At 38.1% G+C, this 144,179-nt stretch overlaps 1 long non-coding RNA gene across 4 annotated transcripts; it reads right to left on the bottom strand.

Annotated features, from left to right (window-relative positions):
- Positions 1 to 9,718: 9,718 nt before the first annotated feature.
- Positions 9,719 to 112,471, bottom strand: LOC114013771 (uncharacterized). 4 transcript variants are annotated; one of them, XR_008745600.1, is made up of 16 exons: positions 112,036 to 112,471; positions 110,227 to 110,543; positions 107,679 to 107,746; positions 107,217 to 107,345; positions 102,850 to 106,606; positions 91,156 to 91,211; positions 88,998 to 89,085; positions 87,963 to 88,058; positions 87,329 to 87,358; positions 83,808 to 83,944; positions 83,621 to 83,707; positions 68,916 to 69,037; positions 65,531 to 65,617; positions 64,412 to 64,523; positions 18,712 to 18,746; positions 9,719 to 9,852 (listed from the first exon to the last, which is right to left on the bottom strand). It is a non-coding gene; the product is annotated as an uncharacterized LOC114013771 (long non-coding RNA). The 4 variants fall into 4 exon arrangements; XR_008745601.1 differs by lacking the exon at positions 18,712 to 18,746 and having other exon boundaries at positions 64,420 to 64,523; positions 107,274 to 107,345; XR_008745599.1 differs by lacking the exon at positions 18,712 to 18,746 and having other exon boundaries at positions 64,420 to 64,523.
- Positions 112,472 to 144,179: the final 31,708 nt, after the last annotated feature.

A 144,179-nucleotide genomic window follows, 5' to 3' on the forward strand; every position in this document is an offset into this window, starting at 1 on the left:
CTCTCTTCTGATCCCCTCCCCCATCCCACTGTAGGGGCAGTGAGCAAGCAGCTGTGTGGGGCTTAGTTGCCAGCCGGGGTTAAACCACAACAACTTGTAAGATCAATTAGGGTGAAAAAAAAGAAGAAGGATTATTGCCAATTTAGAACAAGGCAGAAGAGGCTGACTCATGAAAAGGCTCTCTGGGATATCTTCAATTCTACTGTAGAAACTCCTGCATCAGATGTTCCTTTATTGCCATTCACCTACCCCAAAGAGATTTTATAAAGATGGCCAACCTTTACTAATATTGCCTAAAGATAATCGTAATGAAAACAGCCTCCTAGGAAGACAGACTGTCCTTCTGAAAGGCAATAACTTCAATTTTTATAATAGAAATGCATGCACTAGACGTGTTGAGATTAATTTGACAACTGTTAATAATGCAGTAATGAAAGTCTGGATTTGTGTAGACTGCTAAATTGAGAAAAGAGTTAAATCTCTCTAATGGAGTCTTTTCCAAAGGCATTACATGTCTGGCTTGTTTCATTCTGAGTATCAGTTACATCATTTTCACTGTTCAAAATCTGCATATGGTTCTTTGCTTGCCTTAGCAACTGAGGAAATAGAATGGATACGATGATAAGTTTTCTTAGGACAATATCTTTACATAGAATTAACAAGTAATTTTGACTGGAAGGAAAAACACACCTGGTGATTTAAAAAAAAAATCTCTTTTTTCCCAAAGAAATAAGAACTGACAAAAAAAAATCTAATCTACAAATATTGGTGAAATATTACAGTTTTCTCATGCAAATGAAGAGGTGTTATTTCCATTTAAATTTGCACATTGAAGGCACAAAAAATTAATTCTTCTGAAAATTATCAAGAAATGATCACATTTCCCAGTCAACTCTCAAAAAATCTATAAACTTGTTTTCCTCTTTCTAAATATATCTGGCTTGCTATATTTTGTCTCCAAATGGTAGAATGCAAATACACTTTAACTACCAGTTATGGAGTTTCTGGTTCTTCACATTTGCTACATTTGGGTACAAGCGATGGACACAAAGCAAAGAGAGAGGATAACCAAGCTTCATTAGCAGCACTCTGGCTCTTCATCTGAAAATAGTCACATAATATGAGTACACGGAAAAAATAGCAATGAGGTTACAAATTAGGATGTTGTTAAAACCAGACAAACATTACTAGAACAGCTTGTCCACTTGATTCCCTATCTAGTTGTAAAAGGAAAGAAAATGTTGCCACATGTACCATCAGTGCACAGCAGAAATTGCATCTTGAGCTACTAGAATTGTACCTTAGGAGCTGTGGGACCTACAATAGTTGAGGAGGTAAGGCTGCGTGCAGCCTTTAAAATGTCTGTGAGTTTGTGCCTGTGTAAATAGATGGGGATGTATAATTTAGCTTTTGACTAAGATGGTCTAAGATACGTAGGGCAAAAGGTACTCTGAAGGTGTAATGACTGACGGAGAAGGTGTAGGTTCTGTTCACACAGTATACTCAGATGAGAACTGAGGGGTATAGGAGATGTTTCCTGTCTGCATCAACTCATGAATGGGTCTAATCAAGCAGCAAAGGACAGATCTCCGTAGCCCCTTAAACTGTTGTTTCTCTGCATAGATTGCTGGTTTCTAGACTCCCACCTGCTTCAGAAAGGAAGATCTGACTGAGCTGAGGAGGTGAAAGGGGAAGCCAAAAAGTCCTATAAATATCTGAGAAAACATTGTCAACATGTGCACATTAAATCCTCTTGAACACTTGCCTATGGGCATGGAATTCTAAAAAGCAGAATAAATGAATGATCAGGCAGGTCTGGGAAAGTGTATGTATTGAAAGGTGTTCAAGAATGCTACTTCAATAGATGTTTTTGCTGCACTACTAAAAAAATGTTTGCTGCATATCAGTCCTTACAAGTATCAGTGTTCTTAAGAACCTGTACTTGTTCTTTCTTAAAAAAAAAATCTTTATTGACATTATAACTAATGAACATATAGGGAAAACGTAAGATACTTCAAAACTAAAATAAAGGAACATTCACACTGCAAGCTTCAGAAATTTTAATATTCCTGTCACAAGTGTAAAGCAACTAGGACATAGACTATTTCAACTGCTTCCCAGTACTGTCTTCAAGTAGAAGATTAACATTCTATTTGGTGTAACTATTTCCTCATTAAAAGTCCTAAATTTCTGTAGCTCATTCATTGCAGTTATTATTTGTCTTGAGACTCTTTTTTCCCCTATAACCATTAATGTCATAGAATCAGGAAAAACCATGAGGAGAAAGCATATTGGAGGGAAAGAACAAATACAAATTACTTATGAGAGAAAACACTAAAGCTCTTAGATGGTCCCAGAAGTCCAGTTTTCTATGCCTGTACAAAGAAACACAGGACGTTCCTTTACTATCTATCTGAACTAGACAGAGGGCTTTTTTTGTTAATTAAATTTAAGAAAAACAAGAACAAGAAAAAGCCTGAATATGGCGTACTTAAGGAAAAGTGACAGCCTGGTGACCCTGCAATTTAGTATCAGATAAAACGTCAGAACCATACTTACAAACATGAAGAATTGGTAAACATTTGATTGATGGTTCTAAAGAAGTGAAATAAAGAGCAATTAGAAAAGGGATATAACAAATTTGAAGAACCAACAAATACTCTTGTGACAATAGTCATGAGGTTTTTTTCATATAAATCGGGTGGCAGTGGTTTACAATTATAGATAAAATCTGTCATAAAGACCTTGGAAAGTTCTGTTAGTTTAAACACTTCAACAGAAAAAGTGTAACTTATTAAAATACAAACTTATATACCTTATTAGTTAATTCAACCACTTTGCAACTATTATACTCCGAGGAAACTCTCCATAACTACAACAGGCTTTAGAACAGGCGCTGTGATTCACAGATACTGTGAGATCATCAATGAGCTACAGAAAACTGTGAGGTTCCTTTACAAAAAGGAAAGATCCTCCTGCTTCTCACAGAAAGTCCTTGATTTCTAAAATACCTACTGTAACTGAGACCTCCCACCACAAAAGTGTGAAGAAAATAGATATTTCTAAATGTCCTTTACATATAGTATATTTTTCAGATTATTGTAACCTAAAATGAGAACTAAATAAAAAAAAATATTACTATGATTTAAGTACTTGCTTTGAGATAGAATTCTTGTATGACTTTGGGCACTTTTTTCCCCAGATTTGCAAATATACATGCAAATAACATTAGACACTTCCCAGCAGCATTATGTGTTCTGTGCTAAAGATATTTAAGTGAAATAGAAAAGGAAATGTTTTCATAGCTTTGAAAGCCCTGATACCTCGTATCTATTTTTTAATAATTTGGTACAAGAAATTTAGAACCAAACCACTGACCACTATCAGTATTGTATTGTCTTTCTAATTCCATTTCTCATCATGAGACTTACATTGGTATCTAGCTAAACATTCAGTATCTTTATTTAAGCCAATGCTTAAGAGCTTATTAATTTCTTGCAGCCTACTTCTCTCTCTTTAGACAGGCCAGGAAGGATTGTATAGGGTGGCAGACAAAGAGCTGCTCCGCTTTCTCATTCTGCTGAGACACTTCCAGAGGAGAAATTTAGGTCATGTAGGAGAAGAGACAATCGCTGTGCTGTGTGTCAAGAGCCTTTCCTTGTACGCATTACAGTGGTTAGCGCACAATGTCAGCCATTTGCCTCTGGGTAATTACAGCCCTCAAGGACGAAGAGTCAACCCAGCAATGGACTGTTATTCTGCAATACTCAGGGGTTATGTAGACGCTGGAGAGTGCATATGATGATTGTGTGTGACCATGATGACTACATGATCTGGGGATGCAGTCACCACAAATGTACCAGTTGTGTCTGTTTCCAGTTCATTTTACTCGGTTTTGTTTTACTCACATTCTTATTTAGTTTGATCTCAAAGTACTATGCAGTTTGTTTCCTTGTTTGACCCTGTGTTTTCTGTGCAAAGTACATTAAAAGCTAAAGATCTGAATTACAGTCATCAAGATTCAACCTTTGATGGCTCAGTTTTTGGAAAGCAGGATGCATTTTTACATCAAGCAATGTAGACATCCAGCAACAGAGTGGTGATCACATGTTATTTTTAAATGGATATGTATTCTGTGAAACAAGCTGTCACAGACACACAGCTTTACTGTCCACCATGTTACCTGGCCGTGAGAGCTTCAACCCTGAACTGTTTGCTTCTGAATTATGATGTTTCTTAAACTGAAGTAATGGGTTTGGGTGATCTGGTAATACAGTAGTTGTTGCAAAGCAGATTTTAATGCCTCTAAAGAGTGGTGGCTAGCTTATTTCACCTGGACAACAGAGAGGGACAACCTTCATTTCCCAGCATAGCTTATTATAGATTTCAGTTTGGAAAGAAAAATAGTTAACATGCTTTACGGGTCTAAAGTGAAAGAAGAGATTAAATATACTGTACCTATGCAACTAAAAACCCTGTAAGCAAAAGCAAAAATATTCATTCGTGTTACCATATGTGCTATGGGACAACAGATGCTCTTCTAAGTATAGCAGTCATTAAACTGAATTCTTATTTACTGGGCTGACCTTTCTTTGAATTTACTTTGAAGATAATTTTCTTGTTTTGGCATAAATTTTGTTTTACTCTAGAGAGAGCAGTAGATGATGACTTTTCTGCTTGTAGTAAAGCCTAAAGTTTTCATTGAGGTCTATGTTTGTTTTTTTTTTTTATTAATTGCTAAGTTATTCAGGTATATAGTAAAATAAACCTTATGTTTGTTCTTGAGTTGTTATGTTTTTCTACAACTGTATGTACATAAAGGTTGATAGTATCCTTAGAGTAAGGATTAAAAATGTTCCCATTTTACTGAATAATGAAGAAATTAGCTGTTTGGAAATAGCTGCTAATAGTTTTTCAGGCATATTTTAAAATCATTGTCACATCCTCATGAATTATAGTTACAACTAAAGATGACAACTATTTTTATAATGGCACACCGTTATGAACAATAACAATATTTTTAATCTGAGACAAAACTTCATATTTGTAGGAAAAGCATACCTTTTACTACAGTCCTTCGGATGTTAGACATGCTTCTTCATGTACATTAATATAGATCTTTCCTTTACATTTGGTGAAATAATTGGTGCTCATTCTGTCTTTTCTGTCTACTGTGAAGTGCCATCTATTCCAGTGTAGACCTTGCTAATAGTATGTGTCACAAGCAAAATATGGGGCAGGAGGGGAGTCCTTTTGTTGCCTCTTTGTTGTAAGACCTTTTATAAATTTTCAGAACAATACCAGTAAAGAATCGTGTAGCCCAACACTTCATTTCAGGATAGCAGGCATTGATCTGCTGGGTATATGTGTGCAGTTTTTTCATTGCTGCAGTGAGTTGTTCTGTGCATTCTTTTTTATAAATCTCTCAAAGGCTAGTAACTTTTTACTTAGAAATGCTTACCGTCTTCAATCATTTCATAGAAATGAAAGTGTCTGAAATAATGTGCTTTACTGCAGCTGAAATTACAAGAATGAAACATAGGTTGTTCAGCAGGGGACAAAAAAGCCGACCAACCATCAACAGAAAAATGTGATTTTAAATACTTACTGTCAATAACATAGCAGGGAATAAGAAATAAAGAAGCAAAAGAAAACCAAAATGTAAAAGCAGCAAAAACTTTACCATACACCAAAATTTTAAGTGGCTGAGATATGTTCAGGAATAATATTTATCTGATTGATCTAGGCAAAATCATGTAACTTTAAATGTTGTTGCAGGTGAATATCCAGTTCTTGAAAACTGCCCCTTCTTGCTGCTCTTCGAGAAGATATCAGAAACTAAGTTGTGTTTGATGAAAAGGTGTACTTCAATCTCAGTGAGACTGAGCCAGAGAAACAGCTGTGTGAACCATGAGACTAGCTGTTAAAGCAGAATCATTATTGAAAAGAAATGTCTGCAGAAGGAACAGTGGCTGTAATCATATGTGCTTTCCTTCCATGAAGGTCTTCTGACAAACTGCCTTTGACAGTGTAATCTCTAAAAAGATGCGATACCTGAGTTTCTGGTCCCTGGGCCAAAATAGTAAGGCTGCTCTCAGGCATAAAGCTTAGCACTATTTCTCTCACAGTTCTAAATTTTCAGATATTATATCACACATAACAAGAAGAATGTCCTAAACATTTCCTTTGCAGTTTACTTCTCCGGTACTTGAGTAAGTCCTTTCAAACAGGGCATGAGAGCTGCTCCTAACTCGAGGGGGAGTTGAAAGATGACAGAGTGACACTAATGATCTGGATCATTACCACACCCCCCATTGGTTTTCTAGCAGATTTAGATTTTCTTGATACAGCAGGATGTAACCACAAACTGATGCCTTGAGAGGGAAATCTCATATGATTTATCATCTTTTGCCTCCAACTCAGGTAATAATTTGGTAGTTGGCCATAAACCAGACTCCTTATCTTCTCTTATATGAAAATCTGTAGAAAAATTATGAGTTTATTTTAAGATTTCTGCTGCTCAGCCAGCCTGCACTTATTAGCAATAACTGAAATACAAAAAGATGGTATGGGCAATTATTTTTGTGACTATACCTTCTGATATTTTAGGTAGTCTATAATCCAAATGAGCCTTATGTTGCTTTTCTTTTTGGAAGAGGGAAGGAATGTGGTATGGACAGATGGTGTTTTGGAAGGGTTTTTTTCCTTTTCCTGAGTTCCAGTCTTTGCCTGAACACTGATGTACACCGTTCATCAATAGCCCCACAAGAATGATGGTCCCCACAAGTTTTCTCCCTACCTGATGGAACAAAGATCAGCCTTGCAGTGAAACACATGAATTACAGGAGTGATCTCATTCTTGGATCCAGGGGGAGCGTAGCTTGCTGTGCCCTAGATCAACCTTTGTGAATACCTCAGAACGGATGCTTTAAGCATTGACCTAAGGGGGTATTAGGAGTATATCTATAGTAACTCATTTCTCCTTTCATAATACTTCCTATGGATGATGTTTACTTTTCTGTTCAGTGTAATGAGGTAATGTATCCAAAGCACGTTGAGTAATAAACATATAAACCACCAGTTACTGTTGTGAGTTGTATTGAGCAAACCTCAGATGTCATAAAAACAGGACATTTGAGATTAATTCCTCTATTTTAGTTCATATGCACTCTAATTTAATAAAGTTGAAAGGGAAAAATAGAGCATATTAAAGATGTATTTTTCTCTCCCAAGCCTGAATTGCAAGCTCAAATTAAGATTGATTTCCTAAAAGAATAATAATATAATCCCAATGCAAAATAGATGTTCCAGTTCTTGATCTAAAAAATAAAATTTCTCATAAAACTGTTTTAAAGAAATATGGACATCCCAGTAAATCAGTAGGAAATTTTTCAGGTACTTCTGAAATATTTTAAAAGGTTCTCCTTTATTTTGTCCACCAAAAATAAGCATTAGTCAATTCACAAAGTAGTATCAAAATTTACAGAAATGTAACAAGAAAATAAGCTTTGGTGTCCTACTTTACTAAATAAGTTACTAGTGATCAGCAGAATGAAGTTTAATACCAGTTCAGAGAATTTGGAGCAAGGCTGGATGGACTTCTTCCAGTTAGATTACAAATATGCATTAAATGCTTATTCTGAGGTTAAATTGCACTAATGTGATATTTGAAATTTGGGACATACTAACAGCTCTGCCTCAACATCCTCTGAATACATCTAATATAACATTTTTTCAACAAGAAAGTTGAGTTGAAGCTCAAGTAGAAGACCTGGGGTCTGCCTGCTTTCTCTGTGTAGATGAGCCCCATGTTGCCTTTGAAAAGTCGTTCAGCCTTGTGGTTTTTTTCTCCTGTAAAGATCTTCCTACCTATGCATATGCATGATGCATGCAGAAACCAATTCTAGTTTTTTTCCCAGAAGATATTTGTTGTTGCTCTTTCAAAAAAATCTTTATTTTTTTCAGGAGAAGTATTTGATTTCCCTTCTTCAGTCTTCATATGACACAGGATTTTTTTTAACTTAAATTTAAGGTTTTGTGGTACACATTATTCAAGAAAATGTTCTTGGGAATATTATGACCCGATGCTCCATATGGGCCAGCACTTACTTCTATGGTGCACTATATCCAGAAGAACAGACTACAAGAAATAGCAGCAATAAATAGTCCAATAGCCAAAGACTGTTGCAGAGTGAGGAAAATGAAAGCAGATAGCAACAGCATATTTCAGAAACAGCACTGATTTTATATATTGGGTGTTAACTAGTTTTTTAATAGATTTCATCACTGAACAATATTAGACTTTTCAGTTTGCTTTGTTTTCTTTTATTGTGAAAAATAGAAAATTTTCCTCAGAAGGGTTCAAATTAATTTTGAACCTCTTTAAAACAAAAGAAATAAACTAGATTAGATTTATTGTAAAGGTTTGGTCTAAAATTATATGTGTGACTCTTTCTGAACCCTTGCTTTTCCAGACTGATTTTGTGGCACAATATAGTCTCCATCTTCCTTTCTCTTCCCCTCCACTGCCTCTTAATTCTCTTTGTTCCACAGAGGGACTTAAATTAGCAGTTTCCCTTTCCTCTGGAAATTATTAAGTTTATCACTTCCTGTGAACAGTCCCTCACTTTCACAGCTTGCAGCTACATTTGCTATCATTTACTGTGAAAAATAGTTAAATTCTGAACAGCTATCCTCAACATTCAACTTTTAAATTTGCTACTTCTGTTTTGAAGAAGGCCCTGTACTACAGAAACTGTGCTGATTTTTCCCATCTCTGTTACTTTTTGCATCTTCTGCACAGGAAAAAAACCCCACATGTCAATATCATCCTTCATTTAAGACATGGTTACTCACCCAGTTAAAGTTTAAGCATCCAATGATGTTTCACTAACTCAGGAATTGACTCTGTTGTATTTATTCAATAAAAAATGCAGTCCTTCTTGGACATTTAACTAAACAAAACTCCGGTTTGATTTTGCAGAGTACTTTTTCTTCTAGTTGAACCAAAATAGCAGCAAGAATTTTACAAGAGGATTCTCAGTGTATTATCTTGACAATTCTAATGTAATCTTGATCAAAAACAGTCTATACCTTAAATTCACTATGTAAACCTGAAAGTTCTCAAGTAGTTTTGAAGAAAAGCTGTTGTGAAACGTGAAATATGAACCTCATTGTTCCACACTGTAATCTATATGAATAAAAGTAATTCTTTAATAAAAAGAATTAATTTCTTGCTCATATTGATGTCTTAATGTTGCTGGTTCAGTTGGGGTTTTTCAGTGCAAAACTTCTTAGTAGGAAATCATACTCTAAATGAAAGATTTCTTCTTTGCTAGCATTAAACAAGGCAAAAATAAAAAAAAGACAATAACATCAAACCCAGAATAATGTTCACAAACCCAACAATACACAGTAGAGCCACAGAAAAAAAGGTTTTCTATTAAGAGCTATTTTTCTGGGCTAATATATATAGACACAAAACCACAAACATTTTTAGGATTGTTGTAATATTTCTGTGCACTTCAATACAAAGAAATCTAAAGTGTAAATTTATAATGATACTGATACCTTATTTTTATTACATTGATTAAAAAAGACCCAGCTGATGGACTGAAAGTCAAAAGTAGTATCCACATATTATCTTGGAAGAAGCATATCTCCCTTAGACTAACTCAAACCTCAAGGAAGTGAACAAATTTTTATTCCCTCTGGGATATTCTTAGTTTGTAGGATGTTTTTATTCTTGCTGCACAAAGCATTGCATTTAGGGTGTGTCACATGAATTCGACTAGTTTTCTTGGGTGAAAAAAGATGAACTCAAACTTCTCCCATGGACAGAGTCGGCTTGTTCTGCAGGAAAACACGTACATTTCATAAACAATGACCAGATCTCCATTCACAACTCTTCAACTGAGACTATCTAGTAACTTAACAGAGGATCAAAAGAAAAACTTTTATTATAATGTAACAAAACAAATTTAATGAGAGGTGTTCTACTGACTAAATGAAAATGGTAATATTAACATGTAACAGTAACCACATTGTAAAATGTAGTCATTTATTTCTTATTTTGGGAAACACTGCTAAACTGAGATGCCTACAAAAAAATGTCATTGAATTTATGATCTATAATTACATAGGAAAATGTACTGGAGCCTGCTAACATAAAGGATCACTTAAATACTACATATAACATGAGGATATTTGCAACGTAAGATGTTACAAGAGAATGTAAAATCTCCCAAATGTTATGTCAAAAACCTTAGCTTTGTAAGCCATGTCACAAAGTTAATTGTACTAAACTTTAGAAATACAAGTATTATGCAGTTATTTAACCACATGATTTGTGTGAGTCTTGAAGTTAATGGAGTATATTCACAAACACATTTCTCAACTGGGAAAAGTGTCCTCAAAAAAAGCAAGGCAAAAAGTAGAGGAAGAAGTTTTAGCAACAGCGTTGCATCTGCCTACATTACATACTTTAGTTCTCCTTTGGGGGTGAAGATATTACAACCCTGCTTTTTAATTTGTTTAAATATGAACTATACACAGATGGGGTTAATTAACACATTTGCTACACTGATTACATTTTATGACTTACATCAATACCTGCAAAGTACCAATCAGCCTAAATCCTGAACTAAATCCCTGATGACAGAATGTCTAAGGGAAGAGAAGGTGATAATACAGACAGGTTTAGCTGTGGTTTTACAAGGAAGCTTGTGCAGACATAGAGTATCTTGAAAAGTAAGGAGATGTGGTCAAGTGCCAGCTTGTAAAAACTGCACTTTCCCTAAACAGCTCCTGTGGGCTGAGTTTCCAGAGTGGTGTAGTTAGAGAAGTGTGCAGGTTAACCTAGTGCAATGTTGACTGCGATTGTTAACTGAAAGGTATAAATTATATCTATGCCAACTTGACATATTTTTGTTACTGCCTCAAGTGAAACTACTGGATTTGCCTCAAGTTTCCATGATGATTTCATCTCAAGCTGTATTTCTCCTGTCTTAAAATACCTTCCTCAAAAAATATCCATTTTTACTGTTCCCTCCAAGTCAGTTCATATGCACACTATCTACATGATTAAGCACAAGAAAGTTAATAAAATTCTGAATTTTGACACTCTTTGTAGTGGAATGAAGCTGGGTTAATTAGCATTGATAATATACAACTGTGGGCTGGCTGTTGGCTGATGTAAATGAGGTGCAGGTGCGACTGATGAAGTTAAGTGGTTGAGAGCCAATAAAGCACAGCTGAGGAAGAAGCAAGAGGAGAGAGAACACATGCCTTGGATGAGGTGAGACGAGGAGAAGGCAGCAGAGGGACTGGCATGAAGAGTATGCTGGTATGAGGTGGTGAAAGACCTTGTTGCAGCTTGATAGTTTTGAGAGTGCTGTGACAACTTTTCATCTTATTTCTTGTACAGTTCTTAGCATATTGTCTAGGATTAGGCTTAGACTGCCAACTGTGTAGAACAGCAACATGAAAAGATATTTGAATTTAGCTAAATGTTTGTTTCTCCACTTATCTATTGCATAGTCATTCCAGTTCATACACTTAAATAAAACAAAACCTGCATTAATAAAATTCTAGCTTAAAAAAGTTACTTTCTATTTGTAAATACCCTGCCTGATATATCTTAAAGTCCACTTCTAACACTCAGCATGACCACCATGCCTCTACTGTTCTTCAAGTTTAGCCTCTTTGCTGTATCAGCTTCTATACTTTTATCACTTTTTCCTCTAGTCTCAGTATCAGCTGTTGCTAGGTGGCAACACTTTTTGCCATACTTCATACATCCAGAAGACTAATGGCATGCTCTGTTCCACTCTTTTTAAGTTCAGGATCTTGATCACTATTCTTGGTGTCCAGTAATCTCATTGTTTATATTCCTACAAATTTTCATTTAGACTTTAAGTATGCTTGACTTCAGCCTTTTATGTCTACTATATTAGTACCATAACAAGACTGTAACATATGCATTCCATATTAATTTACATTACTATAAGAAATAATGAATTCCCATAAATTCCTCAAGTAACAACTGGAAGCATTCTTCATTTTGTTAGAAACAAACAGCTATTTCTTTCATTTTGAAATTTTTATTAAATTTTGTTGGAAAAAATTTTTAGATGTTATGAATTGGTTCCAGTAGAAGGAAGAAGAACTTTCCATATTGCAGACACTTTTTCAAAAGTTAACTCCTTGCCATCATGTAGGAAGAAGAAAATTGGTATCTCACAAATTGTCATTGGATGGAAAGCTGCCTTCAGCCATTATCAAACATTTTCCCCATGCTTTTAAGACCAAATGCTTTAACTTTCTTTCTGTAATTGTTTTCCTTTACTGTAAGTAAAATATAATGTAAACAATAATTTATCTTAAAACAATGTGATTGATGAACTGATTTGCTCAAGTACAGTTTTCTAGTGCTACTTTGTTTGCCTTGTTCTTTCTTATTCACTAATAATGAATCATATCAGTTCAGTTCTAACGCATCCTTTCCTTGCTTATCTATTTTTTGGTATCATTCCTCGACTCCATCTTCATTAATGAAATCTAGTATCTCAACATCCAGTTGACACTGTTCCTTCATTTATCCTCCTATTATAATTCTTTAATTCTTCTCCCCCCCGCCATAGATTTTTGTGATCCATTAGTTTTCTTCTGTTCTGGGCCTCCAGTGTACTATACTCCAGAATGCAGATGGCTAATTTCATCTGCTGTCACTATTTTTAAGTGACATAGGATGCCATGAGAGACATAGGCTGCAATAACCCTTCTTGCAGGATGCGGTTTGTGCCAAGCCAAAGAAGAACCATTCAGACATGTAGATTTCAGGTACTGTTTATAACCTAATTAAATTACTGTGATGCTTCAAACCTATTTTCCAGAAGATTTTCTATGTCCAGGGCAATGTAATCTAACTATCCGTAATATTGTATCTATAATCAACCTTTCACATGATATCTAGTTGTAATACACTATTCCTTAAACTTAAAAAAAAAAATATCAAAAAACAACCCCAAACAACACATTATGATTTACTTATGGATTTCATTAAATCTGGAAGTAGAATTTTAAAAATCACAGTAGCGTCCCTAGATCCCATTTTAACTGTCTAAACTTAATATTTGGATTCATGCTCAAATATTAATATTTAGTACTGCAATTCATAGAATGGGAATTCATGCACAAATATATTCTCACTTTGAAATTATTACCTCTCAAAGAATGCTCAATAATGATTTCAATATAATTTTGATAATTCTACAGCAAGTAGCCCATTGCTACTCTGACAGCTGGTAGATTCTCAGTTAAAAACTGCCCAAATCAGTGCTGCTTTATGTTAAAAAATATTTTTGTAAATAATTTTTGTTAAACATTTATGGAATTTAACCCTTTGCAGTCACCTACATTTCAGTGCTGAACTGAAAGCCAACATAATTTTAATTGATGGTGTAGTCCATTGTCTTTCAAATTCAATGTAATTTTTGTAGTACATTTCCCTTTTTCATTTGATGACAAGGGACATTAAGTAAAATCTCTTCTAGATTTGCTGAGAAGCAGTCTTGCATTTATTTAGAGTCTTATTTTTCTCACTCTTAGAATGGGAATTTTAAAAAATGAAGTTATATTAATCTATTCCTCAATGGTAATGAGTAACAGTGTATTTCAAGTTGTAAACACTGAAAAAATATTGCAGTTTTTAAAATCTGCTTAAATACCCAAATTCAAATAGAAAAGAACCCATTCTTCAATTTTATAGTCATATGTTTTTTTCGATAATCCTTTTCAAATTACTTCTGTCTTCTGCATTGATAGAAGAAAAATTATATAATGAATAGTTTACTTGTAAGGAAAGAAAGTAACAGGTTGTGATCTAAAAATAAAGTGCTGGGAGCTGAGATGAAGCAATTTCAAGTTTTAAACATAAGGTAACCAACAATTCACAGAAAAAGATCCCAGACTGCCTATTTCTTGGAGAAGGAAGTAACACCACCTATTTAATGAGAATAATCTGCCAAGGAACGTGTAAGTTCTGGCAATTTAAAGTAGGAAAGAGAAGATCACTTTCAGAATCTGACAGTTATTATTGGATTGTTAGCAATGTAATTTGCCTGTAGGTTAAGCTGCTGGCAGACATTCCTCAGCAACTAGGGTACAAAAGAGTAGGAAACTGATGCTTGATTAAAAAAAATGTAAATAGGAGTTTTCAATCACTGACTTTGGGGAGACATTTGTTATTTAGATATTATAAGTTACACTGCCTTGACACACTGCAGTACCTCTAACTCTCAGAGAGATTAATATAATGCTTCTACCGAGTTTGCTGTTGGCATATCATATAATCATAGAGTCATTTAGGTTGGAAAAGACCTTTAAGATCATCAGGTTCAACTGTTCACCCACAACTGATGAGCATTTCTATTAGATGCTATAGACATACCTGGAAATGCTAGAGATAATGAAAACTAGTTAGAATAAGGAACAAATTTTATGCAATGTTTTACAAGCGGCCCTACCAAAGCTCAACTTTTATACACATAAAAATCTTCAAATATTCCTGGGTTTGTAGAACCCTACTTTTTTTGGGGGGGGTGAAATATAAGACTTTTTGTGTATAAATATTAGAATTTACATCAATAAAACTTGTTCATTTTAAAGTTTCAAACAGTTCTCATATTTGCAACTCTGAATTTAAGCAGACGTTCGCGTCTACATATGTCATGATGTGTAATGTATCTTTTCATTACACACCGTTGTTAGGCATGTACCATGTTTTAATGCATAGATTTTGTGATGCTACTGTATATTCTGTCTTCATCTAACAAGTTCTTTTGGAAAACAATTATGCAGCCGGGTTTCTGCATTCCCACAGAAATTTTGTTTATGTGGAGTATCAAAGTAGCCAAAAAGTATTCTTGTCCACTGACCATAACATTGACAATTTACAATGAAGTGGGGTGACAGAGGTGAAACATCAGCAAAAACATAAAAGGATTTTGTCAGTGGATTTGTATACATGTAGGCATGTGTGTCAGGTCCTTAACTGTTTTGCATCAGCTCGTAACATAAATATGTGGCATTGATCCTGCCAGAAGCACCATTCTGATTTGCAGATGCAGGCACAGCTTGCTAAATTCTGCTAAGGTTTTCCCAGGGGACAGATGGAAGAATGCCGAGGCCATCTGAGCAATCCTCAAGAAGGTAAAATTAAATCTTAGATTGAACTCTATCTTATCATTAACCTATTTGAGTAAAGATGAGCTGCAAACAGGCTTCCCATACCTAGCATGTGGACCACATTGTGAAACTCAGCATAGTTTCTGTCTGCCAGCAGTTTGTGTTCTAAGTTGTTTTAGTTGGGTAAAACAAGTGCTGGCGATCAGTGTACAGTATACCCACTGGGAGATACTGGCTCTATCTTACTGTTACCGTGTTTCAGGTGAAACATGCTAGAATAATTTGAACTATGTGTGGACTGCAGTTACTATAAGAAACACATTCATATGTATAAACTATTACTGTTGGCAACAGCTTCACCACAGCAAAAGCATTTTTGCTTCAGAATAAATACACCGGATGATACATACGAGCACAAGACTTGAGTACTGCACGAACCTGAATTACTGTTTTCCTTGTGAATGAAGAAAGCACCACATCATGAAGCAGTGGGTTTGACATTGTGGCCTTAGGAGCTTTTCTGATTCTTATTCCAAAATCTTTGTCTAATCCCTTTGTTTTTCAGCACAAAGTTTTAGAAATATATAATTTCTATGTTGTATATACAGGATGCATTATATAAAACTTCCCTTTTAAAATGCTGTCAGGAACAGCAAGCACAGCCTCCCTGTGGCAGAGGAAAATGCTTATATATTTATTTGTGTGCTTTGAAGGGCTGTTCAATAAAGCTGCTGGATCAAAAGGCAGTTCAAGACAAGAACTGGTTGAAGTAAATCTGGAACTGATAATTTAGAATGTCAAACTTGAGACATTTTCTCTATGAAAGGTGGTGTAAAATGAGTTAACAAGAAGATTTCATTACAACTAATGAAGGAGAATGGTACTGTTGGCAAAATTCTGGGCCTCTCTATTACAAACATTGAAGCAGAAGTCAGAGTGTTCTTTTAGGAATTGGCTATTAAACCCATTATCTGTAGATTACAGCACATTGTCAAATGAGTAATAGCAAATTGGCTGAAAAACTGGAGGAAATCCAAAGCTTTCTGTCAGGCTGTCAAGGTACTTAAAGAGGAATTTTGCAAAGGTCTGCCAGGGGTCTGGTTCTGTTTAATATTTTCATCAATGGCTTGGATGGAATAAAAGAAATGCATTCAGAAGAAACAAATCTGGGAGGAACTATTAATTTTTTGGAGAACAGAATCTGAATAGGATATGATCAATTAAATGAACTTTGTCCACAAAATAAGTTTTGCAGAAATTAGTATAAAGTTCTACATGTTGTATGGAAAATCAAACGCACAGATATTAAATTAAAACTTGGATAGACAGCAGCATTGCAGATAAAAAAGTTTGGGAGTTTGAGTGAATCAAAGTCCTTGAATATGAGTCAGCCATGTGGTGCTGCTCTAGAAAAGGTTGACTTCAGTTTCATTAAAACAAATCCCTTGTATAACAAAAAACAGGGAGCTGAGTGTTTCCATTCAGCTTTTGTCTGCTGAAGCATGGACACTGCATTCACTTTCCAGTGAATAAAGAGGCAGAGAAATCTGAGATAATCCATGGGAAGGCAATAAGACATGAGAGAATTAAAAACATGACAAGATTGCAAGGCCAAGAAAAAAAAAAAAACCAACAAACTGAAAGGACATCTGATAGTTGTTCTGATGCAGAAAAGTCTTAAGAAAAGGAAAATTTCTCTCAATGTATTGCTTTTTAGATATTGGTTAAAGAAAAAGAAGCTGTTCTATAGCATGTAACCAAAAGACACTTGTGTGTGGCACCTCAGTACAGAAAAAAACATAGACCTGTTGGAGCAGGTCCAGAGGAGGGCCACAAAAATGAGCAGAGGGCTGGAGCACCTCTCCTATGAGGGCAGGCTGAGAGAGTTGGGGTTGTTCAGCCTGGAGAAGAGAAGGCTCCAAGGAGACCTTATTGTGGCCTTCAATACTTACAGGGGGCTTATAATAAAGCTGGGGGCAAACCTTTTAGCAGGGCCTGTGGCGATAGAATGAGGGGTAATGGTTTTGAACTAAAAGACAGTGGAACCCTAAGGATAAGGAAGAAATATTTTATAAGGGTGGTGAAACACTGGAACAGTGGCAGATGCCCCATCCCTGGAAATATTCAAGGTCAGGCTGGATGAGGCTCTGGGCAGCCTGATCTAGTTGAAGATGTCCATGTTCATTGCAAGGGGTTTGGACTCAATAACCTTTAAATGTCCCGTCCAACCCTAAGCAGTCCAAAGTACCTCCATTCTCTAAGTATTCCCTCCAGTTTTCAGCCATTTCACTGTCACTAATGCAAACGCAACTCCAATACAACATAAATAAACAAACACTTAAGTGGTGTCCAAGGATAAAATAAGCTAGAAAACTGATTTGAAAATTAGATAGCCACTGCCTGGGTTAGGTAAACAAAAGTTCCCCAGGTCTCACTTTCTCTTCTGTACTAAACACAATGAGTCCTTTCTGTCCCTGTTACTTGGGCTCTCTGCCTCAGAACAGACTAGCTAATATTTGTGTTCTGGAGACCCTTACACAATCACATCACTTTACAAGTGTTTGATTCTTCCATGGCTGTTTACAGGATTCTGCTGCAACCAGTGTGATTCAGTATGGACAAAGCTAAAAAAAATTAGTGAGATGGATACAGTAGATTTTCATACGCTGACTGTCACCTTGCTGCTCTTGCTCTGTACAAAACACTTTCCTCTTTTAAAGGAAGAACAGGGAAAAGAAGAGCAATAGCTTTTCAAGGTATCTTTTTTCCAGCTGAAAATTCACCAGGAATTCAGGTTTCAGACTACTTCTGTCAATGATTTTATGTCAGAAGGCAATGTATTCATAGTGCATAAGTAGTAGGTAACTGTCACACTTAAACAGAAACATTTTTGTAATATTTTTGACAGTGCTAAATGTGTGGATCAATGTGAGTATTATATTTGTTGCATCTAGATTTGTGACGTGGCAAGAACAAAAGGAAAGAAAAAATCTCTGAGGTGATTGAGACTGAGTGGACAAGGTGTTTCATGCTGTACATAATCATCTGAATACAAAGTTGTGCTGATTTTTCCATTAGATTTGAGCAGCTATTCTAGGCACAGTAACTGTCATTGCATGCTGCGCCCAAACTCTGCCAGCCCATCCCGGAGTTTAGGCCTTTCCTGCGTTCCAGTTCTGGTTTTTAACAGGAGGAATTTCAAGTACCTTTTCCTAGTGTTGTCCTGGACTGGTCATCAGTCACTGCATGGAAATATTTGAAACCTTTCTTATGGGTGTAATCCAGGCTCATGCTGGGTCTACTTGGGAAAGAGTGAAAACCAACATGTTCCCATGCAGAACATGTGGGAACTGTGTTGCTTCTGGAGTAGGAAGTAGGTAGGGAGGAAAGAATCCTATAATACTTGGAAAAATAATGGAAGAGACAGAAATAGGAAGGAACAGAGTAAAGTTTGTAAGGAAGTACTTGGTTGCTGTGATACATTTTTATTCTTTCTACTTTGAGGTGTTTGTTATTCTTACTCACCTTGACTCCCTCTTTTCCTTCTTTCCCCTCCTTTCCTGCCTCCGTCCTTACCCTCACTAAAGCAAAAAAGAAATTGGGCTTTATCAGGAAACAAACTTTAACAGAGTCATTTCTCATGACTCAATACAATTTTGCATGCAGGTGCTGATACAAAAAACTGGCAAGAAGAAAACACTCTAAGACTTTGTTTCATAAGTTTAGAAGGCAGGCATTCTTTATTGCAGCACTGGGTGCACGGAGGATAGCATCTCACATCATGCCTACCTATCTGACCAGTGTTCCTCGATTTATTACCACAAAGCACATATATATCATATTACCCTGAAAACTAATACATAGTATAACTACCTCCCCAAAATGATTCACATACGCATAAGGCCCTTGCGTATGCGCACTTTGCTGCTGGGGGTCTTTCTTGGGGTCTTTCAAGACCCCTGGTGGTTGAAAGTTGGTGAATTTCAGCTGAACTTGCCTGGGGAAGATGCGCATTCCTTGTTCTTATATAACTCCATTTGTTCTCTGCACTATACGGTTTTGCCCACAGTGCTCCATTACCCCACTTCTCTGGTCTACTGTTCTATCCCAGGTGTCTCAGAAAGAAGCTGCATCTTAATGAGCTCATTCAATAGGTCGATTGCTTTAGTATCAGCCTCTGTCACTGATTCTTTATATCTTAATTATATCATTGGTGGCAACTGAGTCACAGAATGTGTGCCAAACTTCACATCCAAAAGATATCAAAAACCAGAATCAATTTTCTTAAGATAGAATTGTTGGTTGGTTATGTTTGGTGGATGTTAGGAGAACAACAAGGGTAGGTCTAACTACTGGCAAGTCCAGGGGTCCTCAAACTACGGCCCGCGGGCCAGATATGGCCCCCCAGGGTCCTCAATCTGGCCCCGGTATTTACAGACCTCCCCGCCCCCCCCCCACCCCCCCGGCCGGGGGCTGCGGGGGGGAAACCAAGCAGCTGCAGATGACTGCCTGCCACTTCATCTGCGCGCCCACCCCCTGGTTAAAAAGTTTGAGGACCCCTGGGCAAGTCCATGAAAAGAGAAAACTCATTAACAAAGTAGAAAAATAAAGTAAAAAGAAACAAGGTCAGAGGCAGTGGTTTCCCTGCAGTGACTGTTCAAGTTGTTACTTCAGCAACCTCTTTTCCTATTGAGAAAATTGCTACATATCCCAGAAAAATGTACACATTATCTATTACTGCAGTATGTATTATTGACTTGATAACTTCTGCACACTTTTCCTCACAGCCTTCCCCTTCCCTTCACACCAGGTTTTGTTGGTTCTGTTAACAGCGTGAAAAAGAAACAATTACTACAGCGCTAAGCATCTTCTTTTTCCCTGAAGCTCTATCGCAACTGAAGGTACAAAGCCCCTTGTAGAATAAAATCCTGAGTGATTCTAGTCAATCAGCAGTTTCCTAGTTGCTTTAGTTTTGTTTTTGCGGACCGTAAAGATATCAGCATGGAAGATAAAAACAATTTAGCAAAGAATTATTTTGTGGGCAATTGCACATTATTAATTACCGGTTTAACTAAAGAATTTTCTTTAATCAGGTCTCCTTTTGCACTTCATTTGTTCAAAGTTTATTTTTTTATTCAAGTTTGAATGTGAAGATCTCCCAGTCCTAAAATGTACATCATTCTGCACCCAAAGTAATTTTAATACTGAAATACTGTGTTGGACTTACTTTAAAAGCTCTTGCCTGAGAGCACACAAAATTGTGTTCACTGAACTAAAAAAAAAAAAGGTACTTCTGACATTTTAAGAAAAGAAGAAAACAACAAGAAGAAAGAAGTCAATGGTAATTTCAATTGTTAATGTTTTACAATTGCCACCATTTTTCTTCTAAACAGTACTGAGATTCATGCTTAACAAAAACTAAATATTGGATTAAGCTTTAAAATACTGCATTTTGTGTCTGAATATAAAAAGCCACATTTCAGCATATCAAAAGAACAGAATAATTTCGTATTGTGTGTAAAATTGACATCCAGAAATTATTAATGCATAGTCAAATATATACTAAAAAGATTTGTATGTTTCTTAAAACTAATCCTTAGGCTACTCAAGGTCAGCATATTGTTTTCCTAATCAATCAGGTTTTATTTTGATATCAATATAATTGTCTGCTCAGACAACATTGAAATACCTGATGATCAGGCATTGATGTGGTTTGCCTGGGAATGTATGTCTTGAGCCTGAGTGACAGAATATATGAATGTTTTATTCTTACTTTTTTACCTGTAAGGCATCATAGAAGAGATAATCTTTTACAATCAAAATGGTAACAGAAGATTAATTTCTATAGTCCTATTTTTAATTCTCTGCATTTCAGCAATTCACTGTGCTGCTTCAATAATACATAGTCTGTCACCAAACAAAGATATATTTTTTTTCTTCACATCTGAGGAAATATTAGATCAAATCTGAAAACACAAAAAAGGAGTATTTTTTATCTCTCAAATGAATCTTTCAAAGGTTCATCATCTATGTTCTACAGGAAGTAAACACCTCAACAAGCATGCAAATCAAGTTATTTTTAATTTTTTATGTATCTTGTACGATACAGTATTTAATTGTGGAGCAATTATTTGTTATGCTCTGTAACAGCTAAAGGTTTGCGTTCAAGTTGTTTTGTGTACCATTGCCTTGATAATAGTTACCTTTTATCCCATCATATATGGATTAAATCTCAATTATCTTATCCATGAAACTGACAGAAAATATTTCTTTCAAGAAATATTGTACTGCATAAGCAGAAATAATTGATTTCACTATCCTTTCACTGTTAAAAGCTGTAATTTGAATACTGATAAAGTAGTGGACCACTGCTTTAACCACTATAACAGAAAACAGCTTCTTAATACATGCAATATTAGTTTGGTTATCCATATAAACACTGAAGCAAATCTGTATTTCCTTTCAGACTGTTAATTTACTAGAAGTATTTTTGTGGCTATTGAATGTTCAGCTTCAGTTTTTAAACATCACTATTTGCTGAAGGGAATTACTTTAAGAATGATGCTGAGCCTGACAAGAGCAGAGGTTCGAACAGAAATGCTCGAACAACCTCAGCTAAAATTTACTTTCAGTAATGAATACAAATAATTATCTAGTACAGCTGCTTATAAATAATAAAAGGACCAAGAGTTAGTAGCAGAAAAAATTCCCACATAACTTGTGAAGTAATGGGAAAAAATATAAGGTACTGTCAAGTCACAGACTGTAAAAGATAAAACTCTCAAATTTACCCAGATGAATTTTCAGATAGCTTTTTTTTTACTTTCCCTGTTTTTTCTCTTGTATCTTTATAAAATGTCTTTAAGAAAGACACAGATGAAGGTGGTTTGCAGATTAGCCACCAATAACTGGAAAGGGTAATAAAAATATAGGAATATACATTTCATCACTGTTTCAGTGACCCTCATTAAACTTGAATTAGCCTTTTCAATTCTAGGATTTAACAGAAATAATTCTTAAATTTTTGGTTCAAATCTAAGGAAATTTTTAGCAACTATTTTAAAATTATTTTTTGTTTATTTTAATTGCACAACACTTTCTACTAGTCCTACATTTACTGCTTTGTCTTGACACTGTAAGCCAAATTTGGGGTATTTCTGCAATCCAATTGGCCATGATCTAGACATCAGAATTGTTTAAAAGTTTAGAATTATCCACAACTAGACTGATTCTATAATCTTTTTTTTAAGTACCCTACTGAAATCTTGCCAACAAGACAATCAAGTTTTCCGTTACCTGTACAAAGAATGTCCAGCGGTCAGAACTGTCACTGTTGGACCCACTGGGAAAAGAGACATTCAATATTAGCAAATCTCATTGAGTTTGTCTAAACGCTTTTGTCCCCTTTTATGTATGTTTCAAAAGGCCTAATTCTGCATCTGTTTCTTAAATCCATGTCAGGGCCCTGAGTCCATCCCCATCCTGTAGGTTTGGTGCATGGCTTCAAGCATTATCATTACCCTTTACTTTCTATAACTAAAACTGGATGCAGCAAATGCAAACACATTGCTGCCAGACTTTAAATATAGCAAGTCAGAATAATTAAAATATCTGTAATCAAACTCCTTTCAACTGTTTATATAACAAAAATCTGAAAATGACAATTAGTTCCGTTGTAACAACAGATTATTTTTATTTAAGTATTTCCCTGCAGTATTCTGCAGAAATCAATGTTCCAGTTTGCTTATAAGGAGTGTAAACCGGAAACTTTCTCACTGTGAATGGAAGTCTTGGCTTTAACTTAGTCACTTATTTTCAAAATATCTGGTAGAGCAAGAGTCATATCTCTTCCTCTGTGTGTCACAAAAACAATTAACCTTGCAGAAAACTATGCCCTTCTTCATCTGTTGGAAACATCAACCAAACTGCCTCCTTTGAAATAGCTGAGTTATAAAAGTATTTTAGGATTTTTGAAGGATGCCACCTCCCGTGCGCTGTATGGCATTCCTTGCTTTTTCCCTGAGATCCATGAAATCTCTCTGAATTCCACTTGTTTTCCAAGAAGCAGAAAATAGCTCAGGTATAACTTCCAAACCAACCCTCTGCCTCTTCAGCAGTGCCCACCCTACATTTACCATGCACTTTGTGGCTGTTTTGGAGCACGACTTCTTCTATTCTGCTCTGGGGACCTCTCCTTTCTTACACCAACCCATAATCACATTTATCAAGTTTCTGATAAGGTCATGAAATTTTCACCTCCCTTCCTTGCGCTACATTGCCAAGTGATCTTAGACCTTTGTAGAATAAGCTGGTAGCCTGTCTCCTGTGCTTTAATAGGTCTGGCAGCTTGCATACAAAAATTAAGTCAGAGAAGCTTCTGTGCAGCATGACAGCTACAGGGGAGTAACTGCCTTTTAGCGAGGTCTTCCCCTTGAACCAAGAGAGCAGGGAACTATACCAGCAGAAACCTTGTACCACAGGCTCGGTTTTTCTTGAGATGTAACGCACCTACGAGTGCAGCTGCTATGGGAAGTCTTGTGTTACTGAGGGAAATGAAGGGAAGATAGTAAGCATAGTGTGCTGGGTCATCAGTATGGCAGAACAATCTGCAGGACAGGGAAAGGTGCTCTGGGCTGGGGACAGCCGACACTGGTGTATTTTCGTTACATTACCATTTTTGAGAAATAACATCTTCTTTTCATTTACCCCTCTTTGTTTCCTCTTTAGTGCCATTTTCCTTTAAAAAAGTTTGCAGGACAACTGCCTTAAAAAAAAAAAAGATAAAAATTGAATGGCTAAACTCTTTTATTGCTTGTTCAAACCAATTCCGCATAAACACACTATTTGAAAGTGGCATTGACTCCCCCTCAGGAGGAATGACTTGCCTCTTCCAGATCAGATAAAACGCTTTGAGAGAGGAAGCATGTAGCAATTTAGCCTGAACAGCTCTTTGACCCATCTGCCTTGCCCAGTGATGCTTCTGTTCCCCTACACACACAGATCTGACTGACATCCTTTTTTTAATGATGTATCTCCTGGACTGCAAGGCTTCCAGCCTCTGCAATCACATGCACATTAGAGATCCTGTTCCCTGCTTGCATTTTTTCTTACTGTCTCCTTTATGTAGGATTTGGACCAGCAAATTCTCTTTTATAAACAAAAGTATAGTTTTGAAAGGATGTCAGAACGGGAAATGCTTGTACCTGTTTCACAGCTGCTTTTTCACTTGTCAGTTTGTGCAATCCCAGCACAAGGACTTATAGCCAATTCTGCAGAAAATCTTCAGGGTAATACTTAAATAACTGTCTTCAAACTTTTTTTTTTTTTTTTTTTTTTTTTTAAAGGGAGAGGAGTGGCTATAGTTTGCATACGTACACAGAATTCTTACTGTGACAAATCTTTCTGTAGCTGGGAAACATAAGATAAAAAGGAAGTGCTGGAGCCATTGTTCCAGAAGGAAGTACAAATTCATCAGAATATGGGGATAAGTGTAGAAAAGTATGGAAGAAATAAATGTAAATCTCAACAGTCTTGAATATTTTGATTTCATGTTTCACTTCAGATGGTTAAAATACCAGATATAAGGACTCTTCTGTGTTCAGAGCTCAAGTGTTCCTCAGGTGGCGATTGGGGTATCAGCCCTTATTGCGTATACAGAAAATACCCGTCTTCCAAAGCAAACTTAGGATTGCTAATAGAGTTCCTCTACGAGGAATATTGAGTTTCTGCAGGGACCAGTGGCCTTTGGCTCAGCCTAGAGTTAGGGTTAAAGCTGAGAGAAAAATAAAAGTCCAGACCTATAGTATGAACGGGCCTGAAGAGAACTAGGCAAAAGAAACCGAGGGCAGCAAAAAATCCTTTCTGGAGTTTTTTTTTACTCAGTGGAACTACTGCCTTGTGCAAGGGACTGCCTAAAGTTAGGGCTGGGACAAAACAGAAAATCCAGAGCTTCAGCTAGAACAGGACTGGATAAAGACTACCAGTCTTGCATTCAAATAATTGTTATGAGCAAAAAGAAACACAGCACACATGGAACTAAGAATCCATTGTTAGCCTAATTAATCTTTTAACAATCCAATAGTCCAAATTTTCTAGTGGAGTACAAAGAAACCCCATTAATAATGAAGCTAATTTTTGCACATAATTTTCTAATATCTGCCTATCTACCTACACTATCTACCCAGTGTCCCTCTGGCTCCAAAGGCTGACACTTTCAATTTTCCTCAGGAAAACTTGGGGGCAGGGAGGTAGTAACAGTTTTTCACTTATTCTTTGGCATTGCAGCAATCACAAATTTTATTCAAAATTAAGGCTGCTGCCTTTCATTTTCCTTAGGGGAAAAAAAAGCCCACAGGCAAATTTTAATATGATTGCTCAGACTGTTTCCCACTACACTAACCTAACTTGCACAAATGTTGAGACATATTTAAACATTTTGTTGGAATCCTCTTATCTTCCCCACTAAGATTATTTGTGCAATATCTACTGCAGTGGTAACTCAGTACACATATGTACGATAAATACAAGACTAGCTTTAGAAATTATTGTAGAGGAGAGAGATTCAACTTCACATTTGAAAATAAGGTTATTCCCAAGAGTAGCTTTATGCAAAATTGTCCCTCAGAAGAGCAGTAATTGGAAGCTCAGCTCTATGACCTTTCCCTATATTCACATATTTCCTCATTTTCCCATGCTCACTGTAAGAACTGGTATGTAACAGATCACGTAGAGAGAGAGCTTTGAGAAACATCATACTGCTGTGGTAAGTTGAGCCCTTTGCCTTTTGCAAAGTAGTCTTTAGTGAAGAACATACAGAATGAAAAATACTTGACTGACTGCAAGCCTCAGCATCTGAACTCACCTTGGGTGCTCTTACTCTGGGGGACTTCATGAACAATTTATAACATAGAGAGTGTTTTGAAGTGCATTCTGAAAAAAACATAACAACTTGTATTGTGTTTGCGTGACGAGGTTTTGGTAGTGGGGGTGCTGCCAGGGATGCTTTCCATGAGAAGATGCCAGAAGCTGCCCCTATGTAGGACCCAGTCAGTTCTAGCTGGCTCCAAGATGAGCCAAGGCTGAGACAACCAGCAGCGATGATAGTGCCTCTGTGGAAACTTATTTAACAAGGGGTAAAAAATGCTGCGCGGCAGCAGCTGAGAGAGGAGTGAGAATATGTGGAAAGACAATTCTGCAGATACCAAGGTCAGCGAAGAAGGGGGAGGAGATGCTCCAGGTGCTGGAGCAGAGATTCCCCTGCAGCCCATGGATGTCCACAGTGGAGCAGATGTCTACCCTGCTGCTCATGGAGGACCCCATTCTGGAGTGGAACAGGTGGATGTGCCCTGAAGAAAGCTGTGACCCCATGGAGAGCCCATGCTAGAGCAGGCAGGAACTACAGCTCCACGGAGAGGAGCCCACACTGGAGCAGGTGAAGCTTCTGGCAGGACCTGTGGCCCCACATGGGACCCACGCTGGTGCAGTGTGTTCCGGAAGGACTGTAACCCATGGAAAGGACCCATGCTGGAGCAGTTCATGAAGAGCCGCAGTCTGTCGAAAGGTCCCACACTGGAGGAAGGACTGTCTTTTGTGGGTAGGGCCCCATGCAGAATAAGAGCATGAGGAGGAAGGAGTGGCAGACACGCAGCATTATGAACTGACCTCAACCCTGTTCCCCATCCCTCTGTGCTACTCGGAGGGAGGAAGTAGAGAAATCGGGAATGAAGCTGAGCCTGGGAAGAAAGAGGAATGGGGGGAAAGTGTTTTAGATTCATTCTTATTTCTCATTATCTTACTCTAATTTTGATGGGCTATAAGTTAAATTGTCTTGCACCACCTCAGCCTTCAGAATAACATTGATTCTCATAATGAAATTCTGTCAAGTCAAGGAGAGTCCACATGGCGCTACATCCCTTCAAATGACATCACACACTCTGATACCAAAACATACACCCCAATACCAAACAACAAACCTTTGACTCTCAGTAAGAGACCAAAACCAATAACTAGAGGATAACTAAAGAAAACAGGAGACTTCAAAAGCAATATTACTGGTTTGTTTGCCTGCAACTACAAGGACTTTGAAGACATAGCAGTGAAACTGCACATTTCTTATTTTATAAACACAAGTGGAGAACACTATTTCTGTAATGCTATGGAAATGCTTATTTACTCAGCAACACTTTTGAATGTGAAAAGCTGACTTCAGCTACATCAGGATCTATCTACCAACTTCTTTTTTTATTATTTTTCCAGAAGGATAAACATAAAAAAGCTAGGTACAATAAAATTTCATAGGATTAAAATTTAGCCACTTTTTGTTCCACTACAGAGATGGAAAACATAACGTACACAATCATCTTTATATGTAGTTTGTTGAAGTGAACACAGGCAGGGACTAGTTAAGAAATAACAAGAGCTTCCCAGGGCTAGCAAATAATGTGCCTTAAAAAACGAACTCTCAAAACCCTGAGAACAAATAAAACCACAAAACAAGTATAAGATTTAAATACTGAATTTAAAAAGAAAATAAAAGGAGTTCCCATGGTCCAATGTGTTTTTCTTGGCAGAACTAATCTATTGCAATACCACACAAAAGAGCATAAAATGGAACAAAATATCCTGTCTTTTCTCCTTTTTCTCTTTCCCCCTATCCTTTGTTACCCTGTATGCCTAAAACGAACTGATATTTTTATTTCAGTGTAATTTTGTGGGTTTGCTTTGTCTTCATTTTTTGACCTAAAGGTCAGTTCTCATATTATTTTTTTTCTTCACAGTTTTAATCAGTGAAATCTCATACAGTTGCACTGTTGTTATGACACTTAACCCACAGGCTGCTTGGAAATACTTGCCTAGGAGCTAAGACCACAGCCAAAAGGAGAAGCAGATGATAAGTATCATTTGATACAAAAGCTAAACCAACATGACTCTTTAGAAGGCTCTCCAGATCAAAAGGACTAATCAGTTGGATGGCATACTTATGGGTTTGTGGTGATTCTATTGTCATAAACATTTCAGTTATGAAATTGTTTGGAGTTATTACACTTGTTTGGATGCAGATGGTTGTGTAAGTACTACATATCTTATACTGCGGAGCTTGCTTTCTGTTCTTGAGATGGCTACTGTGTCTCAGGACAGGCAGAAGTTTATGGAAGAAAAAAAAAAACATTCACAGCTGAAGGGAACGTTTCTAAAGTATAGCAGGGCAAGCAAGAGGAAGAAACTCATCAGACAGGGAGTCAGTTAGCCCTATTTGTAATTTGGGACACTCATGAGGAAAGAGGATTTGCTTTTGCTTGACAGGCCCCAAAGATGACAGAAAATAGAAATTCCCCACCCTAAGAAAACAGAGCTCCGCTGAACGCACTTGGATTACAAAGCAGGCCTGTGAAGGAACATGCTCCCTAGTGACACTGGGGATTGGCAGTTTGGATTTGCTGTCAGACCTGTTAATTTGATCTGTCTCACCTGCATATTCTGAGATTTTTTTTTTATCTAAAAGATTTATTTTATTCAGTTTAGTATTTTGTGTTGTTTTGGAAGACTGCTTTCAGGACAGACACATTTTGCTGTCTTTGAGGCCTTCCTCACCGAATGGAAACGGGTGGAGTTTTGGCTCCATGCTCCAGTTAGCTCAGGGCCCCCTTCCAAAGGGCTTGAGCAGCTCAGATACTTCCAGGGATGTACGCTGGGCATGAAATACTCTTACTTTTTTCTTAAATTAACATGTAATTCCTTTATCTAACATATTGTTTAGGTAGTTTTCTTGCCGTTTGGGCCACAACCCTCTCAGTAGATCTGGGTATATGTTAAATCCATTACGTGGGAGCAGAAAGGAATCAGCTCTCTGCAACGCATACTTGCCATGGACTTACAAATACTCCTTTTGACTGAAAATATGATTCCTTGCTCAGAAGATATATTTGTTACCAATAGAAATCAGAGAATTGCTGCATTCTCCCACACGCTTTCTGCAAATAATCATCATGGCAGTCCCATTCAGAATGACAATCCCTGGCTTTCAAGGCCTCAGAGAGCTGCATAAATGCATTCTCTGTCTTGAAATGTAGAAATAAATTGGGTTTTTTGACGCAGATAAAAACGTTCCATACAAACTCTCAGCGACCCACTTGCACAGCTATTGCAGGGAGAAGCAGCAGTACTCACTCCGTGGCATGGGTAGGTGCCTGTGGATGTACAGCAAATCAAGACAAATCATCTGAGACTTCTACTCTGGGCCATGGGCTGGCTGGTGAGAAAGCTGGCAACCAAACCTACAGCTGATCTCATGTCAGGAATGCAAACACAGGAACTGTGCTACTTGTCCAATGCCCTGATATCAAAGGTCTGCCACAGAGAAGATGTGTTGCCAGATCCAATCCTTGTCTCTAGTAGGCTGGGACAATCAGGCGTATCAGCCTCCTTTGCCCCTCACCTCATCACTAACACGCTTGTACAGATATTCATCTACTTCTCTTCATGAACAGAGGCAACAAAACCTTTACACAAATACCTGTTTAGTCAACTTGAGGCTAAAAATTTAAGAAAAGTTACAGCTTCATTTTCACGTTCTTTAGAGGCCTGAGAAGTAGAGTGTCTGTTTCAGGTGATTTTCTGGATTTGTATAGGATAACAGTTAGAAGCTCTATATTAGTGAGCTATTAGTAGAGAGGAAAAGATGGAAGAGCTGCTGCTAAGCTGTGTCTAGGAACTGGCTGATTTTCTCAACTCAGGTCTCAAGGAAGTTCATTAAAAAGTATGAAGGATATTAGAAGTACAAACTTTGGCTGAAAACCAGTAAATGCTAATTAACAAGTGCCATGAGATCTGATGCAGCGTTTAGCATGCCAGCAGCTATAGACCATCTCACCTTGAAGAGAATGGGCAATTATTGAACCACCTTTTGTTTTAATATAAATAAAAATATGTAGCCTTCAAGCAATTAGTTGTGATCCCCTACCCTTCCTTTACACAATGTCATACAGATGCACTACTCCTATCAGAGGTATAGAGTAGAATTACAGGCTGCATTTATTATGGAGGCTGACTGTGATAATCCGTGCTCTTTGTTTCACATAGTAATTTGTGTAACTTTCCACAACCAACTTGAATACTAAATTGTTTGCAAGGAACACTATTCTGAAAGGTCACTTGCCTAAAGCTAATTATACCAAACAATGAGAAGGCAAACACTTACCCCTCCCTTACCAAAACTTGAATTCTGCAAGATACAAACTTACCTTCTGAGACAAATATTTTTTCCTTTTAAATTGTAATTAATTTGCAAGTGTATTTTTTTTTTTTAAAAAAAAAAGAATCCATTACTGATGGGGAAAAAACTGAGAGCAATTTAGCTTATTATTTTTGACAGGTAGCCTTTATAAATTTGCTTGCCATAAAAACTTTAAATCTTTCTGTAGAAGACAGAATCACATCCAAATATTGTTGGTAGCATACAGTTAAAGAAAAAAAGTCATTCATCATATACTTATTTTCATTCATAAAAAATAATGTTATTTATGTAAAACATAAATAATAAATAAATAATGTAAAACAGCATTTATGTGGGGGTGGTGATCAAAGTGTTCATCACATTATGAATTTAAAATTAAGACTACAGATAAAGTGACTCAACCTGTGAGGCAAAGGGAGGCTGAGATGACAGCACCACAAGAAAAAAATCAAGAAAGAAAATACATCTGATCAAGTCCTTCTGGAGCCTGTATTAGGGACTTTCATTCTCTACCGTAGCTATTTGTATAACTCTGAAGCAGCCATTGAGAAACTGAGCTGCAGTGGTTTAAATGAGATTAGAATGAGCCCCCAGAAAACTCAGTATGGACAACCAAATTACAATGTGACTTGCCTGTGGTGATACGGGCTGGCTTACACTCTCTCCTTGCTTACTTACTCAGCTTTAATTATTAGCTTGCATTTCAAGCTAAAAAGAGGATGTCCTTGTTTCAGCTGGGATAGAGTTAATTTTCTTTTTAGTAGCTGGTGCGGTGCCGTGTTTTGGATTTGGTGTGAGAACAATGTTGACAGCACACTGATGGTTTTGGTTGTTGCTGGGTGATGTTCATACTAAATCAAGGACTTTTCAGTTTCTCAGGCCCTGCCAGTGAGAGGGCTGGAGGGGCACAAGAAATTGTTCCCCTCAGGACAGCTGACCTGAACTAGCCAAAGGGGTATTCCAGACCATATGATGTCATGCTGAGTATATATAAGCTGGGGGAAGAAGAAGGAACGGGGGGACATTCAGCATTATGGCATTTGGATGGAGCCCGGCTTTCCTGGAGATGGCTGAACACCTGCCTGCCCATGGGAAGTGGTGAATGAATTCCTTGTTTTGCTTTGCTTGCGTGCACAGCTTTTGCTTTCCCTATTAAGTTGTTCTTATCTCAACCCCTGAGTTTTGCATTCCTTTCCGATTCTCCTCCCCATCCCTCTGGGTGAGGGGGAGTGAGCGAGTGGCTGCATGGGGCTTGGTTGCCAGCCAGGGTTAAACCATGGCAGAGGGCTTTTGTTCCAGCCCTTCTTTAGCCCAATACCTAAACATTGTTTTTAGAAACACCTGTGAGATATTTGAGAGCAAAACTTTACAAAGTCTAAATAGGATTAAAAATAGTATGGTATGCTAATATTCAGACTAGAGTTTGGCAACATTGCTTAGTCTTCCAAACATCCTATTTCTTCTTCCAAACATCCTATTTCTGTTTAGTAAGATGAGACATGTAAGAGTAGTAAAAGTTCTGCTTTTCCAGAAAAGTTCTGCTTTTCCATTCTCTTAACATGTTTACACACATCAACTATCATCTGAAGAGTTTAATGTCTGTGTCACCATGTAGGAATTAGCTCTCTAGAAAAATGTGGTAACATGAGAATGCTTTGATATCTTTGAGTCCTTAAAATGTCAGAAAGACTAAATCTGCAGCTTAACTACAGGTGAGATTGTACGGTGCATGGATAAAAGATTAACTTTTGTAAGAAAGTTACCCTTTCACGTGGGTTACCACCCTGCAGATTCCACAAAAACACTGCTGTTTGTGAACATAGTTTTGGAATCCATGTGCAGTAAAGATGTAGAAAGTAAGGGGTCTTGTCACGTTGCCCTGAAATGCCATCAAATAAAATGCATGGAGAGACAGAGTCTTTGGAACAGAGTTGGGATCCCAGATCCTTTCTCTCCCACATCAGCTTCCCACACATTAGACTAGACAGGTTTTCATGTCCATTCTCTTCCTAATTCACTGCTGTAGTGAAAGAATTTTTCGCAGCCACTATGCACAAAAAGGCAGGCTGCCTTTGACAGAAAATCAAATGCAAGGCTCCCATAGCGCAGGTGAGTGGCCAGCTTCACAGCAGTTGGATAAAATGCCATAAGGAGGGTTGCCCACAGTAGGTTCATCCTACACAAAGATACAACTGTAGACTCATATGCAGAGCACGTATCTCAGACTATTCCTCTCTGATGTACAAGAGGCAGGGAAGCACATTATGTCTGGATCATGACAGGGCTTAGCCATAATCTGGACACCAGTCTGCTTGGCCATCTCTGCGGTTTTACAAGAAATGGCTGTTAACACAGTCTCCTGCTTTGCTGCAGAGATTGGTGGGGACTATTTCAAATAGGGGTTAAGCCCCTCTTAGGTCCAGGCAAGAACATCTGGCTGCTACAGATCTAGGACACATTCTAGCTGATCTTTTTAGTATTTTCAATTAGTGGAATTAAATTAAATTATGTACTTTGAGGTGCTAGGGGGCCTACATAATAGGCGTCATCATCTCTGACTGGTGGAAACTACTACTAAGCTTAAAACCATCGCACTTGGTTGGTACAACTTTAAGACTCTTCATGGCATGGAATTATTACCATCCTATTCTAACACCATTTGGCGGCACTAGGTTTTGTTCCTGCAGCCATTATATAGAGTGAAGGACTCCACGTGAGAGCAGGGAGACTGAGCAGAGAGCTCCTACAGCTGGGAGTGCTAGTCTGTCCATGTAACTCCAAATCCACCTCTTATAAACTATAAAATTTTCACAACACACGCTTTAGCCTGTTTTTCTATATGGCACTACTTCTTCAGAGGGAGTCACTGCAGACTCAGATTTTTTTTTTAAAAAGAAAGATTGTTTATGGTTTTACACTGTCTCATTTTTCATGAGTTATGAGATAAACAGTATGTCTGCTGATAGATAACACTAGTACCACTTGCTTGCTAACACATTTGGGTCAAATGGAGCTTGACCCAAAGGATACCAAGGCAGTCTTCTGTTGCCTCTGAATCAAAGCCCTGCACAAAATAACACCCAGGAATTACTTACTTTCCAATTTGTCTTCTGTTCTAATGGAGAATATCTGCATACAACATTTTGGCTATAGATAATTCAATTTATCTGGTGTGTGCTTTGCATACTCCTTATAATGACTCTCTAATCAGCCCTGTCTAATCTGGTATTTCACACTTTGATGTACCTTGGCACTATTGCATATTCTGAATATTTTTCCAGGATAAAAGGGGCCAGCAATGTAACAGAAAAAAAAAAAATGCTTAAATCAACACTGAGAAGGACAGCTGAAGCTGGTATCAAATGGCTGATACTGCTGCCATCCAGTTTATGCTGACACAGAACTGCTCTACACTTATCTCAAGACAGTAAATAAGTTGAAGAAAAAAAAAAAAAAGATTGCAACCCAAGTTGAGCAAGATAAAGAGACTTCTTCCAAGGTGGAAAGAAAGAGCACTATTCTGTGGAGTCTGACATCCTGATTAGGATCCACAAGTTACCACATTTCACCAAAACACCTATCTCTGGAGCTCACTGCTCAAATGATAGAAGTGAGAAACAGAAAGCTGTTGCCAAGTTTAAATACTGGGCAGCAGGGTAGGATACCAGGCTAACCAGGCACCATCAGCTGCAGCCTGGGAAATAAACACAAGAACTCAGACAGACCTAACTTTGAAGGTTAGGCTAGGCTGCCACTTCAACTCATAAACAGAAAACAACAAACAAAAAACTAGGAAGTAGTATGACTGGTCAGATGCACCAGGCTATATAGAAATGATTGAGTTCTGCACATTTCAAGTGACCCCAGGAAATATATAAAAAAACCCCCACAACATCTCTATTACAAGAAAAAAAATATTCTAAACACTCCTTTCCAGAGAAAACTTTCATTTTCTCAGTATTTATTCATTGAAATCAAAAGAAGGTGCCAGATGGGTAAAATACTCCCTTTTTCTCCCTTACCTTAACCTCTCCAACCCCACCGTTCAAAAAGAAAAGAGGAAAACCTGTTTAAACACTACATCAGATCATCTGTTTTCAGAAGCCCACAGGCTTACATTGATGCTGTGTTCAGGTTGAACTCCACAACTGGGAGCACATTATCCCCAGAAGTGAACAAAGATTTATCTGCACCTAAATTTATTTATGGTCTGCGTTTGGGCTTTGCTGATGCCGTTCTTTCTTTGTGCAGAGTCAGATTTTCTTTTAACACAATAATGAGCACAGACTTATTACAATCACTTGCTCAGTAAAATTGCTCTCAATAAACTAAGGCTCATGTAATAATCACTACATTAGCAGTTGGAGAGAGAGGAGAATATGAAAGCTGTGGACTTGCTTTGTCTTCTGAAAGGTGATTTCTTCCAACTAGAATGAATAGAGAAAGAAAGGGGAAGGTTATTCTGCCACTGTCAAGCTAGGGAACGAACTAATCTGGTGTTCTGTCTCAATCTGACACATTTCTCAGGCACTTAAATTGCTCTCAGAAATTTAGAATATATTAGGGAAAAAAAAACCCCAACCAACCAACAAACCAAACCACGCTTTTCTCAGAACTCCACTGATTTGTCACCAGTTTATTACATGCTGAAACAGTCACTGACTCAACATGTTACAAATATTTGTCTGAGTCTTTAAAACCAATGCAATGCAAGCCAAACAAGTAATCCTGAATAGTCTCTACAGTCATATAGACTCAACTGTCTTCATGTGTCAGAGCTTCTGAATGCATTTAGTATTCACGCAGAGGCAATCAACCCAATCCAAATTCTCATGCCTTTTAGATACAACATGCAACTTTGAAGCTAGACAACAACTGCTTGCTAAAAGTAATTCTGAATAGCATCTTACAGAGCATCTATAAGTTTTAAATAGTCAAAAAGACGAAGTTATTTTCCTACAACTCTGATGGTTTCTACTTGCTCCCCCATCTGCACTCCCAGTTAACTAATGTGGCACCAAAAGCCACACTACTCTTCCAATGTCTCTAAAGCATGCACAAACTGCTGCTGAAAGAGAAAAAAACAACTAACCAAAACCCAAAAAAGGGGTGCAATTCCTGGATGAGAGAAGAGTCTTAAAAAACATCTCTCTGAGCCTTTAGGCTTTTTTCTGGACACTTTGACATAGACCACACTGAGTGGAAAGGAGACACTGGGTTTTTTGAATGCTGTTGCTCTTTTCTCTAAGAGCCATGGAGAACTTGGCACCAAGTTCCTGCTGTGTAGCTGTAATCTGCTTTTGGTTCTCACTTCCAGCCAGTTAATTGCTTTGGCAACAACATATCATCTGAGCATGGTTTTTGCTACCAGGTAATTACCACCTTATAATTAAATAACTCTTCAAAACAGTTTAGTCTCTTTGGTTTTGTAATTGAATCCACAGCACTGAGCAAAGTCATTCACCATAGGCCTTAGAGTCAACGTGACAAAGAGCTTGAACATCTGAAGGTGGAAATAAAGTTAAGAATACATCTCCACGGGCTTATCTTTCTGCTGGCTCCCAGCCAGTGCTGTTAGTGATGGCTTTGCCTGGTGTCTTAGCTTTGCTAGGTAACAACTGCATTAGTAAAATGCTTGCAAGTAGCTAAACCTGCTGAGGATTAAGCTAGGTCAAAGACATTGGTGGACTGTCAAGATCAATCTTCCTCTTCATCAATAAACCTTAAACAAGCACATTATTCTGTCACCCACCAACAGTACAATCTGATGGTGTCTGCTCAGCCTGGGCTCTGTCTCGAAGAACAGTCAGCCAACTGGCACAGAAGAAGCCAATATTTAAATGAAGAAGAAACCAATATTTAGATTGTTTCAATCATGGCTAAACAAAAGCTTCTTCAATTGCAGGAGCTGCCACTGGCTATCTGCATCTCCTGTGCCTAACAAAGGGAAAAAAGCAATCGGGACATATAAATCGCCAAAGCCACTTACATCTTAAGGCACTTAATTCCTGCCTAATAGGTTAAAAAAAAAAAAAACACCAACAAAATAACCCACGTTTTTTGTACATTAAGTGTGACAGAGACTGATTTTCTTATGCACACTGAATGCTCCAATTTCAGAAGAGAATTAGAGTTGTAAATGTGGAGTCAGCTCGGGAGACCCACAACACAGATTAAGAAGCCCAAACCACATACGAGAAGAGTCTTAACAAGCATCTCTCCACTCAGCTTTTACCACTGAAAGCTTCACCTTTTCTTTAGGCCACACAACTCATTTTTGCAGGTCCTCATCTCAGAATCTGGGTTCTGCCCTGTCATTCTCCTCATGATTATGGACTCCACTAGGCAGCACAATCTGCAAGCGAGATTATGCAGCACCAAATACTGTAGCGCTCGGGTTGCGTCTAAGATGTTCAGGACCTGGTAGGAAGAGTCATGGCTTTCACCTGCTCCACAAAGGTGTTTTTCCATGCCAGGGGGACTCAAGTAAAAGAAGGGCTGACCCTTGCTCGGTTTTCAACCAATACAGAACTACAACAAATCAGACCAAGAATGCAAAGCTGCTCCAAATTCACTCTGTTTTCAGGTACAGCATTGTGGAGCTAGCCTCAGGCTCTCTGGAAAATCTGGCCTTGTCCAACCATCAGTAAATCTCTGAAGCCCAGGAGTGGTGCTGAGAGTGGCCCCTGGAAAGGCTTTGCCTCAGGGCTGGGGTGGGAGAGAGAAGGGAAAGGAGGAAGGAGGCAGATTCAGCTACACATGGACTCTCTGAAACTAATGATATCTGAAGGGGCTATACTAAATGTAGCTTTTCTCTGAAAATATCTGTCAAAATAACACCCCTGACAAGAACAAAAAGATTCATTGCTAGCCTTACTGCCTGAAAAGCATCTGGGGAATGGGATCTTGAATGTCACTTGGGTTTTTTTTGTTTCTGCAAACAGGAAGCACAGGTCTAGGACTCTACTTCTGAAACTGTGTTTGAAGTACCACAACCCCTGTGTGCTAGGGAGATCACTTCATGCTAGATGTCTAACTTACCAACAGGGAAAGCAGGGAAAAGAAAAGCTTAGTATGAATATCATCTCCATCTACTCTCCATATTTGAGGTCAAGGATAGAAACATTTTTATAATTCATTAATTACCCGTTTCTTGTAATCAGATCTCACTAGTTTATGTGCTATGGTAAGACTCCTCATGGAGATGGACAGCAAAACACAGTGATTTCTTTATCTGCTTGCCCTACTGTATTTTAAACAAGGCAGAAAACATTTTTCACAATGCCTAAACAAAGTCTAATACAGATTATATTTAGTAGTCATGATAAAAAAAGATCTTGATTCATAGAAGCTTCAATATTTTCAATTATACTGGAGCCTGAAATAGATTTTCAGGCAAAGGACAGTGTTTCCCATAGTTGGATGCTACGAAAATTTGTCTCTGAACATTCTTTCCAGCTTCTAGTAGTATAGATTGCGTATCTCAAGTTATATAAGCGGACCTTCATCTGTATTATCCTTTGTTTAGCCCTTCTAAATGGAAAAAAGGTTGTTTATCAGTTTGCATGATTTTTCCTGTGTAAAAACCATTAGGCAATAGCCTCAGCAGTTATTAATCACTCAATCTGGTGTTTCACTTCCGATTTAAATTAGCTGAGGATATGCTTCATCCTGTTCCTTACTCTATGCATAAATCTCAGTGTGTGTTATCTACTTCATTGAGCCTATCAAAGTGTCAGACTTCCAATGATGCAGAAAAAAAATCTTCAGAGAAGGTAACAGTCTGCTGAACTTCTGTAGAATATTTTCAGACAGTAGAAGAGGGCATTTGGAGAGAGAAGAAAAAGCTGGATGTTAAGAATACCAAATTTAACTTTGATCTGTTTCATATCAAAGAGCACACAGATTTTAATTAGATCTCAGGCTCAGAAATGCTATTGCACTACCAGACAAAATTAGAAACATTTAGTGTTATCAGAGAGAAACCTGGGGATTTCCACACTGGCAGAGGAGCATTGATTACAGTAAGTAGTGCACCATGGCTAACATATTTTTGAAAAACTTGTAATGTGCTTAGTGTTCATGCCTTTCGCCAGATTGAGAGCATTGCATAATGAATTCTTGTTTACTGACAAAAAAAAAAACAAAAAACCATGGCAGGAACATTAGCTATGTAGGTTTTCTTATACTGCAAAATAGTCCCAACTTCAGAGTAAACATATATTTTTGTAACTAGGTTTTGCAATGCTTGAATTTAGGTAGGAGGGGCAAAGTTTGTACAGAGAGTCTTTTATCAGATTAGCTGAGACAGCTGGGGAAAAAAAAAAAGACACAGTCTGGGGCACAAGTCCCTTCGTCAATCACTGTACTAAATCACTGAGTACCGCATACTACTATTAGTTATAAACTTCATTCTACAGAATAAGACTAGGCACATTGAAATGGCCTTAGAAAGGTAAATAAATTTATGCAGTCAGCATACTGGGCACAGGATAATAAGAGGCCACCTGGGGAAGCATTTAGCCACACTGCTAAATGTTTCAAAATAATCTTGATGTTTGTCAAGAATATCCTGTTGGAAAGCTACTTCAGAACTTCATTTATATGGTTTTCGGTTGTTATATTAATCGTGGCCAATCCATACCAATTTGCTCCTGTGCCGTCATGTATTAGTTTTTCAGATTAAATACTTCTCCCTCCTCCTTCATATGTATGCAGTCAGTACTTAGAGAACCTCTTCCACCTTCATTCTGATAAACTGTCATGATGTAACTTCAGCTGGCAACTAAGTACCATGCAGCTGCTCCCTCCCTCCCCACTCTCCCTTGGTGGGATGGGGGGGAGAACTGGGAAAAAGGTAAAACCTGTGGGTTGAGCTAAGAACAATTTAATAATTGACATAAACCAAAATATTATAACAACAATTGTCATAAAAAGGGGAAAGAGGAATAAAATCCAAAAGAAAAAACCGAACAACAACAAGTGATGTGCAATACAGTTGCTCACCCCCTGCTGACTGATACCCAACCAGTTCCTAAGCAGCAATCCAAGGCCCTGGCCAACTCCTCCAGTTTATGTACTCGGCATGATGTCCCATAGTATCGAACATCCCTTTGGCTAGTTCAGGCCAGCTGTCCAGGCTGTGTCCCCTCCTAGTTTCTTGTGCCCCTCCAGACCTCTTGCTGGCAGGGCCCAAGAAACTGAAAAGTCCTTGACTTAGTATGAACATTACCCAGCCACAACGAAAACCATCAGTGTGCTGTCAACATTGTTCTCACACCAAATCCAAAACACGGCACTGCACCAGCTACTGAGAAGAAAATTAACTCTATGCTAGCCAAATCCAGGACAGGAATTTAAACTTTTGTAGTTCCAGTTTGTATGAAACTCTGTCACTCTGATAACCTTTCAAGATCTTCAGGTGATGAGCACTGTCCTGAACTTGTCTTTCTTGAACTCAGCTGAACAGTGTTATCCAGAGAATTTAAAAATATTTTCATCATGGTCCCTACAATAGCATTAATTGCCTGTTTCTGTAAGCAGATCAGATCCCAGTCCCTGAAATTCATTCAGTAATTCTGCCCAGAACAATAACATTTCTATATGACCCGCTGTTCCTCAACTCTGCCCACTTCATTACCTTTCTACCTTTAATACTTCTTGAATGAGCCTATCCCGTATTTACCAATAATTTCTCTGGATAACATCAAAATGTTTTTTCCTTTTTAGGAAAATAAATTATTTCTGTTAGGTACAAGTCACCCTCAGTAATCTTTTTTTTTTGTGATTTTTTTTTTTATTATTATTCTGGGGGAAAGGGTCCCCCCATTGAATCCTACCCTATTTTGTTAGTTTCTATGCAACTCCAATTTTTGTTTTCAACAGAATATAGTCTAAATCCTTACACAAGTCTGAAACAAAAGCAATGGAACTTTAGTTGCTTGTTAAGTTATATGTTTCCTATTCTGAGGACTCACATAACCCTAAATCACCTCTCTTTTCCCCTGGTTTTACTTATCAATGCTTCCAAGATAAATGATGTTATAGGTGCACCTAAAACTTCTTACTCACTAATAGAAGATTTATAACTGATTTTGGCTACTTCACAACCCTTAAAAGTTATACAGCTGTCACTCCGATACACAGTTCTGTTTTAAAACTCTGGAAATTCAGAAGTTAGTCCCTACAAAGAGTATGTATTTTGCAGCACTCAGTTTGCCAAATGTGAGAAGGTACTCAGAGCATAAGGAATTTATACAGCAACAGAGGTACCTGAAGCCCGCTGGGAAGAACTGAGTGAATTCCTAAATCACCCATGAATTCTGGCCCATAACAGCCTTGAATTTCATATTAATTTCATGTTTATATGTTATGCTTTTTTCAGAGTATCTTTTTCTTATATAAAATGGGCTAAGTAATTACAATAATACCATCCTTCTGCAACTTCTTTAAGTGAAAAAAAAATATTATCCAAAAGCTATTCATGAGTCTGCGTGTGGATGGAATACCTCTCAAGTCACTCATAATAAGCTAAAAATGTTGTTAGCACAGAGGAGCAAATACCTGAACAATTCCTAAATTAATTGCTTCAAAGTAGACGCTTGTTTCCTTCACTGAGCCATCAACTTTTGTGCACGGTGAAACAGGAACTGAGTATTGAAAGTGGCAGCTGGACTTCAACAGCAATTTCATGAAGCAGATATTTTAAATATCAAGTCTGATTAGATAAATTATTGCTATTATCTACACTTCAGACATCTACCAGGCTGTCAGTGCTTGCATTCAGTCATAGATGGTTCATGCATAAAATTCACAGCATGATGACTGACTGACAGATAAAAATATTAACATCTATATATTACACTGAATTAATACATAACATTTTAGGTGAGTCACCAAATCATTAATAGTAACACTTATTTCTGCATACTTTCATTTTCATCTTGGATCTATACTGAGCATACTTCATGTGAAATAGATAATATGTTTCCTCATTAACAGAATAATTAAGGACCACAAATAGTTTCTGTTTATGGCAGACATGCTGTTTTGATTATGTATCCCAAAATAGAGTGAAAACATCTGGCTGGGAGTCTTAGTACTGTTAAACTAAAACCAGCATGTTTTAAGTGGATAGTTAAGTAGGAGTTACTTAAACTGCAAAGCTGAATCACTTTAAAATATACAGGAGTACCACAGTATTTCCTGATTACTTGTTTCCCATATCAAATACTCCTTAGAAAGTATGCTTAGTCAGAAGGAGACAAAGGTTCCCGCTTTAAAAGTAAATTCTGTAAAGGGGGAGCTTAAAATAAGAGAAGTACTTTGGAATAAATTTTTTAAAAATAAGAAAAAACTAACAGAGGTTCCATTCTATTCTTTCCACCATCTTATTCCTCCTGGCCGTAAAAAAAAAAAATTCTAGTATTCCAAAGAGCCATAAAAATAAACAAGCTTTTATCATACATGAAAACCCTTCCCCAGTCAAGCGATGACATCTGATGTGATTTTGACCTTCTGTTTTGCTGACTGACTGGAAATCAAGCAAAAATGGGCTTATAATAATTCTCAAATATAAGAATAAATGCATTTAATTATATTACAAAATAATAAAGGAAAATAGGATGCAGTATGATAAAGGGAAACAGTCCTGGTTATTATGTACAATACGACAAAAGAGCAATAGGAGCAAAGCGTCAAATCATTACTGCAAAGCGGTACAGAGACTAAGAAAAGGGCACATCACCAGTTATCACCTTAACACCACCCAGGCCCACACTTAGGCTGGGCAGCCCCACTGCAGCCAGTGACAAGAGTCTTGCGGTAACTGGGAAATTCCTACACAGTGCACCCACCCATAGCTGAGGCTTCTTCCCAGTCCTGGATCTCGCTCACCTTTATACTCAGTGAAAAACAAAAATAATTTACACACCCAGTGTATGTAAGCTTTGAAGTTTGTGCCAAGTGCAGGTGTCAGCTGCCTCACCATCCATAAGGTCCACACACACCAGGGACATTGGCCAGGCACCCCAGTGTGGTGGAGTTACCGCCGTGACACAGCTGCACACAGTATTTACTGTCCGGATGGCCCTGCCCACATCTTGCTTGTTCGAGGGGCTCAGGACAATTTATTGTTGTCTCAATTAAACAAACTGCTCATTAAAGTTGTCCTTGAGCTCACTGAACTCTCTGTCCAAGTTAAACAGTTCCTAATTAAAGACTTTTCCATAAGCAGCGATCAATTTAATAAACTTTTGCCACACCATCAAACAGGAATTTCTCTTGGCAACTGTCTATGCCTGTCACACCACTGCCGTGCGCTTCTGCTGTGGTGAGGTGCAAGCATGTTCAGACCAGCTTCCTGGACTTCAAGCAATAAATTCCTTTAGTACTTGGAAGTCTGAAGAGTCAAGCAAGCTGCTAGTTTGTTGCAGCACAAACAATCAGGCTGTAACAAGGCTTTTACCATCAGTCAGAGTCTACTGTCCATGCTGTTTCTCCTCCCCCCAGAGGCCAGACCACACTGCTCCTCCTCCATCCAACCCCCTCTCCCACACTCCTCAGGGCTATTTAACTGCTTAGCTGAATGAGCTACAGCTGCACATCATCCATGTCCATCAACCCACTGCCTTGAGGCAAGGCCACAGCTGCATGCTATCAATGCTAATCAACACATTGCCTTCATTCCTTTGTAATTCTTCTACACTAGTTCATGTGGATGATGATGACTTTGATAAAAAGTAGTTTCGTTATTTCTCTTAATGATTAATGGATCCTTCCATAAGCTACAGACAATGTAGTACTATTCAAAATTAATTTAATAAACAAAGGGACTGCGAAGAGGGCTTGGAAGAAAGATTTAACATTCCTAGTATGTCTTGGAAAATTAAACTTCTTGGGCATACCTAGAGTGAAATTTAACATATGGATATATTTGTTCTTACTCTTTCTGATTAGATACATATACTTACACACACTCATACATGTTTGGTATAGTGTATAACAGACTGTAACTGCTTTTAAAAGGACTACTCCTATGGCTTTTTGTGTGCATCTTAAAGTGCTATTTTTAAACTGGGAGCAGGAGAGCTCCTTTATGCCTCCTGTCTCAGTTTTTTAAACCAGGCATAATATACAAGTTATGTGTGAAGTCCTGTTTTGTTAAAGAGCCAGTTGTAACACAGCTTTACCCATTCACAGCAACAGATATCTTCTGAATAGTTCACATCAGTGAAGCTTGGTCTTTGTTGCCTTGTAGACAAAACCAAGCAAAGAAATAGTATATTCTGTTCTGCCCAGTGACCTGAAGTATGAATGCAAAATATTTTATTGGGAAGCAATGGGTTTAGAGGAGCTCGAGCTATGTCTTGCTAGATGCATGGACTCTGTAATCAAAAGTCCTATGCTGAAAGGCAAGAGAGGATTTCTCAGCTATCTTTCAACATCATAACCTCCCCTTTGTCTCAGTCTATGTGCCACTGCTGCTTGAGGGTAGATCATAAAAAGCCTTATAGTCGAAGGAGCATTACTATCTAATACTCCTTCCAGCAGCAGTTCGACATCATGTCCCGTCCTGTGCTGTGGACCGAGTACCTTATTGCATCTTGACCACGGAAAATGCATAAGTGTAGCCAAAGCACCAGCTGCATTAGTCTCACATCAACATATGGAGACTGATAAAACCTATACCTCCTTGATCAGATTTTTGTGGTGGGATCCTCTTTAAAGCAGATAGTATTAGCCATAACCGAGCCATTCTGCCAGCAAACCGAACCATTGCAGCATTCACTTTGGTGAACTGCATCTGACAGTTGACATCTCCAGCAGACCTATTTGTGTGTTTAAGGCCCAATCCATTCTGCGCTGCAGTTTTTCACGAGCCATGATGCATACACTGGATTGAAATATTTATATCCTTAAAGGATACACACTTTCTGCAAGCTCTTAGATATGCTATGACAAAGTAGCCAACCTAGATCGTAATGAGCAATACAACTAGTCACTATATACTATAGCAGGACATAACTTGCTGAAGATTCACTGTAGTCTTTTTTACAAAGTCTGTGCTCAGAAGTGTTCTAAATATTCCAAAACCACTGAAGTGATTTTATTCTCCTTTTTCTTTGAACAGTTGATCCCCAAAAATGAATTTAAATGGTAACTTTTATCTTTGGCCTGTTAAAACTTACTTTATAATTAGAATATATTGTAAACATCTCTGTCTCTCAGGAGAACAAAAATCTATTTAAAAAAAATCAACAAAATCAAGGATCAACATAAATTTTAGACATTGTTATTCTCAGCAGGATCCATGAGTAACTGAACAAAGATACAAACGTTACAATAACACATTAATTAGAATCTAACCTCTGCCTCTTTCTACTTCAAAAAAAGCCATGAGAAACAATATTGGGTCTTATCACATCAGTTGCTAAACACTGAAACATAACAGGTTGGCTTCAGAAATCAGTTTCTTCTTCCATCATTTCCTCCCTCGCTGTAACTTCCCCATGGATTCCACTGTGGAATCTCAGTCCATCTCCTTTTACCAAAACACTCTGTCAGAGCTTGACAAACAGATAATTCATTAGGAATAGGAGCCCGCAGTTAGCTTGATTATGATGACACATGTATTATACCCACAAAATTACTTAGCAATTGCCAGGTACATTTTTTTCCATCCTTAAAAAAGTTACATGTTATATTGGATTTTTATAAATACAACAAAAGATGCATAATGATATTACAAAGAATGCTTTCACTATTTTACAGTTCAATGAGACTGCTATGATGTTTTATGCTACCAGCTTGAAACATAGCTCTATCTTGGGCCAAGAAGTACTGGTCTTATCCACACCAGGAAGGAAACCTATCACCGGCAGGATCTGGGTTTTTTTGTTGGGTAAATGAATATTCATTCAGCAAAAGACTGAAAACTAGCAAACTCCGGAAGTAATGCATAGTTTAAGTATCTCCTAATTTAAATAGTGAAATCTCCACAGGTATGTGGGCCTCCTGTAGAAGGTACATACACATTGTTCTTTTGCCTCAGAATGCTACATACAGGTGTAGGACCAAAGTAGGGCTTTTCACTGACCATGGATTGTCCCAGTACAACTAATCCTCAAAATAACAAATAACTGCTGGTATCAGGTTATAATCCAGACCCACAAGACGACACTAACTCAAATGCAAAATCCAAACTGAAAACCAAGATAATGTCAATCGCTGCCGATTTCAACCAGAAAGAGATGCTGAAAAAAACAGGTTTCTGAAGGCAAATTTTGCAGTGTGCCTTTCTGTTGCATGAAGCTAAACAAATAGTTGTCACTAATCCTTGCAAAATAAAATCCAAAATTTTAAACTGTAACAAATGTTGTTTATGAAGCTGATTAAAGAAAGGGTTACTGGAAAGTAGGTTTTGGTGGCACAAACTCCCTAACAGTGCAACACAACTCTTCACTGGGTGTGAAGCAGTTTCATCTGATCTTTTACAAAAATGATTAAGAAATGCTAACTTCACTTTGTGATATATGCAAAAACAGGTAAGACTTCAACCTATCAGAAAAAAGAACAACTGTAAGCAATTAATATAACATCCCAGTGATTTGTAATGGCTTGATTCTGGAAACAAACACACTACTCCACCCACTGGGATTCAAGTAAGGAAAGCTGTAAACAATAAATAATGTTCTCGTCCCTTCAAAATAGAAGTTGATAAAATATACCAAAAGTTTAGAATTCTTAAAAGCTGTGATGACTAATAACTTAAAAAGATAAAATTTTTAGAAAGGTTTCTCTCAGTTACATTATGTATTTTGTGTCTTTGCCATGTTCCTCAGTTACATTTCTCAAGTTGGGGATCTTTGTTCTTGTTCTCTCCCTGTGAACACAGAGAAAGATCCTCACCATTCGCTTGCCTCCCAGAACTCGGGATGTAAGGACAAAGCGGCAGCCAGGATTAAGTTCCTGACAAAGCCCTGGGAGATGTGACATGAAAGCTTGAGCCTAATTTCCGAACAATCCTTTGGTTTGGGTCAAAGCACAGAACAATCCCCCCAGGTGCCTGAAAACTGGATTTGCAGTTTCTGTTCTGAATAATGAAGCAACGTACTTTCCCTGCTGCTAGGCAGCAAGAGGGTGGACAGATTGAATTAACTGGAAAATGGTAAAATAGAAACTGTTTTGAAACATCCTCCACTTTTATCCAGCACAGAACATAATAGTGGAAACAAGGCTGCAGTACTGGAAAACTGCTGCCAATCCTCAAGATTTTAGCCAGTCTCACATTATATGGTGGTGAGGAGGGTTAAGTTAATCCATTTAAAAACCAAAGCAATAAATAAATCATTATTATTACTTTACTTTCAGAGAAAAACTTAAAAATGTGATCTCTGATGGCTCAAAACCAGAAGGCAAAGAAAATATACCCTTTGAAGTGCGTGGCATTTTTTAAAGTCTTGAGTCATGATTTTTGAATGCTTGAAGTTGACAGTAATTTATTTAGTTCAGCATAAGAAATGGTAGAATAAATAGAAAACAATTGTTTCGCTCCTATCACATTACTTTTAAAGGTATAAGTGGCAGACAGGCTTGCGTTCTGTCTTTACACATCAAAAAGTTTTTTCTCTCATAAGGACCAAAACTTTTAAATAAGTTTCCATCTGTAGAAGTTAGGGTGCAGAGATGTGTGCATTTCACAATTTGTACGCCAAATAAAAGCACTGTGATCTCACCTAGTGCTTCAATACCGTCATGGCTTTGGACAGGGCTGAGCAGGGTCTCTGCCTCTTTTCAAATCAAGCTCTTTTCCTCTGGCTGTCCCCATCTCACAGAGGAAGAAGGAACCTTATCCTCAGGGGACCCATCCCCAGGGCACAGGATGAGAATGCAAGGTGTCCCCGGGACTTACTCTGTTTCCCCAGCTCCTCTGGGAACGGTTGCCCTGCCCAGCACGCGGCCAGACCACCACTGATCCTGCAGTATTTTTCTGGGGCAAGATGGGTTGCTACCAGTGGTGGGTGGAAGGGGGAAGTGAGGTGGCATTTCCTTTGAACTTCTCTGCATCCACCTGTTTTGTAGAAAAGTCCAGAAATTATATACTCATTCTAATTGGATGGAGAAGATGTAGGGACAGTGTTGTAGGTGACTCAGGGTCAGAGAAGAGCAGGCAGCACAGAAGACTTATGACAGCAGTCAGAACAAGTGCCATGGCACCAAACCATCTGGGCAATGCATCTATTTAGGGCTGCTTTACTGCCTATCTGTAAATAGTCCATTTGCTTGCATCATCTCCAGTCTTAGTCAAATTTCTGCAGAAGTGGTGAGCCCTATGACAGCTTTCCCTGAAGAAAGCAGTAGTGCCCTCTCTCAAAAAAAATGCCGATTTACTGATTCCTTCCTTTTTTTATAGAGCTATTGCCAAGTTATTGAGCTGATTTCACTTCTCTCCATTAGGCAAAGTATGGCCACAGGTACTCCTCTTCCCAAATGACACTAGGGTCTTTCTACTCCTGGGGGTACTTGTTGAGACAGAATGGGGACAGAGAGAATGTCTCACCAATGAGACATTAAATCTTTTCCTTTCTTTCATTTACTATTCTAGAACATGGTTGCAAAACACCTGAAAGCTTCAACAAGCAGAATTAAAAGCATGTGGTTTAAAAACTATTCAAAGCTTACCTAGGCAACCTGATAAACATTTTTAACTGGGACGCAATTATGCTCAAAAATGAACCTGAAAAAGGCCATTCCCGTTAGTACAACAGAGAGCAAGAGCTCTAACTTCCCGAATTATATCCACATCCATACAAAAGTAAAAAACTGGCAGCAGTTGTTTCTTATTGAGCTGGGGGACTTCAGGCAAACAACAGTTTTAACAGCATATTAATGACTGCAAAAATGCTTCCAGTTCATTGTCCTAAATACTAGAATGTTTCTGGTATTCTGAAGAAAAAACTTTTTTTTTTTTTTTTTTTTTTGGAGAAAAATGACCCTGTTTTCCTGCACACATAAACACATAATTGAGAAGTTGGGAGAACTCAGGGTGTTTCGTTTGGTTTGTTTCAATATAAAAAAAGTCAAAATATACAGGAAATGCAATGTTGGTTTTTTCCTTATGAAATGCAACTTCACCGGCAGCTTCCAGAATCAGCTCATAATCAGGATACTCTTGAGCCACATCTATAACCTGTCACAAATGCATCCCCATTAGTGCTTCAGCTCATATCAGCTGTACCCTCCCATACAAAGTGAAACTCTCAGGTGTTGCTGCTTACCGTATTTTGCTTGCAGAGTAGACAAACTACAAGAACATTGATTCTTTCCAGATGAAATTAAACTGGAGGGTGCACTCCAGAGCAAATTGAATGCTCTCCAGCCACTAAGGGGCATTCAGTTCACAGGAAAAGCACTAGTCTGAAGAAAGCTTACCTGTAAAATATCAGCAGTGTCCCTCTGTGAATTTACACTTATTGAGTTGTATCATCTATTAATGTGGAAATAAGTCTATGAACTACACAGTCATTATTCAACTTGAAGACAGTCCTTTAGGTTCATTCCCAGCTGGAGAGCTGCTCTAGTACTAAAATCAGACATGCTTATCATGAGACAGAAGTACATACTGTGTTTAAAGAGCTGAGAAGAGAAGCCATGCTTGTACTTAACTGTATTATAGATAATAAATAGTTTTTAAGGGGAAAAAAATTTGTTCAAATTCTAACAGAAAGTAGCAATCTGAAATATCACTTTCTGAGTAGAAAAATAGCATTTCCGTGAGTATTTTTCATTGCAAATCAGTTAGAGGCTAGCTGGAAGGAGATATAACAGGCTCATGTTTTCTTTTGCAGCAGACACTGAGGTGACAATAAAAATGGTTAGAGGGCAGGTATTCTGAGCAGTCAACTGTCTTGCCAACTTCACTCACAAAGTATGAATTAGGGTGCTAAGAAAATCACAACTAGCTATTTCTTTGTAAGAACTGTAAATATTTTTTGCTTTTCATGTGGCTTCTGCTTTTGAGTCCTTAGGTAGCATTTGTTTAGCATTTTAAGCTTCTATCTGTTTGCATGAGGCAGGACTCTTTATTCAGTGACTTATTTATTTAATAAATGAAAGTTGATATCATGTAAGTAACCAGTTCTAGGAGGTGAAATTTTACAATACAAAAGCAAATAAAAAATTCAAGTACTGTCTGTAAGCCTCATTATACAGTCACAAACAGCAGCCACATGCTGCAGCAGCCCAAACCTGTCCAAGCAGAAATTTCTAAAGCATGAGTTGGATGTGTCGGTTTTAACAAAACCTTTCAACACCTATTCATTTCATTCTGAAATGAAATTATATTAGAACCTTATATGGGTTGTTCATTATCAGGACAGATTCTAAAAAAAAAAAAAGGCAAGACATAGCTATCAAAAACCAGAATACTATCAGCTGAATGGACAGTTCAGTTCACAACATATATATACTCATAAAATAAAAGTATAAAACTCTTCTAGCAATTATGTGTAAAGTTTTCGTAAAGGTATGCAAAAGTAAAATATTCAGCAACTGGTTGCTCTGGTGGCTCACTCACAGTTTGGAAATATGCAGCTTAAATCTGCATTTGACATCTTTATGTAGAGCAGTAGAAATTCTAAAGACTGAGGGCACAGCCATGTCTTTTCCATCTTTTTGCAAAGAGCACCAGTGTTAAAAGCTATAACCAGTCAAAATTAAGTGTGATAAACACATCATTGGTTTTATTTGAAATTACTTGATTCCAGAAATTGGCACTTGATCTAATACAAATTGCTAGATCACAATATTCCCATGAATTGGGAAATCTCATCCTTCTTACATTCTGTTCAACAAACTCCAGGAAACCCTGAAAATCAAATATTTCCTAATTAATATAGAGAATAATTTTATTCCATGAGCAGGAAATGTGAGCTGAATAAAGGAGCGTCACTGCAGGGTATTGCAGCCGTAGCACCCCAGGACTGCAACTGTAGCCTGAGTTGAGCGAGATTGGTCTTATAACTGGGCAAGAAACTGGGAGTGAATAAAAGACTGAAAGAAAAGAACCTGGAAACCTTTGAAAATAGGGCTGTGTGAATGAGCTTGTAAAAGATCAATCACAAGGACAGTGCAAAGAGTGACCCTGCTGAGGAAAAAGTATGATCTACAGACAGTGTCTTTGTCCCAAACTCTTTTTCACACCTTCCTTCATACTTTTAGATTGCTCTTAGGAATTAAATTAGGTTTGTTTCATTCTGTAATCAGTTCAATTTTTGTGCCCGAGAAATTTGTATTCTTTGAGTTTTTCACAATTCCAGTGAGGAAACTGCTTGAATGCATAGATACTTATAGTGACAAGTGCCTATAGAAGTGGAAGAGTGTAAGAAGCGACATAATGTTGGTCTTCTAATAAGGAGCAGACTTTTGTCTAAGCGGAACCTGCTTTTTACCCGTTTCACCATGGGCATAACAGAGAGTTTAGCTACAGCACTAGTGACGCAGCTCAAAGAAATATCCATGCCTCCATTATGACAGAGTCAAGCTAGTATTTCGAAGCCTTTAATGCCTGCATCCAAGCTTTTCATTCTCAGGACACGGTACTAAACAACACCTATGCAGGAGCATGTGTCCCTGAGGTGGGCTCCATGAGAGGAGGCTGAGAAGTTGAGCTATCAGCACTCAGCATGCTGCTGCTGCTGCCAGGGAATTCCTAGCATCCTAAGCCACATCCCCCATCATCAGTGGGCAGCAGAGGTTGCTCTCCCCCCAAGACAAAGTCCTGGAGGAACACATCCCTGGCAGGGGGCAGCAGCTGTTAGGGGGTATAACACGCCTGGGTCTGGAGTCTGGCTTCAAAGCAGGGTCAAAAACTGGCTGTATACAAATAAGCTCTTACAATGGAAATGTGACAGAAAGTTGAAACTGAATTGTGCCTAACACACTTCTAACAGATACAACATCTGTGGCACCCAAAACAATGAAGGTAGGGCAGCTAAGACTGAAATCTCCATTTCCAGCCATGCTTTTCTCCTCTAAAGAGGTGACCTAGATTTAATTCTGGAGTATGGATTTTCCAAGAGAATAGAGAGTTCCCAAAAGGAAAAAAAGGCTCCCTGAAAATTGAGTAGCTGTGGTAATTCTGCATGCACATCCTAAGTACTAACACAGTATCTTTTTAACTCATAACATTAGACTCACAAATGCAAGACACTACTGCTTCCTACTTCTCATCAAAGTCATATTTTTATCATGCCTCAAATGCAGTTTGGAAAACAGACTCGTAATTTGAAAAACAGCAGTTTGGAAGAGACATTAAAAGTGGTGAGACCTTGTCACCATTCCACAGCTAAAGCAGCTCTAATACATATCAGTACTAACAGAAAAATGTTTCCAGGAAGATGCTGACATACTACTTTGGTTCAGATACTTTAGAGCTACCACAGTGTCAAAACTCATGGAATTTTGGAAGTGTTTCTTAAATTCCTCAGAATACACCATCTGCACCTAAAAAGGAGAGGGTTTCTTTGAGAAAACATGAGAAAGAAAATCTTCTGTGGCCTTGATGTCAACCTATGCTCAGTGTAACAGAAGTTTGCATTCTTAAAAAGGCCATACAGGATACTTTTGGCAACATTCTAAAGGAAAAAAAAAAAAGAGTTCTGGTAAACATGTTTAGTAACTGTTCAATGGTCAGGAAGGTATTGAAAGAGGTGGGGCAGAATTAAAAGATTTAACTTTCCTGACAATTGTATTTATTATAAAAGTTGAACTCAATTTAAAGCCACTTAAAATTACTGTTTAAGGGTCCCAGGATATTACAAAAACGTTCTCTTACAAAGCCTGATGAGGTAGCTTCTACTGTTTGAATTGGCAAGAAAATAAACCGCACAACCCAGAGACAATTTATGCGAAGATTCTGTGTGTCTATTTCAGCTAAATTATTTTCTTACACTTTTTACTATGTTTAGCTTTCATATTAGATTTCTGACACCTACTCAAGCATTTTGCACCTGCTTCCCATATGGCCTTCCATTTTTCTAACTTCAGTTTCTTGTAAAACTTTATGGTGCCGTATGGAATATATGGAACTTGCTGCCTGTGTAGGTTGCAAGAAATTTCGTAGTGTTTTTTTGTTTTTTTTTAAATTGATTTGTGAAAATTATTAAAAACATTGTGAGTTCAGTATGTTTAATACCCTAACAATGGGGTTAATGAACTTCAGAGAACTGTGTCAGTCCTCTTTTGGCTGGTGCTGCCAGATCAGGTGGGTTCTGCTTGTTCCTACCCAGGAGCACTGGATACCTCCCTGGATCAGAGCCAGGCTTTGAAAGGGCCGTAGGACTGTTTTGTTGTCTAAGTTTAGAATAAAGTCAAACCCCAGTAAACCAAAGCAGTTAGCTTGGGACAGGTCTTGTGTATGTTTACAAATACTGTTTCTTGATAAATCCCAAAGAGGAACTATATTTTTTGCCATGTGTCTGGGGCAAGTGGTGTTAAGAAGTGCATAAACCAGACAGTTTGGTAAATCCTGTTTGGTTGTAAGGGAAAAGCTGCTGTATGTGAACGATGAAGTGGTATTACCAGAATTACTAACATACTTCACTTTCGAGCAGAGTAAAGAAGCAATTGCTGTCTTTGAAAGCAGCAAGGTGGAGCAGTCCACCAGAGGATACGTTCTGCCTGCTCTTTTACATACTTAAATGGGTGATGCAGAATTACAGTTGACCCAATAGCCAACATTAAAATTATTAGAAAAATCAGTTTAAATTATTTGTTAAAACAGTAAATTAAAATACATACCTTATAAAGCAACTAAATAATATTAAAAGCCAGGATAAAAGTATTCATATACAATTCATGAATTGCAAGGATTACAGCTTGTTAGAAATTTTGCTATAAACCATTTTTACTCTGTCAGAAATGCCAATGAAAAAAAATATGTTTTCTAGATAAAAGTGTTACTATGAGGGTACTCAAATTGAATTTCTGATTGGAGAGAAATATACACAGAGAGCAGGACACTTTTATGTGGTGTTGGAGGCCCAGGATTACTCCACTGCTCTAAGAAAGATAAAGTAGATGTATCTGGATTTCATAATGTAGGCAAGTGCCTCTAGCCATAGGTGATGAAAGTTACCTGGCTATGTATTCAAAGCTGTATCTTTCCACAAAGAGCTGAATAGCAACGGCAACAAATGTATGCTTCTAAATACAGTGGTTAAAATTCCATCCGGTTAAAATTCCATCCTGGAATGTGGGAAACTCTATTCCTTTTGCATAGAGTCATCCTGCCTTCACCAGTTTTTCCTTCTAACAGCAGGCTGTCTCAGTCATTTTCGTTTCCTTATTTAATGAGCTTAACTTCATCAAGAACTTCTCAGGTAGAGTAGAAAACTCATATAACATGTAAAGGACAGTCAGGTATTTGATCCTCGCTATATTGCACATCTGGTGATGAATTCCCCAAGGTAAACTGTGACAGACATATTTTAAAATGGTCAGATTCAGGAAGGGATAACACCAGTAAGAAATTAAGAGTTGAGGAAAGCATGGCTACTTGCTGGACCCTGCCTAGCATTTGGAGGACTGACACTTCTCCATGTACATTACCAGTATGACACTGAATAGCCATGTATGACAGTACTGTCATCTTTAAGCATTTCAAAGCATATATTTCAGAGATTTCTAAAACTGCAGAAATGTCAGATGACAGGATTTCTCAAACGCTATTCCATAATTAGCTATTTTCCTCCACCATCAGTGGAGGAGAATCAACACAACTGTATTACATGCCATCCTGCCACATGTATACCTATTGACCTTATTCCATGCATCCTGTTTCACTGAAATCCGTTTCAGGAGTGTTCAATGTCCTGGGCGTCACCCTTGAGTTAACAAAACTGGAATACTTGGAAATGCATTCAGTTCATGAATTCTGGGATAATATGGTATCTATTGTCATCAGGTGCCAACTACAAATGTACAGATGGTGTAAAACTTTTTATAAAGTTGGGGTCTTTTTAGGCACTGCTTTATTCATTTAACTGATGCAAAACTAATTTCTTTTTTCTCTTGAACGTTTCTTTTATTTCATCCTGTAAAAGGCAGATAATGAGAACACTAAACCTACCAAAATTGAACAAGTATGTGAAGGAAAGAAAAAGAATAAAAAATTTAATTTCACAACAAACTATCCATCATTTCTGGCCAATTTTCTCTCCTATGACTTAGAAATCTTTACTGAATTTTCTTTTAATTGAATACAGGCTTCGGTTTGTAATGCAGAGATGTGTTTGTAAACTGACCGCTAGAGAGAGGCACTGGAAGCCTAGAAAAGTTTTAAGAGAAAATATTCAGGTGAGTAGCCCTGAGTTTAATTTCAAAAGATAAAAAAAAAACTTGAATAACTTTTCAACCAGCTCTTTTGGGGGGGGTTATACAGCAGGGATTCAGCTGTTCCAAAACAAACTGAGAGGCACTTCCTAAACTCGCCGTATAAATGCTGGCTCATTATTTAACAGGAGCAATACACCTACCCCTGCCCAGGTCTCCATGTACCAAGTCAGGCCTTCAGAAAGGGCCATTCTCAGATACTAGGTCATCTGTATAACGATGGGAGCAGATCAGTTTTTCCTTGGAGCATTTAACTTTCAAATTCAATTACTAGGGACATGTCTTGGAAGACATAATGTGCTACTGCAAAGTTTCTGAGTAAGGACATGTTTCAATCCTTCTCTTTCACTTCTAGTGAGACCATTCATTGTAACCATTTCCAAAGCAAGCTGGGGTGGGTGGCTAGGTGGGGGGTGTGTCCACAGGAGCCCACCTACCCGTCAACCTTGCATGTTTCCAAAGCAACACAGTCCACCTTTTCGGTACTAATCAGCCGCTTCCTTAGCCAAAATTATATAGTAATTGGAAAGAAAATGTTGAGTTTAAGAACAGCATTGCTGTTGCTGGGACAGGTAGCATCTTTATAGATTAGCTGTCCTGCCCTCTGCTCTTTGAGCCTTTATGACTGCATATTTTCAACCTTTCTCTGTAATCATGAGTGAAACAGAGCTTGTTTGCTTGATTTTAAGGAAAGCTGAAATTCTCAATTAATCCATATTTAAGCAAAAAATATGACATTATCAGCTAAAATTTGTATTAGCATTATATAACTTTCATGCTAAGCAAGTATTTCCCACATCTGCCAATTTGCCACATACCAAAATCTACAGAGTTAAAAGAAAAAAAAAAAAAAGAAAAAGCTTACAGGTCTATTACATATTTTTATTTTTGTGTGTGTGTGTGTATCTGTTTACACTTTGCTCCTCTTCATTTCTTCAACTACAGGACTCACGCACTGTCTTGAAGTTCCCCCTCATTCCATCACTTGATCATACCTACTCCTGCAACAACAAGGCCTAGGCTTGAAATCAGAGCCAAGTTTGTTTTCCTGATTCAGTTCCTCAGAGATTGTTACAGCACAAACAAACTAGTAGGCTGCAACAAGGCTTTTACCATCATTAAGATTCTACTGTCCATGCTGTTTCTCCTCCTCTTCCTCCCCCCAGACGCCAGACCACACTGCTCCTCCTCCATCCAACCCCCTCTCCCACACTCCTCAGGGCTATTTAACTGCTTAGCTGAATGAGCTACAGCTGCACATCATCCATGTCCATCAACCCACTGCCTTGAGGCAAGGCCACAGCTGCATGTTATCAGTGCTAACCAACCCACTGCCTTCATTCCTCTACATGAGATGACTAGGTATACGGTATAGCTGGTGAATATGAATTAATTTCTCCAGTCTCCATCTACTACTGCTGGGATTCTGACAGCTTTTTCTATGAAAATAAGTTTGTGTACTTTGGAGAACGCATAATGCTCTGGGCCAATACATCTTCCTTCTCTCAGGCTTGGGAATCAGTGAAAAGATGATTTGTTCCAATCTAAATAGTAGAATTCAACTATCACAAACATCTACTTCAAGTCTGCTAAGTTTCTGATGAAGCTTTCAGATGGAATTTTTTTATGTCCAATGGAGCTGAAATAAGAAATTATGTTCCAGAAACAGAGTTGTTATGGAAATCAGTCTCCCCTTTCTGCATGAAAGTAGGGCAAGACAAGAAGCACAAGAGCCTTTATAATTTGTTGGTGTTAAAGACTTCTCTTGAGGCAGAGCTGGTGCAGCGCCAGGCATTAAAATTTCTTAGATCATGGGGAGAAGAAGTGCCAGGGATGCTGAACTCAATAATAGAATAAAACTGAAAGACGGAAGTGCAAAGCATTATCCCTAGCAATGTTTATATATTATGCTTGGGGGGGGGGGGGGGGGGGGGGCAGGAAACAGAGAATGGATAAAATACATAAGTAATTTTGGGATTAGAAACTGCAATCTGTGAGTACGTGCTGACAGTGAAGTAACAGTTGTATTTCTGATATTCACTGTCATTTTCTTTTTATAATTGTTGTACCCTGTATGTGCAGGAAAAGTAATTCTCAGCATGCCTTCCTATAATCAGGCAGGTCTTTCTACCTCCTGGGAAAATGCTCTTACTATTAAGCAGTATGCAAAATGGCAAACAACCCCAGACTATCCAATTTGCAAAATAAAAGAGTTGACTGTTCCAGCAGAATAAGCAGTGGGATTGAGTTGAAAGCTCTCAGTCAGGTTTGGATACTGCTTTCATAGTGGCCAGTACATCATTAAGCCCTGAGCACCCTACCTATTTTTTTCATCATCAACAAAGGGCTCATTCTGGTTGAGCAGACATCTGATGCTACTCAAAATGCCTAAGGATATTCCCTAGGGACTTCAACTGCCAATCCCAGACAATCAGGGAGTTGGGTACACAGAAGCTCTAGGTCATGTCTACTAGTTGGTGCCTTAGATACCCTACAGCTAGCGTAGCTTAGCACTGCTCAACTGGTTGGTCCTCACATCCCTCGGTTACCATGACTAACATGCAGGCAGCTAGCTGTGGTTTATGCGTTACATTTTTAAACATGCAGACACAGAAATGAGGTACTAAGTACTGAGGCTCAACACATCCAGCCCATTGTGTGGACCTCAAGTTTGGTACATAAGATATATCAGCGCTGGGGTGCCCTTAAAAGTGCTTTCAGTGATGCTCCAAGAACACGGGAGCATTTATGAATTTTAAATAACTTTGTTCCACATCTGCAAAAAACAGTTTACCAGTCAGTAAAAGACAACTAAGAATAACAGAAATAGACTGGTTTAAAATCTAAGAACAAATGTAATTAAAAACTCCCATAGTCTATCTCAATGCATCCAGGCTTAATTTTGAAATTTCCAGGTTGCCTGATTACTTCATTGGACTTATGATATTTTATGCAAAAGTCATAGAGAAGACCCTTTCCTGTCTAAGCTATTTTTCCCTTATCATAGGCAAAGAGAGAAATTATACAAAACTTCCAGGAAATTACACAGAAAACTTCAGTGCTCATTCAAACATTCAGTATCTAAATCAGAACACTTCAAGCACTTGCTTCTGAAAATTCAGAACTTTAAACTTCCTTTTGACTTAAATTACATTATTTGTGTGGTGCTACAGTGTAATGCTAGGGAAGTGAACTGGGCTAGCTAGGTGGACTAGCCACAGTACAAAAAAACCCTGATATAGTAAGATGTTTCTTATCCAAAATCACAATGCAAACATAAGACAAAAGACTACAAGCAAAAGACAGAAGGTGCAATGTGACAATATTGTTCATTCTGGTAATTAGTGTTCCTAGCACAACAGCTGCTTAAATTTGATCTAGCTTCTAGTTTCCCTTCCATCGTACTTCAATAATGTTATGAATATGTTCTTTTATTAGTAATATAAGCCTTATTTTTAAAATACCTTTCTGTAAGATCAGTTGGAAGAAAAATGTCTAATATGGCCCCAACTTTAGTACTCCATAAACTTATTTTTTAATAAATGCATTTATCTTTCTTTTTATTTTGTCTCCTTTTGCATTCCCATCATAGGACAAAACTAAGCATTTTATTTTCCGTATCACTATAAAGAAAGCACTGATTCAGTTTCAGCACTGCTGAATCCATCAATGCGCTTAGAAGAGATAACTGAAGGAGATAAAATCTCAAGCCATATATAGCTTGCTGTGATTTTCTTTCTAATGTTTTAAAAAAACTTCAGAAGATAAATTCTTGTACTTAAATCAACTGTCAAGCCTGATTAGGACTGCAATCTCCTAGGAGAAAAGTGCTGCTTAAAGTAACACAATTCTATTTGTGACACTAAACAATCAAACAAGTGACAACCAAAGAAAAGCCCATGGGCCAAAAGTATATAAAAATGAAATTAAAATATTAACAAAAAATAAAGCTTAACATCTCTTCCATTTTTCAACAACTGCACAATTTAAATGCAAAGCCAGCTCTAGGAAAAAAAAAAAAAAAAAAAAAAGGAGCAAGTTAATTTCTCAATATGACACAAGTATTGCCAGGTTAGAGCTGGTGGGAGTATTACCAGGTGTAAAATTCTGACATAGTTTAGAATTTTTAAAAAAATAATATCTTGTCAAAAGAAAGGACATTTTCTATATGAGTGCAATATTTTTTTCTACTCAAAATTATATCTGTTGCAAGGAAAACATTTTGAAGTAATAGGCTACAATGGATTTATAGAATATTATAGGTACACTCTCTCGAGCAGTCACCATCTTCATGTATTTGTCTGGTGGTTCTTTTTTCATTTAAAATACACATACAGAGATGGAAAGAACAAAACTGAATAAATGAGCTCTGTGTATGAAAGCTGGTACTATGAAGGGATTTCTACCCCTCTCCGCTATGCTGTTTTTGACAACTTCTGCACTGAAAATTGGTTTTTAGCCCCCCTCCCAGACTCTTGGGCTGATCGTTCAAATTTTAATCATAAGCAACAATGACCTTTTCTTTTTCCAGAAGAATAATCGTATTCCTATGTTACTGGGAAGTTTTCTCTCTCTGTCAAGTAAACTTCCCCATCTCCCCCTAGACCCTATCTAGACTATCCTCTCTCTCCCACTCCCACTCAACTTGTTCTTTTACTGCTGTCAGGCTCTCTGATGTCTCAGGTTCTGATGTCTCTGCAAAATTCAGCTGCCTCCTTCTCTCCTTCACACCAGTAAAACTGTCTGGCCTCTAATTTTATCAGCCAGCTACCTTACCCAAATTAATATGAAGAACGTGACCAAGCCTTGAGGAAAATCTGATCTGGAATGACCTCATCCACCCACATGACAGGCAGCAGGCATTTTAATATGCGGTGAACAGCTACAAAAGTAATGCTGATTCTGTGCTCCTGTTCTGCCTTGATTCTCGTTATATTGACTTCATGGAATTACTTGGCTCTGTAGGAAAATGTCCATATTTGAATGATAACTCCAAAGACAAGCATCTCGGAAGATATCTAAACATCATCGAATTTGTGACTCTGTATGGTTTCATGGAAAGCTAATTTATTTTTTACAACTTTTGTACAAGTAGAGTACTGAAGATTTTGTACATGTTTTGTAAATACATAGTTTTTTACACATTGCCTTTACAGGCAGACAAGCTCACAGGTACTTGGTTCACGACTGCATGAACTGCAGCTGTAAATGATATATAAATTCAGGTAACAATTTATGATTCTGGCATTAAATAATGCAGGTAGAAACAGTACTAACAAATGTAGTCAGTGAAACCTCTCCAAAACTGCGTTGAGTAACTTAAACTCAAATTTACATATTTTGGCTATTTTGGCTACAGTTCTGACATTGCAATTCCAGGCATCTGCCGCTTTGCAGAAAGATCTTCGCACATTATCTGCTGTAGACTGAAGTGACAGCATTAGTAATAAGACAACAAGAGTTTGTCGGGGACTTGCTAAGTTTGATTTGGCTCCCATGGCTCAATTTCTGATTGAGCCAGTTCTCCCACTGCTCAAGAGACTCCAGTCAAGATACTCTCCAGCTAACCATGCGGTTGCATCTCCTCTAACATCTGCTGCTTTGCACAGCCTGTATGTACCTTCTGCTAAGGCAGGTATGAAAATTACTATCCCTGAAATTCAGCATATTTTTCTGCAGTCATAAAGGTGTACCTAATAAAAGCACCTTTTTAGCAGTAGATGAAACCAGCAAAAAACCAAACCCTTAATGGTAGAGACTAAAATTTTATTTTCTAATTGGCTATTAAATGCTCACTGCAAAACTGTGGATATTCCTTAACACCATTTTTAGTGCATGCTTCTTAGGAAAAATGACTTAACATCAAACGTGTAGCAAATCATAGGAAGATGTGCAATGTGGAATAGTTTAAACATTTGCTGTCTTGAGAAAAGAAAGGAATAATTCTTAGATACTTCAAAATGTCATTGTACTGTTAATTCTAGTTCATTTCATATTTAAGGATTGAGCTTTTTTTCCTCAGCTCCTTAGAAAATTTTATTGGGTGTTTTGTGGTTTTTTTAAACATTCTTTGACTCTAATTTCAGCCACACCTCTTTTTTAGCAATTACTGGAATGTGGAATTGAAGGAAAATCCACTTCAGATCTCAGTGCAGACACAATTTTAAGTATTGAAGACTATGTGCTTTTATTTTTCCAAAGTCTGATATGGTCTACTATGGAAATATTTAAATTATATGAATTTTACCCGAATAGGTGGAAAGAAAGGCAAATTAAATTCTGCAAATTTAAACTCGAGTTTTTTCTTTGCAAACAAAAATCAGAGAATACCTCATGATACTGTAGCTGGGGATATAAGCAATCTAAGTACTAGGTCCCTGTGAAGATGGAATTTTAGCCTATAATTTCAGAGCTGAATTACTCCTTTGTGTTATTCTATATAGCAAGGTGATGAGTTTGTCTCTCATTCACATTAATTTCAGAGGAAGAGAGTTACTAATAAATATTGTATAAAAATATTTGAGACCTGGAAAGTGTATTTATCAAACAACCACTGATAATATCAAAATGTTATCATCTAAAAAACATATAAAACACATAAAATACCTGCTCTTTCCACAAGCTCACATGTACTTACAGCCTGTAAAAGAGCTGTTATATTCACAATGTGGTACCTCATATTAATACACTTATTTGAAATCACTTTGCCTCTTAGCTTTGAAATTCAGTTGCAGCATTTCTGAGTTACATACTTCATATTAATACACTTATTTAAAATTTGCCGCAGCTTTGAAATGTAAACAGTTACAGCATTTCTGAGTTACAGTCACAGCTCATATTTGTGGATTACATTTTGTCAGTGATATTTATATCTATGCTATCCTTAAACAATATCAGTTCAAAAGTAAAGAGCTAAGCGGACACCACAGTAAACCTTAATGATTAATGTCCACACAAAAAAAAAAATCCAAACCTCAATGAGGTTCCTATTTCACGAAATATGAGGGGTCACTTATCTCTCAGTGAGTTGTTTTTCAGCAGATGGTTCAGGACCACAATATTCTGAAAGGTGCTTCTCGCTGTAGTTCCAGACAAAATTTCCAAACTACATGGGCAAACACGATGGCACCTGCAGTGCTCCTTGCTCTTTTTCTTCTACAGTCAAGCAATAATTTAAAGATAGCAAGGTCTGCTCGACATCTCACTGTCAATACTTTCTAATAGTGCAGGGGCACTCACACGGTTATTCACATGCAAACTGTGAATCAGTGCAGCGTAACCAGCTAAGTTTAACCAGTCAGAGAAATTTATGGATCAGAGAGATGAAGAGTTTTACCAAAGCCCATTTAGATCAGTGATTACAAGCAGCAAACCAAATAACCCATGCAGCGACCTTCAATGTGGTTATTCAGCAGATTAGACAAGACTATAGTCTCCCTGCTGGTCAATGGGTCTAGCTGTACATATCCAGGTGTTGTGAATGCAGAGGACAGTTCCCTCTGTGGGACAATAGGCACCAGTGGGTTTATGCTTGGACTGACACACATGCAAGCTTAACCTCAGAACTTCAGCTCAAATTTCGCAGTAAGAATGAGGGTCATCCATAGACAATTTTGTTCTTCAGCCTTGTTCCTGGTTATTATAGTAATAATTACATGCATGAACACAAAATAGTTGCTCCCTGATTAATCTCGCAGTGTCCCAAGGTGTTATATACTTGCCCTTTGTTCAAATAAACAAATCTGTATCTTCAAAACAACTTTTAGATTTTTTTAAAGGCAACTCTGTCAGCAATGGTTTATCCAATGTCAGACCCCACAAACAGAAAACAGCCTAATTTGAACAGAGGGCAAACTTAGGGCTGGGAAATTTCCTTCCTGTCGGTAGCAGCTGATACTTCTCTTGCTGTGTGATCTCCCTGAAAATCCCTGAAATCCTCACTATTTTTGTTGCATTCAGTTCACATTTAGTACCTTGAGGACTTTACTTTTAAATGCAAGCTGATTGTCTGCTCAGGCTAGGCTAAATATATGCTTAAATTTTATCCTGATGTTTTCACTTATGTTTATAAATAATGCCAAATTTAAATAAATAAGAGAGAAGGAGGTATAAATCTGTGAGATATAACAAGTTTAATCTTACAATATCTCATACACCATCTACAGTCAAATGTTCAAAGAGTGAGAGAAAGGAAGTTTTCTGTTCTCCTGTGTTCCTTTAGGGCCTTATCATTTGAAGATCTGGAAAATGAACCTTGCAGAATAGTAAGATCAGTTATTTTTACCTACAGCAATGAATCCACGGGTGAAGATGCAGGGTAGAGCATGTCCTTTCAGGCACAGCTGGAACATCACTAGGTGAAGGGGAGTCCTCTCTAGCAGTATGGGGTCAGGTTGGAAGCAGTCTTTCGAGAGTACTGGCCTAAACTATTCACTGATCAAAACATCAGTTAGGAACCTTTCCCTTGTCCCATTCAGTCAAGCAATATTCAGGCACCAGCGTGCAGCTCTAGCAGCTAAGGAAGAAGTGATAATAGGGGCAAGTATCTTGCTACAAAAATTCCTCTGATTATTTAACAAGCTTCAGTTTCCAGATCACAGATGTAAATTTTCAACTAAAATAGGAATTAAGTTAAATGAATGAGTACATATTCTCTCAACTGTGATGCCAACACCTTACTTCTGTTTCTATCTGTTTACAACTCAGTACCTTTCAACTACACTAGTTGAAAATGGCTTCTGGAGCTGAACTGTTTTTGCAGAATCAATCAGAGAATGAAAGAATCAACCTCATCCGTTTCTCAGACTGAACAACAAAAAAATAAATCCCAGGTCAGGGAGAACACTGCAACCAATCAATTTGTTTGAACGTAGCCAAGTACTTGGTAGTCTAGAAAACAGACTTCATAAATCAAGACTTTTCATTTAGGACAATTTTCTTTTGAATGCAGTATTGTTTATATCTACAGGCACAGAAGCTAATACAGGCATCTCAGTGGTAGCTTGAAAAATTATGACAGTTCTAGAAGGTAATTATACTTATTTCTCCCTTTACAAAGTAATCAAAAATGTACAGATTGTACTTTGGAAGCTATTGCATGCCACACTACCTAGACTAAAAGAGGCTTCTGCTGTTATGGAAATACTTAACCATTCATTTAAGGCAAATATTGATTGCAGAATGACTGCTTGGTTTTTAGCTTTGTTTTATAACTGAGTATTCAGTCAACAATTATGTACAGTGAATTATGAAATATTACATGAAAGAATGAAACCTAAGGACTGAGTGCAGCGTGAAGTTATGCTTACCTTTAATTTTAAGTTGAGGTTAGCTAATGTTGACTAAATGTCTGCATTACCCTGAATCGGGATGCCTGATTAAACTCTTACCATGGGTGTACTGAAGAGTTTTCTGAGAAATATCACATATGCGGTTTTGGACCACTACTTAGTACAAGGTATAGCTTCAAACTGAGGTTTCCATGTTTGGAATAATATCAATAACTAACTATAGCAGGAAGCCAGGATAAGAAATAAATCCAAGTAATTGTGTTACCTCTTCTTCAGTTTGCTTCTTAATTATATGAACAGCTTTTCTTACCTTCTTACCTCTCCTTTAGCAGAAATTCCAAGATGATCCTCTGGAGGAAACTTGTGAAGGATGGAATATGTTCCAGTTGTCCTCACCTACGACAGTCACCGGATAAGCCACCCTGTCAGATATCAGAAAGTCAATGAATCTTAAGATACCAGTATGGACATTATTAGAACAATAGTTACTTCAGGCTATTTTAAAGAAAACCTTGTGGTGAGTCACAAATATGCTAATTCTTACATGGTCAGTTTCACGAAAACAGGAGCCAAAGAGCTCACAACAGAAAATAAAGTTGTTTTCATTTTAACAATTATAATACAACCACTGCAGAATTAGTTCTGCTCTTTCCATGTTTTTATGTGTACGCATTTTACATATCTTTAGATACAAAGCAAACATTACTTTTCTTCATCAAAGATAGATGTTCCATGCTAAATATGAATGGAACAGGAAGCAGAGAAGTGATGCAATAGGGTTTATTTTAGAAAAGATAATCTCAGATACCTTTTGGTTTTACAGATATGTCATACCTCAGCATCTGTGAAATTTCTAAGTGTCACAAATATTTGCATGATTAAACTAGCTGCAGGACTGAAACAATCCTTCATTAGGGGAGTAAGTCTTGAACATACCTTTATGCGTATATATACTTATATATATGCTTAATTTTGAATTTAAAAATTGCATGACTGCTCTTCCCAAGTCACTGAGAAAAGCATCTGCACCCTTTCAGTATATATTTCTATTCATATTTTTAGTCATATATGGAACTTTTGCCTTTCACTTGATTATTCAAAAATTCCCCAGATTTTTACATTTCTTCAGATCTCTGGAATGCTGCTTAAAAATTGGTGTCAGGTAGCCCAGTTTCAAGTTTTTTGGTACTGAAGGAAATGTAAAAGAGACTGCATATCAGAATGTGTGGTTTGACGGCTCCGTCCTTGAAGTCCTGTAGAATTCTTAAGCAGGTGTCACTTCGACCTGCCAGTTTGTTCCTGTTGCTCTTGACAATTTGCTCTGTTGTTCAGTTTGTTCTACCTGTGCCACAGTTTGAGGTGCATACAGCCATGTGGAGGAGTTCCAGCACGCTCAAGCTCCTCTATAGATAGATGCCAAAAAAATTACCTGATTTTCTTGCTATAGCCTTATCTTCTCTGAACTCCTCTTTTGGTCCCTAAAGGCCTTCTTGAAAGCATCTTGCTCCAGCTGCATCTGTAAAAGGGATTTATTACTAGCTTGTAATGCTATTTATAAGTGACTTTTCAAACTTCTATTGGCATGCCTTCTATATTTCCATTTAATCTGTCATGGTTCATCTTTCCTGCTTTCTTCATTTGGACATAACTAGCTTTTTGAGATGTTCCTTTTTAATTCTGTTCCTTGATTGTTTAACCATGCTAGCTCATATTGGTCCCTCTAAAGGCCCCACCTTCCCACCAATGACTGTATGACTGTAACAAATTTTTATGAACTAAATGTTAGTAAATTGTGTGATTGTTAATACACTGTGTGATACATTTGACATAAACATGTTCTGTTTCCTTGAAGTCACACTTTGAAACACTTGAAATTAAATGCTAACAAGTAATGTTTCACTGTCAAGGAGGAATCACAGAATGTTGACAATCCATCATAAACATGATCAAAAAGCAATGTGCTTATTAGACACATGTTTTTATATATCTAAAAATAAGAATTTCATTCAAGTAATGCAGTTGATTACTTGATACTAGAGAGATTACTTTTCAGCAAATATGTTTCTTCATAGAATGGGAAGCTCATGTAAATGTGACCTAAATTACAACCAGGGTACAAATACTGTAAAATCCTGAATAGATGGAAGTAGAGACTGACAGGCACATAGATATGAGCTAGGTACCAGAACAAGACTCCTAATTCAATGTGCTAGAAAAAACCTCAGGTCTAGTATCCTAAGAGGTTATAACTGCCTTGGGTCAGACTGTTCAGACTGCTCCAATAGTGACCAGCAAGGGAGCTAAAAGCCTGCCTAGTAAAAACCCTTACAGTTACTATAAAAGCAAAGCAATTCTTTTCTTTCTTCTTGGAAGCAGTTCTTTTTTTTCAAATTAATGCTGCCAGTCCTTGCACTGTCATTTACTCTGCTAATATGTAGTCATCAGTCAAATTCTGAATTTCTCTTCCTTGGAATATTCCATTTAAATCCAAGTATTAACCCAATCCTACTCTGTAGTGTGATAACCCACGGGGAATATATACACATGGACATTTGTACCTTACGAAACGCAAGCTCTATTTATGAGCATGCTTAATGCTCCACAAGTTAACAGAACATTCATTGAAAGGATTTGGTTTTGTACCACCCACCAGACAAACCACAGAGGCAGCCTGGATCCTATGGTTTTATTTTGAAGAAAACTTTAAAAAAAAAATTAAAATTATCACACTTGTTTTGTTAAAGAAGAGTTAAGCAGGAATTTAACTTTTTCCTTCAGAGCAGAAAATTCTAAATAGAAAAGCAAAGAGTTTAACATAGAGTAATAGCCACTAAAATGAAATTTAAATTCAAGTTACAATGACAGAGGAAAAGTAATTCTATTGGCAAAGTCACGATTTTAAATTGCCTAGAGCAACTGCAACCACTTTGTAATACTTTTATTTTTCATTAAATGAAGACTGGAGAAATGATGCAGGCATTTTTAAAATAACAGTTCAACATGTCATCAAAGCTTGTAAAAACAACTTAAGTTTTAACTCTTCTGATTTAGCATTGTTTACTCTCCTGATTTAGTATCATTTGTCTTTGTCTTAGATATGCAAAAATATGTTAGTCTGAAAACAGCTACCTATTTGCAAGTTGGGGCTATTATTCTAGGAAAGGCTCTGGTGACAGGGCTGTCCAGGGAGGCAATGGAATCATCATCCCTGGAGGTATTTAAAAGATGTGTAGATGTGGTGCTGAGGGACATCATTTAGAGGTGGACTTGGCAGTGCTGGGTCAACAGTTGGACTTGATGACCTCAAAGGTCTTTTCCACCCTAAATGATTCTATGATGATTCTATGCAGACACATCTGTTGGAGAAACATTTAAAAATCCTTTCCTGTTGTTTCTGCCCCTTTAATATGATTTTAACCTGTGTAATTTTATGGAAATGAACAGGGAAAAATTAAGACCATCAGGTGGCTGCATGCTGACACATGTATTAGGCAAAAGCAGAATCAGACCTTTTGGATGCCCAGTTGCTTCAAAAGACTACACAGATCTACACAACTGATATTGGGCAATTATGGGATAATCTCCTAGCTGCTCATAGCTAAAGATTAAATTAAACCCTAGAAGCATAAAATTAAAAATGAAAACTGGACATAGGTTATTACTGTATTCAATCTCATACTTTTTTAAGAGCTTCATCCAATGACTTTTTAACATGTGAGGATGGCATGAAGGCATTGACAAAGTTACTGCAAAGGGATTACTGTCATGTGGGGGGCAGCTGCTGTCTCTTTGGCACAGATGTTACAAGACATGTATTTCCCTAGTGCCCTGGAAACAGTGTTTCAAACAGTCCTGATGCATCTCTATATCACTGCCTGAGCACTTCATCTTTTTTTGTGCATCCTTCAAGACTGCTTGGTGAAGTAAAAATCCTTATTTCATAGGGATATTTGTGGGTAATCAAACCTTTTCACTGATACGCTAGCTCCAAGTATTTGGATAGTCAAAGTGATACTCCTCTCCAGCTTTTTTGCCCCCCCCCCCCCGCCCTGCCCCCCAGCACATTAAAATACAATACTGACATACTAAAAGCTCAGAACATCCTTCAGGTATAAATATAGCCACCTTTTAAATTTTATTATAAACAGAAAGGTAGGCATGTGGCTTATTTCTTCTAATAATTTTATGGAAATGTTCTCTTCAAATCAAGAGGTCTGTTGCGGGATTTTCAAATCTGTCACGAGGTAGTCACAGGAACATTCACACCCTGTCTGGTGTGACCACCCAAACCAGTCTATACTCCTGTTGTTTACTAAGTGCATCCAAGCATTTCAAGTAACTGTTTAAATACCGTTTGAAGTTGGGTCTTTAGGCATCGCTCAGGTTGGTAACTAACTCCTCATCTAGATACATACAAAGTATTGCTAAAGCAAGCTATTGCTGTATCTTGGGTGAAATGTATTTTAAATCTAGGTCCTTGGTCGTACCTCTGTCCAGCAACAAAATAACCTACAATCCAGGTGCAAGGATCTCAGTTCCTGCTGAGTTTATAAAATTGATTCCTTTTTCCCCTTAATGAAATTAAGTCTAATAAAAAAGTCTAACATGACAAAATTTAGAGTCACTTGTATCTTTGACAAAGGCTTTTTGTCACCGTGTCTACAATGATACATATACATTCACTTTGTAGAATTTGCACTTTGAAAAATAATTAAGTTAAACCATCATGCTCATAACAGTATTGTTAGCATGCAAGCATATCTGGAGCTCCACAACACTGGAAATTTACTGTATAAACATGAGGTATTACTTACACAGAAATGCTGTGTCTCAAAGCTGGCGGGTTATTTGCACAGTGTCCCTATACCTTTTAAACTGCTGGGCCAGGAACAACTGAAAGATTAGAGGTATGCAGCCTGCTCACAGATGCTCCTTCCTGTGAAAATCATAAAAACAACGCACAACTGTTACCTACAGGCAAAAATTCCTTAGTAAGGTAATGTAGGTGGGAGATATCAGCCCACATCTCCATAGACACATTAGTGCTATGAGCTGCTCCTCGGAGATACTCACCAGTCTTTCCCTGCTTAATGACTAAATTATTTAAGGTAATCCTGATGTAACACTGTCTCCTGATAACTGATTCTTAATTTATTCATAGCTAAATGATGATTTTAAACATATTGATAATTACTAGTTTTTAATGACTGTATTGACAGAAATATCTAAATCTCAGATTTTACCCATTAGAGCCTTAATTGGGGACATTGCCACCATATTCTTGTTTGTCAAAAATGGGGAGGAACAGTTATTAATGCTGCAATTGTGGCATTGATACACTGCATATTCCTTATGTAAAGCAAACAATGATATGTCAACACAGCCTCCAGGATCTTCACTTGGTGCACCAATTTATCTTGTTAATAACAGCTTCAACACATGCAGAGAACTTTATTTAAATGTAAATTTCTCTCATTTTTCAGTTTCAGATTGAGGAACAGCATCAGAGACCATTCAATTTTTAGCTCTGCTATTCAGGAAAGAAATATCTTGACACCGGTAAACTTGAAAATTAAGTGTAACTGCAAATTTTTGTAATGAAGATGTTTGAGCTACATTTACATACTGGGAAAATGGGAGATCCTAGAATACTTGGTAGGTATATCAGAAGTTTTAGTCCAAAATGAATGAAGCTTTAAAGTATTTTTTATTGTGTCTGTATTTTAGAAATATTGGTATTAAGCCCTGTGCCACTTTGTTTTCTCATTAACAGGGAACACACACAGAAACACATGCATAAGGCAACTCTTTTGATACTTTGGACTATATCTACTTATATTAATGTTAGTGAGTAGTAGAGAGGCAGGATTCAAAAGAAAAATGTTTTGTGATCTTCAGATCAACCGGTCAGAGCGCGCGTTGCAGACAGGCCCCATTATCCTCCCAGGTGTAAGCCATGAAAACACACTGAGCACCTATCAAGCCAGTCTTCAGCTTCCCAGTTCCCACAAGCCTGCAAGAAAAAGCCTTTTCTGCCTATGACTGTGTATTACGAACTTCTTCAGATATTTTTTTAATTGATTCCAGTTGGAGATTTTCCTGAATCAAGACTATTACCACATAGTCTATTTTAGCAAGGTAACTAGATTTCTTAACGTGTTCTGTTTTAGCTTTGCAACTATATTGTTTGCTTCTGTGTAATCACTATGGAGAGACTGCTGCTAACCAACCTTGCTCGTGTAATTTTATGCTAAAGAGGGAAAGACTCATTTAAAACTTACTGAGGAGACCATTGTATAGGTAACTAATGAAACCAACTTGGACTCTCCTTGGGCTCTCGATATAAAGGAACTAAATTAAGGTTCAGTGATCGGTCACCTGTAACTATAGGGTCAACTGTGGTATGAGATCCCTTACAAGACTCAGAGATAGCTGTAAGGAGCATGTGCGATGCTCAATTAACATGGTACTGCCTGTTGAATGAATATGTATGATCTTTCTGAGAAATGTAATGCATACTCATAAGTGTGGACTATATAATTTTGTTTGAATGAAACATATGGTGTGTGGTGGAACAATCCCCCATGCATCCAATGCTGCAATAAATAATGTCTGCTTCTTAATGCTACATTGGTATTAAGGAGTTTTCCCGATTTCGGTGACAAGACCATAGGAAAAATAGTATTGTAATAACTAATTACACAGAACTCATTAAGCAAAGATCCTGAACAGGCACCTGTCAGAAAGACCATGGAGTCTATTCAGAGAGCTGTGCTGTGTGACGAAAGCTGAAGGAAGTTCATAATTTGTGATTTCACTATTTCAGTGTTCAGACTGGAGCACACAGCGTGACAGTTAGTTACTAAATTGCACTTGATCAGTTTTTAAAATCTGAACAGCCAAACACTGGGGGAAATGTCAATTCTTGAGCTTCAAATTAGGGTAAAATAACGTATTTTGAAGTCTTCCAAGCTATATTTATGGGGGGTGTTGTTCTATTTACTGCCCTCTGTCACAATGTATTTGCTTTTTCATTAGGGCACTATCTGACAAAAGACCAAATCTATGAAGTCTGTGCAGTTCTTTGTCCTTCTTTGAACTCCTGAAATCCAAACTTGGAACCACCATGTGCACAATTAATTTAAGTGTTCACGGAAACATGCTTTTCAACTGTTTCCAGCTGAAGTCATGAGGAAAACTGCTTTAATAACCCTTTCCTCCTTAAACTTCAATAAACATTTTTCTTCTTTAAATTTAATGTTGCTTCTTGGCTTCTGGAAGGGTACTACAGAAAACATTTTTTACTCACTTTCTTTGGAGAAGCTACAGTATACCTGGCTGGGGGAAGAAAAAAACAAAAAAAAAAAAAAAGAGGAAAAACTTTAATAAAGTATACACAAGAAACATTCAACAGCAGATTAGTGTTTATACTTCTGAGCAGACCTATAAAGTCAAAGAAAAAGAAAAGTTAATAATTCATTTTTGCCTTATTTTATATTACCATGGATAAGAAATTGTACCCTGTTAATATTTGTCAAAGTCTATTCTGTTTTTCTGTTATCTGTATGAATGGAAATAAATATTTCCCTGCATCATAACAACTTATTGTTATGAAAACTGATTTTCCCCAACAAACCTCAAATAAATATTTTTCCAAATAATTTGATAATAGGATTTAGTTCTTTATCCTGAAAACACATCTTGCTGAAGAAGTACAGGAAAAGTTAACTTATAAGGTTGGCAGCCAACAAACATACTAGCATAATGATCCTGGTGAAATAACAGCTTATGTAAGCAGGTAAAGTGCCAGTGGGTACATTGTTTCTCTGATGTTATAACAAAACCCAAAAACCAAAACAAAAACAAACCAAGCCAAAACAAACAAATAAACAACAACAAAAAAAAAAACCCACAAAAAAAAAGAAGTGGGCTATATTGAATGAAAATTTCAAAATATTTGAATATTTGGAACAAAAAGTTTCTCTGCAAGATAGAAGAACAAGTGAGCTCCCTCTTTAGACACTTTGTCACAGAAGCAGGAAAGATTTTTGTTTCAATTAAAATCGGTATGATATTTTTTGAATGGTCATTGACTTGACTGTCTAATCTACAAATTTAAGAAAACTTCCTGCCCTCTCTGTAAAAGACAACGACCCAACTATCCAGCTTCTCTCTAAGTCAGTTGTCATGCACTGACTGCAGGAAAACAGGTATGGAGTAATTCATTCTATTGATCAAGGCCTGGAAAAACAATGGAACTTCATGCGAACATCAGTGTGTTTTGAAATGTGTTGAAATGAAGGCAGCTCTGAAGTACCTGTGCTGGAAGTGAGTTTCGTTGCAGAGAACCTTTCATACCCAACAAGCTGGTTTAAATTTGTTTTTGAAAGAGAAGGAAGTAGGTTACAGAGAACTGAATGGACTCTACAGTTACTCTGTTATCACCAAGTATGTATTTTTAAGATGTCAGTGGTATTCTTGAAGTGCCAGAATATGATTAGAAGCCAATCAGGAATGCAAGAACAACGAAATATTTCATAACTGACCATCACTACTTATTCCTGGGCAAAAAATATGCTTGGAAGAAAGAATATATCTTATTGTTGATTAAACATGTAGTTTATTGCATGTTATAGTGCACGATGGTTTGTATTGTTTATGTTTTTCACTGTATCTATATCTATATAACCATATCAGTAAATATATTTGTGTATGTATATAGTATAGATGTGGCTGAACATAGCGAATTTTGAATTAGTGCAGTTCCACTGTCATGTTCTGAGTAAATAAAATAAAGGCAAATAAAAGCATACCTGACTACATTAAACAATGTAACTGTCTTCAAACGATGTCTTCTCTAGCTGTCAATGCATTTTCATACATAAATAACAGCAGCTCTATACAACTCAGCTAGTTAGGTGTGCAGTGATGGGTTGGATTGTTCCAAGATGAAAGCTGCACCTCTGAACAGATTTTACAGTTTTTTACAACAAATTACTGATAAGCTGATAGCTGTAGTTTTACAATTTATGGTATAAAAAAATTTCCAAAGTGCAACATCTAGAACCATACTCACTCTTCTAACACATCTACCGGCCTAAGGTCACCCTCTGGCTAGTATTTGAAGATAGGATAAAAGATAAAATACACTGGCCACTGATTAAAAACACAGCATTGAGGAAACCATCAATTTCAGCTGTTTTCTTAAAACAGCTAATAAGATTTCTGTGTCACAACAGCAACACAAAAGTTTTGCCTGAGGCTGGATCTCTTTCCAGGATGAACATATCCCTTGCTTAATGAAACAAGTGATGCACAGAGGAAATAAAATATGAATATCAGAATCGCTATTACACATGGTCACTCAGGCCACTAGCAGAAAAAAATTAAATTAGTAAAGTTTTCTGATAGCTCTTTTTCCTATTTATTTTCATGGAAAAGAAAAAGGAAATATCCACTTATATTCCTGATGTCCCTACACATAGGATAATGCACTTAAAGAAAACTCCTCCCTGTAACTGCCAGTGAAGTGCTGCTCCTGAGAAACAGTGCCACTCTCAACTTCAGGTGTTAGTTTAAAACAACGTCAATATCCTTTAAAAGTCACTGTGTGTTTTGAAAGATGTCACTGTGTATCTGTGCCTCACTGAGCATTGTATCAGTCCTGTCCCAGAAGGTATGACTTTAGGGGCAACATAACTGGAAATATTCAGAATCAGCCACTTTTCCTCAAAATATCCAAAGAAATGATAGCTCTGCTTTTGTTTTGCATAACAGGAGGAAAAATGCTCGGGTTTCAATCTGTTACTTGGAAGATATTGCTCCATTTTAGGGCAAAAAAAGAGTAATATTAAGTATTGGTACATTTTCCTGTCTAAATAAGCTTGATCTATTCAATTTAGCACCAGCTGCTACAAAATGCAAGTAGAACCAGCCTTCTGCAATTTCTGTAAATGCTTTAACCAGCAAAGTATTAAGTATCTGCTTATAGAAACAAATACCAAATACAATTACACAGAGCAATATTACAGCTAAGTATTTCAAAATAAATTATTTTTAATCTAGTTTCGGCATGTTGTAAAAGGTGCCATAATTGTACATGTAAAAAAAATAAATAAGAAATTCAGATTTGCATGCCTAATTCCCCTTTTCAGAAATACTTCTGTACTTACCACTGAGAGGAGAAAAATATTGTGCTTTATGTGACCTATCACAAGCAAGTCCTGCAGGTTCAATCAGATCCCGCAGCCTGATTATATGTGTCACTGAGGGATAGACTGTGAACTCTTTATTTCCCCTGCTAAGCAATAGGCTGTATGAAAACACATCCAACACAATGAATTTGTTTGCTTAGTCTCTACAGAAATCATTGAACTTGAAAAACTTTAATGAAGACAACCTCATTAAGCAAATCCTTACAACAAGTTCTTTCCTCCATTACAGAAGAAACATAAGGGTTTCTGGTCTTTAACTTGATGTTAAAATGTAGGGGAGTTTATACTACAGTTCTTCAAGCACTGCAACATCTCAGTTGACAGTGGCACCAGAAACTACCATCCATTTAATCAGGGTAAGATTTGCAATTACAACGTTGAAGAGATTAGCCTATAGTTAATTACCCATTTTAAAAAGTCTTCAATGAACAAAATGAATGCTTCTCAGGTGCACTGTAATGCTGTTTTCCCTGTAAAATGGCAAAAGCCATTTGAGCATGACTGGAGTCATTAAATACATTTAATTTTCACCTGTAATTTAAACAAAAGAAAATAATAAAAAAAGAAAAGGTCATCCAGGGAGGTGACATTAGAAGTGTAAGCTGACTGTTCAGTGGCACCAGTGGAGGACTAGTGGTTACATATAAGACAGAAAGGTCAGCCAGGGAAAAGATACTAAATGCAAGTTTAAAACATTTAATCTTAGAACAGATTCTTGCGCAAACTTTAAAAACAATCTGAGAACACATTTGTTGCTAACTACATGTTTTTTGCATATCATTTGACTGCTTAGCTACAATTAATGCAGATACTGGGATCTTCAGGGTCTAAAAAAAAATAATCATAACTATTTTAAGTATGAAACTTCCATAACAAAGAGGAAAAATGTCTGAAATCCAAATATTTCCATGTACACAGAATTTCCAGGGTGAAAAACATTAATTCTGAAGACTTCATCCCTACAGTTTGTTGGCAACAAAGGTCACTATATCCTGGAGTCCTTTCTCCATATAAAAACATAACAGCTGAACACAGGCTATTTTCCTCCACATCTGGTCACATACATTACTAATACAGAGATAACACAATAATGGAGTTTGTAAATTACTCTCAGACAAAGAGAGCTTTGTAGCTGTTGTTAAAACAGGGCAGGAAAAGTAAGGTGATGTGTATTTTTATAGAGAAATGTAGGAAGAGTGGGTGTGGAACATTCAATATATGCTGCTGACACTATTTAATTGCAGGAGAAAGATTTGGGGTCTGGCCATTGAGAATGTCTTTGAATGAATTACTTCCATTTATCAGTTGTAAGAATTTATATGTGCATTACTATGGAAACTTAATATGTTGCTTCTCTATTTTTAGTATTTTCAAAAAACCTTAAACTTTAAGTATATCTATCCTCTTCTGTTTTATACAACAAATTAAAGGAATTATCTGTTCCAATATTTGATTTCCATTAAAATTTTAAGGCAACCATGACAGCAGTATCAGTAGTAAATCTCAACTGAGTAATACTCAACTGAGCGACAAGAAGTACAATATGTAAGTCCTTATTCTCAGAAGTGCTCCGTGTAATTGAGCTTTTAGCAAAGTGGGATGAGTCAGTGATATGCATAGCAGCTATTCAAGTTATTTAGATAAGGAAGAAGACACTGCTATAAGTCAGAAAGTTTTCTACTCATCCTCTTGATATAAGCCATTATGGACTGAAGAATTTGATGTAATAATAGTTGTAATATTTGAGGAATTTCACATTGGTAGGCAGTTTTATTAAAATATAATTGTTCACCATCAGATACACAGTTAGTAGTCATACTTCCAAGTCTCAAAAAAGTAGACATTTAAAACAGGCTCCTATCAATGCTTGCATAGGTTCAAGCTGGAAAGAACACGACGAAAAACCCTTTTGCAGCTTTTAACGTATCTACTTCTGACTTCTTTGAAATGCAAGGTTTCAGTATCACCACAGGATAATGAAACAAACCGATTCAATTTGATGAAATTTCAAATACATTTCTGATTTTGTTTTAAATGAGGCATAGGTCAAATATGTCCAGCTTCATAATTTTCTTCAAACTCATTCAGCCATCTCTAAATGAGAGGCAACACATCAGCTAAGTCTGATCATTCATAAACATGAATATAGGTTGTATAGCAGATGATTCTTCTACATTTAGGGAATTCTTCCCAAAAAAATCAATTTTTGCCATCTAGCTAGTCCAAGCTCTGTGAATAGAGGAATAGTAGTTTCATGCAACCAAGGTAATGGAACTGGACAGTCTGATAAAAAAGACAATATTCTGCAGGAAAGCATAAAGACCCAAGCTGCCTTCATTCCCACGCTCTGCTAGTCCTTGTTGCTGCCAACCACACATGTATGTAGCCACCCCTGTTTAGCACAGTCCCTTTGGCTTCTGTACAAGAGGAGTCTCCTCCTCCTCGGCACAAACCTGGGTGACGCACAGGCCCCCACGCAGACCAGCAACACATTCTAATTTCAGCCGCCCTGAAATAATTTGAGTTCACTGAGATCACTGCCAATTAGAAGGTCAGTTGAGGAATTAATGCATGTCCAGCTTCTGGCTTACAACAACAAACCCAAACAAAAATGAAGGCACACTTAAGAACTGTGTTACAGTTACTAGGCCAGCCTGCTTCTTGTTAAAAACAAGAATACTTTATATTCTCTAGAAATACTCTATGTTAAAAGGAAATTTCCTAATTCTCAGAAGGGAAACCCCAAACTTTCGAACACAAGAGTGGTATTTCTGGGTTAAAAAAAGATTATGGCCATGCTTTTTATAAATATTTTCTCATCATGCTTCACCAACTTCTGTTTGATGGCAGGGTTAACATGACTTTTGGCATGTTCACAGCATCAGTAGAGACTAAAATAATTTATTGTATTGTATTTCATTGTGAAAATCTGTTTATATGAAAACAGAAAATTTGCTAGGAACAAACCACTCATATTCAGAGATGAAATCACAACAATTCAACTGCAGTTTGTATACAGGGGACTGTACACAGAGTGGGTTTTCGCTCAATGTTTTAAAGAATGTTCTGAAGATATTTCCAGAATTTTTTATGCTATCCTGCAATTGAATGCAGGCCACTCCTTCAGAGAAAGTCTCTGGAGTTTATTTTATTCATACAATAAAAGAAAAAACAAAACAGAACAAAAAAAAAAACCACAAAAAAAACAACCCAAGCCCAAACTATTACTATAGTCAAAGGGGTTTATCCAGCTTTTATTTAACCATTTTTCAGCTCTTTCTTTCAGCTAAAATTCTGTTATTGCTAGACTAATCTGAAGGCCTCCCCTCTTCCTTCTTTCACTTTCACCTGGTATAAGCACTCAGGCCAGTAAGCAAGAGGAGCTGGAGCAGGTTTCTGCTCTCTTGGTGCAGCAGTGATTTTCTGCGGGAGAGTGCATTTATATACAAGAAATGACCCCAGAAAGGGAAAAGGAGGAGGAAAGAGACTGAACTACATCAAAATGGCATCACAAAACATCAACTGCAAGAGAGATTTTGCCAAAGAGACAGAAGGTTGGTGATGTTATCCAGGCTTATTTATACATAACAAAGCCTATAAATACGCAGCTCAAATTGTGTATTCAGTTACAAAGCCTGGGACTCCCACGTGAACCCAATAAAACAGAATGGGCGAGGGGCCAAATCCACCAAAGAGGAAAGTGTTATGTCTTTAGCAAACTCAAGTGAAGTACAATATATATTTAAAAAGAGCACCCACCAGCATCCATGGCTCTGCAACATCAGACAACAAAGACAGCCGGTACTCCACACAGCAGAGCATGGGACAAAGTTCCTCTAGCAACTACAGCTGTGGTAACTGGAACCAGAAGTAATAGAGACATGGAAAGCAACACAACGCAGCCTAGTACAAGACTGCATTTGATTAATTAGCCCTCCAAAGACAGCAGTTCTTTGTTTTATGCTTCAAAAAGATACTTCTTTTTATGTTTTAATTTTATTTTTTTTTAAATCCTACTCAGCTAAGATTGATAAACAATTTCTCGCATTTAGTTCAAAGCACAGGTCAAAAGACTCACTTTTTCAGTTGAGCAAGCAGGTCCAAGCAAGCCTGGCAAGTTAGTACACTGGAAAAGGAGACCTCTTTTTTCTAAATCAACTAATTTTGCTTAAGGTGGCAGGGAGAGAAGAAAGGTTGGGGATTCAGGACAGGTGGCAGATGTAGGGAATATCAGAATAAGAATACAGCTGAACACATGATGTTTTAAAAACCAGAAACACTGTATCATGGAGGATCTCTTATAAGGTTCGAATGAGTTTTCAGCTAATTGGGTAAGCACATCCAAATGCTTCAAATCACTTGTGAATAATTATTCTTAGCCCTTTCCTCAGTCAGAGGCCTTTCAATATTTAAGAACATTAAGTCCATTTTTCTGGTAAGGCATACCATGACTCCTTTGTGCCACATATCCATGACGCTTTGTAATGTCATGTTTGCTTTTAATTTTTAGTATTGAACTCATATTTTGTTTATGTAAGTCCCTATTTCTTGCAAATTGTTTCAACTCAATTGGATCAACTGTGAGCTATCTCTAGTTTTGTTCTTCATATTATTTCTTATAATTGTTCTTTCAATTTCACAGTTTTACCTTCCTTTTCTGCTGTTTTAGAAAGGGCAACTCCTCTAAGTGTATAGCACTCTTGGTCTGGTGTTGGTTGTTTTTTTCCTTTGCAAGAAATATATAAAATATACATTTGCATTGAAATAAAAATATTAAAATAACTATTGCCTATTTAGCCAATGAAAGCACTTTCTTGTAGACGATTCACAGAGAAGTAAGAAACAATGTCAACTCCTTAAGGTATGAAAAAAGAGCATGACATCTTGAGACAGTGTCACCATGTTATGTTGTCCTCTGCATGGAAGGACAAACTTTGGCTGGGATAAAGTGAGGTGAGGTGGAGAAAGAAAGGGCATACCTTCCTTCTTCCAGATGTATCACCATGTTCCACCTCATCTTTAAGACCTACTTGCCCTCAGGTATGAATAAGGGAATATTTCATTGTGTGCTCACTGAAGGCTTTTCCATTTTTCAGGAGCACTGGCTAAACTCAGTGAGTAAGAGCTGCTGTTCTGAACGAGGTGAGCAGAAGTTATCCACAGGGCTGTTCAAGAGGGAATTACGAGAATACATCAGGAACCGGATGTTCAAAGTATGTGTTTTTCATAACATCCCACGACATCTCCTGGAACTAAGCACTGATGATTGTTGAGATTCTTGGTATTTCATATTTGGCAGATAATGTCATTTGGTGTATGAGATGTAAGATACTACAAGGTGGAATAGGTTTATCTAGAATTCTGCCTAAACATATAGTTACATAATACGTGTTATCACAGAATCACAGAATGGTCAGGGATGGAAAGGACCTCTGGAGATCATCTACTCTGACCCCCTGCTAAAGCAGGGTCTGCTAGAGCAGGTTGTACAGCGTCATGTCCAGGTGGGTTTTGAGTATCTCCACAGAAGCAGATTGCACAAACTCTCTGGGCAGCCTGGTCCAGTGCACCTTCAAGGTAAAGAAGTTCTTCCTCATATTCAGAAGGAACTTACTGTGTTGCCGTTTGTGCCTGATGCTCAGTGTCCTGTCACAGGGCACCACTGAAAAGAGCCTGGACCCATCCTCTTGGTACTCGCCCTTAAGATATTTGTAGACATTGATAAGATCCTCTCTCAAGCCTCCTCCAGGCTAAACAGGCCCAGCTCTCTCAGCCTGTCCTCACAAGGGAGATAGTCCAGTCCCTCATCATCTTTATAGCCCTTTGCTGGCCCCTCTCCAGCAGTTCCCTGTCCCTCGAACTAGGGAGCCCAGAATTGGACACAGCATCACTTATACACTCTTTTTCACTTATGTCACCTGACTGTTTAAGTCTTGATTCAGTAGTTGCTGGAGTCAAGACTGATAGACCAATACCCTTCATATTTCCTTTCCTTTAAATTAAAATCTTTGTATTTCATAATCTGCTATTTAGAGAAATCTAGAAGCAGTAAAAATAAAATCAGATTTATGGTATAGGTACATAATAGATATGCATATGTATGCAAAAATGAGGTGAAATCTTCCTGATTGGATATGAATTTTTGAACATGGGAAAGTTTATGAACTGGATGAGTTCTGCAAAGCTGCAACTCTAAACTGCAGAGGAACCAAGAATTATTTTAGCTACAGGAAACATTTGACATTCATTATTTTTGGCATATCCCTCCATTCTTGTCCTTTTCAAAGAGCTCAGAAGAATTTGTATTCATGGTAGTCTGAATGACCCTACATGTATAAACAAAATCATAGAAGAAAAAAGAAAGCAAATATCATGCTTTCTATGCATGAGATTTCTGCAATACAGAAAGGAAGAATAATGTCTACATAATGCAAGAAATGTCTCTGGGATAAGATGGGTCACAAAAAAAGGTTTTGTTTTCTTTTTTTTGGTAGTCATTCAGTGGTATGTAGGCCTACAGTCAGCTGCTTCAGTTATTTATTTTTTTTATTCCAGTAATCATGAAAAGTGCATGGCAGTAGGACTATCTTTAAACAATTAGGTCTTTTTTATTGTAGGAGGGACTGGCTTTTAATAACAAAACAGTCAACATTTTTCTAATGAACTCCAAAACAAGTCTCCTAATGTGATGTATTTCTATAGAGTTAGGTTTGTACTCATTTATCTCATAAAATATCTCTATTTTTACCATTTTCTGAGCACTAGATGTCCCAATTTATGAATTTCTCATATTAGAAAGTGCATGAATTACAGACATTTATTTTAAAATTCTGTTTTAAACACTGTTTCCAACCCTCTAACTAGGTTAGGAAATGAGTGAATTTATTCCCCTTTAGGGTTTGAAACTTAATAGCAGACTTCAAATGCAAAAAATAAAGGCGGCACAAACACCCAGACTTCAGTGAAACAAAACTGCTTGCATAAGAAGCGCTGTATATGTTGAAACATTAACTGAACCAAGGCTGATCCTTCCACCTTACTCAGTCATTTAAAAAAACAACAACAAAACAACAAACTTAACAACCAACATGCATGTATCTTTTTCTTTTACTTGTGTTTCTTGTCTATTTCAATTACTGCCTTATTAAAGCAGGAGCTTGTTACTTCTCTGCTTTAGCATGACTTTGGCTACGTACATTATTGTGTCTTGATTAACTAATATTATATGCAGTTTACAAACTACTGTAGCAACATTTACTTTGATGAAAGTATTATTACTTATAGTAGCTACAAATCAGACTCAAATTATGACTCAATGAGTCCTAAGCAAAATGCTCTATAGTTAATATCTTTTCTATTGGCATTGATGTATAAATTATTCCTTCCCAAGGAAGGCTACGTGCTAAACTAGGTAATGCATTGTTCAGAAATCACATCATTCTACAACACGTTTTTTCTAGATCTGCAGGAAAAGTTGGCAGCTCTGCATATCAAGAGCTTTATCTCATGCTCCTGTGTGCCACTGGAAGAAACCAAAGGTATCAGCAACGTCTCAGGGAATTTGCGGGATGTGAATGCCACACTGACAGTTAGGTTTTTGATTTTCCATTTCACCACTAAAGGCAGTAACCTTCTCTGAGGACTTCCCAAAGGCAATTCAGAACTGAACACATCAATAGTAAAAGCTTAACTATAACTTATATTTTAAGAAGTATGCAGAAACAGAAGCTGTTTAAAACGCCTTTTTAAAAGTTGAAATATCCATTACTGGGCATTTCTTCCATACTGAGACAGGGGAAATGTTTCTCTGACATGTGAAGCTATCAAAGAGTGTCTGGGTAGGCAGAATCCCCTTACAGCGAGTTAAGGACTAATTATCTTTTCTGCCTTGTTTCCCTGTTGCAGTGTCTGCCTGCCTGTCCTTCAGTATCCTGTAATAAATTCTGGATCTAGTGGCCACTTTCAAACCAAGCCAAACCCAAACTATCTCTACAGTTTCATTAACTGGCAGAATGGAGGACAGAGGTTCCAAATTAGTGCTCTTTCCCCAAGTTAAGGGAAAGGCTACTGTGTTAGCTCATCTCTATGAGACATCACAAAACCAACCTGGGAAAGAACAGATGTGTGAAGCAGGGAGACACACATTCTGATGTTCCCGCTGCAGTAAACAGTCCAGTCACGAGATACAAGAGCTCAGGAACTGGGGTGTTATGAACTCCAGTACTCATGGAGCTATTGATGGAGATGAATCCTTTTGAATAACCTTTAGTTTTGCCAGATCTTATCACTTTGATAAATGTGATATATTATAAATACTAAGTTAGACTAGACTTGAATAACTTAAGTGTTCCAGTGACTTATTATCCTTGTTAACTTCCTGATTTAAAGGCATGTGAGAAAATGGCTTGAACATGCACTTCAGGCTTTCATTTACGCAAGAGAACCACACACACATTTATAACTGCAAAAACATGGAGTACCTTGTACTGCCACAGCTAAAAATATATACTATAAATAGGCCACAAAGAACAACCCGTGGGAAAATGAACATAGTTATACTTCTGTCAGAAAGATCTTCATCATGGAAATGGATTGTTTCAAGGGAAGGGCAAAGTGAATAATTACCCAGGCCAGACTTAGCCCGGGACCTCAGTACTTTTCACTGCTATCGGTTCAAACAGCTTAATCTCTCTTTCATAGCCTATCTTTCTACCCAGCTTACTGCTCCCCACTGTGTATCAAATTTTGGGCTCTCATTCACTAAAAATGCCAGCATGAATGTTCCCCACAAACACTTCTGTGCTTTCATGGCAATTGCCATGCAAGGACAAAACTACCTGTGGGCATCTACAATGTCTCTATTTTCTTTTCTCTCAAAATTCATATGTGCCTTGCCATTACCTGAGCAATTCCATAATCCATAACAGTTTACTGTTAATTTGCATTAATAGTTGTCTTGCACCATTGACAAGAGAATCCTTGGACTGGGTAATCCTTTAGCTCCCCATGAATAAATCTTCTAGCACAACTGGGTCAGGAGAGATGAGTGGGCCAGGATAAATAAAAAAAAAAATTCAAAAACTCCCAATGCTCATCTTATTTTCAAACCCAAGTGGTGACAGATCGTACATATCCATACTCACATTAGTGCACTATTACGTGCATATGACCAATTCCACTCAAGGCAAAAAGATAATTTACTACCTCACAAAGAAAAGTTTGCATAGTGGAAAGCATTTTTGCATAGCGTATTAGGTGGTCTATTATCCATACTTTTTCCAAGGCCCATTCGAATTTGTTTTTACCTTTTCCCTCCTCCTCCATGCATTAAGCATCATCCACAGCCAAAATAATGCTAGGTTTTAGTTGACAACTCCATTGTGATAAATTACCTGGAAGGATTGCAGAGAGAAAAAAATAAGAAAAAAGTAAATGAAGCAATACTCTAAAGTTTTTGTTTAAAAAGCACTGGGTTTACCGATCTAATCTTACCTGTGGATTATCCAAGTCTCTCAGCTGCTGAATATTTTACAGCAGCTACTCCAGAACAGGTCCATGACTGCAACGCTGACCTTGCCCTTTGGAGCAACAGCTCAGTTCTGCCAAGTTCACTGTATTCACTTTTCCCACTGAAATCAGTGAACGTTTATGGGCCTCTTAAAAGGTGTGAGCAAAACTGACAACCAGGCAGAAACACACATCCCGCTATTGTGTAGGGTGACATGGTATCAAATTTTAGTGAGCAGTAAACATTTCAAAGTTAAACTTGATCTAAATTTTGTAAACAATCTCTCAGCCCTACAAAATTACTGAAAGAGGAACTTATCTGATAGGATCTCTCTACTTCAGTTTGTTGCACATATTATAATTACTATTATGAATTATCTAGATATAGATATATTATTGTGATGTACTATATATAAGTATAAAAATACATTAGAAAGACAATCCTAAATTCCTGGAACACTTAAAGTATAAATAAGTTATTCCTTGTCTTTCTCCCAAAAAAGCCACACTTCTAGATGGTTATAAAAAACAAAATCTTTTTTTCTCTGAGAGGCTGTTTTGTCAATATTCAGCTGCTCGATGATGCTCACAAAGGGTACAGAAAGTTTCCTACCAGATCTAACTCATTATTACTCAGAAAAGTTGTATGTCCAGGGTTGTGGACTGCCTTAAACAAAGTATACTGGAGAGATGTCCTTTGAAGATTATGTACAAACTCAAGGTCAGTAGCCTTGTTCACCTGCAACAGCCAAGTGTGATTTAGATAATAGAGTAAAATAATCATCTTTCTATGATGACTGTTAACAGGAATGTTTTGGCATTTTAACAACTTAAAACGTGATTTAAACTGGATCTTCTAAACTAGAAAATAAGAATATTTATAAAGACATTTTTGGTCTAGTAGCTCTTCTTTTCAGACTAAAATATCTCTAAATTCATGCTGTAGTATAGCAGCCAATTATTAAATTTTTAACATCTAGAGGTATTGTACTGAATGGTTGCATATTCAGAAATGCCATAAAATTTTGGATCAACTTTGGAGGTGATAAAAAATATTCATTTTTTGTAAGGTTATGAGAAAACAACTTTCTCTTTGTTAAAAAAATGTGTAATTTATACTACAAATAATGCCATTTGATTACAAAATTATCTTTATTGTTATCTGAGAATTCACAGAAACTTAGTCCAATCACCAGGCATTCTGGATGAAGAAAAGTCATGGAAGAGAAACACCTAGGTTTCATGAGGTGCTGCAACCATTCATCAAAGAGACTTCAAATCAATTACTGTCCTCTGTCCCTAGGGTATTATTCCCTCTGACTTCTGCAGAATTACAGCTCTGTGGTCTGCAAGAGCTCCAGCAAATGGGATTTCCAGCTGGGGAGCGATCTGCAGCAGAGTTTCTGCAGAACATGGGGTGCTTTTCCCTATCTGCCCCTTACACCCGATAACATCCCCAGTTGCTGATGGTGTGCTGTCATCACACCAGAGAGCCCCCTACGGCAAGCAGGGGAGTGTCTGAATGGTTCTAATGAGGGTGTCCAGTCTCAGTTTCTGACCAAGCTGAAACCACTTGTTGACACGTGCCTCTCCCAGATCTAGGGAGGGGTTTTCATTGTGGGTTTTTTTGGTTTGGGGTTTTTTTTGGTTTTTTTTTCCTGAAGTGCTCAGGGCCAGACAGTTTCCTGTAGCTTTGGAAAGCAAGTGTCAGTCTCTCATTTTTTTCAGATCTCCCAACTAATTGCAAGTATCTTGCCCAAATCTCTTCAGCAGGTGGCCCTCATAATCTCATGTTGAATTCACACATCTTCAAAGTTCTCAGTAATGCTGGGTATCTACAGAATACTCCTAAAATAATAGCAAAGGTATGTGACAGACTGCCTTTGAACTGCTTATGGGGCTTGGGGTTTAGCTTGTTTGTTTCTTGGTGCTGGGTTTGTGGCGTTCTTTTATTTTCCGGGTAGCAAGTTCTGATCTATAGCAGTAAAAGAAGCAGACTTGATGCTACCCAGAACTAAAACTAATTGCTTTCCATTATAAAGTCCCAGTTTCTTTTCCTATATTTTGAAAAATCAGCTTGCCCTGGAAAGTATCAGTCTCTCAGAAGAAAGAACAGTTTCATTTCTGCTGGCTTTGTTGGTTTGTTTCATAGACATTATAAAATGAGCTTTGTTCTGCTTCTACTTCAAATCCCCCTCACAGATGGACACTATCCTTTTGTAGTGATAGTGTAGTTTCTTAAAAAAACCTTGGAAATATGTGGACAACACATAATTTGGAAGGAATTCTTTCTTATTAATGAATGCTTTTACCCCATTATTTTGCATTTGTTAGGCCACCAGCCCTGCTCACGTTGCTACCATTAGGTATGCTTATTTCAGTGGGAGCAACAGTGATCATACACCTGCAGATGCAATTTTTTTTTCCAGTGAGTGGCAAAGCCAGTCCTGTGCTTGCCACTGGTGAGCTCCTGGCACTCAGCACCCCCTTCATGGTTCTGCCTATTTCACTGAATCAGAACAGCCAGGCTGGGGACTGCACTTTCCAAGTGAGCTTCTCAGCCAGAACAATGTCCATGGAAGGACTTCCTGAACCAGGCACATCACAGAGGCTAGCCAGATAGGTTTTAAAAGAGCCTAAATATCGGCCTGTGGAATTCCAGGGGTTATGGAAATTTCATATCCAATTAACATGATTTCTCTTGCCGGACAATGAAAATCCTAAAAAGATCATAGTTTTATGGATGCCAAGATCTCTCTTTAATAAGATGTCTTCTGTTTTATCACTCTGTTTAAAAATCATTGGGTAACATGAAGTTTTAGTGGCTCATATAAACTCAGGAGTCTAATCCCATTACTTTAGAGAAGGCTGCCTCTGGTTCTGTGTGTTTGTACATACAAACACAGGGTTCAGAGAGAGCTAAATGTTTTAACCAGTTCCCTTTAAGCTAAAGCCGCCTCATTATACTAAATATAGCTTTTAATTATTCTCCTTTCCTGCTTTTGTTGTTCTTAATCCATGCACAGTGCTCATAACTTACCAGAATAAGTATTTGACACAAGCAAATAAATTCTCACAATGTTTTATGAGAAACACAATTCTTAACAACAGAGCTAACAAAATCCTCAAGAAGTGGTCATTAATGAACGAAAAAAAGCTGTGATTTACCACCACTGAGACTAATACAGGTAAAGCAGACAAAGAAGGATATAAAATATTTTTTATATTTTCCATTAACCAAAGCATAAATAGCACAGGTATGGAGACAGGAGAGCAGTTCAGAGACTACTCAGTTACCAGTGTATGAAGTTCAAATCCACATATATATGTATACGATGAAAGAGACTGGTTGTAACGGCAGCAATTTTTATACATAATTCTTTCTGCAATAATATCAAGGTTGCTACAAATGTTGTCTACTCTTATTAGCTAGACCACGATTGCTTACTTCATCTGGCAACACCTCCAACAACAATTTTATAATCCTTAATGTCATCTTTACTTACCCAAGCAAAAATTTCAGGATGCAAAAGCAACTGAAAAAAATAAGAAATTGAAAAAAAACAAATTATTTGGTTTACCTGGTTTGCTTTCTGAAATCTTTAACACTGTTAAAAGCCAACAAGGATTTACTTCATTCACAAATCAAAAAATACATCAAAATCAAAAGAGTTTTTAATGATTTATGACCTGTCTTAAGCAGTCAAGGACTATAATACTATTATTGCTTTTTTTAAAACAAAAACATAAACAAATTAAAACTACCTTAACCAATGACCTGTAGGCACTGATCTTTCATCAGCAATCCACAGATTATCTGTTTTCCTCAGCTTCTGAGTCAAAAGCTTCTCTGTCCCCACCTGACAAGCTGTGGGCTTTACCCAGCTCTCCAAAGCAGAGTTTGTTTTAAGCACACACCCTGAAGTGCCCGATTGCACTCAGAAAAACCCTGGGTGGAGAAATCATGCTACTTCTCATACCCTGCTGTGACTGTTAACTCAGCTCCTGCTCAGAAGTTGGCTAACACACAGCTCATGCTAAGGCCTGAGGTACGCTGGGGACAGCACCATTAGGTGAAAGTGAAGGTCACCGGTAGGCAGGACATGGTGGCCAGAATAACGGTCCTTATGCAGCCATTACCATCTGCAGCTCCTGCAGCCATCAGCCTTGCATATTGATCAGCAGTTTCTTCAGAATCCAGGAACTCATGGAAATGGTACAGACCAAACTTCCAAGCTGGAATGTAAGAATACATCAGTTTATTAAAAAAAAAAAACACAAAAGGAGTTTGAGGTGGATCCAACAGCTGCCAAGGCTTTTGTGCCTCTCAATGTGATATAGGGGATGCTTGCACCACAATGGAGGAGGAAGGATGAGCACTCTCATCAGCTCAGTAACTATTTTGCTCACAGATGCACAAGTTACAAATTACAAGTTGTGAGTTATAAATTAGAGAACTTGTGAGTTAGAAGCTTTATAAATTAATTTACAAATTAGTGAACTCGTGTTAGCCCTTGTTTGTTGTTTATAACTTTTCCTAAAGAGCCCATAAAGTAAAGTTTAATTTACAGAGTATGTTATTCTGTGAATTTGAGACACCCAAACAGACCATGACACCTGCCTTCACATGGATTGGCTTGAAGGTTAACTCAAATCCAGATGTCTTTCCCCAGTTGCAGCTCATGTTCTAGCTCTGAACTAAGACCGTACATGAGGAGATGATCAACCTCTGATCCTCAACAAAGTGACTACCAGCACAGAGGTAATCAAAAGTTAAGGGACATGAGAGGCATCTGTATCTGTGACAGAAACAGTCCCTGGGAGTGTGTCCTCTGTCCTCTTATCCCTGGAGTCTCAGAAACGAAGAGCATGTTACAGCCCCAGGCAAGTGTGCATCATTGGCAAGTGCTAATCCGCCTTCAAACACACGTGCCAGCACACAAACATTTTCCAAGTAACAACAGTTTTGCTTATTAAACTAAATGTGGATGTCATTTTGAGCAGCAGTCCTTTTGGCCAGTTAAAGCATTGTTCAACACCAACAAATATAAAAGTTCTGGTCCTATTTCAGGCACACAAGACATCAAGTTAATTATAATTTTGCTGGATCATCGTAATTTGGAACATTCCCCAAAGCACTCGTATAGATCTTAAAATAGACTCGGTCCTGCCTACCTAGAACACTCTCTTGCTCTCTGACGCTGCAACAATCAAAGCAGAAAATCCCTTTGAGGTGCCAGAGAGGCAGCTGGCAGAGTATTCCCTACAGAAACAACAAATTAGGAGATCTATTAAATCATGAATGGCATGGATAAAGTGCAAAGGAAAAACATTAGTCACTGTTCTTATAACACAAGAGTACAAGGTGCCAGACAAAATCATCATGCACACAGTCCAAAGGGGGCAAAATCTTTGAAGGAGAGAGTCTAAAGTCTAAAAATTTATTACATTCCAAGATGTGGCTACAACCTCTGTTTTGGGAAGTTCTTAAAATGTGAATTATTAGAATCTGGGCACTTCTGATGCTATTCTCTTATGTATCTGTTACTGTCTGTCCAGTGCCAGACAGACAAAATTTGCTGCATGATCTTGCAGTCCAATTCATTCCAGACTTTCTTACAATCTCAGCACCCAGGCACTTCAGCAACCACATTTCTGTTTTACTTCCCCAATTCTCTCTGTCCCTCTCCCCCGCTCCCCCCAGCACAGATATACAGCACCTTCAGGCTTTCGTTAGTTTTCAGAAAGCTCTAGAAGGTGCATTTCTCTCCCTGGCTCATTGGTATTGATTTAAAGCCTAGGTGGCTAGTACACAAGCCAGGATGCAGCTCCAGAATGTACATGCTTTCTCTACAGACAGGCAAATACCTAACAAGACCTGGTAACAAGTTAAGAGACACAGTCTTGCATGATAATTCTTCTTTATAAAGTTTTTCAAAAACTTTATAAACTTCTCCCCTGTGATGTGTGCTCATTCTTTAAGACATAATGTAACAGTTGTCACATGTGAAAACAAACACTGGAGAAATTCATTGAAAAAACTGACATTTTAGGGGTAAACATTATGACTACTCTCGGCACCATACTTTTAATTTATATTTTCATTTCATGAAGCCTGAAAGGTGTATTTTTTAATCTTTTGAATTGTCATGTATCCTGGTTTCAGCTGGGATAGAGTTAGTTTTCTTCTTAGTAGCTGGTACAGTGCTGTGTTTTGGCTGTGATGTGAGAACAACGTTGATAAGGTTTTAGTTGTTGCTGGGCAATATTTATACTAAGTCAAGGACTTGGTTTCTTGGGCCCATCCAGCGAGAGGGCTGGAGGGGCACAAGAAATTAGGAGAGGACAGAGCCAGGACAGCTGACCTGAACTAGCCAAAGGGGTATTCCAGACCATGGGACGTGATGCTAAGTATATAAACTGGGGGAAGAAGAAGGAAGGAGAGGGAGAGGGACATTTGGCATTATGGTGTTTGTCTTCCTGAGTAACCATTATGCATGATGGAGCCCGGCTTTCCTGGAGATGGCTGAGCACCTGCCTGCCCACGGGAAGTGGTGGATGAATCCCTTGTTTTGCTTTGCTTGTGTGCGTGGCTTTTGCTTTCCCTATTAAATTGTTCTTATCTCAACCCCTGAGTTTTACAAGCCAGTGGCTGTGTGGGGCTTGATTGCTGGCTAGGGTTAAATCACGATGTCATGGTTTAACCCCAGCCAGCAACTAAGTACCTACCCCCTGCCCCTATGAAATCCAAAACAGCACTGTACCAGCTCCTAAGAAGAAAACCTGTATCCCAGCTGAAACCAGGACAGTATTAGGATCAGCTGTAGGAAGCCTGTGTTGGGTACATTTAAATCTTTAGATTCCTTAAGAACACCTTAAGCTACTGTCATGTTGCCATAACACAACTTAACTTCTATGACATTTTGAAAAAGAATCTCTGAAATTTAGGAAGAAATAAAGCAAACATTCATTTGAATGTAAGATTGCAATAAAAATAATCCTAGAAAAGTTCTTTGTTATGAAAATTACTTTGTTTTCTATTATATTCATTCACAGTAATTCTAAAACAGCAGAAAGATCAAAACTCGATAAATTAAAACAAGCCCCTAAAAATAATATAAAAATTTAAAAGCTTGCTGAATTTTGTTATGACTCATATGAGGCCATCCTGATACCCTTAGAGAGGGATTTAACCAGACACACATACACACAAAAAAACCCACCCCAAAACCAGAAATATTCCTCCAAGAAGATAGAACTTGTTAAATTCATCCTTAAAAAATGTACTGTGTCATTCACATTTATGTTAGGTAGGCATTAATATTTCTTTTACCTCCTGTTCTTGGCCTGGCATCTCAGTCATTCCAGGATTCTCCAGAAAGATGACAGCTATTATCAAAAAAGAGAGAGGGAGAGAGAGACAGAAGAGAAATCTAGCAGGCTGGGTTATTTTTCACAATCTCAGACTGATTTCTTCAACAAGGAAAGTAAAACAGAGACAGTCTGGGACTTTACATGAACAAGCAATCATTTTCCATTGGCACGCTATCATAAAACATATAAAATATATTATTAGTCTTAACAGAATCACAGAATGGCTGAGGTTGAAAGGGACTTCTAGAAGTCCAAGCCCCTGCTCAAGCCCCACCTAAAGCCAGTTGCCCAGGACCATGTCCAGTAACACACCTCAGAAAAATTTATATCCAGCTTTATCCTGTAGCTGGCAGCCAGCAAACAGTGATACTCTATTAAGAACTATGTTTAAAACCTCAGGAAAAGGCATTATCTTAGCAGGATGGGTTCCATGGACCATATACACATGTGTAATTGTACAGAAAAGTTATTTTGATTTAGTTTCTTGGCCATCTTTTTAAAAAGTAACACATAGAAAAGTATTACGTTCAAAGAATGTTACTTAATTTGCCTTTACCCTCCCTATATTGAAGAAACACCAGGTTTGTATTTGTCTCAGCACTCCCAGCTGTGCTTGCTCGAAGCACAAGCAGTTTATATTTTGCCACAGAGATCTCGTGGGTGGACAAAGAGGCAGAGCTGAAGTTAAAAGCACAATCAACAATCTAATCTGTTTTAGTTTTCAAGTACTTGCCATTACAACCCACATAATGTTCGTAAACATAGTTTCCATGGATTGAATAGACATGCATAATCTAAGAAGAACTACAAATTAAGGTGCCTGACACTTAAAATTCTACTAATTTTGAACATGTGGACTATGGCACTTCAGATAATTGCTAAAGCTAATGTTGTCTCTGGCTCTTTACTGTCTGTAGCTATTTAATCTTGAACAGGGCTTGAACTGAATGTTTGTAGGGTATGGTCCAGCAGGCTGTTTGGTGCTTTTTGCTTGCTGTGTCATACTCCAATGAGGTCCCTCTCCCATTAGTATCAAGAGGATTTACAACCAGAGAACTATCATGTGTCCTAATCACATTTTCTCACTAGCACAACCTTTTCACACATGCTCAGATCAGGTTTGCTGAAGGTTAAATGGCTTGACCACAGAAAATATGCAACTAATAACTGCAGGTGAAGGGAAGATTAGGAAAAAAATACATGCATACAGACACATACACAAAGCCAAGAGAAAATCATATCACATTGTTTTAGAAGTGTATTTGCCTTCATAAAAGAAAATTATAATTTCCTAAAATGAACACATAGCATTTCAAATATTGATGAGGATATGAAAATCCATGTGACCTTTTCAAAAGATTCGAAGTCTCCGTTTGGCTGTGCATTACCTACCCCAATGTCCTTAGACTGAAGTACCTAAGACCAGACACAAAGGCCTGAAGGGCTCTTGAAAGCCAAGCCATTATGTGTATGTGTAATTCTTGCTTTGATTGACCTTTAGATATGCAAACGAGTACTACCAGACATATCAGAGCAGCTTGTGTCTAGTTAAGTCCTTCAGCTTTTTCTCTTTGATCCTCATGTTGCCCTTGTAATTTCTTTCTGAACTGTGATCCCTGCTCCAGTCAAACCTGTTGCATTCAGGCATGATCTGCTATTTTAGCAAACGTTATTGGCTCTATTGAAGTTCTTTCACATAAACACTCCACTACTTCTTAAATGCTTAGAAGGCACACAAGCCTTCTGCTCCTTTAATGAAATGCTCTCAAAAAACCCGCACAAAACAGCCTGCAGCCATTTTTTCTAAATTTTTGACTTTGCCCTTCTGCCTGCTGCTTTTTATTCAGCGTGCTGAAGTCTGCCCTTTAAAAGTTCACTGCACGTCCCTGCTGGAGGAGGCATGGGCAGCTGTTACTAGGATACTAAACTTAATTGTGCAGCAGGCACTATCAGCTGAAGACACGCGTACGTTCACCTCATCTAGAGGTGCCCATCCTTTGATATTCACGTGGGCGGAAGGTATGACTACTCCACTGTATTTATGATTTTCTAACCAACTACAAGATGTGCCTCCATTTTTTTTGGTCCTGTTGTTGCTGCCTTTTTGCTGATTATCATCACTGTTTACAGTACTACGCTGCAAAAGAAATGTACTTAGAAAAAGCGAGAAGCCCTCAAAATGCAGAACAAGAGGATAAAAAAACGCATGAATAATTTAGGACACAATACTTATCAATAAATGAGTGCCAGAGAGAATATGGTTTGTGGTAGTATGATGTTTGACAGCACAACCCGTAGCATTCCTACAAAACATTGCCCAACTTCAGCTCGTATCCTGGCGCTGTCTCTATTTGTACTATACTGTCCCTGCAAGGCCCCAGTGGATATAGGGATTACGCTATGAAATATGTGGCATATAGGTATAATATGGCAAAATCAGATTTTTACTAGGATATAAAGCAAACCAGCAGTATCCACAGAAGACTTGTGATTCTGGGACGTGCTTTGCAAAATGGGAGAGAAACTTCTACTGCTCACTTCTCTGCCTGCAAAAGAGGCAAAATGGAGTGCTCTGATGCTTTACTTTTGAGAAAACATGTAACAGAGCTGGGAAATGAACCTCCAATTTCCAAATCACGGTTTTATGCTTCATCACCAAATAATCCTTTCTTCCAATGCTCTATTTACATGGAGAGATGGATTCTTCCAATGTTAATCAACCGCATACTCCCATTCCCCAGTAAACACTGCAATGCCCAAGTCAGCCGTAAAGATGCTCTGTCAGCCCGTATATTTCAATTACTCCTAAGGACAGAAATAACTGCAAGCTACTAACAACAGATTATTGCACTTCTTGCTATTTTATGTATCTGTGTATCCCACAGATACATATGTTAATTAAACCTTACTACTTTCTTTCTGTCCATGAATATTTCAGCACAACTCACCGTAAACAAATACTTTCGAGGTTAGATCAGCCATGCTGAAGTATCTTACATCATCGTAGACACAACACTATGCTTCATAAAAGGGACATATTTAATAACAAAACCCACATATTTGTGTTTAACCTTCTACAATAAATATTAAAATTTAAACTATTTCCAGTTATTTACTCAGCTATTTGTTTCCTGCAATGCATGATGCTTTGCTCTTTAGATTGGGGCTATAGACTATAGTTTCGTTTTTTGTTGGGTTGGGGGTTTTTTTGGCTAATTGTAAGAAATGCCAATACAGGAAGGAGGAACTTTGAACATGCATAGACCTATTTTGCAGAAGTACTTGTTTTGAAAGATCTGATCCATACAACAGTAAAATATATTTTTCTAAATAACTGTCCTTTAATAGCTCACCTACTGAACACAATAAAAGGCGAGGTGTAAATTAATATACATTGAGGAAATGCACAGAGCAAACTGAAATTTAAATTTGCACAGGTGACTGGAAAAAAATTTAGAAGATAGGGTCCAAAGTTAAAAAAAATAGTAAGTAATTAGAAATCTCCTATTGTAGCCGGTATTTGTGGAGATGACATTGATTGTTTTGTTCTGCTCCCAAGGATTATGGCGTAGCTCTCTGGTGTTTCCCAGAACCCATTCTGCTCCTTCCAACAGGGCATGCTAAAGTGTTGCCCCTTACTTTCAGCCCATAAGAAAAAGCAGCACAGCTGGGCTATTCAACATACAAGGGTAATACACTTGCTAGTAAACTTGTATAATGCCATATGTGCATTAGGCTCTCATCTCCCTGAGCAGATGCAGGTCAGTTTGCCATATATAACTCCTTGACAACTACTGTCTGTACATGTCTGTTAAAGAACGTGCCTGGCAGCAAAATAAATCAGCGTTCAATTTTAAGTATTTTTTACACTGTTGAAAATGTTTTTACTAGTTAGTGACCATACAATCTTTCCAAGTACTGAGGATATGCCTTCACATATGTACACCAAAATCACTTGTACAGATAGTAGTTTGGTCAGTGGAAATACCAGTAGTATTTCAGTGTCACCCCCTAATCCTCTGGTTCGGTTATGTACTGCCTATACTGAAGGCAGTTGTTTCAGGATTGCCTTTGCCACAGTAGGGTACATGACACTGACCGTTCCTACACAGAGGAGGAATAGACAATGCTCGGTCCTAAGCAGCTGGGCAAAATGTCAGTGCTGGCTTCGTGCATCTTTGTTATGGAAAACTGTACAAATACAGACTGCCCCTCCAGAAGATGTGATAGCGTGGCTATACGGCAGGGATTCAGCAAGAGCTGGCTTTATGCCCTGCAGACTGGGAGTTACCAAAATGCTGGCATGTGTCTATGCAGACCTGTCTATTGAAGTTACTGATGCCAGCACAGTTCACACAGCAAATGACAGGTATTTCCCATAAACACGGGCGTGTTAAAAGAGGAAATGTTATCATTTTAGCATAACGCCTTTGCTTTGCAGGGTTCTCGGGGAACAGGAATGGGGTAATTCTGCAGGCACAAACAGATCTTCATTTAAACACTATCCAGAGTGAAGAATAAAGATACTATTCCAGGATGACAGAGGATAGGAGCATGTATCAACTTGGTGTGGTGTGTCACACCTACACCAGAAATGGCCTATGAGAATCTGAAGTGAGAAGCTCAACCTGTGTTAGCTAGGTTAGGCAGCTAGAATGACATATTGAAAGTGTAAGGCTTGTTAGGGTAGTCCCCACACTTAGGGACTACTGGACACTAAGAAGATGGCTTTGAAATTGCCCTTGCAGTTTCCTGCTTGAGAAGGCAAATGAGACGAAGGACCGTGTCAGGAATGGTATCAAAGGGCAGTAGCAGGGCCCTCATGGCACCAAATGTGCTATTAAGCACAGTTGCAGTAGCTTCTAGTTAACAGAGCTTCACACTGGATAGTTCAAAGTTTCTCTTAAAGCCATTTCAGTCCTCTCCTAACCTGATTACCACCCATTATCCCATCTCATTAAAGGCTACAATTCATGCCCTAAATATAATCTGATAAATCTTAAGTGTAATTGGGACCTACATTCTCATTGCAATTATACAGCAATGGCAAAGCTGCCAAATGGAGACTGCTTGATATTTATGAATTCAGAGTTAGCAATTCTCTTTATATCCCAGTGATGGCAAGTAGAACATGTATTATGTTTGCTACAACTGTTTGTTAGGGGGGTGGGAAAAAATAAGAGAGAGTAAGCTCCTGCTGGTCAACAAGTGACAGGTATTTTATAAAAAGTAGTCACAGTAATGGCACAAATACAAACCAGAAGTGTCGAAGGACGTACCTCAACAACAGCACTCCATTTTGAAACTTCCAAGTGGCTTTAGGTGTAAGAACAAGGTCTGGTGGTGTGGGCACTGTCAAATTGTCAGTACAGCCTACAGCTTGAAACATGGACTCTTTTTGAATTAACAATTCTTCTTTCCAAGAGAGGTGTGGGTGGACATTCCATCACTTGGAAAGTGAGAACAGTTGGTTGCATGGAGTACAGCATCTGATCTATTTTTAAACTGTTAAAAATATTCCTTTTCTATGGCCATTGCACAATTTCCAAGCAAGCCTTTTCCTCAAAGGATCTATGTGATCAGAACAAGGACAGCACAAGCCCTTCTAGAAATTCTGCACTTGGCTATGCATTTAGGAATAATGGGAATAAATTAAATGTTGAAATGTCATTTTGAAAGGGAAAATACAAATTTATTATGACACCTTTAAAGACAGAATCAATTTTGGTGCACTGTTTGGAGGGGAGCTGATTCTCTTCCCTAGTAGTCTTATACAGGTTCTATTTTGTTGACTTCAGTCTATATTTTAACAAATCACTGATCCTTCACAGATGTAATAAGAGATTAATATGAGAAATCTTGTAAGACTTATTTAAATAGATTTGTTCTACTTGTAAATAAAGGATTGAAAACTAATTACGGTATGTATACAGATCCTTAGTTCTAAAAGAATCTAACTTCAGTCCAGGCAGATGTCTTTCACTCAATAATTTAAGAACTACTAGACAGATAAAAGACTTCTTCTTTTATGAAGTAGGTATCAGTGGAAGATTCTACTATTAAAACTAGTTAGTTTTGGGTTTTTTTACACCAAAACATTGAAACAGGTCAATGATTTTTCCAGCAGTTGCTGTTCTCAAATAAAAGTGATGTCATTCTAAGGGATTTGTTCTAATTCAGCCACCAGTCAGTAAGTAATTTTTTTTTTCCCCCTGGATTTGTTTTTTAATGCTCCATTCCATTCTTTGCTCACAATCTGTAAGAAAAAATACTGAAATGTCCATATTCCAGTTTCTGCCTGTATTGTTTCTTCTAAATCCATAATAACTCTCAAATTTAAAACTTGATACTGCAGTTTCTCCCACACTTTTTTTTTTATAATAGCAGCAGTAGTCAAGACTTCAGCTGATTGTCAGTGTAAGACCCTGCCGGCAGTACCAGGACCATAGCTGGCTGCACTTGGACACTCCAGTGAGATAGGCTTGCCCAAAAGATGTTAAACTTAGACTAACAGCAACAACAGAGAAATTTAGGAAATAACTAGTTTCTGCTATAAACAATAGAAAGAAGCATGTCAAGTTAACAACTAATCAATAAATTATTGAGTCAGCCAAGTGAGTGACAAGATTACATTCAAACGAATCTGAAGGACAATTCAGGTTTAACTCTTCAGAAACTGAACACAAATAATATAAGACCTAGAAAAAGCAAACTAGAAAACTAGTAAATACTGCCTTAGTTATGGGTATTAGATCTGCTTCTTTGTAGATGGTTTAAGTCTCAAAATCAGGTTCAGATTCAGACCTTGAAATCTCACTGATTTCAATGTATAATGCAAATGAACAGACTGATTTCTGCAATAGGGCAAACAGTAGCCTCCTGCAGCACCATCTTATACTGACTTTACACTTCTCCTATTTGTCTGCAAGTGACAGTAATCTAGTAAATGGCCCCTGCTAAGGTCATAAGAAGAGAAATAATAATAATAAGGTCAAAATAAAATAATAATAAAAATAATAATAATAAGGTCAAAAAAAGAGAAAAGTGTGTTCTCTTCCAGGATCCATCATGATCATGGAGCAATATGATTAAGACCAAAGTAATTGTGAGCATTTATCTTACTGACATTGCTTTTCTTATTTCCATTCTGAAATTGAGACAACAACAAAAAAAAATGGACAAGTCAGAAAACCTTAGGTTTTGATAATAATACATTCATGTAAGACCTAACTCTTCGGATTTTTTTTTTTTTAAACTGGTATCTAATTGTACTCTCTGTAAATAAAATCCCAAAAATCCTTAAAGTCTCTGTGGGTTTGGAAGAGACAGTCAAGTTCCTTCCAGTGTTCCCTGTAGTACTTTTTGAAACAGGCTTTGTAGGCTCCACCTGCTGTTCCAACAGCATGCAGTGACTGCATAGATGACATTCGAACTCCAGCCAGGACCGGAATTACTCATGCGTTGAATTTAGACACTGCTGTACATTCTCAGCAGTAGACTAAAGAGGTATTAAACTAAGCTGGAACTTCATTCTGCCAAACCAACTCATGAGCTAGTGAAGCAGTCAGTTACCGTACACTGACCTTCCAATGAGGCTGGTAGAAATCTTGGATATTCAAGTCTCAGTTTGCAGCAGTTTGCAGGGACAACTACTTTCAAATCCTTTGCTTGCTCAGGTAAGCCTTCTACTTCATATATTTCACTGAAAGTTTGTGAAACATCTTAAATGAAGATGAGTTTACATAATACATACACAAAATTTCCTTCCCTTCAGTCAGAACATTTCTCTTCTACCACGTGTGCCCCACAGAGCACAGATTATTTTAGGTGCTTCCTTGTACACACCTCTGGGTTCTTTAATATAGGCACCTAAAACCATTATGACAATAAAAATGATTACTGTCTGATGATATCGCATAAATTACTTCAGGAAATCAGAAGCACACAAAAGTTTATTATTAAGAAATAAAGTCCAATAGAATGTGTATCTCGTTCTTACCATGGGTTTGGCATGTGTATTGTAATGGCTGATCAGAGTATATTCTCCTCCCTCTGACACCTTTATTATTTATAAATAAATAAGATTATCATCTCCTGAAATAGATTTTCTTATAAAGTATTCTTTGAAGAAAGGTAGAGTTACTATTATTACAAATCTCAAATGCTACAAAGATCACCCCAAAACACCATTAGTGTGTTGCATCATATTATTTGGACTTTGGCAATGTCATTACAGATAGATCATAGAAATTAAATTATGTTAAGAATTTTAAACAGGTTTTCATAAACCTGTCAAGTTTAAATTCTCCCTTACTGTGATTATACTATTCTAACTGCACAGAACAGCTCATGATTTTTTTAATTTTTTTCCACTTTCAGGAATTATAGTCCACTCAATTTACTTCACAGCCTTAGTCAACAGTTTAGCTTTGTAACAGTATCATCAAATCACATCAGGAAGAGTAAAAATTTGAATGCACAACATGGTGCACTACTTCAGAAGAAAACCATGTTCCCTCTAATTCTTCAGGTAAGCAGCAGTTACTGTCAAAAAAGATAAATTTTGGCAGCAGGAAGTCTCAGTGCTTTTGCATGGTTTACATTTCCAAGGGAGATAAGAGGACAAAAATAAAACAAAAAATGTTTGCAAACAAGCATATTTTCAAATAAAACTATCTTTGCTAATTTTATTCTTTATATTCCCTTTTATTCCCTCCTGCCATTCTATGGCTCATCAATAGACCTTCATAATTGCCAGCTGCCTTGCAAATGATTTATAGATGCTGTGATAAGGATCATGCAGACATTCAGAGCTAGCTTAATTCTCTGCATAGTACCTTTACCATAACATCATATCTGCAGTTATACAATTTTAAAAAATTAGTTTAAAGTTTTTGCTTATGTAAGTCCTTTTTAACTGATTTAAATCAAAGAAATGCACACCACCACCACCATCCATATACATATATATATATTATTTTTTTTCCATAGCTGCAGGTACAGTAATCAATTGACAGGGGGGTTTCCTCTCTTTTCTGTCAAAAGATTTTCTCTCCATCTAGCTTGGAATACATATTCATTTGGCAACACAGTCATGATAGGATATCATAGGTACAGACTGGATATGAAAGGGAACTCAGCTGTTTCCAGAAATCAGCTCTCCAGGACTGTTTACTAAGAGCTCTTCCACAGTAGTCTATAGAGTTCTGATTTATCTCCCAAGAACTGTGATTTATCCTCGAACTAAATTAACACTCCACCTAGTAGTGGAATTCCAGTGATAGTTTGCCTGTATGTACAAAGAGCTCCCAGTTCATATACTTAAATCCAAGGGGTCTTCATGTTCAAAACCTCCAATAACTTGTCATTGGGCTGACATTCATGGAAATGAGTCAAGGCATCAAGACATCCTATCCGTGGTTGTCTCTCCTATTCTTGTAAGTATTTAAGTATTAGGATAAAGAGCAATGGACCCCTCCTTACCCTCCTCTTGGCCAATGAAGTTTTAATTATAAAATGCAAAAAAAAAGAAATATATTTAATTGCCTGACGTGCACATGTAAAGTAGGTATGTGATAAACATAAGAAGATGGGTGCATTAGTCATTTACCCAGGATGACGGGAGGGGTTTCCACCAAGCCTGGTGGTTAGCCTGGCCTTATGTTCTACAAAACAGTGTTAACATGGCATGATAAAACAGGCTGAAATCTCAAGAGCAAAGAATATTTTCAGGTTTTTGTATGAGATATGGCTATTCCCTGTCAGAATTTGTTTTACAGTAATCCAACAAATGAATTTCAGAAACAAAATTCAGATATTAACCTACCGGTGTAAAAACAAATACATAAGAGCTTCTGTAATCTCAATCTAATCCAAAATCATACCAAACAGATGAAGCCTTTTTGAAATTCCATTTCCCTTCAGTTATTCTGGAGATGGAAGAATATAGGGCCAAATGTTGCAGGACCCTTGTGGGCCAGTTTTGCAAATTCACTTCCTAAAGATGAAGGAAGTATTTCCGGGTACACTGGTTTGAGAATCTGTGCCCACAGTTTAGATAGTTTACTGAGAATATGTAACCATACACACAAGTAATGTCAATCATAAAACTCATCATAAACTTTTCGATAAGCCTGAAGAAAGCTATTTAACTGGCAAGCTAGTATAATTCCTGAACACTACATTAATAGATAAGGGTTAAAAAAAAACCAAAAACCCAAGAACAATTTTATGGATTTTCTAATGCTAGATCCCCTTCTCTTCAAAAGCTTTTTTTTTTTTTTTTTTTTTTAAGAGGGATTTTTCAAGGATACAGCAAGACCAACTAATGGAACTGTTTTTACAGTAGAGGTAGCTGATGGCAAGTTAGCTGTGTTAGAATTGTAACTGTCCCCCAGTAAAACCCTACTCCCTGGGCAGTGCAAGAGGTAACGGAACCCATCTCCTAGCCCTGAGATCACAGTACGAAAAACATGTAAGAAAAAAACTTTGTGTTTAAACCCCGTAAGTATTTACATATCTTTTACAGTGTGGATTTGAAGTTTACTGAGGAACTTCAGGCAAAGAGATTTGATTTTGGGAGCCTCAGTGACTTGTCTACATGAAAGCATTAGTCTGAGCCCCCAGACTAAAACCCAATCTTATACCCTACTTCTGAAAGTGCACAATAGCAGAAATTCTAGGAAAACAATATTACAAACTGGAGATGCACTTCTGCATTTGCCTCCTTCCCCCCAAGATATGGCACTCACAGTTTAGGTACTTTTTGAGCCATCCTCCCTGCTGACACACCTATTTATTCACTCTTTTATAATTTTGACGCATATAAACTGGGAAATTACTGAACAGAAGACTTTCATTTCTGTATTGTGTAAAAAAGTGCTTCTTTCCCTTCTAAACCTTCTGCTCTTTGTTATCTCTAAGCTTCTGTGCTACAAGCATATAAATAAATAATTCCTTATTGATTTTCTTCACATGGTACAAAATTACATAAACCTGTATCATGCTCCTTCTGCACTTAACCCCTCTGAAGGCTGTGTCTTATTCAGTCCAGCTTACCTGATGTGGAAGTTTTTTTTCACTATTTCTGACCATCCTTCTTAAAATTTTCTGTGCCTCACATAGTTCTACTGTGTCTTTTTTTGAGAAAGGATGCCCAAAAATTCATTCAGCACTCAAGCTATGAAAGCATTATGAATTCACAGCATGATACTGCTATCTTCTGTTTTGCATTCTATTCTTTCCAGGTAATTCCCGTGTGCTTTTTAGACTGCTGCTGCACATCAAGTTGATGTCCTCAGAGAGCAACCCACAGCGACTCCCAAGATGTTCCACCCAACCTCCTGGTCATTTGCCATCTTTAAATTTCAACCATGTTGTGGCTTAACTCTAGCTGGCAACTAAGTACCATGCAGCCACTTGCTCACTCCCCACCACCCCCAGCGGGATGGGGAGGAGAATTGGGAAAAAGGTAAAACTCGAGGGCTGAGATAAGAACAATTCAGTAATTAAAATAAAGTAAAATATTATGATGATGATAATAATAATAATGATAATAATAACAACAACAACAATGAAAAGGAGACATAATAGGAAAGAATAAATTCTAAAAGAAAGGGGAAAAAAACAATTGATGCACAACGCAATTGCTCACCATCCACTGACTGATGCCCAGACAGTCCCCAAGAAGTGGTCAGCAGGCCCTGGCCAACTCCGCTCAGTTTATATACTCAGCATGATGTTCCGTGGTATGGAATACCCCTTTGGCTAGTTCAGGTCAGCTGTCCTGGCTGTGCCCCCTCCCAATTTCTTGTGCCCCTTCAGCCCTCTTGCTGGCAGGGCCTGAGAAACTGGAGTCCTTGACTTAGTATCAACATTACCCAGCAACAGCTAAAAACATCAGTGTGCTATCAACATTATTCTCATACTAAATCCAAAACACAGCACTGCACAAGCTACTGAAAAAAACTCAGAACTATCCTAGCCAAAACCAGGACAAACTGAAATTTCTCATTCACTCTATTGAGCTTTTTGAGACTGTTTTGCAACTGTTTGTACCCTAGGCAATGTGCTGTTATCCAGAAATTATGTAACCTTACCTGAAATTATGTAATTTATGCTACCAAGATTATTGCATGATACAGATCCCATCTCAGATCCTTGTGGCATTTCACTGGTAAAATCCCTCCATTGTGAAAACCCACAATTCAATCCTTGCCTTTGTTTCACATAGCCAGAGAGAAATCCAACCTTGTGATTTTATTTCTTGCACTTTATATTTGAGTAGGTATTTCATATTTTGAATTTGTTTAATAATAGTGCATATGAGATACAACATTAGCTCCTGACAATGCAAACTAACACATAAACTTGTCAAGATTAAGTCGTGGGGCCCTTTGCACCAGAGAAGAAAGTTTATGATACAGTATGAAAAAATGTTGATTGAATATGCAGAACTGTGAGCACCATCTGGTTGCCTTGTTTGTCTGACCTCATAGGTTTCCCACATGACAGCTGCTAATTGCATTATGATAGTTTCATGATAGTTCACTTCAAATGAAATGTGTGCCTTACGTGAAAAAATAGTGACTGAAATTTGAAGTTTGGGGTTTCAGTGGCTGTATTTATGTCTTCAGATGGATTAGCATTTGATTTGAAATAAAGTATGGCTTACTGTAACAGGCTTTAGTCTGCTGTCTTTGTTATGGAAAACTCTATCAAGTGGTAAATGTAAGACAGCATTTGATTTGAGGTAACAGCTACCATTGTACAACACACTGTGAGCTGCCTCAGAAACACTATGTGGAGGAGGCCTGTTTAAAAAAGTAATGCCTTAAGCTTACTTAAGGAATTCTTCAGAAGCATTAAAAGAACAAAATGAGATTTTGTATTTATTTTCAGATCGTTTATGAAGTTTGAAGCCAATTCAGCTCCCACAGTAAAGTAAGAGGGGTTAACTTTGCAAAAGGTTTGGACTGAAAGCACTGTAAAAAATTATGATAGAGATGAATCAGTCCCTGAGACTTAGGGGAAAAAAAAAAAAACAAGCTCACAAAAAAAAGAAAACAAAAAGAACCACAGGAAAATCTGTTTTTCCTTAAAGGACTACATGTGAATTGTGTCCTCTTAGCCATAGAACCTGAGGCCAAAAAGCAGAAGCCTGACCTCTGAAGCCTCAAGGGATTAAGAAAGAGATGTTTACTTGATTATTCAGTAAAAAGCAAACAATTATATTATACTAATCTTTAAATAACACCTTACTATAAGTTGTGTAAAGGCCAAAATTACTCGATTATTCTTATGCTCTGCAGTTACAAAGGCCTCAAAGGACAGAAAGGACAGTTCAGACCAAGGAACCCCAAAGTGCAGGCTGAAAAGTCTTTGCTTACAATTCACAAAAAAGCTTTTTAATTGTGAGTGTAGGTTGCTTTGAATTACCAATAAGAAATGCCAGCTGCATGAATTCTAGTCAAGCATGAACTAAGAAATTATTCTGATCCTCCCTTTCACAATGTTGTATAGTGAAGATATAACATGTCACACCATGTTGCATCTCTGTTTGGCCCCAGGGCACTGTACTGGGCTCGGGAGAGCCAGATTCAATGGCTGGCTTAGACACAGCCTTACTGTGGAAGCTTAGTTAAATCTTTTAGTCAATTTTCTGGGAATTAAGCACCTAGGTGCTTTTCAAGATCTGTTGCTCTCTGCAAAATAAGAAATAGAGAAATTCATATTCTCATAGAACCTGCAAAGTTAAGAATCTGTCAACATTTACAAGGTACTAGAAGACACTGACCAAAAAAACCAAACATACAAAACCCTCAAAGCCAAAAACCAAACTGACAGAAACAAATGTTTTGTCAGAAAGATAATTTCTAACATTAAAGATACAGTTAATTGTCTTTCTAACATAGAAAGGTAACTTCTACCTGGGGATAATTGTCAGATCCATGGTGTACACCACCAAGCCTAAATTTCCAGCTCTCTTGTTTGCCATCTGAATGTCATTTAGAAATCATTTCACTGGACTCTGTCTCAGCTTTCCCACCTGAAAAAATATTATCAATCTCTTTTTTTAAAGCATTTTAAGATCTATTAAAGAAACAGTGTAGTAACAGATTTGGTTGCTGTTCTCACTGAACCCAAACCTAAAGAGGACACATAGCTGCTTGGGAGGAACAGCCAGTATTTTTCCAATGAGATGCTAGTAAACACAACGTGTAGGGGTTTTTTTATACTACTGAATGGATAAATCCACAGCACACATGCATTAGCATCAGTCCTCAGATTCCACAATAAAAATAGGCGCCTATACAGACCTCAGGAGAATTTTTGATTTTTGCCTCTTCTGATACAGTGGATTTCATAGAATGTCTTCCCAAAGTACAGGTTGATATGGGACACCCATTTCAGACTTGATAGTACGTAGTTGCCAGACTGAAAAATCTATATAAAAAATAACTTATCCTTCTAAATGGAGATGTATTCTAGCTTGCCTTATTTCTAATTTATGTTCTCCAACTCCCAACAAATATATCAGAGCTGAAATCCTGGCCCCAGGGAAGCCAATGTCACATCATCTGTTGATATTAATAGACCATCATGAGCCACTGTAAACAACCTAAATATGCCAGCCAATCTCACTCACCTGTTTCAGAATTCACAGGGACATATTCCAGTTTATATCTACTGAAAGTTCAGACTTACAATTGACTTAAATTTTTCTCTTTCTGTGCTAATGTTCTTTGTAGTGTCCCCAGAAATGTTCTTTTTTTATTTTGGATAGCTATTACCTGTTCAAAGACACTTTTTTATTGACATTCTGTGGATAGCTTAATTAAAATGTTGTGCAGTTTCACACATGCCAGAAACACTACAGTTTAAAGTAGATTTAGAGACTTGGTTTTCATTCACATCAGTATAAGTTAATCAAGTGAGATGCAACCCCCATTCATTCAGTCTATCAACACAAAGAGGAGACTCATGTAATTTGTGAATTATTTTCTTACTCCTCCCCATTTCTGGCATAATGCTGCACTCTGTTCACCTGAATAACACCATTTTCCAATGTCTCCTGGCTTTGTTCTATCTGCTCTTTCAAAAGTTGAAGTTAACTTCTTACAAATCTAAATATTACCACATAATGTTGTCTGTAAAGAGTATAAGATACCTTTTCTATGAAAGAAACACAGGTGAAATAAAAAATTCCATTTGGGTGCCTCTTGGGGATCCCAAACTAGCATATTAGGAAGTTGACCTACTGATCCGTGAAAAGAGTATCATCTCTTTCTTTCCTGTTCATGGAGATACACATCACACACCATGGAAACAGGTCTCTCTCACTGCTATGCCAAGTGATTAAGAGAGTTGCAAAGACTATGTGTAAGTTGTGGATCCTGCAGCTTTCCCATCTACAACAAGAAGCATGTGAAAAAACAAAAGGGTGAGTGGGTAACGGTATATAGAAAAGAAATACAAGGAAGAAACACAGCAATTGAAACAGAGAGAAAAATTGGTGGACAGACCTGAGTAACAATGATATAAAAAATGGATTTTAATTAATGATGGGGAATTTTTATCTCTGACTTTGGGAAAACAGTACAATCTTGCCTCTTGCTTCTCCTTCATCTAAACATAGAACAAATTCGTGTAGTCTCAAAATATCTGACACTTAAACGTAGACCAGAAGCACTCATACAACTCTTCTGTTAAATTACATGTAATAAGAAAAATTACCAAAATTTCAGATGCATTAAAAAAACCTGATCATGGACCAGCTGCAAAATAAGCATGGGTTGTATGTCTAAAAGTATCAGTGAAGGGCATTTACTGAGAAATTTTCAGGATCACAACCTTCTCTTAGAAACTGCCAGTTTCCCAGGACCAGAACTTTTCACAGGAAAATTCTAACATTCATTAACCTTTCGTTAAGTCTCTTGGTTCCAGTATGGAATTTCTGCTTGACTCTCAGAGACAGAATGGCACACAGAGCAGCTGTTATTTAAAGGAAAGGTTACTTACTTCTCCATAACAGCTTTGGCCGGAGTAGCTCACAGGCACACTCCTTCCTAGTCTCACCTGATATGAAATCAAAAAGTTTCAATGCAGAAAACAACTCATCCTCTAGCAGGAATAGATACAGTTGTATGCCTAGAGATTAAAGACAGAAAACAGCCTGTCAGGAAGTAGAACACAAACCACATCTTAATCATTAATTACGTGTAAAAGTAGGCCTAGAGTTAGCAATTCATGTGAAACTACTTTGATGCAATATGTCTCCCCAGAGCAACAGCAAGATCCAAATGTGAGCGCAAAAGCCATACAGCCAAGTGACAGTAACCTGCTTCCAGTTACAAAGTTGGCTTGTGGAACATCACCTACCCTGAGTGAGCCTCCCCTGCATTTATTTGGTTGTTGGACTCCCAAATGCTTTAGAAGGCAATAACAGAAAAATTGACTACTTTTTTAAAAAAATCTACTTACCAGAGAATTCTGACATGACAAAAAGGTAGTGAGTCTGGCCATGGGTAATGTTTCTATTTCAGATTTGCCTGGAAAACATATAAGAAATTGTAGTTAAATAATTTATTTATATCCTTGTTTCATGTTACAGGTAGTAAAAGAGCTGGTAAGATCTCTGCAGTTATTACTAATACAATCTAAAGCCCAGCAAACTTTTCCCAGTTAGGGCTCTATTGTTATATAAAATACTTGTGCAATGTTAAGATTCAGACCCATTAAACCAGATCATACAAGTCAAGGCAAGAGAAGACTATATTAAAATACTGTTATAAAATGAGACCTTCTTGTTCAAAGCAAGTACGATATTTCTGAAGTTTAAACTGTATGGTATTATTGTAGATTATATTTCACTCCAGTTAAGAAAACTGAAATGAAAAGTACTTAGCATAGCAAATAGTGAATGAGAACAGTTACATAATTTCACTGCTCATTTCTTTCCTGAAGTGTGTTGTGATTTGTTTGTACATATCCATATACAATTATACATAACAGAGATTCAGATACAGCAAAACACCCCCCCTTTAGAGGAGACAGGACACAGGTGTACATATTTATACAGGTGTGTATCTGTACCTAAAAGTCTTACAATTCTATGCATGGTGTGCATTTTCTGACCCAAGTAGGGAAAAAGGCAGATCAGTTTACATGGTAATTAGTGAAAGCAAAGACACACAATTTTTTATGAACATAATTGTTCATTCGGACATTATACTTCAAAAATATCTGCCTCCTTAAGTTGGTCTTTTTTTTAATTATTATTATTTTCTTTTCAGCATGGCTCACACTGTCTCTGCTTCTATCTTCTGGTACTTGTATTAATGGATTATAAAAAAGAAACATAATACTAGATGCACATGGAAAGACTAGGGCTGGCTTTCAGCCTCAGGAATATTAAAGTATTCCATACAAATTGTTCATCTCAGAAGTGTCACACAAGAAAGAAAAGCCATCAGAAAATCCACCTCAGAGTCCTGAATGAACGGACAGATGAACTGCAGAAAAGCTGTGCTATTTAGCTCAGGCATGACATCATGATAAGCTGTCAGATTCTAAAAAACAGTATTGGAAAAGGCCTCCAAAGCATCTGAGCCTACCCTCCTTCCAATGCTCAAATATGATGGTGATAATTACAGAAAAATCTGATGGACATTTGGTCACCTATTACAGTTCTTTGGCACAATTCATACTGCAATATTCAAAATAGTTGCATAAGAAGTCCACTGCATTTAAAAAAAAACAACTTTCAAACATCAACTCCATTTTAAAAGTGATACTCTAGAGCATCTTAAAGACAACATCTTGAAACAACATTTTTTAAAAAGACATAATCTCTAAATTTTATTAGAAAAGGGATCAGTCTGAATATTTTTTTTCATTTGATGGACAAGTCAGTAGAAGTCTGGAAAAGGCTATTAAAGAATGTGAACCCACTGTTCTTATAAATCAAAATTTGTACACTGAAATCCTATGCGTATATACCTTCTATATAGGTCCACTTGTTTCAGTTGCTTGTGTAATGAAGGTGAGAAGACAAGAACAGTACTTCCTAAAACATCAAATGGAGGGAGAGGTGGGGGCAAGAAGGGCTCTCCTAAAGTTGCAGCACAAATTATTCACACCCATGCAGTAAGTGGTGGGATATTGAGCAACACTCCTGGTACTCGCTCATAGACCGGGAGAATTGGCAGCGGCCTGACCGCTCCCCATGCTGGGAGCTGAGTCCTCACCTTTTGGGACTGTGGAGCTGAATGTCCTAGCATGCCACCCCTACAACCTCTTGTACTGGTTATCCCTCCATAGGCTTCCTGTTAGCAGCAGTGATACCTTCCTATGCACATTCTTAAACAGCAGGCAGTGAATGCAAGGAGGCTAGGCAGGAGTGATTGGAGCACTCCCAAATTTGTCACAACAGAAGTGCCTCCTGAGGCAGTGAGTGAATATAACAGCAATATGTCTTGAATCCAAATCCCCCACTGTATGTCAGAGCTTCACCTTTAGATTAAATTAAAATATTCTCCTATTAAGCAATTTGCATTTTAAAAACTTTTTTTTTGTAAAAATCTACTTTTTTTATCTTTTTACAGAGGTTTCCAAACAGAATGGTGAACACTGTTCATTACAGTTTGGACAACAAGTAATGGCCTATTTTTCAAATTAGTTATTTTTTGGAAGTAAAGTGGAACTCCTAACAATGTTTTAAGCTAAAGGTTCTAGGGCATTAAAAGGATCACATCTAAGCATGCTATCCAAGTTGTCCTCGGTGATTTCACCTCTGTGACACAGTCCAGAACACTGAGTCAAGAGAAGTCCAGCCTGGGACAAATCAGACTCACTTCCCCATTTTCCAGCCCTTCAAACTCCATTCCTTATGCACTCTTTCCTCACCAAGGGGGACAGGGCAGAGGGGAGGCAGGGGAAAGCATTACCAAGTTTTCCCTTTACATTTTCACAGAAAATCGGCCACTGCTTAGGTCAAAAGAGACTCTGATCTCTGCAGAAGGGTGAATACCATGTATGGGGCAAGGGATGTCATGTGCAGGCTCTTCACTCATACATCCGTGCCATCCCAGTGACTTCAGCCAAGGCCCTGCATTGCATTTGAAGCAAAAGGATTTTTCAAGTCATTCAGTAGTCACACAGCATGTGTTGGTGTTTGTGCTCATTACCAGGAGGAACACTTTCCCTTGTTAGTTTAGCTGCACAGCATGAAATAAGCCTTCCTTGCAGTTCTCTGCGGAGGTGCACCTTTTTCAGCTTACGTAAACCAGGACTTCTATTCTTTTCATGAATTTTTTCACGAGCCTTTCCATCTCTGAGGTGTGAGTACTGTAAGAGCAAGGTAGGTATTGATTGAAAATGAAAGGACGCTCAGTTATTTAAAAATGAAAGTCCTTGTACTTCCTTACAAAAAAAAAAAAAGTTTTAAAGCACTTCTTTTTGCAGTAATGGTAAAAAACCCTCAAAACTTGCTCGAAAACACCCTCTCTTTCCCCTCACTCTTATACACTTAAATGCACATGCAAGCATCTTTCCTCTTTTTCTCCTCCCATTGAAAAATAAAAAACATGGGAGAAGGTGAAAGAAAAAAAACACTGAACCAACTACTTTGTTTCCACATTCATAGAAGTCATCATTTTTAAAGAAATCTGCTTTCAAGTTTTCACCCTAAGAAACGCTACCAGTTCTAGTCGCTACCCAGAATTTATAATGTGTCACACATTTTTTTAAAGGGACATTTGGGTGTCCTCAGATGAAATCTTTACCTTGTCATTACACTTCTTAGGAAAGATTAAATTCCAGCAATTATTCCACAAGACTAACCAAAATAACCAACTTGTCTGGACATTTTTGGATACTTGAAGGTAAAGCAGTTTTATTCACATCTGATTTATGAACTTTGTGTGTGGCAACTACTACCTTCTCACAGGGTTCGTTAAGGTATATGTACTTCCAAGACCACCTTATTCACTACAGAAAATTGGTTGGGCAAATAATTTCCTTATATTCTGTCAAGTCTTCTTTTTGTTGCTATATTTTATGAAATATTAAAAAACTTAAATAACTTAAAGTTAAAACTTAAGCTTCAATACCTAAACTAGGTAATAATCTGAGAAGCTGTGGTGATTATGGCAGTGGCATTATGATACCAAATAAAGCACAAGTATTAATTAAATTCCTATTTTTGTCTCATAACCAAGATGATATAGAGTCCCCAATATGAAATATTTATAAAGATGCATCAAGCTATATATAAATATAAATATAAAACTATATACATTCATGAACATCTACACCGTTCTGTAAAATATTCTGGTCCATATTGTCAGTTTATTTGAAGTTATTAAAGTCCATCAGAGGGTACAGTTATTGCTCCTCTGTGTCTTTTTACTGTCTTTTTCTACCATGAATTAAATAGAAAAAAAAACCAACCAAGGTTTGTAACATTCAAGAACTAAGCAAAACCATCAGATAACATCATCTTTTATACAAAGGATTCTTTGAGTTTTTTCAACATTAAAAACAAACCACTACTTTTCCAGCAAAAAGATGGAATATTCATCCTGATAACAACTGTACTCTATGATACGGAGAGCAGCATATGGTAAGTATTGGTACAAGATATTCAGCCAGATGCACGCTGAAATTCACTAATAAAAGCTAAATTAACACGGCATCTGGTGAGAGCTTTGCCCAGCATGCCAGGCCTATGCCAGGCAGAATCTGGGATGGTACTGCAGCATCCAAGCTGATCTACCATTTACCCCGCCACCCATTGGCCCCAGTTTTCAAAAGAATAATAACATGAAAGTACACATACCATCAAGGGTCAGGGAGCAGCTTAAAAGCTGCAATCACAGGCAAGAAAAATGCTCAAGACTCAGATCTGCACCAGCAAAGCAGGTAAAACCAGGGTATAGAGTAGCTTGTTCATAAGTTTTTTTCCCCTCCTATAAATGGAAAGGATGTTGATAGTTAAACCTTGACTAAATATTTCAAAATTTCTATGACAAAAACATCAGCAAAATGTAAAAATATTGGAAGAAGTGTGATGAGAATTTTTTTTTATGAAAGACAGGATTTTTTTCTGACAGCCTCAGAAAAAAAATCAACAAATTCGAGGTAGTAGACATCATGCATATTGTCTCTCAACCTCCCACAGTGAAGATCGTGACTCTACCTTCTTGACAATCACTCCGTGGGTACCTGAGGGCTGCTGTTAAGCACCCTCAAAGCCATATCTTTCTGAGCTGAGAAGTCCCCATCCCTCAGCCTTTCTTCAGCACTTCTGGAGTGCAGACACTCCAGTCCTCAACTGTCTCAGTGGTATCTTCCTGAACTCACCCCCATTTTACATGCCTCTTTTATATTGGACAGCCCAAAACTGGATGCAGTATGCTAGATGTGTGCTTCTAATGAGCACCGTGCAAAAGGGGATAATCCTTTCCCTCCAGTTACTGGCCATGCTCCTGCTTATACAGCTCAGGAGGTGTGTTGCAGGCTCACATTGAGCTCACTGACCACGAGGACCCCAGCGCCTTTTGCACACAGCAGCTCTCCAGCATGGCAGTCCTCAAGATGCACCACTGCAAGGGCCCTTTCTTCCCAGACAGAGGACTTTTGCATCTGTCCTTGTTAAATTTCATGACATTAGTGTCGGTCTATTCTTCTAGGTTGTCAAGGTCCTTCTGGATGATAGCCCTGTCCACGATCATATCAACTGCTGGCCCCAGTGCAGTGCTACCTGCAGACTTCATGAGTGTGCCCTCCACCAACTCCTCCATTCACTGACAGGGATTTTCAGCACGGGTAATAGTACAGACCCATTCAGTACTACACTGCCAGGTAGAGCACAAGCCATTAACCACCACAATCTGAGTCCAGTCACCCTGTTTTTTATCCATCTGGTGTCCACCCATCCAGAACCATAATATCCTAACACACATAGAAACATCTTGCAGATACAGTATCAAAAGCCTAGGTAAAGTCAAGATAAATGGCATTCACTGCTCTCCCCTCATTCACGAAGCCAGTCATTTTTACCTAGAAGGCAACCAGGCTTATCAAGCATTACACATCCTCTGTTTTCCTGGCATCAACCTTACATTCCTATATAGGCAAGGTTTGTAACCCTCCACTGTAGCACCTTCCTACATCCCTTGTACTGCTGTTTAGTCACACAGGTCTCCTGATAAATCTAATGTTTGCCTGAGTATCAGGATGGAACCACTACTGAGCTTGAAGGAAGCTGCCTTTAGAGGTCTGCCACCTTTCCCTAACTCCTTTGTCCTTCAGAGATGCCTCCCACGGGATCCCACTTACCAGGTCCCTGAATTAGCTAAAGTCTGTTCTCCTGAAATCCCGGACTGGTACTGTGCTACTCTCCTTCCCCATGCCCCTCAGGATCTTTGACTCCACTATGTCATGGTCAATACAGCCAAGGCTACCACTGATTAACCTCCACAACAGGTTCTTCCCTGTTAGTGAATACAACATCAAGATATGCATCAACCCTGGCTGGTGCACAAGGCGCCAAAAGCAAACAGATGCTCCAGCAGCACCCTCAGTCCCCTGCATGTTTCCCTGCTCCATGAACCACTCTTTGAACTGCCAAATACCTGATCTGCAGGACACACTTGTGTAGTTTCAGGTCGTGGCAGTCATCAGGCCCAGGCAAAGGGGTCCTTCCTCTTGAGCCTGCCTGAACACCTCCCAGGCATGAGGCACTCAGCTCATGAACACCATCCTCTTCACCCCCACAGCAAGACCAGTTCATTGAAATACAGAAGGGGGCTGTACCACCATGTCAGTGACAAGAGCTATGAAGTCTGCAAGAGCATTCTTAGTAGGTGTCACAGCTGGCATCCCAGAGTCACTGGTTTAACTGCTCTGCACAGAGATTAGCTTCACATTATAAAACTGCATCCTTAGAAAATGAAAAGTAAAGGAACATGAGGGTATGAGCCGTTGTATCTCTTGTGTTTGAACACTGCCGATTACTTTTTGGGAGGGCTTGAAGAGAAACCCAGTGAATGATCAGTACCTATCTAGTCATCTGTCCAAGTTTATAACAACAGGTACAGCTTGCAGCTCTTCGCCTTTGGTAAATTCTGTTAAGTAACAAAAATAAATAATTTAAGACTGCTACCACAATCTTGAGTATTTTGTAGTCTGGGCTTCCCCTACTGCCCCACTCTTTTTTCATGCTGACTCTTGAAAACTGCTTCCTTAGGGAGGTACATTTATGGGCTGTGCTTTTTAGGAGATATCCAAGTTTTCTTACCACTAACTGGCTACTTACATTTCCCAAAATGTGCACATTCCTCTTCCAAACACTTCTTTGCTATTCTGAATGTTAATCCTCTGTGCTTTCTCCCAAAGAAAGTAATCACAAGCCCACCACCATATCTCACTAAAGCACAGTTTGCAGGCTGATTTTGCACAAAGCCACCATGGAGTTGTGTTCAGCACAGATTTTCCTGTAGCTTCCAGCTATGTGCATTCCTGTCCACAAAATAAACAACAGGTATATGGGGCTCAGAGCCTTCAAGGGTGACAAAGGACAGGATTTTTCCTTAGGGAAGGAACGAATACTCAGTGCTAGAAGGGGACTAACAGGAAAAAGATATTAAAAGTTTTGTGCTAGGAAATTATGTAGAGGTAAGGGAAAATGCTTGGAGAAGGGAAAGATTACATTTTGAATATCAATTGCTAACTTCTACTGCGTACATTATAATTTTAGTTAGCCAAAGAAATGAGAAGGCATATGAAGACACGAGAATACAAAAAAACAGTCTGAGCAGAAGTGGCAGGTTAAGTATTGAAGCCTAAGTTAGTACTGTAGAAGTTAAATTTTGCACAGCAACTTACCTGAAATTCAGCTACTTTGCAACAGTGGTAAACAGTAGATCAAACTCATGCTGATAAAAATGCTTTCTTAAATAATAGTGATATGATCTAGTTTACAATAAATTGGTTGGTTCAACAAATACTCCAGTATCTAGTGAGCTAAATAACAATAACGATGAAGTACCTCATCAAACTGTTTGTCTTACGAAGGCTGGGTTCCGCTGTGGATAAAAACACACAAAACTCTCCGTTGAGCAGGAACTGAAATGCAGAATGGTCTTTTTTGAATCAACCAAACAAATACTAAATCGAGAAAAATCTCCCAAAATCTGGAAGGAACTCTCTATTGAGAATATCCCCAAAGCAGCATCAAAATCCATTACTGACAGTGCTTGCTGGGAATAAAGCTCTCTTGGCTCTGCAAATTGCCTGAGGACAACTTCTTCTCCAGGAAGCACATGGGCTTCCATAATCTCGGTGGTTCTGCTGCTGGAGAGATGGGACTTTAAACAGGGACATTCCTGTCCAAAAAAGAAAAATCCTTTTTATTACATTCTGAAGCAAAAGATCTGGGTCATTCCTAAGAGACTCTTTTGTTTGGGGGAAGCAAGTTAACCATTTATGGCTTCTCTGCTAAGAAAAGGAAAAACTCATTTCCTGAAGACTCTTTCTGGACTTCATAAATACATTGAACTACTAAGCCTTATACTAGTCTTTTGTGCAAGCCAGAAATGAAATAAAAGATAATCATAGTCTGAACAAAAGTTGTTGTTTTTTATATTAACTTTTGGTTATTTTAATCTCATGAACGACAGCTTTTATCTAAAAAACTTTTAGATAAAAGGTTTCTGGTTAGCAGTACCTTTATGCTCCAGTGTCAGTGCAAACTATGTACGTAAGCGATCTTCAATGCAGTACTTGCTTACACTGTACCTTGCTGATGAAAAATAATAATTGAAGACAACCTTGGAATGTTCTAAAAGCAATCACTGAAATTTTTACTTTGTACTGTGAACACCAAGTGAATCAACCTGATTGCATTCCTACAGTACCTACAGATGCAGATCAGCTATATAACTTCATCAAAAGCTGCAGTTTATGATCTACCATCCAGATTATTACAGAAACACGACAGTATATCTTTACTATGGTGACTGTCACATTAGACGAGCCAAAAACTTTACAGAAATGTATATGGAATAGCGGTGGGTATAGAAAAATAAACAGCTTCTGACCACAATATTCTTGGTAATTATTTGCATATATTTAGGATTTCTTTTCCAAGTCACCGTGTACCAACTTGAAAGAAGTTATTTTCCAACCAGTTTCAATGGATAGCATTTCCTGAGCTTATGTCTGTTTCTAGAACAGTGAAACCAGAAGGCCCAGGTTTTTGCCATTTTTCTGAAATTAAATCTCCTCTCTTTCATGACAATGCACCATTCCGTTTGGCAACATATCTGCACTTTAATTTCTATTTTGCATTAGCCAGTTGTGAAGCTGGCATGCACAACAATATTTTCAATTTATGATCACAGAAGTAGCGGAGATGGTTTAGGGCCTCCAGCCTCTTGTTCATAACAATCTCCTTGTTGCAAGTTTCTGATCTGACAAGAGAGACAGTGGAACAAACCAGACACACACTCTTGATTCTCTTCAGGGTGAGGTTAGCCAGCCTATAGAAAGTTACTCAAGCCAGCTAGTTGATGCTACATGGACACAGGACATATGCTCTGTAGTTTACACACACTCTTGATTCTCTTCAGGGTGAGGTTAGCCAGCCTATAGAAAGTTACTCAAGCCAGCTAGTTGATGCTACATGGACACAGGACATATGCTCTGCAGTTTAGTCATGCAGGACTCTCCTCCAAGCATTTCCAGCCCTTTCTCTAAGAATAATCTGTCCAAAGTTTCACTCATTTTCAAGAATTGAGACCTGAAGTTCAATATCCTACTTTCACATATAAAGAAGTAACTTAATACCTTGTGACCATTCATATGAGACTGACACAAAGCAAGGACCAAACACAACCTGAATGTTGAAGAAGCTCAGTTCCCAAAATCATGGCATCTTACTCCCAGAAGTCTCTTTCTTTCATAGCGTTAAAGATCAAAAGTAAAGTGAGGTTCTCACCTCACAGTATAAAAATCTACTAAAATCCACTAAAAATCATACAAAAATCTACTGTATTGGGTCTGGCTCAGATGGAGTTAATTTTCTTCATAGTATCCTGTGTGGTGCTATGTTCTGGATTTGTGACTAAAACAGTGTTGATAACACACCAGCATTCTGGCTGTCACTGAGTGGCACTTGTACCCATACACAACATCCTTTAGTCTCTGATGGGAGCCTTTAGGCTCATTGCCCAAAATGGCTTGGAATCTGCCAAGACAACTAGTGTACTTTTATAAAAATCAATGATATCAGTAACAATCATTCTTTTTCAGACACATCCAGAAATCATTCAGATAGAATGCTGGTTACATTGATGGCTCATTCCTCAGATGGCAAAATTATACTGGCCTTCTTTTCATTAAAGCAGAAGCAAGAAAACCTAAACAGATTACGTATTAATTTTAGATTTCTTTTTCTCCAAAGTAGCAATGATTAATCAGCTTATTCTTTCTGCGTATCTATTCTCATGAATAATTATGAAATCTTTGAAACTGTGATTCACCCATAATAAGAGGATGTATTAATTGCTCAAGTAGTTTTAAACTTTGAAAGTTTATCAAGGGATTATGTGTCTTTCCCAAATTTATGCTATGTCAGAAGTATCTTTTCAAGTTGTTTGAAACACCATGGCTTTACAGAAACAAGAGATTTACTCCTCTCCTTTTAAGATAACTTCATTAAGAAAATTATTTGTGAGCAGGTCAGTATATCTGACCTGATGAATTCAGAAATTTGACTAGCAGGATAAATTATATAGAAAAAAGGACTTCAGAAGTTTATAAATAAAATGCCAATTCCCACAAGAAAATATTTCTTTTGAATTTAGCTAAGAACTGTTACCCCTCTTCCTCCTACCCAATTCAATGAATTCTGTACTTTGCAGTGCATTATCATTGCCTTTCTTTTACTGAAGTTTTCAGAATCTTTGCTGTTTCTACTGCCTAACCCCTACAATTTATCATACTGTGCATTTGGAGTATTGATTTTCTGGGCTGTTTGGGGGATGAAACTGAACAGGAGATGCAATTTATATCAACTGAAATACAAGTACCCAAGTAGTCCTCTTGACAGCTACATTAAGAAAATTATCAAGAAAAAATATCAGGGTTTTTAAACATTTATCTCTCTCACATTCAGTGACTTAATTATTGCAAGGTAGTCTCAATTAAATTATGCACCAGACTTCTTTTCTATGCCTTCAGCAAAGATTTAAGGGAATAAAAAATAAAGAGCAAGAACTGGTAACAAAATATACTGTCATTTACATCTGTATTTCTTATTTCACATGTACTCTGGTTAACAAGTGCTTAACTTACAAATCCATGGCTGTTTGGGAGCCACTAGCAGTTAACTTATGTTCCCATGTCAGGCTTTGTATGGGCACCAACATTTTGAGACAATGGACTCTTTCATTTTCTGCAGCATATTCTTGTGTTCGTATCGCAGTGACCAGAGGGAAGGGAACATGACATGACAGAAGCATGGTGGCACAGCGAAAGCTTGTGTGATCCTGAAGTTAATAAATTTAACTAAATTGCATTTTTCACACTTGGATATATCACAGAAACAAATCAAAGGACTTGGATAAAGTACAATATTCCTCTATTAGCTACACCTAAAGCAAAGGGTTTGGGATTTTTGCTACAATTACATTGGCCAGCAACTCTGATGTCTAGGTCTTCTGGTGAGGTTTAGCTTAGTTTTAGGGAAACATTTCATAGCATTGCTCAAGATAAACATAATTCAGTCATCTGCCTTCTATGCTCACTTTAATTTCATTTAATTTTATCACAATAGTCTGGAAATATAATTTTTTTTTCCAAAATATCAGCACCTTTCTATTCTTAACTTTGAACATTCTAGATTTTTGCTTAATACATCAGTTCTAAAAATTACATTAATATATATCTTCTCTCCATACTGTACAGGAGCTCCTGAAACAATGGCTTATACCTCATATTGCTAGATGAAAAGCAAATTATGTAATTTTAATTTAGTTTAATTTAATTTAAAGCCAAGGGAGGCTTTGTTACTTATCTGAACATCTGGACTTCTGCTAACTGTTGTAAAGGCTTGGGAAAGATCTGAAGAAGATGTTACTGGATGAAATTCATGATCCTTGCTGTAAAGAAGGTCAGATGAGAATCAGGAAGGTCAGTTCCTAATTTAGCCATTTATGAAGATAACAAAAAATTCTTCATTTCAGACACTTTTATCTACATCTGCTGAAGAGAGTGGATTGTATGCAAGAGGATAGAGAACATCTCTATTCATGTCAGGATGGTACTGTCAGCAAAGCAGTGAAGTCATTCTTACGCAACAATGATATCTGTTAATTTGACATAACTATACTGGGGGACCCTGTTGCAAGACTGAAAATAGCCACATGTAAACAAAAGCTCACTTTGTTCATGTTTTTTTCTTCCTAGATGTAATAAAAAGACTATGATATAGACTCTTGGGCCAAAATACATATAAAAACTACAGCAGGTTCCTGAAATGTGTAGAATTTAAAACTGGTTTGGGGCAAATGGGTGTCTATGAAATATTCAGATCACTTTCTTAGGGCAAGTGGTCCTACAGATAATGTTTCCATAGAACACAGGCTTCTCATTTTGTCTAAAACTAAGCTGAAAAATATTGAAACACCTCAAACTTTTCTTGTTAGGCAACAGCCATGGTTCTGACAAATTTCTATTCTTAAGATGCAACTCAGCATACAAAACAAGAGATTGAGCCCATATTTTATGTGGGTTTTTTTTATATTTCAGTTAATCCCACTCAACTCAATTTTCTGTCACCAAAGCAGAATTTCTAATGTTCAATTAATTAATTTGCTTACAGTTCAGCTTTTGTTTACAGGAAAGAAAGAAGATAGAGAATGGAGGTGATAGTAAAGACACCAGTATTGCCAAGTGCAAGGTTCAAAAAGTGATGTACTTAGACTTCAGGTCATGTCTCCAGACTTCTAGAATAGGTCTGTCCCTATAAGAAAATTGTGATCATCTAATTAATGATCACTGGTCTCATCAAATATAAGGACCAACACTAACATTTCTGAGGAAGCAATCACTTTGTATGACCATTCTGCACTCTAAGAAGAATCATAGAATTGTTTAGGTTGGAAAAGACTGTTGAGATCCTAAAGTCCAACCGTTAACCCAGTACCACCAAGTCCGTCACTAAAGCATGTCCCTAAGCACCGCATCTACAAGTCTTTTAAATACCTCCAGGGTGGTGATCCAACGGGGACTCCACTGCCTCCCTGGGCAGCCTGTTTCAATGCTTTGCAACCCTTTCAGTGAAGACATTTTTCCTAATATCCAACCTAAACCTGCCCTGGCATAGCTTGAGGCCGTTTCCTCTTGTCCTAGTGCTCGATATCTGGGAGAATGGACCAACATCCACCTCACTACAACCTCCTTTCAGGTAGCTGCAGAGAGTGAGATGGTCACCTCTGAGCCTCCTTGTCTCCAGGTTAAACACCCCTGGTTCCCTCAGCCGCCCCTCACAACACTTGTGCCCCAGCCCCTTCCCCAGCCCCGCTGCCCGTCTCTGGACACGCTCCAGCCCCTCAGTGTCCCTCCTGCAGCGAGGGGCCCAAACCTGAACACAGGATTCCAGGGGCGGCCTCACCCGTGCCCAGTGCAGGGGGACGGTCACTGCCCTGGTCCCGCTGGCCATGCCGTTGCTGACACAAGCCGGGATGCTGCTGGCCCTCCTGGCCACCTGGGCACGGTGCTGGCTCATGCCCAGCCGGCTGCCCACCAGCACCCCCAGGCCCTTTCCCCCCAGGCACTTCCCAGCCGCTCTGCCCCGGCCTGGAGCGCTGCGTGGGGCCGGTGTGACCCCAGGGCAGGACCCGGCACTCGGCCTTGTGGAACCTCATCCAAGTGGCCCGGGCCCGTGGATCCAGCCTGCCCAGACCCCTCTGCAGAGCCTCCTGCCCTCCAGCAGATCAGCACCCCTGCCCAGCCGGGTGTTGGCTGCAGACTCGCTGGGGGTGCACTCGATCCCCTCGCCCAGATCACAGACCCAGATCACACGAACCAGGACCGGCCCCAGCGCTGAGCCCTGGGGAACACCACGTGTGCCCGGCCGCCAGCTGGATGTGGCTCCATTCCTCACCCCCCTTTGGGCTCGGCCAGCCAGCCAGCCTTTTACCCAGCCCGGAGCGCACACGTACAGGCCGCGAGCAGCCAGCTTCTCCAAGGGAATGCTGTGGGAGATGGTGTCAAAGGCTTTACTAAAGTTCAGGTAGACATCCACAGCTTTTCCCTCTTCCACTAAGTGGGTTACCTCGTCACAAAAGGAGATCAGGTCCATGAAGCAGGACCTCCTTTCATGAACCCCTGCTGGCTGGTCCCCCGGTTGTCCTGCACATGTTGTGTGATGGCGCTTAAGCCTATCTGCTCTGTAACCTTCCCCAGGATTGAGGTCAGGCTGGCAGGCCTGTAGGTCCCTGGATCCTCCTTCTGGCCCTTCTTGTGGGTGGATGTCACACTGGCTAACCTCCAGTCTTCTGGAATCAGAGTAATTCAGTATTTTCCATTCAATATATCCAGGATTAATTAATTAAAAACCAGCTATAATAGCTATCTACTTTACCAATTAATCTAATATGATAATTTTGCATCTAGGTATTTTCTTTTCAGAGGAAATATTAAACTGCCTTGATTTACTTATATGATGCAGAGGAATTTTGATCATCAAATTTTAATTTCTTTATATATAAGCTTCCTAATTCTTCATTGTCTGCTTTCATCTAAAGATAGCAGGGAAAAAGATGAATAACAGTGAATACAGTAATGAAGCCATTTAAATTAATTAAAAGCTTAAACAATACCAAACCAACAAGGATAATTACATGTCCTTTCAATAATTTTAAGTAGCTATTGAGATCTTAGAAAAATACCAAACTGGGCCTGACATGACTCTGTGAACCAGCAAGAAGACTGCTGTTCATAAGCAAAAAATCTTAATGTTTTTATTTTATAGTTCTTCCAAGATGCATCTTTTCTGAGATACAGTAATTTACCATGCACAGCTTGGTGCATATGGATTTCTGCTTCAGTTAAAATCCAAAGTCTCCAAGTAGAAACTGAATAGTTTTATGTATTGTAAAGGAGGATACTGATTACAAGAGTCTTTTATTCTAAAATACTTCCATTGTTCATAAGGATTTACTTCTACTTATCATCAGACAATGGAAGCCTAATAAAAGAAAAATAAAATTATATCACAGCACAGAAATAACTAGATTGCCTCAACAGCTGCAAACTCCTCAAATTATTACATATACGTCCTAGAATTATCTCTTAGCAATGGAGCTGAATGAAAACATCATTTGTCACTAAAAAAGTACAGCCACTATAGATGTGTCCACCCTTAAATTCCTACAAAAATCTATTGAAATGTTAGACAAAATGAAGTACAAAGACACAAAGTAGGACTTTTAGCAAGAGTTTAACTGCCAGCTTATTTGAAGAGCTGCAAAGTACAGAAATACCAAATGGTGAATTGGGAACAAAGGTTTGGGGTTTTTTGTGTGACCCTCCAAGAAGAAAAATTAAGAACTTACTATCTGGATATAGTTTCTTCTAAAATTAATATTAGTTACTGGTTTAGCAAAAAGTTGCCAGCATTTTTTTTACAAAGACAAAAATTAAACTAAACAAAATAAAGAAAGGAAAGTAGAAGACACATTAGAAGTAATGACTGGCCCAAATTTCAGAACTTAAGGAACATTTGAATTAACTTGAAAGGGCTCAAATTAACTGGATCAGCTCAGGAAAAAAAGTCTGTTTTTCTTAAAGCTACAAAAGCAGTAAGTAATTTACGTGTAATCAAAGAAAAGTGGGTTTGTTCACCAAACTTAGGTATCAAAAATTTTTGGTTTACATAAAGCTAATGTAGGTGCTAGGACTCCTTCTGCAGCCATAAGGGAAGACAGGCATCTCCAAAATAAAATTCCTCTCATCTTGTCCAGGTGCTATCAGCTGTCCAGTAAGTTAAGGTGAGAAAACAGCTTTTCATTTTTAAAGCTACCTAAGATGAATGTCATGTTATGGGGTAGCAGTAGAAGTTTTTGAAATATTAATTTAAAAAAATCATTAAATCTTGCTTGCAAAAATCAGCTTCTTGGAATGTGCAGTTAGGCAGATAGAGAACCAATGCAAAATAAATGCTACAAACTCAGAACACTGAGTATTTGCCCACTGAGGTATTTCAAGAATAGCCAGTGTGTCTTGAACTCTGCCCAATATAATCCTATATTGCATATTAAAGTAGGGATCTAAAGCACTGGCATTACTCTTGCCTGAATTGTGATAGGGAGTGAGGCTGAATAAAAAAAAATATACGTATATGTCAAATTTATATATAAGAGAATCAAGTTTCCATCTCTTTTTTGTGGTAACATGGGATTTGTTACGAAGTTCAGCAAGAAAAAGATTTATCTCTAGGGTTAGGAAAGAGAAATTAGAACCAGAACTTTTTTTTTTTTTTTTTTTTTGTCCTTAACTAGAGGCAAGTTGTTGACTCAGGGCCCAGAGACTAGCAGCAACTTCAAACATTACTTACATAATTAAAGGTCTGAGACAAAGACATTTGAAAAATATAAAAGCATATAAAAGTGTACTTCATAAAGTGTTTTGACTACTGAGCAATAATATAATACAAACATAATGAGTCAACACTGAGTTTGTTGATCTACAACTACTATGTCAAAACCATGGTGGAACATAGACATGTTGCAGTTAGAGATTGAAATACAGTGTCCAGAGCACTTTATTTACAGAAATGTCATTTTTTTCTTAGAAATTTGTCTAGTATATCATTCACCCTACTAATTACTTATAGTACTTTCAAGTACGGTTGTGTTCACATTTTTTAAATTTGTTGTGATATTCACATTAAAAATAATTGAATGACATTTCCAAAGAAGCTTGGAGCACCATACCTTGAGCGGCAAGTGTGTTTGTGCTTTATGCAACATTGTGTGCAAATAACGTTGCCATAAAGGGGAAGAGGAAAATGCTGAATGCCGGCAATGTGCTTTCTGCCATGGAGGAAATGGAGTTTCAGCAATTTGTAGCCCCTTTAAAGGAATCACTGGAAGGTTACAGGAGTGAACAGAAAGGAAAGAGAAACAAGGAAACACTGACTTTTTTTTTTTAAAAAAAAAAACTTTGGAAGGTTGTGAAAACAAATTTTCACATGAAAATTGTCAGCTTTGGCAATAAACCATTGTCAGTATTACTTCAGCTAATATAATATTTTGACTTTGAGAAGTCATGGAGATTGGGGGGCATCCCAGAAGACTGGCAGAAGGCTAATGTCACCCCCATCTACAAGAAGAGCTTAAAGGAGGATCCAGGAAACCACAGGCCCATCAGTCATACTTCAGTCCCTGGGAAAGTTATGGAACGAATCCTCTGGGGGGCCATCACAAGTCAAATGGATTTTTTTTTACCATGTTTTCTGCTGACAAATTTCTTGCCCATGTCTCTTTCATGGATCTTCACATCTGTGTAGCTTTTTTCTCCCCTGAACTACAGTCAGGTAGTTTCTCTCTGTGTTCTCTCTGGATCCCAGTTTTCTGTCCTGTTGTGTGGTCCCACTGCAGTGCAGGCTTTGAGCTGAAGGACGTCAGTCACTCTTTGAAGCTGACCCACATCAGATGTTTGAGAGGCACTCAGAATGGCGAGGAAGCAGCACAGACACCCAGGAACAGCTGTTCAGAGCTATCAGTTACTAAACTCGCTGCAGACCATGTGCAAGCCACAATAGTTTGAAAGCCAGCTTTTGAAACGTTTGCACAGGAAGAGGTAAATGCCTGTCCCAGAACAAAAAGCTACCTGGGCGAAGAAATTCAACCCACGCAGCTGAAGTCTGAGAGAATTGCAAACATGTTAAATAGGGCCATAAAATGGGAAGCTTCAGATGTTCTTATTTACGAAGTAGGGCATGGGGAAAAAGGAAAGGGGCAGTGTCAGCCCTGCCTGCGGTATCTAGAGCTTTATCTTCAGTGACTAATAACTGTGACCTCACAACGAAATACCATTGTGTAAAATACAGTGATGCTCTGTGAAGCAGGTGTGAGATTTCAGGCTTCCCTGCTGCTTTAAACTAGGCTTACTCTGACTCTCTTCTGAGCCCAGTGAAATCTTTGTAGTGTGTGTCTGCTTCAGCAGGGTTGGCAGTAAGTTACTCCTGTTGCTCCAGTTCCAAATAGCATTGGACGCTCTACAGAGAGACAGCCGTTTGAGCCTCCTCAGGTGGAGAACACTGAGCCTGGACCTCACACATTTAGAGGCAGTGGCCCTAACAAAGCTGGAGGAGATGTGCCTTTAAAGAAAAGCATGCCTCCTGTTCCTATGCACGTTCTCTGAAAGACATTGATTTTCTCTTAGGGGAGAGACCTTGCTACAATGTGCCAGACACCAAACAACTGACACTCAACCCCAGTTATGTGGGACAACAGCGTGAATTCATTTGCACACTCATCCTCAGATTCCCCAGTGGCTCAGTCCGGGTGGCTCCTCTTTAGTGTGCCAGTCTTTCTGGTAGCTAACAATATGTTTCAGGTTTCATTCTTCTGACAAGAAGCTAAAATATCAGATATTGCAAATGTTCCTCAGTCCCACTGAGTACTGTATTCATCAGTGAAACTAGGACTGAAAGAGATTTGCTTATCTATTACCTGAAGGTTGTATTCATCTATCCTAGCTTACACCTGCATGCCTGTGCCAAGAGGCAGGCTCCAAGCATCAGACATACTTATCCATCAAGTAATACCAGGCTGAAAGACTTAGCAGGAATGACATAAATATGGCTTTCAGTACATTTGCTAAAAATGAGTGTAGTCTAATCATCATACTTGTCAAAGAAAAAAAAAAAGTAAGCATTTTAAAGACCTGCTGTAAGTAATTTCTGTGAAATCCAACTCCTATTTATACAACAGATATTTTCTGTTGCTTGAAAACTGTTCCATCTTTACCCTGGGTATATCCCCTTTGAAAATTAAAAAGTATCTTTTATCCTACTCGGTAAATCAGCTTAACCTTCTAGCTATTCATTTGACCTTATTTTCTTAGACCAGCCTTGAAGTTACTTTTTCCTTTTTTGCAGTGTTAATATGTAGTGAATACCAAGTCATCCAACACTGCATTGATGTATTCCAATATCATCCCAATACACTCCCTTTGGATTAATTAAAAAAGAAATATGAACTTTCCATTGTATAGGAATTCTCCACAACCTTGGCTTTATAAAAAAAGTCTGATAGAACTGTTGATCCATTAGCTTTATAATTCTTTGATGAAGTTAAACACAACTGTGGCAAGATGGGATTTTTTTCCCCTACAAAATCTATATTAAGATATCAGCCTGCAAGTAAACAATAAAACAAACACCAGGGACTTTGCCAGACTGAATCCCACTAGTCAATTGTGGTTAAGAAAGAAAAATATTAAGACTTCATCTAAAATCAAATGCCATTTGATCAGCAGCATGTGAACCACAGCATAGCCATAACTGAATACTGAATTTCTGAATAGTGAATAACAAAACTGAATAGTGTTTATCAAACACTAATTCAGGTCCCTTGCTCTTCTCTCCCATGGTTCACCATGCTCACCTTTTTGACCACCCCACATGATGCATCATAAAAGACGAGGTCCAAAGGAAACAAAGGTTTTGTTTCCTTAGGACAAGGACAAAGACAACTGTAAGAAAGACAAGTTTTAATGGTTTCTCTATCTGTGAGCAAGTGATTTCACATTTTAAAAAGTGAAAGATCTAAAATATAAACATCCATAAATGCAAGCTAGATATACTCACTCACCTGCACAGGCACAATGGAACCACATGGCAATTTTTGTAGTCAGACTAAAAAACAGCAGTAGACACCAAGGTCCTCAAAAGTTTTTTTCTGAATCAAGCATTTTTCAAGCAAAAGAGACCTTGTATTAGAATGAATAGGCATCACTACAAGTACCAAACAGCTAAATTCCACATGCAAGCTCCCATCACACATAATGTTTAAACAGAATCAAAGAGATGATAGATGTGATCTTTGTATAAATGGAATTATCACTAAAAGCACAGAAACCTCTTTAAGTTCCTTTGTTCAATGGCCAGATTTGAGAGAGGTCAAAATATCTTTCCCCTATTAATTTTTCCACTGAAAAAATACACACTATTTGGATATAATAGAAAAAGCAAATACAGATCATCTAAATACAGATATTTTTGTAAAAAGGGACAAAGCATAAAAGATATCTTTGCTTCTTCAACTTAGGACATCCACTTCATGGAAGATTTGGAAGAAAGCAGAATTATTTTACACTTGCAGTGGGTAGCACAACTTGTATGGTAAACGAGAAAATAAGCAGCAGCACACAGATAGCTCCAAATCACAATGTAAGATCCTAGATAACATACTATAGTTTGGTTCATTTCTAATCTGCACCTAGACTTTCACTTACAGCACAAATGAGAAATCAGACCCATTCTTCATTTTGTATTTGACATCCTGAGGATTATTCTTGACATGCTGCACTGATATCAGAAATAAATTGTTAGTAAATTGAACAGTGTTCTAAAAGATATTTGGCTGCATTGTTCATATTATGTGCCCTTAACAGTATTAGACTGAGCAATAGAAGATTGAACCTTAAGGCATATGTATAATAGGATTGAAATGCAGTTCATATGCCAAGTCAGGTCTTGGTTTTCTTGATCGTAGTCCTTATGAGTACAATCTTAGCATCTCATTAATAAAATCACCATATAAAACCTGTATTTGCATTACACGTAAATATTAAAAATTCTAAGGTTGCAAAGTCAAAGACTGGAAAAAGACAGAGATAGAGCTACCTGTGTAATAAACTGCATTATGTAATTATGCCAGACTTTTTAAAAAAGGGTCAGTATTCACTATGGTGCATTTAAGTTAAAAACAACAAAAAAAATATTTTAAAAAAAAGGAGTTAAAAAAAAGAGTCCATACAAGGAACTCAAGAGTTCCACTGACATTTCAAAGTTGTCATCTGGACATGCTGATGACTATAACTGGGTGAATTTATATTAAAAATGTAAAAGCCATGGCTCCAATCTAGGGCACACATTCTAATAAACTACAGTACATGAGGGAGAAGAAATTAAGAGTTACATTGTGCCCAGATGTTATGAGGATTACATGAGGTTCAGAATGGGCTTCCACCACTCAAACAATTATCAGGAGATAACCACTGATTCTCATGCCCAGGGTAACGCAGAAACTGCTTGCTTCAGTTAATCAGTTGTCTGAAGAGCAGAGGCCCAGAAAATATTACAGCCTCTGACGGTGATATCAGAGTTCAGTAATCTGGGAAACTGAGGTACAAGGATGTCAGAGATGTCCATCATCCTGCAGGAGATGTCCATCTGTCAGAGAAGGAGAAGAGGATTTTTGGTCATAGGCTTGCCAAGCTGGTGAAGAAGGCTTTAAGCTAAAGTCCTGGGGAAGGAAACCTCGATCCATCCCACTCCTACCAGTTTGATGCCAGCGCTAGCAAGAGATGCTCAGACCCTGGAGAGGGATTGCAGGTCAGCAGGAGAGCACCTGAAGAGCAGCACAAAGGGTTCCAGCCACTCCAGCCAGTAAGTCAGCTTCATTGGGGCCCACCTTAAATGCCTCTATGCAAACACACATAGCATGGGGAACAAACAAGCGGAGTTAGAGACTTGGGGGTGTTGGTGCTCAACATGACCCAGCAATGTGCGCTTGCAGCCCAGAAAGCCAACCATAACCTGCACTGCATCAAAAGAAGCCTGGCCAGAAGGTCGAGGGAGGTGATTCTTCCCCTCTACTCCACCCTCATGAGATCTCACTTGGAGTACTGTGTTTAGCCCTGGAGGCCCCAACATAAGAAAGGCATGGACCTGTTGGAATGAGCCCAGAGGAGGGCCACGAAGATGACCAGAGGGCTGGAGCACCTCTCCTGTGAAGACAGGCTGAGAGAGTTGGGGTTGTTCAGCCTGGAGAAGAGAAGGCTCCAGGGAGACCTTATAGGGCCTTCCAGTACATAAAGGGGGCCTACAAGAAAGCTGGAGAGGGACTTTTTAAAAGGACATGTAGCAATAGGACAAGGTAATGGCTTTAAACTAAAAGAGGGCAGATTTAGATTAGATATTAGGGAAAAAAAGATTTAAAATCCCAGTGATAAGACACTGGCACAGGCTGCCCAGAGAAGTTAGGGATGCCCCATCCCTGGAACTACCTGGTCTAGTGGAAGGTGCCCCTGTCCATGGCCAGTGGGGTGGAATTAGAGGATCTTCAAGGTCCCTTCCAACCCAAGCCATTCTACAATTCTACATAATGCAGGAACAGACTGAAAAGCATAACGGCTGCTAAACTTCAGGTTAGTTCCAGGGAGACCAAAGCTCTTCACCTAAAAGTTTGGTATTTAAATTTATGGATCTGTGTCAGGAATTTGTTAGCTAATGAGAGAAGATTTGTTAAGGTGAAGGGAAAGGAGCCAAGGACAAAAGGAAGAAAACAGAAAGATTATCTGGTGGAAGAGGACTAAGTGAAAATGTAAAAAAACCCAAAACTTTCAGAAAGTCTGCAGAGGAGAAAAGACTTCAGAATGAAGATTCTAGAATCTAGTGTGGTATCACCACTTGAGTCCTACAGATCTCTGCCTGAATTGCCTCAGGTCCAGCTACAAAAAAAGAGAAAAGGGGTGTTTCTATCTGCAGAACAGGTTCAATGCACTCTGATCTCTCTTGCCTCGGGAATCCACCACCTGTGGAGAGTGCCCATGAGCTCCTGCAGCCCTAAACAAGGCCGAAAATTCCAGGTAGGTTTAAGGTTATAATTTCAGCACGGAGAAGCTCCATGACTGTTTTTCACTGCAAATATTTTAAGGACATTCAGAAGAATTTAGAGAATTACAGTTTGCATAAGCCTGTTCACCAGGCAAAAAGACAAACAAGGTGGCTAAACTTAAGTTAGAAAACCAGGCAAACTAAAAATTCAGATATTGGATTAATCTCCTTGTCATATGTGACTAGATATGCACATTATAGAAATTAAACAAGCAAGCTGTGAATGTTGTGGGACAAGGATTAAAGACAAAACTACACACATGTCCAGTTAAAACCATTAAAAAAATTAGAATTTGCTAAAATATTTGATGGCTTGGATTTTAGTAGTTTTTAGCTGAAAACTGCATGAAAAGAAAGTAAGGGGGAGAGATCAATCTGGAATTTGCGCATTCAAAAGGAAAGACCTCAGCATCCTCCAAATTTTCCACATCAGGCTGCCTAGGAAACCTGTCTGTCAGCATTGACTCGAGGATGAAGATCCATTTAGACAGAACAGCTGAAGCAGGTGCTGTCTTCAATTTATGGTCCTTTTCTAAAGGTTGCTATTCCCAAAGCAGAGATGGCTGAGAGAGCAAGCTATCCACTCCTGAACTGCCACAGCCAACATCCAAACATTTTAACATAACCTGAGATTAGTCATCCAACCAACTTCATCTTGGCTGTAGAAAGTGGAAGATTAAGCAGAACTCAGGCCTTACGGATAGCAGACCATCAGCCCTCAGATTCCAACCATCTGGCACGTCTGCCTGAACCACGTCCTGTAAATCAGCCTGAGATACATTCCTTCCACTGTTTGAACACAAATATGAGTGTAGAGCACCTCAGCTTTCAAGCTGAAATTTGTCTGAAAGCTTTTCCTGTAGATCCTATCTTCCTGCCAGGTCAGAGGCACCTGCACATGAAATTCTTGCAGCCACAATTCCATTGCTGGACATAAGATGCACAGGCATTAGCTTGGAGCCTGCACTGCAGTAAGCAATGAAATACTCCCTGCAGCCCTTCTCAGAGTACATTTAGACCCAGTTTTCCTGTCCACAAAAAACAGGACATGGAAGATGACTGGTGTGTAATATGCCCTCAGCCCAATGTAGGATCAGGATGTGGCCAAGGCACGCACTCAGGTCCTGGGTCCCACATTTCATACATATCCATTAGCAGCCTTGTTGCTCTTTCAGTGAAACATAAAAATATAAAGCTGCTTCAAAAGTTCAAGAAGAATTCAGAACTTGACTCAAATGCCAGTGTGGGACAATAATAATTTTTTATTCTCAGTACATCACTGGAGCTTCCATTGGATGTGGATTATGTGTATAAAATAAGTCGTATTTAATTTTGGTTTGCTTAATTGTTAATAACTGTGGGAAAATACCAGCTGGAAATACTTAGTATTTTCCCCCTTTTAAAAAATAAAATCTATTTTAAATATAGCCAAGTTTATGTTAATTGAAATAAATGTTGATTTTTCTTACCTTGGTACAGCTTTGCAAAGATAAGAAATTTCAAACTTTTTTGTTTAATGAGTATTATGGGTCATGTTAGCAAACATTACTTAACCAAGAAATTAATTTTCCACAATGGAATTAGGTCATAATCAAACGCTTCCAGAGTATTTCATTTTTTGCCCCTATTGATATCCAGCTATGGAGCTTTTAAAAATGCACACATTGTGTTTGTACACTGTGTAAGCAAGACAGATATAACAATTATTAACCCATTCTCAATTCGTAACAAAAAGATGAAGACTTTTTTTGGTCTGTTTTTATAGGGGGTTACCGTGTTCTTTATGGTCTTAGAAACTCTCTTTTCTCCACATTTTTCCAAATAAAGGTCATGTACATGGGTGACCAGAACCACAAATAGCAGTCCAATGTAGTTTTACTGCTATCATACACACCGACACTGATAATTTCCATTACAGGTTAAAGTATTACCATACAAGCATGAAAAATTGGAAGCCTAAGTATTTCAGTTGTCCGTCAGTGGTATGGTGGTGTGGGGTATTTGAGAGCGTGACTAATAAGTAGCTAAATAACAGATTAATGAGTTGGGTGTCTAGTCCATAAAAGGACTAAAAAAGGGTTGGGGAGGACTCCTGAGTACTCAGTGCTGAGAATGTTCAGATTAAGAAGTGTCAGTTAGTGTCTTAAAGGGTTCATACCATGGACTGAACACAGTGCTGTTAATGACTGCAGCCAGCATGTATACTTAGTGTACAAATAAAGAACTGACCAAGCAAAAATGATTTTCAAAAAGAGATTTTCAGAGTGTTTGCCATATGACACAATACAAACTACAGTGCATAAGGAATTGTTAAATGTATATAAAAGGGTTCATGGCTCAGTCTATCTGGTCATCACTACATGCTTGCCAAATGAGGAATGTTCATGACAAATACAGTGTTGAGCTGATGTGGTAGTAAAAAATCAGGGGAAAGCATCAGTGGAGCACTGCATTTACTATTGGCTGGTAGGCAATAGGGAGAAAATGCAATAGCAGTTGCAGTCCCTGCAGCCCCAGTACTAGAAGACCTCTAGGAATAAAAAGAGGCCAGTACTTCATCCTACTAGAAATATCTTATCTGATATATTTAGGCTCATGCTTGCCTTCACAGACCTTCATTATACTCATGACTTACATTCATGCTGGGATTGTTTAATATAGTCAAAGCTCCCACTGACACTTTCAATATTTAGTCTCAAAACTACCACAAAAATTATTGCTATTAATTACTAAATGCATCAATTTGCACTATAAAATCCTTCTCTTTCTTGTTTTATTGACTTTGGGGCAGTGATTGTTTTTTATACTTGTACTTCAAGTCAACAGAAATATGCCAAAAAGCCAAAAACCGTAATAACCCATCACTATATCTGGTTAGAAATGGGAAAAGAAAGTAAACCATAAAAGTTTTCAAAAATACGGTGGTTTGGCTTATAGATGATCTTCTGAAGCCTTAGTTATTGCATAGCTGACTAACAAAACCCTCCCAAAATGCTTTTGTAAATCCATGCACACATACCCACATTATGGGAAAAGTCTTAAAATACTGTAACTACAAATTAGACACAGCTGATGCACTTGTAAACTCATAAAGGTTATCAACTTGCATTCAAGAGGCTTCCTCTGAAAATGAAGTTAAAAAACATTGTCCCAAGCCAGACTTGTATCACTTATTCAAAGGGAAATCTAATTTGTATTCCATTATGTCACTGTGTGAATCATTTGCGATAAGGAAGAAGCTTCAGAAATTTATGTTTGATGCTAAAGCTCAATGACCAGTTCTGCAAAGCACAAGAATCGCAGAAGACAACAGGCTGACTCTGTCTGAAATTCCCTCTGCTATGCTTTTTTTTCCCCCTCCCAAACACCGACAACAGCAAGACTATAGAAAGGCTTAATCCCTGGGGCCAAAAAACCCACTGCCCATCACCTCTGTACCTACAAAGGCATGTGTGAATGCGCACAGACTCAGACACAACAGATGAAAAAAGTAACCTCAAAACTACAAGCTAAAATTAATTGGAATACATTTTTCCATTGAAAAATTGTTTGATATGACAGAGAATGACATTATTCACTTTGAGGTTTTATCACTATTTCATTAATTCTTTTTTTCAAGATCAAAGAAAGAAATAAGCTTACATTGGTTATATTATTGACTATGGTGTTGATACAAGTTTTCTAACTGGCATTTATTTTATTGAACCAGCAGAGTGCTCTTTTCTCTTTTTCCTTTTTATGCAAAGTTTTTATATAATATGAATAGCCGAGAGGTCATAAGTATAAAATGACTCATAAGGAGAATTATTAATGCTGGTAAATTGGGTAATACTCCATAGGATATGACAAAGTAATTACTTTCTCAGGAACTCCCCACTCACCTCAATATGCACTGATAATATGCTCTGTACATTTATTTATTAAGTATATGCTTAAACAGATAGATGCTTCAGATTTTTCTTTTCAAATGCAGGTACCATTCTGTTTAAATATTCCATTTTCCTTCCCATATAGAAATAAATGTATTTTTCTTACTGCATGCACTTCAAAGATTTATAAATAAAAAAGGAGATTAAATATTTACAAATAAGTGTGGAGATCTTTCCTCTGTATGCCAATAAACATGAAATCAGACATTTTTCAGTGGAAGCAGTGGATTATTTGACAGTTGGTTGCCAAGGACAAAAATGGTGGAGATCTGAGGTAGGTCACGTGCACTGGATGTAAACACAGCCAGCTTATCTACTACACACTCTGTTTACCTCTCCCCTTTATTGCTTATTAATATTTTAAATTGTATTGTCTTTCTAATTTTATTTATTTTCTCCTTGAGGCCTGGTCCCCCCTTTATCTGTAAAATGTCATTAAAGGTTTAACAAGCTGTATGTTCTGCGGTTCACATGTTGATGACAAAAAATATATCTCATAACTGCAGAATTTCCTAGGTCCTATTGATACGTACCCTCATGATGCGTTATAATTCTGAATTAAACTGCAGATAGACAAGAACCTCCATTTGGTGAGCAAAAATGTCACTTGTCCAGTGGGGTTTTCCAGTCTTCTGCCTTCTCCATGTTGAACACAGCTCTTAAGCACACAGATGACACCAAACTTCTCCACCTGTTTCAAAGGGCCATGAAAAAAGACCCAGACTTGATTATAATGAAAGAGTCCCTGGCTACATGGAGAATGGAAGAAACAAATATGGCAGTTGTGAAACTCATGCTTTTAAGAAGAAAATATAATTTCTTCTTACCCTGTCTCATGCATCTCCTTTCTCCTCTCCAGTCAGCTTTACATTACAAGGAATGCTACTGAGAACCAGAAAAAATGCAACAGCATTTTTGATTGTCAGCATTTCTGAGGGTACAGTAGATGCACAGAAGCAATAAAATGGAAAATAAGTGAGAAAAATCTACTGGTTTTGAAGGCTGTACGCTTAATATATACAAGGCATTTCAAAACCCACAACAGCAATGACAGGGAAGAAACTGCTAAAAATCAGTGAAAGGGGCACTAGGAACCATGCATTCCAGAGAGGAAATGTTTATTGTGCAAGGTAAGAAGTCACAAAAAAGATGAGCAATAGAAGTGGTTCCTACAGTCAAAAAAAAATTATACTAGTTTAGAATATTTAGTTCAGAATATTTTCTGCATGTCTTGGATACAAATGCAAAACAGCAGCTGTTTTTCCCAGATTTTGCACATAGAGGAACTGAGGCACAGGAAGAATAAAACATCTATCTTAGCTCATCTAGCGTTTCAGCAGAAAATCCAGGAATTGGAGTTCAAGAGATCTGAGCTCTAATGCAGACACTAGAGAGACACAGCTCGAGGTACACAGAGTGTACTATCACTAACAAAGTCTGCATTTTTCATTTAGAGTCTAAGACTTCTCTTTCAGAAACCAAACAGGTCACTAATGCTTTTGGATACATTAATAAAAACAGGAAAATGAAATGGTATACAAAAATCTAGATACGGCAGTATTCATAGGCAAATGTATAGTTCAAGGAAAAATGTTAATTGGGCCCTAAAGGAAGAACATATGCCCTCAAAGGAGCAGAAATACTCACACATAAATATCAGAAGATAAACAGCAGACTCCACAAAAGTGGAATTTTACAGAAAACACCAAAAGCAAAACTAAAATCTATCCAAACAAGAATAAGGTCAACAGCACAGCTGCTACTATGAGGGCAGAATATGGAGCCATTTGGTAAAAGCATCAGGCAATTAGGAAAAAAAACCCAAACAATTAAATAATTGCAGATGCTGACATTTAATGCATCAGCTCAAAAATGTCAACATCCCTACCTAAGAGAATTTCTATAACATTTAAGAAACAGAAAACCAGAAGAACGAGTAACAAAATAGTCTTGAATATTCTAAATCTGACATACAAAATAGGCGCAGGTCTATACACAGAAGTTGCCAAGTGATCTGAACAGGGCAAAGAGCCTTTTGATGCTTTAACAAGCACAGGTGAAACTGAAATGCTAATATGTAAGCAAACTGTCAGCCAGGGATGACTGAGAATAACTACTGAGGTATGAAGAAAAGCAGCAGCAGAAGCAGAAGAGGTTGGGATTGAGCTAATTTGGATTGAAAGTGCTGGGTCCTGGCAAGAAAGAAATGCTTAGTAAAGCAGTAACGACCCAGTAAGGCAAAAAAGAGTTACTAAAAAGATAAATGTTTAATTTAAAACATATTCAAGGAAATGCAAGTATTTCAATGTGTTGGGTTTTTTTTCTTCACATACTATTTTGACAGAAAGCAAGATTATTTTTTTCCATTTTTAAAATGTCCTTTCTCTCTCTAGCTTTCTCCCTGGTGTCCCTTCATACCAAACACACCTCATGTAATGAACTAGAGTGCAGGAAGGGAGAAAAAGAAGGGGAAAACAATAGCAATTGCAGACAACAGAAAGGGGGAAAAGTTTCTTGTTAAAGATCTGCTTCATTTGTAATAAAACAGAGAAAAAACAATTTTCATTAAAAAAAATTACGTGTGAAATCTTTTAATGAATCTATTTGTTAATTTTTCAGTCCTTAACCTAAAGCTTTGATTAAAAAGCTGACTCTTCAGAGAAGCGTGTGTAGCCTGTCAGGTAAAAATGAAGGAGTGCATGGGATACATTCTGGTACTAGCTATGCTTTTGCATAATTCCAGATTACAGTTTCTTAAATAACTTAGAAAATACAGGGAACAAAAAGCATCATAGGGTAACCGCACAACTAAACAAAAGAATTTTTTAGGACCAGTTAAACACTATTTACTGTTCGAGTGGATTAAGCTCTTCAAAAGGAGCCTTAAAGGCTATCCTGGTTTGACTCTACGCAGTATTTTCTTAAATATTTGAATGGTGGAATAGCAGAAGGCTTGCAAATATTTTGTCACAGGCTTCAAGAATATGAGGAAGGAGACATGATAGCAGCTAATCAAACCCCAGCACCAGATGCAGAAGGTGCTAAAGATCACAGCACATTTTTTTAGCTGGAAAAAGTCAATTCTTAGTTTCAAGACATTCTAACAGTATCTTAAAGAGTTGTCTGACAATTCCAGATTTGAAGAAAACCTGAACAATAAGGAACAAGACATCCTGAAAAGAAAAGTGACCACAAAACTTGCTGCCATAGATTTCAGCAGATCATGAGAAGTTCAGCAGCACTGGAGGATAACTGCTCCCCACCTGCCTCTCGTGTGGGCTACACTGAATCTGAAGCCATGGCTGTCACACACGCCGGCCTCAGCACAAAACTGGTGAACAGGGAAAAAGTTTAGAAATTGCCCACAGGGCAGGTCTAAAGACTGTTCTTGCAAGAAGAGCAGGTCAAAAGGTTTTTGATCCACTCCGCTTGTTAATTTATTTAATAATAGAGAAGGAAAGGGTGGTATTTAAGAGGACAAACTAAAGTTGAAAACCATACATCGACACAGTCCGTGTTATGCCACACGACATAACAGCTCCCAATTCACAGGCACATGCTCACATACTCACAGAAGCATTTGGCAGACTTTGGCACTAACAACAGCAGGGCAGTAGCACCAATGTTGTAAGCGTGACTTCTGTGTTACTTAAAGAAATAAAATGCCTCTACTATTTTAATACTGAAACTAAAAAGGACATTTGGATCTGCACCACACAAATGGAGCATACGTGGATTATGAGGGCAGAATTTAAAAGAGGTCATAACAGCACATAGATATGTTATTGACACTGCTTCTCTAATCCCATGCTGGTTTTACATGGGAAAGGCCAGCCTTGCTACAAATTCTGCACAAGCTCATCAAAATCAATGAAGATGCACTAGCTGGCTTCTGCTGATGTTAAACCCCACCAAGCAAGGCCTGCAAAGGCTTTCCTCTTTGGAGATCTTTCTTGAATTAGTCTAGAAACCATCAGTAGCAACAAAAATACTTCCTGGGAGAGAGTTTTCAAGCATACATAATGCACTAGATACTTTACAGGTTCTCACAGCTTTTTGCAGGACCTTTCCCTGAGAACACCTGCCAGTGAGGCCCTCAGCTAGCTCTGCAGAGAGCGACTGGCTTAGTGAAAGTAATTATGGAATCCATTCTTCTTGTACTCTCATATATGGGCCATTTTTGTCATTAAACACTTAAATTCAAAGCTCATAGTGATTAATAATGAGCTAATTTACATTTCAATAGAGTCATCATCAGTGTAGCTGTTGATAGTTTGTAGCACTACGTTCTTTAGAGCAAATTAAGTCCTATTGGAAGTGTCCTGTCCTTCCAACTTACTTGCAAGAAAAACTTTTTTTTTAATCTTAAAAAAAATCTTAGTTTTGAGTTGTCTCTGGTTAGACTCCAATTCCCAAAAGCTAGACAAGTATGTATTGCTCCAGCATGTGTACTGTTTCAGCATTGTGAATGAAGTCTTGTATGTGCACTATAATTGATAAAACATCTGAAAGCCAAATTCTTGGGACTGTCTTTTACACCAAGTATGTTTGTCATTCCTCTCACAGCTCCTACTAAGCAATGGCATCCTAGCAGAATGAATGCAGTTTTGCTGTAGCCCAGTTCTGTGTGGACGGAAATATCCTACCCCACTTACACAAAGATGAGGGAAGGCAAAGTCAGGAGTGCAGACAGAACAAAAATGGTAAAACAGGAGTCAGAGACAGGCCTAACAAAAGCTGGAGAAGAAAAGGAAGGAGCAGGCTACTTTTTATAAACACCACTTGAGTAAAGGCTATTCAAGAAACTCACTTTGAACCAGGATACCTGAGACTCCACATTCCTCCTTAGCCAAATGAAAATGCGTAGCTTGGGTCTAAAGCATACATTTGTGTGTGTGTCAGAATGGAAGCACAGGTCTAGACCAAACTAAAAAGAACCAAGCATCTTACATAGAGAGGAAAGCAATGCAACGCCCAGTCCAAATGGTTCTGCTGGGCCAGCAAACAAAAGTCCAGGAAAACCAAAATGGCTAAAAAATTCAAGGAGAAACACAAAGAGAGGAAATGTGCAACCTTTAGTGCTTCTTAAAGGACCCTAAGTGGCTAGTGCTACCTGTTGAGATAAATTCTTCAGATATCCTGGCAACAAGGGAGCAGAAGGAGGCCCTTAAGTCTCCTTCACTGCCACTTGGGTTCATGTTGCTGACATTGCAGATGGAAAATTTGGTAAGAAACATCTGTATCTCTGTGAAACCATATTAGAGTTTGAGAGGAGCCTCACATGTAGGAGGAAAAGCAGGCAAATCTTCTCTGTGACAGTTCAGAAAATCTCTGAGCACTGCGCACAGGTTGCTCTGCACCAGCACCCTATAGACCCACTACTAAAGGTCTTGATCTTGGTAAAAAAGTTTGTTAACAATTTGAGCAGCACTGTTTCATTAATATCTACAGAAACTGATTCAGCCTGACAGCAGAGTACTTTATACCCCATAAGAAATCAGAAAGCAACTTAATGTCCTTCAGAATACAGAGCACAAGCACGTACAATGGCCAACACCTCTCAGGTGGCCAATGAGAGTGATTTTAATTAAATCCCTTTTCCAAACTTTGTGAGTGAACCCTGATGATGATGCTTTCTCCATCTCTCCACATTTCCCACATTCCAGTCATCTCTAGTCCTCAGTCCCCATAGCAATGCACATGCCATAAGAACAATATGACCGAGGCATAAGAAATAATGGATGAGGTGGAGGAGGTGAATAGGGAAAAAAAATTTACTTCTCACAACATGAGAACTGAAGGATAATCAGAAAAAAACCAGTATTTCTCCATACAGCAATAAATGAACCATGAACTTCATTGCCACAGGATGCTGTGAAGGCTAAAAGGATTAAAAAAAAAAAAAAAAGAGAACCAAATAATAATAATTTAAAAAAAAAAAAAACACAAAAAAACCTCCAGTGCTTGAATCAATGGAGGATAAACACACTTGTGGATACAAACTTTCAGTCGGGACCCTCACAGACTGTCAGATTGGATCACATTCAAGAGGAATTATAGGTGTATCTCAGTCCTATAGTTGTAACCTTGTCCAAAGTATGTTATTACACACACATACGCACACACAGGGCACAGACAAACTACCTAGCTAAGCTGCTGTGTAGTTTCACCTAGCACAGCAGTTCTTCTTATATGCCACTGTCTTCTCTCCCATTCGCCAACAAATTTCCCTTCAGCTCTTCCCACCAGCTTCTAGCAGTACCAGCCAGATTTAACTCTTTAGGGGGGGAGACCTCCCCAGGTGGGGGCAAATGGTCTGTATGACACAACACAAAGATGCCAGTATTGTATTTAAAAGCACTGCTGATCAGTAGTTCAAACCTTGCTCTCAATAATCTTGCAGCCAATGCACAGCCCTGTTTAACTCCATTTATAGTCAGCATATGGTAATTGTACATACCTAGACTGCCTGGATGCATTCATCACTGCTTCTGGAAGGTCAGGATGTTTATTAACTCATCATTTCTGCTAAAGAGAGGCCTAGAAACTAGTTTCATCAATAAAATTAGAAAAATAAAACCTGGTACCTCCCAGGAAGCTCAGGATGCAGCACTGTACTCCCCTCTGCCTGGCAGGTAACAACTGACCAGCTTCAGCACTCAGCCTGCTTTCATTGTCGCAGCTATGCATGTCCGCATGGAGGAGTCTCAGCCTAAAGCACAGCTTTGTAGCTGCCTTCAGTACCTGAAGGTACAGGATTGTTCTGTCTCCGAGTGTTTACAAATTGTTCCTAGAAATGAATCCTCTTTTATAAACTAAGCAACAGGAAGCAGCAACTTCAGCTTAAAGATGAAGAGGGATCTTACTGAAGAGAGCCCGTAACTGTAAGTGGCTTTAAGTGAGCAATTTCCAAAAGCTGGTGCTGAAAGGCTGTTTGCATTTTTATTTCTTGTGTACCGACATAGATGCAATACACAGGGAATATACAAACACAGTGTGAAGCATACAGTTTTGCATTTCATAATTGCCAGTACGAGGGGGTACATAGTACATTCTGTATTTGGTTCCATGGTATAGTAGACATCAAATGAATGTTTTCAAGTTCCTCTTTTTTAATTAGGTCATCTAGTAAAGTAATTTCTGCACACACACACGCACACATATTATGCATGATCTAAGTAATGTTCCTCCTTGTCTAAATTCAGCAGTGTATTACTGACAATAAAATGTACATCAGATTAATTTATGCCCAAACTATATTTTTGATTAAAAACAGATTCCAGTGAAAAAGTTTGCTTTGATACAAAGCTATGGATTGGCAAATGCAAGTGTCATCCTATCCTCAAGCAACCTGGTACCAAAATAGTATTTCTAATGATAAAATACACTCCCTGCTGTCCAAATCAGCACAGAATAATCTCTTTCCTTTCATAGTACAAAATGCAGGGAAAGCTGTCCTCATTGTGGTTGCCTATCTCCACCTAGTGACCAGAAAAGTTATATAAATTAGCTCTACAACAATCCAGTAATTAATAGTTTGCCATGGGTGGATAAAACTTACAAAGCACAAAACTCTGTTCCTATGAATTTTCAAGTGGTGAAGGAAGTTTATCTTCTCCCAGATAAGCAGAACAGATTTTATCCAGCATGCGCAAAGAAACACTTGTGTATTTGTGCAATGCATGTACGATGTGCATCTCTTACACACACCTGGACAGGCTGGAAGAGTGGGCTAGCAAGAACAGTATGAAGTTTAACAAAGAAAAGTACAAGGTCCTGCACCTGGAACAAAATATCCAAAGAGCCCAGTCCAGGCTCAGATTTGTGGGAGCAGCCTTGCTGAAAGGTATCTGGGGGTCCTGGTGAGCAACAAGCTGAACATCAGGCAGCAGTCAGCTGCAGCACTGAAGGCAAATCGGATCCTGGGCTGCATCTGCAGGGGTATTACTAGCAGAGACAGAGATGTGATCACCCACCCCACTCTACTCAATGTTTGTCAGGCCACACCTGGAGTACTGTGTCCGGTTCTAGTCCCCACAATTTAAAAAAAGACAGAGAGACTAGAGACAGTCTACAGAAGGGCCATGAAGATAATGAAAGTGCTGGAGAAACCTGTCCTGTGAGGAAAGACTGAAGGAGTTAGGTCTTTTCTCCCTGGAGAAGAGAAGACTAAGAGAAGGTCTCATCACAATATTCCAGTACTTAAAGGTTGGCTACAAAGAGGGCAGAGCCACAGGAGAGGACAAGGGGCAATGGGTGCAAGTTGCATCAGGAGAGGTTTCATCGTGATATAAGAAATACATTTTTCACAGTGAGAACAACCGATCACTGGAACAACCTTGCCAGGGGCATGGTGGAGTCCCCATCACTGGAGGTTTTCAAGACACAACAGGACTGAGTGCTAGAAAATCTAGGCTCTGTGACCAGATCCCTCTTTAAGGAAACCAGTGTCACCACACCAAGAAAGCACAGGCAGAACTCAGCTTTCTGCAGTTCTGCAGCCAGCAAGAAAGGAGGTTTAGGGGAGTAAGGAAAAAAAGAGGTAGGAGGAGATGGATTGGATTAATAACAAGAACTCTATTTAAAAGAAGAAAAACAACCACTCCTTTGGAGTCAGGAATTGTGTTCTAAAAACAGACAACCATTTCAGTACCTAAAATGTTACAGGGAGCTTCCTGGTTCGGGCAGACTGCGGGTGGTAGTTACCAGTGTCATCAGGGGTCAGCAACTGATGCAAAGTAATACCCTTCTCTTGCTGGGGACATGGACAGTAAAAATATTCAGGGCAGCACCTGCAACACAACTTTACTCAAGACAAGTCATAAGCAAAAATACTACTCAAGACACAAGCCCTTTAAGATAGTGGGGTTTTATGCATATTTCTCCTAAAGTGTGTGTGTGGGGAGGTTTATAACCATAACACCAGCAGATTTTTGATCCACAGCATGACATGCTCAGAACTCTATCTTACTGCTTTTTGTACAGTAAAATTTAGTTCAGTCTTAATTTAGTTCTCTGTAGACACTGTTTAGATATTTCTGCATAAGTTATACTTTATCTGTACCTTTCGTTTTTACTCTCTTCTGCCATCTGGAAATCCTTATAAGTTTCTTTAGGATCCACACATCTATTTAGCCGAGATGCAGAAAGACCATTAGGGCACAATGAAGACTGTGAAAGAAGTGTTAATTTGGTGGGGGGTGGAAATGAAAGTAGGGAAATAAATACATCATCAACTCTTCCTTTGCCCTTTTGGTCTGTATCCTCAAGCTAAAATTACCCCTTCAACGTACAGCCTGAGCACCTTCAGTGGGCATGCAGGCAGGCTTTGAGAGAGAAAATGTACTTCGTTTGCACAGCAGGGATTGGCAGCAGATCCATTTCAGTACTGCTACAGCATCCAAGTGGTTACAGTAGTTCCCTGTGCAAGAAATCAAAGGGAAAATATATTCCCCTGCAGAATATGTCCCAAAGCTTGTCTAGCACACAGCATGCAAGGAAAGCCCCAGAAAAGCTGCAAACACAGCAAGGCTAATAAACACGTTCTGTATTTAGCCCTGTGGTCTTTCACTTTGCAGAAGTTATGTTACCCTAGGAAAACCCTGGGAAGCCCTGTGACTCAAGACATAGCTGACTGATAAAGCTCCTTGTCATTATTCCTCACTTTCATATAAAATACTGTTTATTTGGTACATAGCAGCAGTGGTTACACAGGGCAGGCTCGGATGAACAGAGTGAAAGCTACAGGCTTCACCCCTTTTTCTTCCTTCCCTATGGCACTCACAGCCTGCTTTCAGAGCAGCGCCCCTGCGACAAGGAGAAATAATTAATTAAATCAAGCTAAAAAGTGCATTTGGAAAGTATTTCCTCTCATTCCCATGCACAGCCACGTAAATTTACATTCAGTTCCAACCCTTAGCTAAAATCTGTGCCTGAAGATCTTGACTGAGCCCCTCACAAGAAGATTTGATACTTTACTAGATTAAGATTTTTTTCTACTGATAAGGAATTTAAAAACACGGTCTCCTCTCTGCTTTCTCTACAGGAACTCAGATAATGGCCCCTCTGCACAGATTTTGTTCATTTAAGAGAGAAAGAAGTATGTTTCTCACAAACGTATGTGACAGTCACCCT

This window comes from Falco peregrinus, chromosome 2 (assembly GCF_023634155.1).
Source record: "Falco peregrinus isolate bFalPer1 chromosome 2, bFalPer1.pri, whole genome shotgun sequence".
NCBI lineage: Eukaryota > Metazoa > Chordata > Aves > Falconiformes > Falconidae > Falco > Falco peregrinus.